This window comes from Brienomyrus brachyistius, chromosome 23 (assembly GCF_023856365.1).
Source record: "Brienomyrus brachyistius isolate T26 chromosome 23, BBRACH_0.4, whole genome shotgun sequence".
NCBI classification, from domain to species: domain Eukaryota; kingdom Metazoa; phylum Chordata; class Actinopteri; order Osteoglossiformes; family Mormyridae; genus Brienomyrus; species Brienomyrus brachyistius.
This window is the reverse complement of record NC_064555.1, coordinates 1,867,506-1,994,771: the sequence shown is the minus strand read 5'-3', so window position 1 is coordinate 1,994,771 and position 127,266 is coordinate 1,867,506. Positions and strand designations below refer to the sequence as shown.

General features: G+C 46.7%; 2 protein-coding genes across 5 annotated transcripts; one reads left to right on the top strand and one right to left on the bottom strand.

Moving 5' to 3' along the window:
- The first annotated feature begins 6,458 nt into the window (after positions 1-6,458).
- Positions 6,459-45,637, top strand: LOC125718593 (inactive phospholipase C-like protein 2). Of its 4 annotated transcripts, none has more exons than XM_048992476.1 (7): positions 6,459-6,592; positions 7,359-7,937; positions 23,743-26,229; positions 30,914-31,117; positions 35,627-35,702; positions 42,336-42,445; positions 44,109-45,637. In XM_048992476.1, exons 2-7 carry the CDS (start codon positions 7,692-7,694, stop codon positions 44,313-44,315), a joined length of 3,330 nt encoding a protein of 1,109 aa, XP_048848433.1. In that variant the 5' UTR covers positions 6,459-6,592; positions 7,359-7,691; the 3' UTR covers positions 44,316-45,637. The 4 variants fall into 4 exon arrangements, with proteins under 4 accessions (XP_048848433.1, XP_048848431.1, XP_048848435.1 ...); XM_048992474.1 differs by lacking the exon at positions 6,459-6,592 and adding an exon at positions 6,599-6,816; XM_048992478.1 differs by lacking the exons at positions 6,459-6,592; positions 42,336-42,445; positions 44,109-45,637 and adding exons at positions 6,599-6,816; positions 35,849-35,902; positions 36,027-37,234.
- A 3,005-nt stretch (positions 45,638-48,642) lies between these two features.
- Positions 48,643-99,240, bottom strand: tbc1d5 (TBC1 domain family, member 5). Its single transcript, XM_048992479.1, has 23 exons — positions 99,129-99,240; positions 76,590-76,659; positions 74,048-74,163; positions 69,592-69,658; positions 66,498-66,606; positions 65,717-65,806; positions 65,557-65,631; positions 64,768-64,835; positions 64,374-64,476; positions 63,516-63,604; positions 63,305-63,355; positions 63,143-63,212; positions 61,867-62,039; positions 58,385-58,527; positions 56,939-57,045; positions 54,557-54,642; positions 53,631-53,884; positions 53,129-53,194; positions 52,148-52,311; positions 51,917-52,016; positions 50,403-50,482; positions 49,454-49,627; positions 48,643-49,343 (listed from the first exon to the last, which is right to left on the bottom strand). Exons 3-23 carry the CDS (start codon positions 74,142-74,144, stop codon positions 49,071-49,073), a joined length of 2,439 nt encoding a protein of 812 aa, XP_048848436.1. The 5' UTR covers positions 74,145-74,163; positions 76,590-76,659; positions 99,129-99,240; the 3' UTR covers positions 48,643-49,070.
- Positions 99,241-127,266: the final 28,026 nt, after the last annotated feature.

Sequence of the window (127,266 nt, the reverse complement as noted above, 5' to 3'; positions counted from 1 at the left end):
GATCAAACATTTCTTCTTCTAAAGATAAATTAATCCCAAATGTAGGCCATGATACCTTTTCGGTGGCGAATACCGTCTAACTACAGGCCAACAAAAATTTTGATTGTTGCTGCTGTCTTAAACACTTTAAAGGTGCTGTGTTGGAAATACTCTTATACATCTGCTCTCGTTCATCCACTGAGCTATCGATCCATCGTCCAAGAATATTATTCTGGTCAGGGTCTTTAGGGGGCCTGGAGTCTATCCCAGGAAATGTAAAGTGCATGGCACAAGGTGGGGGTAAAGCCTGCAGAGGATATAAGTGTATTGACATCCATCCATCCAGAATAACACTAGTAGTATTAGTGCTATTATTAGCAGCTAAAACTTTCTCTTCTGTTTCCGGAAGTAACATCATCACAGTGAGCTGCCACCAGTACTTTGCATGGCAGCAGTTCTGTGCCAGAATGCTCAACATGCATCACTGCAAACACATTTTTAAAACATTCTGTAGCTCGATTCTTTACTAATAACCCTTGGGTGTAATCTGATTCCACTAAAGATGACATTAATCAAGGGTTTCAGTAGTAACGTGTCTGCTATTAATTCTATTTATTCCTGCATGCCTGATAATTGGCTAATAGTACTTATGAAATAAATCACTCTCGGTTAATTTAAAAAGTGTTAAACAGAGAGGAAGAAGGAGTGTAATAGCGTGTTTTACTCATCAGATATACAGTGCTCACAGAAAGTCTTTGGACACCTGCTTAATTCTGTAAATGTAGATTTATTGGTTTCACAACTGAAACCCATTGACAAGCCATGTTTAACATATCAGCCTTTCGCACAGACATAAGTCTCATAATTTTTTGACCGACTCATTCAGTTCTGTTCCTGTCATTTTGCTCTTAATTACAATTGTAGTCCCTGGGTCCCAAAGGGATACTAAACACTAATGTTCGGTGATTTATATTATTGAAAAAGTGTTGCTAATTAAAAAGCACCCAATGAGATTGCTCGCCAATTAACTGTTTAACTTAGAACAGCTCTTTTGGAACTATAATTTGGGTAGGACTGTCACTATCGATTATATTAATAAGCAAGTAACCTACTGATTAATCTGATGAGTCATAGCAGACTATTATGGTGAGTGATGTTAGTATCAATATGGCATTTCATGTACATGCAATCGTTACATTGTGCTAAAACATTCACAGGAAACCGAACTTAGCAAGCTTCACAGTTTTAATGATGGTGCCTTTTCAGCATCATCTAGTATCGATTTGAAAAATCAGTCTAAAGTTTACCGCCGCTGCTTTTGCATGAGTATCGCATGCCTGAGACAACCATGTCATTTTCATCCCGTTGGAATGATATATCGACGGTGTGGCGCGTTTCTGAGAAATTGAGCAGAAAATGAGTGAAGAGGAGAAAAGCCAACAGGAGCTGATGATGCTGAACAAAAGCAAGTTTGTGTTAAGTGGGATTAGTTGCTACTGTTTTGTGTCTCTGCAACACCAAATTATTTGACAGACTCTGTTGGCAGATATACTATATTGCCAAAAGTATTGGGACATCTAATTTAACATGAACTTTAATGACAGCCCATTCTTAATACATATGCTTTAGTATGGAGTCGGCCCACCCTTTGCAGCTATAACATCTTCAGCTCTTCTGGGAAGGCTGTCCACAAGGTGTAGGAGTGTGTTTATGGGAATTTTTGACCATTCTTCCAGGAGAGCATTTGTGAGGTCAGGCACTGATGTTGGACGAGAAGGTCTGGCTCGTAGTCTGCGCTCTAATTCATCCCAAACGTGTTCTATCGGGTCGAGGTGCCGGCCAGTTAAGTTCCTCCACACCAGACTCGCTCATCCATGTCCTTATGGACCTTGCTTTGTGCACTGGTGCGCAGTCATGTTGGAACAGGAAGGGGCCGTCCCCAAACGGTTCCCACAAAGTTGGGAACATGAAATTGTCCAATTTTACACACCTGTGGCTATGGAATGATTGGAACACCTGAATTAAATGATTTGGGAGGGGTGTCCCAATACTTTTGGCAATATGGTGTAAGTTAAAGGTAGATAAGTTCTATATTTGGCTATATAGTAAACTTTCAACTCCTAAATATTGCAATGTGATCTTTTTCTAGTGTCGTTCCGGCCTATTCAAAACACGCAATATGGGAACAAAAAATAATCTATGTTAATTGATTATTGTGTAGCGTATTATGTAAAGTGATGTGGCAAAGTGACAGGGTTTCCTTTGTTTTAGCAGCGATTATTTTGACATACAGGAATCATAATAAGCAACATAAACTAAGTCAAAGTGATGACAAAGACAGGCTAGGCTACTCCGAGAAGCTAAATGGCACAGATCTAAGGCATATCTAATCTCGCATTACTGGGTGAGTCCGTCAAACCTGAATGTCTTCTTATAAGGTGTATTTGCTTTGCAGTCCTGATGTTTAAATTCTGCTCTGCAATACTGACAGACGACTGCGTTCTCATTCCCTTTTAATCTGAGGTGCTTCCACACAAATGATGCTTCTGCTCTTTCTTTGGACCTGGATCAACCTTTCGGCATATTGCCGAGTAATCGAGGAGGAAAATTTTAATCGATTCTTTTAAATAATCGAGTAGCCCAGTTTAATCGAGCAGTCGTGACCACTCTAGATTGCAGCTTCAATTTATTATTATTTGAACTTTTTTTTTACTTAAAACCACTGGTTGCTTCTAATGTGATGGATGTTTTGTTAAAAAAAAATCAATACATTTGTAATATTTTTTATTAAATTAAGTGTCCCGACATTTTCTGTGAGCCCAGTGTATCCTGGCAGCTAACTGTGTGTCATGTGGGCAAAACGCTTCACAAAGAGAGAAACAACTGCAAACGGGGTATGTGTGCAGTGCGGGGTTATGATTGTAAGTGTCCGAGCACTGGCTCCCTTGAAATGTTAGGCTGCAAACGGCCACATTCATATTGCATGGGATTTCAGTTGGACCTTGTGCCTTGCACGTCCTGGAATAGGTGCTAGGTTCTCTGTTACTCTGTTCTGGATAAGTGGTTATGGAAGATGGATTGATGATGAAATTATTCTCAGTGCATCTCACACTAACCGTTATTTCACTGCGTGTATTCACCCTAGTGTGTAATTGGATTAAGGTTTGCATATAATGATGAGTAAAGCCAGTGATGGGGGAAATGAGGTTTTGAATCCAGAGAGCCATAGCGTTACACAGAATGGTGTGGATCACTTATCACTGGTTGTTTCGTTGGTCGGCATTATGTTTGACTGTCCAGCAACAATGGGCAGTAATCCAAACATGATTCCCCCCCCCCCCCCCATCACTACTTAAAATTCCATATTCCCATTGGGGGCACAAGCATAATCTACTCTAAAATTTTAAGATTTTACAAGTTATAGTTAGTCAACTTGTACTGGGCATTTATGAATAAAGGTTTTATGTAAATCCAGGCTACGACACTGCATATTGATGAATGGGATTTAAGATGGCCTCATTTGTCCTTGTCTCTGGTCGGCAATGATGCTTGAAGTGGGGTGGGTGGGATTTAAGGGGAGGGAGGGGCACTGAAGCCAGGAAAGATAAGTGCAGACCAGTGAAACCACTGCGCAGAGGCCCCAGACGCCTCCCAGAGGCACTGCAGACCATGAGATGGTGTCCGGCCGGCACCCCCTTTCTCGTCTGGAAAAGCGTTCAACTGCACACTTAATTATTGAATGTACAGGGCCTGGTCTGATTCTTTTTTATTAATCTATTCCACTGGATATAGAATCCCTCAGTGTCACGCCCTAAATCTTCCTGTCACAATTATTGATTAACGTGTTACACCCGTATTGTCAGACTCCGGCAGTTTCTACATGAAAAAGTATTGCTTGGAGAAATAACTTCGTAAAATGCCTTCACAGGAGTCGACACATATTGTATTAGGGGTAAACATATCGCTCACGTATGGGATTATTTCACAGTGGTGCAATGTGAAGTTTCAACTGTATTTCTTCCAAAGTATTTATTGGTCGACATTTTTATTCTGCAGAGATATTAGGGTAATCTCGATCCGCTCTGTTCAAAATGTATCACACCGTAGAAAATAGCCTTTCCCAGATAAAGGCATCCACACAGCAGTACTAGAGCGGCCTGTTCGTTTGTTTGATATATCGTTTGTCAGTTCTTTGACAATATTTATATTAGTGTGAATACAATTATGTCTGTTTGATAAAGTTTCTTTCAGTGTTCATTCAATACGGAAAATATACAGTGACAAATATATTATATACACGTTTGTTTTCTAAAGCTAATTAATCACAGAATCATACGCGGAAGTACAATGTGTGCATTGACGATTGCGCAATGGTTTACTTACGCACTCCCTTAAACTGCAATAATGTGCTGCACATAATCGCATGCACATATTTCGTTATGTAATTCTATTGTGCTTTAGTTTGTAGACGTTCTGAGCGTTGCACGCAATTTCCGTCGTTCGTGTGTTCTAGTAGTAATAATCCCATAACGCCACTTTAAAAAGTTTTAATTTTCGTTGTTACGAAATTCGAAAGAAAAACGTATGTAATGCATTTGTGTCAGCTTTCTTCGTTCAGTTTCAAATCATATTTTAAAGGGGGACATTATTGCACAAAGTGGAGTGGTACGATCGGCTACTTTTCGGCATTATGCCTGTAGCCTAATTAGTCGAACCACTTGTATTAGATTACCACGAAGTTTTTGCTTTCTAATCTATCTATCTCGGTTTTATCTTTAATGTTAATATGCTGAGCTCAAGTTTGTTTTTATTGTGACCGAACGCGTTTTAAGGTTGTGCAGCAACATTAGCTGGCCGACAGATGTCGCTGTCACATAACTGTCGCCACATCCCGGAACGAGTGAAAACCTTTGTATGTTAGAGGACGGGAAGTTATTCAACCATCATCAGAACAGACCATATATTTAAGTTACAATGACAGGCTTTAGGAATTATGCCTACATTGTCAAAGGACACATGATATATTTTTATAGAAATTAAAAACAATGTAACATTGCATTAATTACACTTAGGGTGTTCTGGTACAATTTTTGCTGGTTTTCCAACATAAAACAATTACATTTCATTGGGTTTCATTGTAATGACTTTACAGTCAACTAAACGTTTAACATAAAAATCTATCAATAGTTATAGTCTGAATCGCTTAGATATTGTTCTATGTGTGTTTTAGTGGTCCAAGCAGTGTTGGAACTCCATTGTCTTTGATATTGCTCATTCCAGTTATTAATTTTATATTTATATCGGACTTTCAGCATTTAAATTGTTCGTGGGGCAATAAATCAGTGATCTGACAAATAAACAATAAATACGAACAGCTTGATTTGAGTAGAAAATACATCTAAACTTACAAGTGCAGTTATTCGTAATCGTACCGAAATTCGGTGTTGACACATTTGAAAATATATCGTGGCGAATGAGAATCGTCACTGTAAGAATACAAAGACCAGGGACAGCTTCTGAAGGACCGGAGTTACTCCTTCAGACAGGTATTACAAAGCATTGTTTACTTCACTTTTACTCACCCAAATAATATTTCCCAGTATGTGGATAATAACGTGAAAACGTGTTTTTGAAGGTAAATCATGTTATTCCATTCATCCATCCATCCATCCATCCATCCATCCATCCATCCATCACACAGTTCGCTTATTATTGCTTCAGACAATCCACCCACCCTATCAGCTAATATTCTCCCCGGTTCGCATCTCTTGTACATAACCTTTCATTATTCTAGGCTACTGTACAGGACTGTAAATGTTACACTTCATCATTTTCTGTCTGACATTTACACACTTTGCCAACCCTGGTGTGTAAAAACGGTTCATACTTCAAACTCACAACTTTTGCTCACGCGATATATAGCGTTTCTTCGCCATTAAAGCGGCTTGCATAGCAAAAAAAAGTGATATAAAAATACTGAATAAGCTATAGTTTATTCTATCGTTTAAGATGGATTTTTGTTATTTAGAACACGTCTTCTGTAAGTGAGATGTATAAATCAAGAATATCGATATATAAATTAAATGGTACAATTGTATTGCAGATTTTGGAATATTTCATTTCAATATAGAAACTTTTGGCCTATTCAAGGTATAGCAGTTGTCATGTTATAAAAATGGGTTCCTTTGTTACTAGATTAATAGGATTATATCTTAAATCTACAGTAACTGACTGCGTTTTGTGTTTGCTACTTAAAATGTTAATTAAATGTTTAAATACATACTATTTTAATTAAGCGTAATGTGTTTTATCTGTATTTGAAGTATCACGTACCGTGGGTGTGTCATTTTCACTGCTGAATATTTGCACAATCAGATTTGATTTATGAGCACGCCCCCCCCCCCCCCCTCGGGCGTGCCTCGGCGGATTGAAGCCAATTCTGTCCAGAGCTGTCGCTTGATTGACATCTTATTTGCAGCCTTAGGTGTTTTTTTATTACGATCGGGGATCGCAAGTAGAGAAAAAGGAGGGTTTTGGTGAGCCGCCCCCTTCCGAAAGGCGGTGGCACGCGAGCGCTTCTCCAATGGGCGCCGTCTGCGCGGCTTGACTGACGGTGAGATGTTTGCTCCGGCTCGGGGTGTGTGGCCGTGCGGCTCGGGCTGTGAGGCGGCGGCTAGGCGCCTCTTCTCTACCAGGGCTGCTTTGAGGAAGCGGCTGTAGCCCCGCTTGAATTCGCTTTGTTCGTCGTGTCGACGCCGAGCGCGAATCCGCGACACTGCCGCTGCACCTCCGGCTTTCTGCAGACGCGACTAAAGCTGCCTACTGGAATGAGCCGCGGTGGGTAGTCGAGGTGTCTGGTTATGCCTGAACGGTTACGTTTTTTTCCCGTCGATTTAACTTGCATTTTCAGTTTCTCTCTCTTTTTTTTTGCAAAAAAATACTGAAGTTTCGGATGCATTTGGACCTGTTGACGCATCGTATTATATGTAATATATTTTAATACCCATTTATGAGCAGACACGTGCTTGGAGGGGGTCGTACTAACACGTACTAACCAGTTATCGAAAAAAAAAACAGGTGAAAAGTGCGTTGTCTGCTGATCCGCGGACACTTCGCGGGGTGGAGACTCTCAGGCTTTTCCTGGACCGGGGGGGATTTTACTGCCTCGCCATGGGTGCTGGGTTCCGTCGAGGCTCCTCCGACTAGCTAGGCGAGTACAACCACGGCTGAATTGGTTAGCAAAGCCGTGGGCATGACACTTCCTCCGTAGCCCGACTAGCTCGTTTTTACTAGTGGAGGTGAGATTTTATTGCTAGCCGTGTCAGATTTGTTGGTGCATCAGTTTAATGGTCAGTTTCCCCTTTTGTTTTTTGTGACAGCGTTCAGGATGATATAGGGACTGTAATGCGACTTCAGCGTTTGCAGCCACGGCGGATACTTTTTCGGCAACTTTGTAACAAAAGGCGAACGCTGGCCGCGATGACGGCGTGCAGACGATGACTCGCAGATGGGAGTAGCCGCAGGCTCGCATACGCCCGCTGTCTCGTCGCACGCCTGGCCGGCCAGCGAGGGAGCGAACCGCGGACACCGAGAGCCGTCAGCCGCCTAAAGCTGCATGACCGCCCCATCGCCGCGCTGATCCCAGTCCGCTCCGGAACCAGCAAAGCCGCTCCAGTCCACCCAGAAGAGATCCGACTCCCGCGTCGGTCCCCATGGCGGAGCCCGCAGCGGAATGCGTCCGGGCGCCCCCTCCGCAGCCGGTTGCAGTGAGGACGGGTGGCGTGCCCGGCGGCGAGACGTGCCTCGAGGGCTCCGTCTCGAACGGGAACTGTGGGTTGCCCAGCACGCTTGGCCCCGGATCTCCGGGACCCGACAGCCCGGCAGTCAGGGAGGTCAATACCTCTGCCTCGGGCCCGGACGCCAAATCGGAAATACCTCGGCGAAGCAGTATTATTAAGGTAAGGAACACAGAAGGAGGACACTTTGGATGATCCATACTGCTCTTTTGTGCCACCGATCACGTGTTCCCTTACACTGATCACCTTGTGCTCTCACCTGTGATCATTATTGCATTATTGCTCTCGCAGCCTTTTCCCTGCTAGTAAATGCGTCTTTTTTTGGAAACATCCCTTCTGTCAGATGACAGCTTAAATTGTAATTCTGCTTTCAGTTTTCTAGCCTTTTTTTTCTCTCCACACAACTGGTTTATATGTTCTGCTGCAGATACGCATGTTAGCTTGCATGATTGCAATAAACCCGCACTCTGGAGGTTGAGAAGTGTCATGTGTGCAAAAAAATCTCTCTAAAGTGGAGGGTGACGTTTAGTGGTTAACAAGGGACTGAGTACAATTCATGTTGATGCTATAATGTTGGTAATATTTTTTTGCTTGAGCTTAGGAGCGTTGGGGATTTCGGCTGGGTTTCTAGTCAAAAGATAGCGTTGTTCAAAGCTGTAAAGATATCTTCTGAGAATGTCCTTCGTTCTTATGAAACGATTGGGCTCTGTTGCGAGGGGGGGGTCTGGAGTCTCTCAGGCAACAAGATCCAAGGTTGGGGGTACATCTGGGTCCAGAAGCCGGCCCATTGCAGGGCATACACACTTTTGCTGAGCTGTAACTCATTGACATTCAAGCGCGATCGTTTCACGTGCAGCTAAGTGACAACTGTGAAAGCGGGTAGTCTATGCGTGGGTTATTTAATTCAGCCGTCCAAGTGCTTAGCAAGCAATGAACAAACGTAAACTGAACTACCACGCGTCTATGAAACGATATAAAACTGAAAATGAGAAGTATAGCTTTTTCTGTGTGTGAGATCTGCAGTAAAGGTGGAAGTGACAGATAGACCCAAATCTTCAACCGTCTCAGACCACATGGGTGATTCTCTTTAGATAACCTTTCTAAAATTCTCACTAATGACTTTTGCAGAACCTAAAGGGGAAAATGATTAGATCGAGACGACGATCTGAATGACTGTTTTGGTTCTTGGTGACTCTTCCTTATGGGCAAAAGGTATCGGTGCGCTGAGAACGAGGAGGCAGTCGGAACGGTTCTAGTGGTTCGGAACGTGTGGAACGTCACCTCGTCCGTCTCGGCAGATGAAGTGCTTTGAATTGAGTCCTGATAAGGGATGTAAAGGACATATTGGACTGTGGGTTTGTAAATGTCAAATAGTAATTCTGTGTGCTCAGCAAGACAGTTTAACAGGGGCCTGTATGTTTTGGGTTAGTAAGGGATGGTAGTTTGCTCCCCCCTCCTCGATTTTGCCACCTGTGGTCTGGCGGGCTGGGTGGAGGTTGTCTGCCCCCTGCATGGCAGCTTAGGATGGCATGACACTTGCTATGCTCTTCGTTCGGCCCGCCGAGCAGATTGTTATCCTTCCTGGCCTGGTAGCTTTTCCTGTGTTACGGTAACATTACGACAGCTAGCTCAGTCTTTCTTTTTTTTTAAACTAAAACTCGAGTAGCTGTTTTGTGGTTCTACCTGTCCTTTGAGTTTTTTTTTTTGTTCTAATTTGATTCTTTCATTGTCAGTGAGCGTTAAGAGCAGGAAATGTCACGTTAGCTCTCTTTCCTGTGGTGAGACGTTCGTTGGCTCCTCCTGTGTACGAGACATCTTTATCAAAGAAATATCTTTTTTTTTTTTTTTCCTTCTTTCAATTTCACTATCGAACTTCCATTCCGAAGCGAACAGTCTGCGGCCTGCAGTGCAGTATGGAAGCTGCTGCCGGTCGCCGTTAATGTTGACCTAGATACACCTTAGTGACACCTGCAAAACAGACAAACCTCCTTTGGCGAACCAACACTGTTGTGGTTACCGACTTATGGGGGAGACATTGGGTAAAGTTGGCAGGTAAAAATCCTCTGACCTTTCACTTTTGATCAGGTGACTTGACTTGGCAGAGGTTCTGGAAATGACTAGAATGTGTGTTATTTTTCTACGATTATTTCATTCAAGGTTAAAAGTGGGTTGTCTTCCCTGGCCATTCCCAGTATGACCAGACCCTGAAGTGGAGATCTGAGGAGTTCCCAGCCCCCTCAGTCATGCTTGGGGGCCTTTCAGTTTAGGTGCTATTGATCTCTCGAGGTTTTGCTACGTCTGTCTGTCTGTCTTGCGATCGTGTCTGCCCTGCGTTTCTTTCCGAGCGATCGGCTTTTCCTGCATGGTGCTCAAGCTGCCTCAGTGTGGGCTGTGTGCTTTTCTGGAGATCGCAGTGGGTGGAATATCTGCGCAGTGACAGGGACCGAAAGCACTGAATTTCTCCACAATCACAGTGCAGGTTCCAGGACACATCGGGCACTTACCAGTAAAACCACACTCGCGGAAATGCTGGTTTGTCACGCTGGAAGCATGTGTCTGACTGACTATTGGTGCTGGCTGAAGACGAATGTAAAAAGGAGACATTAGAGAATAGATTTTGTCCTGAAATAGAGCAGGATTTGTGGTGAAAATGGGCTCTTTTCCCCCTCACACCTCTCTGTCAGGTTTAGTTTAGGCTTAAATTGCAGTATTACATGTGACCTTAGCTGTTCAGTTTAACCTTGGAGTGCCGCCAAAGAGCCGGACACCTTATAGAGTGTGATATTGACTTGGGATTCACATCCTCGCTCGTACTTAATTTAAAACCTCTGATGGATCTGTCCGGCTGGGCTGCCCCCCCCCTCTCTGCATTGTCGACACGGTCAGGTTATGTTCTGCTGATGGAGACGAACACCTTCTGGTTCCTGTGTGTCTCTGAGTGTCTGTTATTAGGAAACGAATTGACCAATGAAGTCCTAACATTGCGTTTTTGATGGATGGGAGTAATGTATGAGTTGCATTGTGCAGCTGTTAGGGAGAAGGTATATGCTTAAGAAATGGAGCCAAACCCTAGCTGGCAAGTAATAGAGGAAGCTGTTTTGGGTGTTGCACAAGCCCCAAACCAGAGGAAGGGGTGTGGGGTTTGGGGGGGGGGGTGCCGTGTATTATCCTCTCACATCATGTGTTTAATTTCTGCACCAAGCATGACTTCTGATCTGTATATCTGTTTTTGCATTGTTACACAGGAGATGCGTTCCGTGTTCCGCGTTCCGCAGATTCGCTCCTGGTTCTTGGCGGATGTGTCGCCACTCCGGTGAAGTCTGTAACCGCGGCTGCTAGGGCAGCTACAGCGCTTTCGTCGAGGCATGTTTTCTAACAGATACGACGCCCGTTCAGGCCGGCGCATGCCAAGAGGCGCCCGGGTGGTTCTGGGCTTGCACCCCAGAAAATTGTGACGTAGCAAATAAGATGGCGGAACGCTTCGGATGCGGCCTCGGCTCTCAGGGCCGTCCGTCATCTGTGGATTTGTCTCGATCGTGGTGAAAGGAAGTGGCCTGGCGGTGCCCTGGTGCTATATTAGTGGGCCACATGTGGCTGTGGGTAACGCCGTCAACCAGGATGCCCCCTCACCCCCCCACACTTCGCCTGAACCCTGGATCAAACACCAGTGAGAGATGGGTTGCTGACCCCCCCCCCCCCCCCTTCGCCATGCGACGACACGCAGAAAGGAGATGGCGATCGTTTGGAGAAAGTGTACCAATTAGCGTTGTTGCCTCAGAGGAGCGTAATGAATCCCGGATTTATCCGAACGTTCGGCCCTCGCCTGACCAGCGTGGCTATCGGAGCCTCAGATTAATTGCCCACTGTTTGTGGCTCAGTTGTGCAACCTTCCCGGACAGGGTGCAGGTGAAGCAACTGGCCAGATGCTGAAAGATGATACACACACACGCACGCACACACACACACACACGCACACACACACACACACACACACACACAGCCCCCCCCCTCTCTTTCACCTGTCTGTGCAGATCTGACAAGACTTTTCGGTCTGTTTTATATTTCATTTTAAACATACTTTTGTTGAGTGAAGTTACGATTGGTCTATAGAAATATTATTCTTATCTGTGGAAAATTGCTTCTCTGATATTTTTATTTATTAAATTTTTTATTTAACGCTGAATGATTAATTCTTTTGTCCCTACCCCCCTGTGTGTGTGCTGCTTTCATGCCCTTGTGAGCGGAGCCCCCCAGCCCTTCCATTTCCGGTCCCTCCCTTTCTGTGGTCTCTGCCAGCTGCCCTGCCGTTTACGAACTTGTGACCACGCTCTATAGATGTGTGATCACAAACGAGAATTGGAATCATATTCTGGGGACCTGAGGGCTGACAGTGATTATTATGGTATAGACTGGCTTGGGGAGTCAAGTTATCGTGGCCGTCCTCTGCAGAAAGTTCAGCGTGCCTCTTCCTGGCTGTGCTGGGTCCGGTTGCCGCTGGATGTATGCACCTTACTGGTGATTTTGGGGGGAGGGTGGTCTGGCTGATGCCGTGAGTTATTCTGGAGCAGCGTTTCGGAGGATGAGGATGAGAGGCAGGTAAAGTGGAGTGGGGGGTGTCTGTGTCCCAGGTGGCGCCATGGCATCAAGGGAGAGACCCTTTGCATCTCATTTTGTATCGTCCTTAATCATCATTGTCTAGGCCCATTACTTGTAACGAAATGACCCCCCAGAACACGCAGACCTTTCAGGGACACGGAGGCTGCTGTCTGGACGCATGCGGGATTCTCTGCGGTCTGTTTCTCCGGATACCATCCGGGGATCGCGAGCCCCCGCTCCCTCTCCGATTATCACACATGTTTCATAACGGTATCCGTGTTACTCAGTTCCCCTGCCAGCTTAGATCTGGTGGTTGTCGTATGACATTAGTCCACTGGGGGCTGTTTTTATTTCTATGTATTTTTGGCATTGATTCCAAATCCCAGCCTCCACTTTGTCGTCTTGAACCCCAGACGGAGCAACGTGTTCAGCTTCGAATCTCCACTTGAATCCCTCCGCTTCGGGGTGGCCAGGACATTTTGCAAGATCAGGGTTATTTTTGAGAAAGGGACAGTGATGGTAATGACCCCCCCCCACTCCGGGCAGAGAAGACCATATGTCGAATTAATCTCTTCTGGCTTCAGGTGTCAACAAAGGGTCTTCTCTTGGTGTGAATGAACAGAGTTCTGCCCCCTGTGTGGTATTTTTTTATATCTCAACTGCTGTTTGGCTGTTATCTCTCAGATGGCAGAAGCCAGCAGATTAACGCTGCGTATGTTATGCAAGTGTTTGGAATTTCAAATTTCAGGTTTTCGTGTCAAGCCGGGTGGAAGGTCATTTCTGTCTGCTGCTTTGGTCACCACCCCGGAGGTGAGATCTGGTTTGGTACCTTCTTCAGGACCAGCAGTGTGGTCCAGCCCGCTTCTGACATGGTGGGGGGCTCGTGTTCCCCTTTTACGCTCAGGTAAAGGTCTTTGTGAGGCATGATATTGGCGGCCCGTATTTTTACTGCATTTGGAATTTTCAAAGCCACTCCTGGCAGGTGTCTGAAAAGATGCTCGATCTTCAGTGTGATTTGATTCCCTGACGACGTGTTTACCGGCCGAAGGAACAAGCACCCTCGGGTACAAGGGCGTCTGGAGAGAGTTATTTTTACATCATTTTGTTTTTCAGCTGTAGACGTCGTCGTCTCCGGATGCCAGTCGTGTTCAGGGCACCCAAAGGCGGTCAGAATGCGTCAGCTTCAGTGTGTGTGTCGCAATTCGCGCAATACTTGTCAGTTTGTCTCCAGAGTCGCATGGTTGGGAGTTTAGAGCTTGTGTACCTGTCTGGTCTGACCTGTCGCCAGTAGTGGGAGAGTGAATTCCTGTTCACGTGCTGGTGTTTACATCACATTCCCAGCTCTCGTGGATGTCCTCCCTCCTCAGCTCCTGAAACCATGACAACGGGCAGTGGGAAGTCGGTACCGCGGCAATGCTTTGTGGTTCCGCCGACACAGAAATGAAACGTCGATTATGTATTAAAAGCGCCTCGTGCAGAGGCCCGAAACATCCCAGCAGCAGAGAGTTAAAAAAGGGGAAAAAGATTTATCGTCATTTATTTTTAAAAATCCTGTGCGTGAAAATAAATTGCAGAAGGGAGTAAGCAAACACACACTTAGCATCCGCAGCGTCACAAAGACGCCGCGTTTAATGCGTCCCACAGGTGTGTGCGGCAGAATTAAAAGCATCTTGCGATTTGTCGACAATTAGCAGCTGTTTCCAATTACATTTGTCCAAAACCGCATTTCGCCGGGGCTTAACTTTCATGTTTTTTGTCGCGATGCGGCATTCAAATGTTGTTCGACTATATATTAAATTCAATAAAATTAAATATTGTAAAGTTTATATTTGAAAATGTGGTGCTTGATAATTTATTGAAAATGAGATGTACTCTTATTTTGCAAATGTATTTATCTGGGGGGGTGAGTGGTTGGACTCTCGCGTTGCACTGTCATTTGGATGCAGCAGCATGAATTTCCCCCACAGCCAGCTCTGTCTGTTAGCTACACCCTGTTAGTATCAAGCATGTGAGGGTTGGGTGTTTATTATCAGCAATACATTGACTGCTTTTAATTAGAACACCAGTGTTTTCAAGTGAATAGATGTCGAGTGTATTCTTTCAAACGGAGGGATAAAGCTTGTTGGAAATGATCAGCTTTTAAAAATATTTGTAAATGGCATTATTGTGTTCGGATAATTTAATAGTATCTTGCATCGAGTTGTATCTGTCCAACTGTTTATTCAAGGCAGGGTTATGGGAGTGTTGCATTGGTCCCAAGGGATGGGATGCCAGTCCATGACTGTGCACACGCTCGATTTAGAAGCGGTGATTAGCCTAATTGTATGTCTGTGGCTTGTAGGCAGAACACACACGCGCACAATCTGAGCCGGGATGGGATTCAAACCCTGGACCCTGGAGGTGAGAGGTGTCTGGTGCCTGCTGGGCCGCCGTCCTGCCTCCTGCCAGCCAGCTGTATAAGAAATGAGTCAATGTTGCGTTTTAAAGCTCTTTAGCCGGGATTGATGTTCACATTACACCACATTAGTGTTTGTATGGTGCTTTGGTGCTGATGGTGTGTCGGTGACCGTACCACGCGTAACACATGCCCCCCCCCGCACGTAACACATGCCTTTTCTGTTTGGCTGTGGGCCAGACCCGGCTGTGTGAGGTGTCACCCCGCGGGGGGCCAGAGAGAAGGTTAGGGGGGTGGAGTAAGAACCAGGGGCATGATGATTGGGTAGGAAACGGGGTGGTTTGTATAAATGTAGACGCTGTGGGGTGTGTCCTGTAAGTCTTGCACACAGAGCTGCAGGTTCAAACATGCTTCAGTCAGATGCTCAAAACATGGACCTGGGTCTTCTGTGGCTCCGTGTTGGAGGCAGATGGGACCCAGGATGGAGCCCCCCCCTCGCCACATAAATGTCCCATTCGGAGGAGATCAGAGTGAGGTTTTTGCAGACCCCTCAGGGGGGTGCGACACCCCCTGTCTGCATATCCGCAGGCTCTGGTTATTCACTCTTTCTTGTAATACTTTCGAGTCGGAATCCAACAAAAACTGGTGTGCAGCATCGGATTTGGGCTCAGCCCCGGTAGCACGGCCTGCTCTGCGAGCCCCTTCCTTCCTCATGGTATGAGGGCTGTGTCCATGGTGAAACCCGAATCGACTTCAGCTTCCGTTGAAAGATGAATGTCTGAGGTGTCTGTCAGGACCTGCTTGGTCATACTGTCATATTGCACCCAGGCGTAATAATTCTGGCGGCCGTTAACCCTGAGATCAGATGTGAAACGGCAATAGACATGAATGCAGGAGATGATATGTTGGTTAAAAATAGGCGGGTAAAATAGGATGTGAGGATAATCATGTAAACAGTGACATTGCACTAGTTCACAATTTAAGGATGTGATACTCGCTGGTTACTGTCTCGAGCCGGAGTGGAGGATGGCGAAATGCAATCCGGTTTGCGGGAATTAACGCTACTGTAAGAGCTTGGTGATGTTGGCTACCTCCTTGGTGGTGGGTTGGGGGGGTATGAATTGTCACTGGTAGCGGGGGGTTAGCCCCAGGGGGCGCACGGTAGCCCGCCCCTGTGGCTCGCGATACGACGGCAGCTTTGGGAACTTGCAGCTCGGCAAGGTAGAATTATCTCGGCTCTGAAAGGAGTAGGCGTTGCCTTTCCGTCGTCGTAAATACAGGTTTAAAAAAAATAAACCATGAAACTGCCGTCAGCGCGAGAGTGTTAAGAGAAGCGTGTTGAGTCACTCGGAGGAAAAATGATACGGAGTCTTGTTCACAGCGAGTGATTGTTAGCATGCTAAGTGACACACACCCTGAATGCTGGTTGCTGTCACACGTTCAGCCACTTGCAGGCGCGGTGCTGTTGCCCTGCACTCACCGCCCTGTCTCATCACGTCAGAAGTGTCCTGCGGAAACGAGTAATGAGACTCGCCTAATTAGTTCACGAAAATCTTAATTAGTCCGTTCCTGCGTCTGATTCCAAAGTCCTCCTGTCCTTCTGAAGTTTCCCAGAGAGGAATCCATTCCTTTCAGAATGTGGCGGCAGATAGGTTCACATCTCGATTCTGCGGCCTCCCAAGCTTGATCGGGTTGTGAGAGTGCACCACACCTGATGTGCTCACTACCGTTTCTGCCTGTGCCTAATCAGTAGCTTATTTGCTTGGCTGCAACGACAGCGCAGCTGATTGGCTGGTCACGACTGCTAAGAATGTTCTGATTGGAATGTTTCATTCAGGATGTTTGAACATCCTGACAGGTTCTTATAAGAAATTTACTGTGTTCGGTTGGTGGTCTTGCTCGCTTCTGATAACGGTGTCCCTCGGTCTGTGGTGATGGGTTCGCCCTGTCCTCGCTCCCAACAGCCATCTGTGAGGTAATTACTGTGTATCACGGCAAAGCACTTTACCTGAAGGATTAATCTCCAACAGCAGGTGGAGGCTGGCTGTAGTGCTCTCTAAATTATTCATATGGGCGACGCGGTTGGATGCTGTTGCTTTTTCACTGTTTGGCGGGAAAACATGTCGGCAGTGATGAGGCACGCGAGCCGCGTAGGCATCAGCGTGTGTGTGTGTGCGTGTGCGTGCGTGTGCGTGTGTGCACGTCGTTCTCAGGACTTCATTGGTCTCCCAGAAGGTCGGCTCCATCATGCTGTTCCCTCTGAGGTCTAAATGCGACCAGCTGCATTTCGCTTCTCCGGCCTGCGGCTCAGGCCTCCGTGCTCCTCCTCGCAGGAGATGGCGACGTGGGCGTCTGAACGGCTGCACATGCGAAACGCGATGAAATGTCAGGGTGCTGCTCCCCGGGTTGACATTTCTGTATCCCGCTGAATAATTTATACGGAGTAGCAGACGCGGTGTGGTCCTGGTACCGGCCTGTCTATGCCGCACGTGAGGCGGGAGGTGCAAATGAATCCTGTGAATTTTTTTTTAAGGGGGGCGGTGACTAAGCGCAAGATGTTAACCTTCATGTTTACTGTCATTTGAACCTTTTACACGAATAGTAGGACAGTTCACTTGTTTTGATATGGTGTTCATAGATTATGCAAATGGTTTAAAAAAGTGTCAGGGAAGGACTCTGCCCCCAGAGGCCTGTAGGAGAAACTGCACCTCCATGAAACACTAATGAATGTCTGTTTTAGGGTTATTTCTCTCCCTTGAAGTTGAGCATTAAAGTAACAGAGATGTGAATATTCATAAGTGGAGGTCAGTTGGCCACAGACAGCATGAAAGGAAGACGCACTGCAGGAAACTTGCAGAAGGATTCAAAGTGATTTTTAAGGATTTTGTCAGACTAAATGAATGGACCCGTCAGTAGTGAAACTTTTGTAGTAATTGCTCACTGTGACCAGTGTGAGGCAGTGTGTGTGTGGGGGCTTTCAGTGTTTTAATGGGGCCTCCTGGTAAACAGTACTCCTGACCACGTGACCCTGATGGAAATGTGTGTAGAAAATGCATATTTCATTAATATCTGCATGTCTATTTTATCTATTTTATCTTTTAACATAACTGTATGTTAATCTGGGTAGGAATCATGAACCGCTCTGGGGTGTCTTAAAAAAAAAAACATGGAAGGAAAAGGGGGGGAGATAATTAGTGCTTTAAAAGACTCCCTCATTTGTGGGGGATATGGGGCAGCATGGTGGCTCAGTGGGTCACGTCGTGCCTCTAGGGCAGGGGGTTTGATTCCCACCCCTCCCGCTGTGCTTCTGCAATTTGCATGTTCTCCCCGTGTGGTGTGCGTTCATCCTGCAGTCCAAGGACATGCAGTCAGACCCGTTGAACTCGTACATGGGACAGACATCCTGTCTAGGGTGTACACATACCTGTGATCATGTGACCCTGCGTGGGGTTGATGACCTGGATGATGGCCGGTTGAACACGCAGTGAGTTGTGCATTTCTGGCGGTCCGCGTTGCCTCAGATTTTCTTGTAAGGTGGTCGCGGTTCAGCAGAGACGTCTGATTGGCTGCCTGCACTCCATCGCTAACGCGCTCGTCAGACTCGGCCTCGCTCTCCTCCACAGCTCGAACATGTGGTGACTTTACCGGAAGTTGTTGACCCAAATGGCTTGGAAACGCAGGGGCAGGTCCGATAACGGCCCAGCCGGTCCCGGGAGCATCCCCCAGATGACAGTGCAGGTCGGGGAAGCACAGGAGGTGTCAAATTGAGCACGACAACGCCTTGTTATCTGAACTTGCGGATAATCCGAAGTTGGCAGCAGTAAGTCTGATATTTCGTGACTGAGACTCGTGTTTGTGCGAGTTGCACAGCCCCCCGGTGCCGCTACACCGACTGCTCACACCCGAGGATCTCCCAGTCAGCGTTCCGTCGCACAGTGGACGTGGTGGGTGAGGGAGCGGAGAAGGGGGGGTGGGTTTGGAGGAGGAGCCAGGAAACTGGCAGGTGAGACGCTTCACTTTGGTGCAGCAGCACCAATGACACGCAGATGGGAAGGAGGGACGTGGGTGTGGCCGGCCTCTGTAGCACTGCGCCCTGACATGGAAGAGCCAGGGCGGGTGAGAGCCACTGCACACCACTGCGAGTGAGGACAGCTCCACACTGGTGGGGGGGCAGTGATGGAGGAGCCACAGGTGTCTACTGTCACATGGCAGCCACTAAAATTATATACCTTCTATCACTGGTGGTGGTAATGTCTAAACTTGCTCGCGTACTGTAACAGTGCCCTTACATCACTTCCTGTGGGTGTGGTCAGCCCATGGTGGTTTAGGGTTCTTATCCCAGGTCCCTGCCAGCAGTCGTAAACCTTCCCCAACACTTGACAGGGAGGGAGGATGCAGTACGAGACACCAGGACACCTCGTCCACTGATTCCATTTATTATTTTTATTTTACCCATAATGCTCGTTGCGTCATACCGCCAACTAAATTGCGAAAATGGAGCAGCTTCCGATTTACCTGCAGAGATGGAGGAAGGGGCGTTTTTGGCTCCATCACTGGGAGCGGACTTTGGTGAACGCAGAGGGCAGGCTCCTTTGCAGCAGACCTGCGCTTGTCAGTCAGCTAGCGTACATGACCGATCGCCTCCCACAGAGCCCCCCCATAAACACACCGATCTTCATATTCTTTGTTTTAAATAAAGGCATAAAATCATTTCAAATACTCCATATTACCTATAAAATGCATCTAGCGTAACTACTTATCCAGTATAGGCTCTTGGTGAGCTATCCCAGAATGCACAGGGGTCTCCCTGGATGGGTTCCTCAGTTGTCAGCTGTGAGTGAGACCTGCAGTGTGCGCTGAATTCTCGGCGTGATTTAAAAAAAAAAGCGAGAGATGCAAGCTGCGTGTTTTGGATTCTTTCTCGGGGTGCGCTCCTCTTCCTCGTTCGCCCGCAGCGCCATGCCGTGTGTTTGTTCCCTGCCCCTCTGCCCCGGTAGGTTTCACTTTCTTTTCTTTCCAGAATGGTTGGTTTAGCCCTAAACCAGGGAGCGACTGCCACCGGCCGCCACGTCCATCGACAGCCTTCCGCGATCCACTAGCCTCGAGGACCCCAGGCGCTCCCTCCACCTCTGTTAATTAGAGCATCAAAGTGCTCTGCAGCTAATGACCTACATCTCAGTTTTGCTTTTAGGATCGAACTTTAATTAGAATCCATTGGGGGGGGGGTTGATTATAGTCCGATACAAATATATCCATAATTAAACATTCAGTGCCATGGAAATGTCACCGGTGATGGATGTGGGCCGCGGACCCCACCCAGGAGGGACCCCACCCGTCTCTTCCTCGGCTGCCTCATCCTGCCCTGCGGGCGGCTCGGGCGCTGCCAAGCCAGCTGGCACCCAGGCACCAAGGACACGATGTACCAGGGAATCCGCGTTTGACTTCTTTTTGCTTAGTGGGAACTTTTTCACCCAAAATAATTTGCACATTTTAGCAGTTGCACCCTAGTGGACTTGCCCAGCCCCTCGGCGTTCTCTTATCCCCCCGTCCTCGATGTCCCTGATATGGGGCATGGCTTAGGGTTGTTTCCATAGTAACTGCCCAACATTCTGTAAGTACTGTTTAGTCCTGTTCCCTCTCCCATCCTGGAGTCGCCCACGAATCAGTCTTGAATTGACATGTGATGATGTCCTGCAGTGTGTGGCTCTGTGGATTAGGATGTCGTACCTGTGATCGGAGGGTTGATGGTTCAAGTCCCAGAGTCGGATGGTGATGTCATCACTGAGCTCTTCAGCAGGACTCGTAGCCCCGAGGTGCTCCATCACACTTTCCGAACATTGACCATCTATCCCGGGAACATTTATGCCAAATGTGCTGGGGAGGCATTTCAGTCTTATGCTGACTGGGGAAATAATCCCTTCTAGACTGAGATTATGCTCAGTCACACTTTGGGTTTTTGTCAGTTTTTTTCTTTCGTAAGCAAATAGAGTAAATACAACTTTTTGCTTATCCTTTTGCTTGCTTTTTGTTTTGTAGCCAGACCTTGGCAGCTTTGAAAGCCCCCCCCCCCCCCCCCCCCTTTTCCGGGTGAAAGTAGTCATCGCCTCGCCTTGCCGTCACGCCTGTTAATGCGGTCGAGGGGTAACGTCCCCTCTTCCCCGGATTCGGGAAGTGTGGGAAGGGTGACCCGAAGGTCTGGGGTGAAAATCCACCTGCTGTAGCCGGAAGCCCTGGGTCGTCAATCGGCGGGATAAGGTGGACGCGGTAAGGCAGGCCGCGGCGGCCGGACACGCGCATACGCAGTTCGGATCAGTGCCTGATCTGTGTGCCGGAGGGTCGTGCTCCTGTCCTCAGATGGCAGCTGAGGTCAGAACCTATGGTCCCAGGTCACCTCAGGTAGGTCCAGATCCCCCGTGATGCTGGCAGGTTGTATATGTCTCGAATGCTAGCTTAGATCTGAATCGAGATCATCTTTCGGCAGCAGCTGGAGGCTGTATGAGCTTGAGTGAATCATGCGTTCTCTACAGTTAGCAGTTTTGTTTTGCTAAGTAACAGCCCTCTTTGGGGGGGGGGGGGGGGTCAAGCACTGCACTACTCCTGCTGGCTTTAGTTTCCCTTTAGGTCTTGAGGATTTTTGGACAGGGAGGGAATGTTACCTTGTGTGAATCATCCATCCATCCATCCGCCTGCCCACACAGGGGATCTTATTTGATATTGGACACTTTATCGACTTCTTCTGACCCGATGTCCTTCTGGTTGGTCCCCCACGGCGGGTATTCAGCCCCTCCTTTAGTCTCCCCATCCTTTTCAGATGAACAGTGTTTGTATTGTTAGCAGTGCAGGGACACACAATGAGGGACACACCCTTAAACTCCCTGGCAACCCCCTCTTAATATTTGCGTTTAATTTATCTATCTGACGCTTTTATCCAAAGCGACTTACAGTAAAGGGTTATGATTTGTGTGTTCTCCCTGGGATTTGAACCCATGACCTTTGTGTTGTTGGTGCAGTGGAGCTGCAGGAAGAAAAAAAACTACCGATGTAGGATTATGGGAACATACTGTGTAGAGGGTAAATGCAGTGAAGCGCAAGGTCTGGGTGTTTGTGCGTGGATGTGCGCAAACCGAACGGAGTTTACAGGCCCAGACAAGGACGTTTATCATGGCAAATCCTCCAGCTCGCCATCGAGCTCTGGGCCGTTCTCACGGATCTGACACAGCTTGGCATGTGGAGTCAGCTGCCCGCTAACGGAAACGCACCTTCTCTCGCTGGCTTCCTGTTTGCGACACAAATTGTGAGCTTCGCTGAATCGACCGCACTCGCCTCACTCGTACGACACCCCGGACGCCGAGCTGCATCTTCCTAGTAAACGGTTATTATTTTTTTCTGGAAGGTGCAGTAGCTGCATCCTGGCGTTTTCCCGGAGCCTTTAGGAATTGCAGTTAGGGCAGGTGAAGCTGCATTTTTACTGTGACCCTGTGAGCTGAGGAGAAAACAGGCGCACTGCACACCCGTCAGGAGGCACCTCTAACCCCTTGGAGAATCCTGGAGAACTTGTGTCCGTGCTGTGAGCGGTTTCAGCCCCATCGTTTTACGAGGTTTTGCGTTTTCACAAAGTTGACACGCAAGCTATCAGACAGCATCTGCTCAAACTGCTCTGTACATTCACATGTAGCTCTGTAACTCGTGCATTTATCCTGAGAGGGGGCCCCGCTGCAGCTGGGTGTTCTGCGGGGCGGTGCAAAGCCGTTTCTGCCCCCATTTCTGATTTCGAGCTGCAGCTGTAGGCCTGAGGATATTGTTTGTGTCTCTTGTTACCAGGTTGCGGTTTTGGAATACAGTAAGATGTCAAATTTCTGATTTTATATTGGAGCCTCTTCTGTTTCCAGATATAGGACATGACACAGGCTTCATCCACTGGGGGAGTCTAAGGTTAATTATCTTACAAGGGACTAATCGTTGTAAGCGAGTAACCTTAACTACAGTGCCCCCTGGTGGTTCATTTGGGTTCATTTGCCATTTGAAGAACTGAACCTCGAGAGGTTTAAAAAGCTTTTAAAAAAAAATAAAAAATCCTGATCTTTTTGCTAGATGTTGAAGCAGAAGTCAGTGGGCAGGATCATAATTTGATATTTAAACATTCAAAACTGTCTCATGATGCTTGTGGCAGTGTGTAATGTTGCAGTGCTGTCGTCAGGCAGGCTGGCTTTGTCGTGTAACTGGGGCTTGTGGGAGGTCGTGGAACTAAGGCTTGGTGGGGCGTCTCATCTGAGTGTGTCCTCCCGCCTCCTCTCGCCTCCTCTCGCCTCCTCCCGCACCCAACTCCAGCTCGAGCTGCCAACTGCACTCTAATTAGCCCTATAAACAAAGATGGTGACCTATTGTCCCCTGCTGGTAGGGAAACCTTTCATCTCCCACACTGCAAAGTTTATGTTCACTTACATTCCTTTTTGCATCACTGTTCATTTCCTCTGCCCCCCCCCCAAACCAATCAGCTGAACTGCCCCCCACCGCTGAAACCTGCACTTTTCATTCTCACTTTTTGCATTTCTGTTGGACAGACTTTTACATCAGCAATGTTTTTTGCCATTAAAGGGTGAATGGATTTAAACACAAACGCTTTTTCTCGATAATGGACTATTGATTATTATGGTTTAATTAATGCTTGTATTTTAAACAAAAGTTTATGCTAGGAATAATTATTAATGGCACATTATAATCACGATTGGAATGTAACATCAAATTGCAAAATGTGGGTGTTGAGTTGTCCAGATGGTTTCATGATGTGCTTCTTCTGAAAGTCTAGCTTGTTATAAAACAGGCAGTACATCTTTATATTTGTATTAGCTTGGCCTGATTCAAACGTAATAAAGACGTTTGAAATTTCAAAATTTTGACTGCCACCCTGCGAGCAACCCAGGGGTCCATCCAGCCTTCACTTCTGCTCACTTTTTGCTGTCCTTCTGCATTTGACAGGACGGTTCGAGGCAGCGCAGGGAAAGGAAGAAGACTGTCTCCTTCAGCAGCATGCCCACAGAGAAGAAGATCAGCAGCGCCAGCGATTGCATCAACGCCATGGTGGAGGGCTCCGAGCTGAAGAAGGTGCGCTCCAACTCTCGAGTCTACCACCGGTACTTCCTCCTGGAGGCTGACATGCAGTCCCTCAGGTGGGAGCCCTCTAAGAAAGAGTCAGAAAAAGCCAAGATTGACGTCAAGTCCATCAAGGAGGTGCGAACAGGAAAGAACACGGACATCTTCCGAGCCAATGGCGTTTACGATCAGATATCTGAGGACTGTGCATTCTCTATTATATACGGGGAGAACTTTGAGTCCCTGGACTTGGTGGCAAACAGTGCGGATGTGGCGAATATCTGGGTTACGGGTCTTAGGTATATGATTTCCTACGGGAAGCACACGCTAGACATGATTGAGAGCAGCCAGGACAACCTCCGCTCCTCTTGGCTGTCCGAGATCTTCTCTGCTGCCGACATCAGTAACGACAAGGAGATCAGTCTCAGTTCGGCCACTGACTTGATCAAACGCATTAATCCCGGTGTTAAAAACATCAAAGTCGAGCTGAAGTTCAAGGAGTTCCACAAAGCCAAAGACAAAATCAGGAGTGACGTCACTGAGGAGGAGTTCATCGAAGTCTTTCATGACCTCTGCACCCGACCTGAGATTTACTTCCTGTTAGTCCAGTTCTCCAGCAACAAGGAGTTTCTGGACACCAAGGATTTGATGAGGTTCCTGGAGGCAGAGCAAGGCATGGTGCAGGTCAGTGAAGAAACCAGCTTGGAGGTGATACTGAAGTATGAGCCTTCGAAGGAAGGTCGTGTGAATGGTTGGTTGTCCCTAGACGGCTTCACCAATTACCTCATGTCACCCGAGTGCCACATATTTGATCCTGAGCACAAGAAGGTATGTCAGGACATGACCCAGCCCCTCTCTCACTATTACATCAACTCTTCCCACAATACATACCTAATTGAGGACCAGTTTCGTGGCCCCTCTGACATCACAGGGTACATCCGTGCTCTCAAGATGGGCTGCAGGAGCGTGGAGCTGGATGTCTGGGACGGGCCGGACAACGAGCCAGTGATTTACACCGGCCACACAATGACATCGCAAATAGTCTTCCGAAGTGTCATTGACGTCATCAACCGTTATGCTTTCGTCGCCTCGGATTTCCCCCTGATTCTTTGTTTGGAGAACCACTGTTCAATAAAGCAACAAAAGGTGATGGTCCAGCACCTAAAAAAAATCTTGGGAGATAAAATCCACACTGATCCTCCGAAGGCAGAGGAGAGCTACTTGCCATCTCCTTCTGACCTGAAAGGAAAGATTTTGCTGAAGGGTAAGAAATTGCCAGCGAACTGCACCGGCACTGAAGGGGACGTGGCCGATGAGGATGAAGGGGCTGAGATGTCACAGAGGATGAACAGCGACGGGGGAGAGCAGCAAAATGTTTCTCCACCCAAAAGGTTCCAGCTCTTAAAAGAGCTTTCTGACTTGGTGACATTGTGCAAATCTGTTGCGTTTAAGGACTTCCAGGCTGCATTTCAGAGCCAAAAGTACTGGGAGTTTTGTTCTTTCAATGAGGCCTTCGCCAGCCGCTGCACAAGCGACCACCCTGGTGACTTTGTCAACTATAACAAGAAGTTTTTAGCCCGAGTGTATCCAAGCCCCATGAGAATCGACTCGAGCAACATGAACCCTCAGGACTTCTGGAAGTGTGGCTGCCAGGTTGTAGCCATGAACTTCCAGACTCCGGGCCTCATGATGGACCTGAACATCGGCTGGTTTCGGCAGAATGGCAACTGTGGTTACGTCTTGCGTCCTGCCATAATGAGAGAGGAAGTTTCCTATTTCAGAGCGAACTCGAAAGACTCTGTCCCCGGTGTGTCGCCTCAGCTTTTCCACATCAAGATCATCAGCGGGCAGAACTTCCCCAAGCCTAAGGGCTCTGGTGCCAAGGGGGACGTTGTTGACCCCTATGTCTACGTGGAAATACACGGTATTCCGGCTGACTGTGCTGAGCAGAAGACGAAAACGGTCAACCAGAACGGCGACAATCCCATCTTCGACGAGAGCTTCGAGTTTGAGATCAACCTTCCGGAACTAGCGATGGTGCGGTTTGTTGTGTTGGACGACGACTTCATTGGGGACGAGTTCATTGGACAGTACACCATCCCATTTGAGTGCATCCAGCCTGGCTTTCGCCATGTCCCCTTATATTCACTCACGGGCGACTTGCTGCCCCACGCCTGGCTGTTTGTCCACGTGGCCATCACCAACCGCCGGGGTGGGGGCAAGCCACATAAGCGGGGGCTGTCTGTGCGGAAAGCCAAGCGGAATCGGGAGTATGCCACGATGAGGATATTGGTTATCAAAGCCGTGGATGAGGTCTTCAAGACTGCCATGCAGCCGCTGAAAGAGGCTACTGACCTCCGTGAGAACATGCAGGTAAGCCTGGGCTCGTGTGGACATGCATGTGCTTGCATGAAGTGCATGGCGATGTGAGGAGCATGCGCTGATTACAGCACGTTACCACACCCACCACACAACAAACCACCTCAGGGATGAGAACCTGAGTACAGCCATGCGGTGGGTGATGCCTCAGCACCACACTAGTCCGAATGGACAGGAGTTTTCCAGTGGCTAGAATGCCAATCCTGCCACCAACCCCAAGTTATCCCTTGTAAATTGGAGGACCTCCTTATAGGGCTGGATGTAGATTCATGTGATACCAAAGATGACCCAATTGCAGGTTGAGGGCCTTTCTCAAGGGCCCAATGGAGTAGAACCACTCCGGGCATTCGCGGGATTTGAACCAATAACCTTCCAGTTGCTAGCACAGATCCCTAGCCTCAGAACCACCACTCCGTCCCAATAAGTTAGGAGAACTAAGGAAAGTTTTGAAGTCAGTGTGAGGTGCGATGCTGCTTCTTATTTGTCTGTTTCATTCAGAAATGGAATATTCTACTTCATCTTATCACCTTATGTGATTTCTCCTTCTGGAACATTCAGTCTTAGCCTCATTCGTTTCAGCTTGACAAGTTTCTCAGAGCGTTTTCTTATTAAAATAATACATCAAGTGAGCATTGAAAACATTTGCGTTGTTTAATAAAGCTAACTGCGCGTGAAAAGAATATATACAAAATGAAATGTATGTCTGCTTCAAGGGGGAAAGGGGGTATATTCTTACTGAGCAGTAAGACTGAATCGGTGAAGGATTTTCTTGTTGCTACGTGGAATGTGGGAAGAATTTTCAGATCTGGATGATCACATCTCCGAGGCTTCTGATCCTGTGCTAACTGCTAATCATCTCCGGAGAGGGTGGACTCCAGGTAGCGGCAACGGCCCAGTGTGGTGGCATATTGGTTAGAGCTGGGTGACTGGTTGATTCGCTGCTCAAGGAGAAGACATTGAGACTGGCAGATCTGTCCAGGGGGAGATCGGTGGAAAAGCCTGATTTTAACTGTACAAATGAGACCGATTTCTGTTTTTGTGCTTAAGCTTGAGGTCATAAGTCAAGGTTATCCAGAAGAATGGAACGTAATCCTCTCCCCTGGGTCAAAGATGGGGGAATTGTTTAATATATTGACAAGCACACTAAGATTTCAAGACAAATCTGCACACACATAGGGATACAAGTGAAAATTGTTATTCTGTAACTGAGTTAAAGGTGCTTTGGTGTGTAAAATGTATTATTAACTGAAGCAAACGTAATGAGAAGCTGATGAGTCTGATGCCAGTTTGCATGATCCGCTGTTTCCCCACGATTTATTAGAGATGATCACATGAGAGCATTGAGGCGCGTCCTGTTAAACTGCCGTGACGACGAAGAAATGAAAGCTGACACTGTGTGTCACAGCTGGGCCACCGTAGTTCTCGGCTTCAGTGTCACATGTCAGGCCCGTGCAGCCATGCTGGATGAGGCGAGTGAGGTGCAGGTGTCTGACGTGACGAGCGGCATGTCCTCCTTCTCCTCACCAGTATAAGGGCGGCACAGAAATGTCTTGTCTCTTTTAAATAGGGAGGTAAAAACATTAAGTGTCTTGGTTTAGCTGCCATCTGAGTGCAATGAAAAGTGCAGAAGAATTCAAGGCTCCCCCAGCTCTAGCTGTATTAATGTGAGCAGAACGTTTATAATGAGGCGTCACCTTCAGTCTTCATGCTCAGTGAATCACTTGTAAAAATGCTGCATACAGGCAGTCGTCTCTTCACACCCACAAGGTTTTAATGCCGTGTGCAGTGATTTCGTCTTTGGGCCCTTCAGCAAGGCCCTTGGAGTCCCAGTTGGGGACAGCCTGCATGGGGCACAGTGGGGGCACTGTGTAGAATTTCTTAGGCCGAGTTTAACCCCATGAAAATGAACTTGAGCAGCATGAATCCCCAGGACTTCTGCAAGTGTGGTTGCCGGGTTGTAGCCTTGAACTTCCAGACTCCGGGCCCCAGGATGGACCGGAACCTCGGCTGGTTTCTGCAGAATGGTAACTGGTCGTGTCCTGCGTTCTGCTGTAACGAGGGAGGAAGTTGATCCTGGGACTGGCCTGGACCCCCACTCTCTCAACAATGAACGTCAGTCTGGATGAAAACGTCGCCTAAATAAGTGACTGTAAATCCAAGCTGACATTTTCTTTGTAATTGAAAACTTGCAATCTGGTTTGTTCATACATCCCCCCCACATGCCTAGCACAAATAAAAGTGACAGGAGACCATACATAAGTCTTTTGGAATATAAATACAAAAGTGATGTGAGTTATAATGTATTATTGCCACTGTTGCTTTTACACAGACTGGCTGAGCTGGATTCCCCCTCTCATTGCAGGTCCTGTTTAAACTGCACTGTTTTTACCTTGCTGTTAGTGCTCTGCTGCCTTCCCTGATAACGCTGTGTCAGCACGAGCGGTAACGCCCGCCCTTGCTCCTCTCTTTGTGAACATGTCATCCCTCTGCTGTTATTCAGTACAAAGAGTTTTTTTATGCCCGTAAATCTTTTGGCACAGAGGAAGGCTTTTTGCTCCGGCCCGCCGGTTAAGCAACACCGAGCCTTGTGTTCGTTTAGTCTTGTTTTGGTTCGGGTTGAACTCCATAAATGGAGTGCTGTGACTCTGCAAACATAGTCGATTTATTTCCCTGCATTATTTCCCTGTTATTATCCATAACCTCAGGATCGCAGTGGGTCCGGAGCACAGGGCAGGGGCTGGTAAACCATTACAGGGCAGACACACTCACCATGGGGAAGTTTAGTGGCACCAGTTGGCCTAACTGCCTCCGTCTTGCCGTATCCAGATGAAGCAACAGCAACTCGTGGCACAGAGCAACGAACGGGACACAAACACCTCAAACCGGGAAGGTGTCAAGCTGCAGTGTCGCCCTCTGTGCCACTGCACCACTGCTCTCCATATAGACTGTCTCTATCGTGCAACCTAGGTGATGTAGGACAGCCTGTACATGCTACCCAAGTTATACCTGGGGAAGAATGTAACTGTGTAAGAACTTTGGCCGACTGCCCTCCGCTAACCACAACATAGTTGCCCTAGGAGAGTATCGTGCTGTACTGTACTGTCCCGTATAGCAGCGTGACCATCCCAGTCTCTCTCGCTTCTCCCAGCCTCATTCTCTGACCTTGGTTGGCACAGTCATCCTATTCTGACTTGTACATTTTGACATACGACCCGTCTGTCGTAATGGAACCCAGTTGTAAGTCGGGGACAGTCTGTATTTGAAAATCTACACCAGATTAGTACCAGACATGAACTGGACATAAATCCAGCGTTCCCACTCCAGATCTTACAGAAAACCAGCTGAGGACGGCAAGGCTGAGGACAGGGCTCATAGCCGTGATCGATGACGCCCTATCGGATCAGCTTATTAGTCAGGCTGGGGAATGACCTTCCACCACCTCCACCGAGGGGACAAGGGATGGGGATGGAGATTGGGGGGGGGCGCGTGCCAAATCACTGCATGCAGCTATAAAATGCAGTTTAAATGCCTGTAATTAAAAAACGCAGGCTATGAATTAAATTTAAAAAAGGCTATGAAACAGCGTAATGTCTATTAACCACAATTAGTCTATTATTGATGCAGGCAAAATATTGTTAGAAATCATCGTATCTTTCAGTTTAAGCCAAAAAGTTGAATACTGATTCAGAAACTTTATTTTATGTATGGAATAAAATGTGACTAACAATGTGGACAATGATCCAGAAAAGGCTGGTTTCTGCTCTGTCTGAATGAAAATGATTATGGGATGTGTGGCCCAGGACTGAAGGTTCCTGTGTCGCTGTCGGGTGGGAGCACGAACCGGCATGTGCCACACGGGGGCGCCCTGCTGTGGGCCGAGACGCTTCAGTGATAATCGCATGTCAGGTGCCTTCAGCGTCTCCAACCTGCCGGAACCCGCTGCCCAGTTACAGAAATGTAACCCGCTGCTGATTCGCAGGAGAGAAGTGCGATGATGCAAAGACTCATCTCAGGAAGGAATCTAACGGAGGCTCGTTAAGGGCTGGGGGGGGGGCGTCCAGATGCAGGAGGGGGAGAACAACTCGCTGTTTTTACACGGTGGAAGAAAAAACACTGCAAGTAGCATGTAAACACAAGAGCTTCTCACCCGGCACAGTGAAGACCGTAAATTGAATTGAGTGTCCTTTCAATTCCTCACAAATCGGGTGGACGGGGGCTACCCCCCCCCCCCCCAGTTAGTCAATTTCAGCTTGGGAATTGAGGGACTGAATCAATGCTTCACAACTGAATCAATGCAGAACACAAACACAATCACCCGCAGGCATGGCTGGACAGAGCGAGAGCTGTGTGTGTGTGTGTGTGTGTGTGTGTGTGTGTGTGTGTGTGTGTGTGTGTGTGTGTGTGTGTGTGTGTGTGTGTGTGTGTGTGTGTGTGTGTGTGTGTGTGCGTGCGTGGCTGTTGAGGTTGGTATGATGGTTTTAATTATTTATTTATTTTTAGGTATTGGTTTAATGGTTATCAGTTGTAAATTTCAGTCTGAATAATTTCAGTACTCTGTGCTTTCATGTTCGTTCTCTCTCCCTCATGCACACACTGTGGAGTCCAAGATGAAAAACGACACTGCAGTTTGACTGATGGCTTGGCCCCTCCCCCTCTCTCCCTCTGCTCCGCCCCCTAGAGCACCATCGTGCCCTTTAAGGAGCTTTGCGGTCAGCCTGCAGTGGCCAACCTCATGCAGTGCATCCTGGCCCTGTCGGCCCACCTAACCGGCGCGGATGGCAGCCCTCTGCTGGTCTTCAACCTCAGTGACCAGTACCCCACGCTGGAGCCCCAGGGCATGGTCCCAGACGTGCTGAAGAAGGTGGTCACCACCTACGAATCGGTAAGCAAGCCGTGGGGGGGGGGGGTCAGCCTTAGCAAGGATGTGTCCAGTAAAGATAAAAACGCCTATCAGCGCCAGACAGGTCAGGGGATATGGAAGGATGGTGGACGGTACCATAAACCAGATCGTTATGACTGGACTGGGAGAGTACTCCGAGGTTCTGGGTAGCAGTGTGTGCGATCTTGGCTTTACTAATCATATGGGGGGGGTTTTTAGTCGTGAGCACACATGGAGTCCTACAAAAATGCATCCCTCTCTTGTGTAAACGGAGAAGTTAGATGATCCTGACATGCGACATCCGAGCCGCTTGATGCAGTGAGATTTGTTTCAAAAGTGAGATGCAGTGTGAGGTAATGAGGTCCTACAGCAGCGCCGGATTTCACTGAAAATAAGAGATTTAATGAACAAGTTAAAGTTTTCAGATTTTTTCAGGTTTTTTTTCAGTTTTTTTTTTTTTTTTTTTAAATCTGCCTGTTTTTCCAGTTGATGTTTGTGGTCTTGCTTATTCATGGCTTTTAATACAATAACAAATTATAGTCACTCTGAAAAACGGAGTGAGCTGATCGAGTCTCATCCCATGTATCGCTGTGTTTTTGTTTTGACATTTTTATTAGCTTTTTTTCTGTGATGTAGGAAAGATTTGAGCTTGGGGGGGTGCAATCATGTTGAAATGTTCGATCCGTCTGTATTCCCGCGAATTTTAAGATTTTCATGGGGTGGGACCTCATGTCTAACTGTATATATGCAGTTAGAGTAACTTAGAGTGACTGCTTTGAGGTTTGGCTGACTGGTCATCCTTGGATATCTGGTATTATGGGCTGTAGAGATGGGAGGCATGGAGGAAGAGAGAGACTGATAAACAAGTGTGTGGGCAGCTGTAGCAAATAGATATTAAATGGGGAAGCTTATAGAAAACACTGCATAAATATAGAGAGAGAGTAAGAGAGAGAGAGAGCTGAGCGTGAGTCTGTCTGTCTGAAGGCTTAATGAGTCAGAGCGAGATGCTCATGGTTTGTTGGTGAGTGTCAGTGCCGCACGGAATATGGATGAAGAGCAAAGCCGTTGGAGAGGGCAGTGGTATCACTGTGTTTCACCACGGCATGGGGCGTCGTAGCTGAGGGAGAGGAGGATGGGAGGACGGAGGTGGGTTAATACCTCAAATTAGTGGCAGGGGGAGACATGGATGAAGAGAAAATCACGCCGGGGGGGGAAGTGCGTGCGCCTGTAGAAAGTGTTATAACATGAAAGCGTCTGGGTTTCAGCATGAAGATGGATGATTGATAGATGCATATTCTCCTTTTGAGATTAAAGTATGTGTACAGTAGCACAACACTCATCTAGACAGTAAAAATGACTTTTGGACATTAATAGACAGTAACATCTGTTATGATGCAGGACAAAAAACAGCAACAATGAAAGAATATCAAAGATAGTATTTGGTGAAGTTGTTGCACAGGGAAGGGATGAAGGCTTATGTCCCGTAGCGGTTCTGGGCCATTCAGACATGGCAGTTTCATAGCCGTATGTAGAAATGACCTTATTTAGCACCCTGTGGAGAAGCAAAGAAGGGCATGATGGGTAATGGAGGAGTGTTGTGGTGTAAAGGACTTGGGCTCTTCGCTTGGGGTACAGATGAGCCCCACGTTAGGCAGCACTGCTCCCTGCAGGTGGCACCGCGGTCGGGACGGCATTCCCACGCGGCCGGCCAGCGTACCCCAGCGGCGGTCGGGACGGCATTCCCACGCGGCCGGCCGGCGCACCCCAGCGGAGGTCGGGACAGCATTTCTGCGCAACTGGTGTGCTCGTCAGCTGAGTGGGGGGAGCACAGAGCCCGCAGCCACCTTCTGCCAGGTCGCCGTTCAGCGGCCGAGTTAGACTCGCTGGACACATCAGGCAGCTCAGCGACTATCGCCGTGATCTTGCACCTCTAGGACCGCAAATGCGAATCTCCCCCTCGCTCGGTGTGTGGAGTTTGCTTCTTTTCCCCGTGTTGTGTGAGGAGACCATCTGGCTACTCTGGTGCTAGACTGAAAGAGACTCCAGACTGCCCCCCCCACAACACCACCACAACCCTGACCAGGATTACATGATGGATGGATGGATGAAAAATGTATTTAATCCCAGTTGTCCAGCTCTACATGCACACAAGTCCTGAGAGAACAGCCACATTCCGATTTTGCTTGGAAATTCAGGGGTGGGGGTGCTTGTCTGTGTGTGTGTGTGTGGGGGGGGAACAGGATTGCAGTGTCCTGTGATGCGTTTGCTGTTTTTGTCTTGGGGAGAAATCCCTGCTTCTTCGCATCACTGTGACCCGGATGGAGGAGCCGGGGGGGGGGATCAGTCTGTGGGGTATCGCAGCCACAGATCGGAGCACGAACGCGTGAACCATGAGCCTCCATGAGCCTGCAGCGATTCGATAAAGATATGAGTGACATCACCACCCTGTCAGATGGGCCTGTCAGAGGAGAGCAGCCGAATGGCTTCCGGACAGCGGCGCCCCCTGTAGGAAAGTCGCAAACCCGCCAGATCAGCGAGTGTGGATCCGTTCGCTTTAAGGCCTCACCAGGTACACTGCGTCTCGGGCCTCGCTGCCAGGGGGCGAGACGAACACGGACATGAGCCGGAACGGATCCCGCTGGCTGCCTGGCAAGCGATGCCGGACCGGACAGGAACACGGCGTGCCGCTTAGCAGCTGTGTTTGGGTCGTGTTCTTGGCGGAGGGACACTGGGGGCTTGTTTTTATCGCCGAGCAGTGGGCGGAGCCACCAGCGCCTGGCCCATCTTACAAACGCACAGGCCCATCTGACTGGCACTGTAAGTCGGTGCAGTGGGCTGACTCACACACTAAACGCCTACTTAGTGACTTTTAATATTAAGAGGAGGCCCAGGGGCTTTGAGGCAGCTCAGCTCTCAGCTCTGGTTTAATAAACCATAGGATTTAAACACTGATAGTCATTACGAGTTTAAGATATTTACTCATTTGTTCGTAGTTTGTAATAAACTTTGAAATGTTGAGTTACAGAGCCCAGAGACTGGCCGCCTAGAATGCTAAAAATGAAGATAAAAGAACGATAAAAGAACACCGGCTTTAACGATGCTGAGGTTTCCCAAAGGTAACTGATTGATCTGTGGGCTTAGAAGTCTTGTCCTGACAATATTGCTTCTCTTAGGGAAGTGCCTTACAGAGGCAGACCTGAGGGTGTCCCACAAGGCAGGATGTCGTCATTATCTAGATAACTTAAGCCAAATGTAAAGATTGTCCAGTAGGAATGTGACTTATCTCTCTTCCTATTGGATGGTTTTCACGTTAGGCTTAAGTTATCCAGTGACCTGGGAAATCCTGCTTTGTGGATCTCGACCGGACTGGCTGCCGCCTCTGTGGGTCACATGACCAGGCCCTGACCTCAGAACGAACGGTTATTGAACCGTGAATGGCGCCTGGAGGCAGACCCAACACAGAGAGCTTTCAGGGCCGTGATTTGCTGAGCTTCTTAATGCACTTAAATGTTCATGGTAACTTGCAGATTTGACCGGCAGGTCAGACAGTCCTAAACTGTACTTCCTGTGTTGTATGACTCCCATGTGGCTGGATCACGAGCCCAACACGGGCCCAGAGATAATGACCATGCCGGTGTTGGGCTCAGCTTTTTGCTATTTGCTATATTTGGAACTGAAATATTTCTCTGTTTTTCAATTCTGGACACATAATCTGCGTTCTTGGTTATATATCGAGACGTTTGGGACGTGAGGTGCCAGGTACCAGCAAACACCCAACGCAGATGAGTAACGAGAGTCCCACAGGGCTTGGCCTTCATCTCGTGCAGCCCAACGGTGCTCAACAGATTACCGGCCTCCTGCTGAGAAAACCACTCAATCCGTAGACGGCGGTTTGCCTGTCGAATATACCCACCTGGGAGTTGGGGTGGGGGGGGGGGCACCACTGAAAGGATACAATGTCGAATTTTGGAAGAGAATGTCAGTGATCCCTCACATTCTCCTCCCTTACTGCTGTTATTCATCTCCGGTGTCTAGCTGAGGCATGTGGATCAGGCGTGTGCCTCCTTCAGGCTGGGCTTTTATCCACTGAACACTTACCAGACATTCGGAAGGTTAACCCAACTTGTGGTTTACAGCTGGAATATTGCCCTAGGTTTGTCCTGGATGCGTCGCAGTCATAACCTGCCGCAGTTGCACAATCGCTGCTGTTTCACACCCACAGGGCAAGCAGTCTGCTCCTACCTGCGTAGCCGTACGGTGGATTTTCAGATGACCATGGAAGGTCCCGCCTGCTTCCTTCAGCATTCCAGGCCGACCTCTTGACCTTCCGGGCGCTGTGTGGCTCAGTTGGTTAGGATGCTGTGCTTGTGATCTGAAGGCTGCTAGTTCAAATCCCAGGTTTTACAGAATCTGCTAAAAAAAATAGAAATAATCTTTCATGACAAAGTCAGACATGTTTGGCTGCTTCTTTAAACCATCTCCTTCCTTCTCTCCCCCCCCACCCCCCCACAGATGATCCAGGCAAGCAGAGTTCTCGTGGAGAATGCTGACATTGTGTATGAGAGGATCCTACACACACAGAGATCAGGTAGGTGCCGTTTAATTCCTCCACACGCAGGATAAAACCACAGACAATCCTCTCTTCACACGCGTGGACTGTCGTGTGATTGGCAGTTGGTGCCGCCGCATGTCTGTTAATTACCGTCTGCTCTGTAAGTGTGCTTCCTCTTCCAGAGGCGGGATGCAAACGAGAGCTCGGTGATGCACTGCTGCTGGCTTTCTCCCGAAGTAGGTCGCGGGAAACGCGACGGGGAGAAGTTATTCCTTATATTATTAAACCTGGATAAAACCAAAAAAAGACCAGGATGTTGTTTGACTGCGTCACTTTCCGTCTGGATGTTTTTGAATGTAGGTATTGAAGGAGCCATCCAGGGACTCTCATGGCTTTGAAACCATCAGAACACGGTGTCTCTGAAGAAGTGTCTCTCACACCAGTCCACGGGGACCCCCAGACAGTTCATATTTTGAGAGGGAGCAAAAATGTGGAGTGTTTGACAAGGACGCGGGAGGGAGGAAAAACGTGAACCGTCTGGAGGCCCCCAAGGGCTGAGTCGACGCTGCCCTTAAACGCATAGAGATTTATTTATTTTTTTGATAGGGCTCATTGACTCGCCGGTGTGTAGCAGTTAAGGATACAGGCTTCTCATGTCCGTTGCCTGTTGCAGCTTCATAAGGGGCCCTTGAACAAAGGCAATAAACCCAATAAAATATCCAGCCATCACTTTGGGTTAAAATGTTGATGAAGCTGCTGAACATCAGCGTTGACCAGGAGTGACTCACAAGACCCTGAAAGTGCTGTGTGACCTTGTACAGGAACCAGCACCGGCTGGGGGGGGGGGAGTAGTTGTTGCTGCTTTACCCAGAAATGAATGATCACTGTAATTTCTGCATGGAGTCACAAGGCGACTCAGGTCCGTTAGTCTGAAAGCAGCCTGCCTACAAATACATCAGTCTGTCATCTTCGGTCCTGGAGCTACAGAAGGCATCATGTGGTGGTTGAGATGTCATGGGGACAGTTTTGGACCCACTCCCTGCAGTCAAGCTGCAGGAATCCATCTCGGCCACGCGGCACAGACCCGGTTCTCATTACGGGACAGATAATCACGTTAATCGCGGCACGCTCATTGAGCTCTGGGGGGGCCTCTTGGGGTCGCCAGATGAGCATGCAGATTTAAAGATTGGCGGTGGGGGGGCTGTGGCTGTCGCTGATCTGCGGCAGAGCTGCCGGCCTATCACGTCGTTGGCGGGGATCCCGCCGCTCGCCGCGGGACATCTGTCGGCCTTTTCTTTCCCGTGAAAATATTTTCATTGTTTGCGTTGGCGAGGCCTCTGTTTATCGTCATTCCGTCATTAAGATTCAGTGAGAGACGGAACTTGCACATTTGCCTGGAATATGCTGATTTACCGCGGTCAGCGGCTGCGTTAATTACGCACGCAGGAGTGTGAGTGACGTGTGCTGACTGACAGCTCCGTGGGATGATCGATCGGATGCGGCCGGTGAGCGCCCGGTGAGCGCCCGGTGAGCGCCCGGTGAGCGCCCGGTGAGCGCCCGGTGAGCGGCCGGTGAGTGCCCGGTGAGTGCCCGGTGAGTGCCCGGTGAGCGGCTGGTGAGCGGCCGGTGAACGCCCGGTGAGCGCCCGGCACCCAGAAAGCTACACAGAGGAAAAACATCAAATCTCTATCAGAAGTCTCTGGCGATTGACTGGCAAAGTGGATATTTATAAAATGCTACTTAAACTATTTGAAATTAACAGTTTTAGTTTGACACAGAGATGTTTTACATCATTATTCGGTTTAATTATATGTATGTTGATCATATATGTGCCATGTGACTCAGCAGCTTTGGACGTTGCGCCTATGATTGGAAAGGTCACCGCCGGGCCCTTGAGCAAAGCCCTCAACCTCTAATTGCTCCAAGAATCGTATGGCCTGCGTTCTTAATAAACGTGTCACTTTGGACTTGGACTTTTGAACTTCCAAGACATGCTCCAGACCCCCAGGACCATCCACAGGACAAGCAGGGGTAGAGGATGGATGCATAGGTGCATGGATGCATATGTTATATGTGCTTTCCAGTTGGGTGCTTTATTCAGAGGAAAAAAAAGCTACTGCTGACATTGTTGACACAGGAAATGAGCTTGTCGCCCTCTGACCCCGTCACTTGCGGCCAGTCGGATTTCTAGTGCATCCTACATGGTTACTGGGCTGCTTCAGCTACCTCATGTGACCACTGACCTGCTCCGTCTTCATTAGCGAGTCCGTACTAATGGATCCTGACAAAACTGGGTGCTCTTGTCTTTTGCTCTCATCCAGTGGGACCTTGTCGTCATGGTGCTTTGAGGCCCCCAAAGTGAGGCCCCCCCACCGGTGTGTTTCGTACAGCTCCTCTGTATGGCCGACTTTCAATTTCATGTTTAAGGTCCCTCGTTGGACGCTTCCTGACAGCTGGGTGCTCGTTCTGTATTTTCTGCCTCAATTTGCTCCGGATAAAAGCGTCTGCTAGACAGATAAATGCAAATCTAAAGGGCATTTTGCACTCTGTGGATTTAAGGATGCAGGTCATGCGAGTCTTTCATTTGACACAATAAACCACAGACCTCAATCGCTAAGGCAATTCTGTCTGCCTTAGCAATGAGAGACCCTCAGTGGGTGGGATTACCATAGCGCTGTCTCATTGGTTACTAGGCTGAACCAAACAGTGATTGACATCATGGTAGTCCCGCCCACCTGCAGTGAATGAACGTCTGTTGGGAAATGACATTGATAATTCAGCTGCTATTTGGGTCAGAGGGTTTAAAACCATTTAATAGTGTGCTCAGGAGAAAGGGGTGTAGATGAAATATCGAGATTCTCTTGTGAACACAGGGAAGCTGCACCGCGCCCCCCCCCCTCCCCCCCCCATCCCATAAGGCAGTGAAGGGCAGCTTTCTGAGTGGCATCATGGGATTTAGCCCAGAACACAGATGAAAGATGAAGGGGGGGGCTGTCAGATTGTGTGGCTGTAATGAAACGTTATGAGAAATGGCTCTGGGTGCGGCTTTAGCCGAAGGGTGAATCCAAAGTCCGGAGCCACAGTCGGAAACGTTCCGGAAAGTGGTGGAGATTGGAGGAGAAAAAGGCAGCTTCACGTAGCGGCGAGGAGGGGGGCAGCACTTTGAGGCTGGTTTATGGCCAACGCTCTTTCAGCTTCGGCGAGAGACGCTGCTAACCCCAGAGAGCGGGGGCTCGGCTGCGGGGGAGACACAAGCAGAGCATCTGCTGGGGGGGGCCTCTGTGGCAGGCGGGCAGCTCGCATCTGCTGTTGGCCTGTTTAGGGTTCCGGTTGAGTTGGACGTATTTATTTAGGAATTAGTACCTGACTGTGCCACTCGGCAGACATGACACTCATTCCGAGTTTATAATCTGACAAGTTTCAAGGTTTATTGCCATGTTTTCAGAGGAACTCCTGTGTCACTGTTTGGGCGGTGGGCGGTAAACAGGACAAACGGTGGAATAAGACACAAGATGGTGGGTGGGATTAAGGGTTGTAGTGTCAAACAGCCTTGGCTCTGTGGGACGTCGAACCTGACCAGTGGACTCCGCCACAGACCTGGTCCTGGATAGAGGTGGTCTTTTGGTGGCTGTGAGGCGGCTCCGCTTGGCGACCTCCTCTTAGTCCTCGCAGGGCTCCTGCTGCTCTCTATTTTTGGTTTGACTGGAAAATGGCCGCCCCTCCCCACACACCGCGGCTGAATGCTCCGGCACTGCGGGCCCTGCGTTGCTAGGCAACCACAGCCGCGGCTCAGCAACCAGACTTGGCCTGTTGTAACGTGTGTATAATATGATGTGCGAATGCGGTTTCCCTCCGTGACCGCAATCTGCTTGGGGGGGGGGTGAAGACCGTGCAGCTGTGAGAAAATGCTGCACTTAACATTCCGCAGGTTCTGCTTTCATGTCTGGGGAGCAATTATATCATTAGCGGAGTTCTGTATGAAAAGCGTGCATCCCGGGAAGTAAGTGGCACCGTATCTTCATGGATAGGTGGATGATATCTCCATCACGCCACCGCCGTGAACGGCCAACAAATAAAGGGGGAAAAAATAGCGTTTCTGGCTGTAATTAATTAGCGGGGCTTTCCAATTCCCGGCCCGCGACGCGCATTCATCTCGACTGCGGATTACATAATCACTGGCCCTCGAAACGATTTAACGCGCCCGAATCATCTCGTCCCTGCGACGTCTCCACGGAAACCGCAGGGGCATGTCACCAAGGCACAGAGAAGGCGAGAAAACACGGGCAGAGCTGCATGCTTCCAGGGTCGCGGGACCGAGGCGCATGCCGGTGTCTCTGCTCTTCCGGAACCTTCCATTGAGTAATCTGTCGCCTCATCTGAACAGTCTTAATTATCTAGATCTCTGCTGGGCACCGGACGAGCTTTCGGGGTTTACCGCTAGACCCAGGGGCACAGTTAACGCGCGTATGTCACAAAACTGCTTACTGAAGGAAAATAAAAGTGAGGGTAAGGCGGATGGTCTACCGCCGCTTTCCCAGCAATGGGCCTCCCAGCGACTGAGCCCTTGGGGTTCGCAAGGACGTTCGTGCGGATTTGGCACGTCATTAACTTTCTCTGTTGTGGTTTTTAAAACGAGGCCAAAGTGAACACGAAGCCTTCCTGTGAACTGCTCTTCCTGTAATTTTGGTGTGTTGTTTATCATTTGGGACCCGGAGCCTATTAATGATTAATAATACGTTATTGTTCCTCAGGAGGAAATTCTCTTCTTCTCTTCTCCTATCCCATTTTTCTGTCCGTGGCCCACACATGCAGCTGAGGTAAAAGCTGGGCGTGATAGCGGAGGGTCAGCCAGCGGGCAGCCCTACGGACCAAGGGGTCACGGGCCTTGCTCAGGGCTCCATGGACTGTTCTGCTTAGGATGGGCTCACACCAGTGACCTTCTGCTCCCAGCCAGTGGCTTCACCCGCTGAACCACACACTCCCCTCTACACACTGTGCACTGCGCAGCACTTCAATAAATAAATCAAATTTATATTTGTCGTTTCTCCCTGTGCTTCCTGAGAATCGGACCCCACCGCTCCTCCAGGAAGAGAGGAACCTGGATGCATGGATTCTTCGCCCTCTGATCTGTCATGAAAGCAACTTAAAATCGTGTCTCTATGTCTGGTCACCTGCTCACTTGCTGTTCTGTGAATTTCTGAACCTGCCAGAATTTCCCACCTGCGTGGGAAATAACCGAAACCAAAAGCACCCAGCAGTGGTTTGCGAAGCCTTGAAGCTTCGCAGCGCCGTAGACGGCAGGGTTAGAGATGGTCGTGTTTAACTGGTGGGGGCGGCCATTTTGTCTGGCTGGTCTCTGGGCGGCACTAAGACGGAGGAAGCCTGCAGCGTTCTGAGTTCGACAGTGATGCCTGGCTAACAGTAATTGTGCGGGAAGGGGTGTAATTTGTGTCTTCTGCGTACCCACGCAGGCCCTGCTCATTTGGGGGGGCTGCAGCTCACTGGAGTCTGTCCTCACATACTAATTACAGTGTCCTCATAAGGATGAGCAGCTGTCTGTGAGGAAGCACCGTCAGCCCTGTGTGTTCAGGACAGTTTCAGCTAGCAGACGTGGGCCAGACCCCTCCTGGAATATTCAGGAGGTGGAAAAATTAAGTGCTTGTTTTATAAAATGTGCTTTCTCATTTTAATTGTAATTTAATCAATGAACTAAAAATCAAATGAAAACTAAAAATGGATCCGGAGATTGAGAAGCTGGTTGGACCAAATCTTGCTTCCTCCGAGTCTACTGGTTGGTCGCAGTCGGACGCAACAAATTTGCTAATATTTCATCTCCAATGATTGCTGACAGTGTTGCGCAACCACGTTTGATTACAGATGCAGCAAAGCCTTAACGAAGTTGATTCATACAGTCTAATTAAAGTGTGTATCATCCAGATAATTACACAAACCTTTACACTGAAGAGGGATCAGTGACCCGTGGACCGCAGGCACCCAGCGCTGCTCTGTGTGGCCTACGGCGCTTCTCTGATTTAATCACATAAGGGGTGCAGTGCTGGGCCAATTATTAAGATGCCAGACAGCAGAACTGGCCTGTGATTGGATAGCTGTGGGGTGGAGGGCAGGAGAACTGGCCTGTGATTGGATAGATGTGGGATGGCGGGCAGGAGAACTGGCCTGTGATTGGATAGATGTGGGAAGGAGGGCAGGAGAACTGGCCTGTGATTGGATAGATGTGGGAAGGAGGGCAGGAGAACTGGCCTGTGATTGGATAGATGTGGGAAGGAGGGCAGGAGAACTGGCCTGTGATTGGATAGATGTGGGATGGAGGGCAGGAGAACTGGCCTGTGATTGGATAGATGTGGGAAGGAGGGCAGGAGAACTGGCCTGTGATTGGATAGATGTGGGAAGGAGGGCAGGAGAACTGGCCTGTGATTGGATAGATGTGTGTTGGAGGGCAGGAGAACTGGCCTGTGATTGGATAGATGTGGGAAGGAGGGCAGGAGAACTGGCCTGTGATTGGATAGATGTGGGATGGAGGGATAGCAGGGTCAAAAAGCTGGTGGAAGAATATGAAAGGATATGATAGTGATGGAACGGAACAATGTATTCCTACATACTTTAGTGAAAATGTATGTAATGTACCTTATTTATGTTTGCCCCCCCCAGCGATGGAGTTCCACGAGAATCTACACAACTTGGCCACGAAGGAAGGGCTGAAGGGCAGGAAGCTGATTAGGGCGGTGGAGAACTTCTCCTGGAACATCACCATCCTGAAGGTACCGTCCAAAAACCAATGAAGACCAAGCCTGAAGTCCCTCTGCCTTTAACACATTTTCAGTGTTTCCCAGCCCGGTCCTTGGTGACCTTCAGACGGTCCACCTTTCTGCTCCATCCCAGTTCCCGATGCTGTATCAAAAGTGTGATATACACTTCTACTCTACGGCACATTTAAAATGGCATAAGGGGTCTTAGCCGGCTTTATGCAGGTCCCTGTAATGCGACTTGCAGATAGCGATGCTTACTTGCATAACTTCCTTGCATTCATAACGAGCCGGAGGCGGAGTCACTCACCTGGGCTGCGGCCCTGCAGCTGGGGGGGGTCTCGGTGGCTCGGCTTTGAAGACGCACGTTTCCTCAAACGGCATTCTCGGCATTTCGGCAGCCCCTGTGCCGCATGAACGCTGCACGGCAGACGTCCCATTGGCACATCGGCAGTGTCACATGACCAGGCGTCATGCCCAGTGACGTCTCAGGCACGGGGGCTGTTTTGCCGCGGATGCAGTGCAATGTGCACTGTGTTACCTGCTGGTTGGGGGAACAGCTTAGCACCCTCCCCGTTCCCAGTCCCAACACGGAAAACATCTCTGCCCCCACAACTACCAGCCTCTACATGTTTGTTTGCTTTTTATAAACGCTCCTGAGTAGGCATCTCTCCTGCTTCCCGGCCTACTGTGCCGCCTTGAACTAAAGACGCTGATAGCAGATAAGAGAGCTACTCATTACTCAGAAGTAATACAGCCCCCTGGACGGACCCCGTCGGGACATTAAGGTTTGGTGAGACAGGCCGAGCAACGATCCCAGTATGTAATGTAGTAGTGATCAGCAACCTTTTTTTATAGTGAGAGCTACTTTGCAAGGAAAATTCTCCTGGGAGCTACCCAGTTTATTTTCCATGGTTTATTTTCGGAGGGGGGTATATTTCTGATGAATGAGGGGGGGAAGTGTGGACTGGGAATGTCTTGGAGACTCTCCTGTATGCGTATGACATGCCTTGGAGCGGTTACTGTAAACTCATAACCAACACACCTAGAAACAATGGCTGCCCAAGGGAAATATGTAGGAAAAAGAGTTTGAAGCAGTAATATGGGGGGGGGGACAGGATGCCGGTCCATGGGGGGGACGCACATGCACAAACATTACGGCCAATGTGGAGATTCACATTTTACCGTAAACCTCAGCTCATTTAGTGCTGCTAATTCCTTGACCATTTTGTCTGGTCCATAAATTTAAACACCTGACTGACTCATACATATTTGCACATTATTATTCATGATCGGGTCAGACGCATTGACATGTCAGAGACAGTTCATTAAACAAAGCCTTAACAGTTAATTAAATTGGCCCCGTAACAATGGAAAGTCATTTTCATTTCCATCTTAATGTGAAATCTTGGTTGGCGACTTGTGACTCGGAGAGAACTAGATTTGGGTCATTAAATCTAGTGTGTGTTTGTTAGAAGCAAAGTTTAACTCCATTGACCAGGCTGAAGGGATGTTAAAATGTCCTAATTTGGATTAATGTGTGAAGTGCCCTATACTAACGTTAGCACTAAACGAATGCTACGCTAACGCTAGTTAAACGAATGCTATGCTAACACTAGCACTAAACGAATGCTATGCTAACATCTGGACCCACACCCTGCCTCCTGTTGCCTCCCAGGGCCAGGCAGATCTGCTGAAACACGCCAAGAATGAGGTCCTAGAGAACCTGAAGCAAATCCATCTGACGGCGCTCACCTGTAACCTGTATACGGGCACGCCCGGGCCCATGGCCTTGGCCGCGGAGAAGAACAAGCCGCGGTGCAGCCTGGAGGCCATTCCGGAGAAGGCCCAGGCGGAGGAGGACCTCCAGACCGACGAGGACTGAGGGCCAGGGGCCCCCGAAACACCCCGTTCCACACCTGAACCATCAGATTCCCCATTCTCCCCTCCCCTTCCCCAGTATCGCGAGGGCAAACTGGGCCAGGGTGGATGGTGAAAGGTAGCGGGATGGCTGCCTTCGGTCTGCCGGGTGGATCTCAAAGCACAAGAAGAGGTGGAGTCTCGTGCAGAACCCAGAGAGGTGAATGTAGCAGGAGGGAGGTGAGCGGACAGGCCGTCCACTCCCAGCAGCCGTCTGGCTCCCGTTACATCCCTGTACAGTTCCAAGTCTTTTTTTAATTATTATTATTATTTTTTACGTGCAATGACTTATTATTTTTCGTCGTTTTTCTGTGAGAGTTGATCTACTAGCGCTGCACAGAAGAAGCCGTTTCTTGTCGAGAATATTTTATTTATGTGCTCTGTAAAGGTCACCCTCGAGGGGGTGCTCTGGGTCCGGTGGCTTTGCTCCGCGCCCCCCAGGAATCCATGGCTAACAGTGTTTTGAGTCAGGGCTGCATTGAAAAATGAACAATACTGATGTAAACAAGCAAAAAATATATATATTAGAGAGAAATGGGTACGGGGAGCGGGGGGGCCCCAGCGGCTGATTGGCTGTGGTGTGCGAGGGGTGATGCTAACGGCGCGTAACTGCAGGTCAGTCTGTGCATTCGGGTAATACGAGGGCCTCATCACTGCCATTAAACTGTCGATGGGAGGGACCAGGATGTCACATGGTCGCTTCTGAGCCAATTACCATCGTCCAGTTGCCAAACTTTTAGCTAATAGTTTTGGTCTCGTCTCTTGGTGAGTTATTCTGGGGCCTGATTTCATGACCCATTGTGTTTATTCCCCTTTTATGATTGAAGTGCATAAAGCTCAGTAGTTTAAACAAAAAACAGAGGGGGGAGCCCATACACATTTTTAATGTATGTTAAAACGTCCCCAAGTAAAAATATGCCAATAACTGCCACTTTCATATGTAATTTTATGCATATATTGTAGAATTTGTGATTTTACAATATTACCTATTTTGACAGTGACATTTTATATTTTTATTTAATGTTTTGTAGAAGTCCTGGTAAACTTCCATCACCAATGGAGTCCATGATTAACCAGTGTTTTAAAGTCGACCCAATTTCCAAAAGATGGGGAAATAAGTAATTTTATAGCTGAGCAGCATTGTAGATGTGGGGAATACTCGTATCCCCAGTTAATTGTTTACAATCCTTTAATTCGCTCCTGATTTCGGTTTGACTTCCTGACCCTGTTCTGATGCCAGTCTGCTATGAACCAACAGGCAAATAAATCAGTTCTTTCATTAATCAACCAGGTGATGCATCTTTCCTTCGTCCTGTGGGACGGTTAAATTGGATTACTGCTGAATCCGCATTCCGAAATGCAATCCCGGTAATGATATCAAAACCACCAGGCTTATTTTCCCAGAGCCTGGATTCAATATTCCATCCTCTTCCACATAATCATTGAGTAGACATCTGCACTGAATGTGGAGGTATTTACGTTTAAGGCATTACAAATATGAAAAATATGAGTTCACGACCTTGCTAAATACACAGAGTATCAGCTCCAAACCCATTCTGCAGCTGAATGGATTTCTAACCTGTACTGTGTAACAGGTGACTGACACTAACACTACTCCACTTGTGCCGCTAATATCCCCGAGTATTTAATTTTGAAATCGACATCAAAGCTACACAGAAACTGATCTAAGCGGTGAGTGGGACAGCCGGCTAACCTTCTGGGGATCTTCAGAGTGACACGCCTACCGGACATCCCCGAGCATTGTGGGGATTCATCGCTTCTGTCCACGATAAAAACAAATTCCTATGCCTCAGTGCTAAATCAAGGGCTCGCATGGGCCTTCGGGTGGCAAGGGCGAAATTGGGTTTTAAATCACGGGGTTTTCAATGATGTGAAGTGCGCAGGGATGGACTAATGCACCGCACCGCGGCCTGGAAACCCACAGATCTCATGGCCAACAGACGAGCGACTGACGTGTCGTAAGGAAACTGCAAGCGATGGAGCTTTTGCCATGGGGGGGGGTTTCAAATCCGCCACTGACACCTTCATTCTCGACACACCTGGCATCACCATTCCCTTGACAGCCCCCTCCCCTAGGATTACCGCTGCTGTGATTGCACGCCCCCGGAATACCTGAAATCGAGTGAATGTTCCTCACCAACGACGGCGCAGAGCAGCGCCCACACCATCACACGTCCTCAGACGAACTTTGTGAGACGGAAGAAGAGTCACGTTAATGGGAGCCATATAGATCTGAGAGTTGCAATGTTACAAACATCAGTGAGGTCGACACCCAATTGCTACATTAACATTTAGTCGCTATTATGCAAAGCGTAGTACAATTGAGGAAGTAGAGGGAGACATTCACAGGAGCAGATATGGTTTAGACTTTGCTCAAGGGCCCAGTGGTGAAATTACTCTGCCAGTGGTGGGATTTGAATCTTCTGAACACAAGCACAGTTTGACTGCAGATCCACAGCCCAATAATAAACATCTGTAGGCATGATTCATATTCTAAAAAGCCAGACACTCACTAGCCAGCAGCTATACCAGCTGCAGTTCAGACCAGGTAATCCATCTGAAGGTAGGCAGGTCTGGGCCTGGCCAGTGCTTGGATGGGAGACCAACTAGGAAAGCTGGGTTGCTGCTGGGAGAGGTGTTGGTGTGGCCAGCAGGGGGTGTACATCCTGTGGTCTGTGTGGATCCCGGTGCCCCAGCATAGTGACAGGGACACTGTGCTGTAAAAATGGTGCCATCCTTTGGATGAGATATAAAAACTGAGGTCCTGAAAGATCCCTGGGAATCCTTTAAAAGAGCAGGGCTGGTACTCTGATGCTCTGGCTAAAATTGCCCACTGTGGCCCTATCAAATCTGCCCTAATCCTCTCCTATATCTAACTGGTGAATTCTCTCCTGCCCCTTCACCACCGTAGCTACTGTGTGGTGAGCGTACTGGTGCAGAACGGCTGCCGTCACATCATCCAGGTGGGGGGCTGCACAGTGGTGGTGCTCGAAGTGGCCCCCCATCGCTTGGGTAAAGCGCTTTCGGTGTTGTCAAAAAGCGCTACATAAATGCAACACTCATTAGCAAACAACTGACAGGTATCAACCTCTAGTCTTTATTATGTGTGTTTTAAAAAGCCACATTTACCAAAAAAAAAAACATAGAAAAGACCCTGCATGGTATTCAAGTGCAACCCCAGCTGAACGCTGATCCAGGATCAGTGCGAGGGGAGGAGGGAATGAGAGCGGCAGCATGCCGAAGGCTCCAGTTCGGTGGAGGTGGGGGCGTGTCGTTCCTCAGCACAGGCTGAGGCGGTGGCACATGCAAACTCCGACATGAACACACTCAGCGCTCCTTCAGCCGTCCTCTATCTGCCTCGTAAAATGTACAATCAATGTCGAAACAGAACATATTAGTACAAGTGTAATTTGCAGCACAGTTCTCCCAGTAAGGGTGTCTACTGAGCAGCTTTATGACAGGAATACATACAGTCATATATGCATTAATTAACGCACTTCACTTTGTAAACAAAACTAGTTTGCTGAGAGTAAAGAATCAGTGAATGATAAATGCCAAAGGAAGTGGACTATTTGGCATCAGCTTTATAATTATCTGAGAGGCTATAGTGGGGCGAGTCTGGAGGCAGGTGATGGGGGGTCATGGAGGGGGGGGGAGATGCCTCTTCAGAGCGAGGTCACCAGTCTCAGTCCAATCTGAGGCGCGGCACAGTTTAGCATTGATGGACAAGCCCGGGAAACCCCCCCCCCCCCCCCCATGATTCACAATATCGATTCACCCACCTGCCACAGAAATCAGGTGCTTTTACAGAGACAGCATCCGGTGAGCTGAAGAGCAGCATCTGCGGAACAGGGTGGTATTGGGGGGGGCGGGGGGGGGGGTCGCCTGTCAGCCGGTGACACCAAAAAAAAACAAATAAAAAAAATCTGCTAGTTCAGCCTCGTTTTCCATTAAGACCAACGCCGTGGGAGGCTGGGGGGGGCAGAGAACAATAAAACACAGGCTCCGCGTGTTGATATGCAGCACATTGTTTTGTATATACAGTTATATATAGACACACAGCTTGTATGTAAGCTGTTTTAGAAACGGGGGGCTTGTATGAACACTTTGATATATAAGCTTGAACAGACCCTTGGCTCTATAGCCTACAGGCTTTGGCTATAAATGCTGACCAGCCCCCCCACCCCAACACACACACCAGTAGAGCAGCACCCCCACATATTGTCCCACACCCGTGATAAACACAATAAAGCACGTTTGTTACTATAAAGAAAGATCTGCTCCTATCATTTATTAATATTTGGTGGATATTGCAGTATGTACATGCCAGTCATCAGGACTGACCAAGGTAATGGTTAAAAAAAAGGAGATTCATAATGACAATTTAAAAAAAAAAAAAAAAACTACCTTAGATATTTATTCATTTTGCCTTTTAAATTTAGGGGATTAAAATCTTAAAAAAAAAAAAAAAAAAATAGAAACAAACCGATGTGATTGGTCGCTTGTCTAAGTCGGGGAAGTGGGTGTGTTAGGGACAGGGTGGGGAAAAAGAAGGTCCCTGGGAGATGAGCCTCCATACTTGCATGAGGACGACGCATAACTGAGCAGGGCGGGGGCTGGGGGGCACTGTTCTGATTTATTACAGGTACTCAGAGCCTTTTCGTCCACCAGCCGAAAGCGGCCATATTTCAGTGGGTTTTCACAGGTCCATAGGATTGACTATCGTGAAGTCGGAGTCCTTGCTGTGGGTGCTGCCCTCTTCTGGACTGGAGGACCCTGACGGAGTGCTCATCAGGGGGTCGTGGAACAGGCCCCCTGTCTCCTGCTCCAGTTTCGGATGGCCCTGGCCAGAACTCGGGGGTTGGACCCCAGACCTCTTCTCCGCCTCGGTGGGCTGTACGTCCTCGTCCTGCGAGATCAGGATGTAGTCGTCCCAGTTCTTCCCCTCGGGGTTCAGGCACGACTCTGCAGCCTAAGTGATGAGCAAGCACCCCCCCCCAACCCCAACAAAGTCAATGCACAGACATCTACAGGCCCCCGCTGGCTGAAGTGAGCCATGTGTGTGACAGTAGGGGGGCCTACCTGCATGTCGAGCGGCATACCCCCCACATGCTCCACCTCCTGGGGCCCCCCACGAACCCCCCCCTTCGGGGCCATGGAGCAGTAGTGGTTGTCGGCGATGGTGATCTCCTCGTTCTCCTCGGCCTCCAGCTGGCTCTGGTTGAATCGCAAGGAGCCTTTCAGGATGTCCTTAATCTGTGGGCGTAGGGGGGGCACCAAAGAGGTGAGACTCACCAGCTGTCAACCAAGGCTGCCCCCAACCCCGAGAGACTGTCGGGCACCAAGATCACCTGGGAAGTTGGAAAGAAGGTGAGCGTCTGTGTGGGGCTCAGGATCACGGCTTATCTTTCCTCATTATTAAATCAGTCGAGAAAAGGCCATTTAGAAGAACTGAGCTGTCATAGATGAGCAGAGAGCGGCGGGGGGGGGGGGGGGGGGGGGGGGGGTTGGGGGGGGCAGGACTGCTCGTCTGACACTCGTATGTCTTTCATTTATCTATTTTTAAAGAAGGAGCTCTTTGATTTCTGCTTTGGAAAACCACATCATGACAGTGGCGGGCCTCGGCGAACATCTGCACCCCAGTGGTGGCTCGGGGACACCCCCGGCGGCCGGGTGATGGACGGGCAGCTGGGCGCATGCTAATTAACATTCCCGAATGTCGACGCATCAATACCAAGCCTGGATTGCGGAGGCCAACGCCCATGAAGACATTCTCTGTGCCAGTCATTGTCTCCAGTTGAGGGTGGAGCAAGAGATTTCACCCCCCCCCCCCCACCCAGCTACAGCTACATCTGTCATCCACCCCCCTCCTCCCCCCCCTCCTCAGGAGAGCCTTTTCTGCCCACAGGCTGAGTCGTGTCTCACGGGATCAGCTCGAATTTGCACACTGGAGCGCAGAGGCAGGCTCTGGAAAAGCAGCAGCCCAGGAAGGGCGTGTTCCTGCAGAGACAGACGGCAGGTTGCCGTTTACCTGCTTGAGCCCGGCCAGCGACACCAGCACCTCGTCCTCCTTCTCCAGCTTCTCCTGCAGGATGACGTCCTGGATCTTCCCTGCGAAGACAGACGCAGACACTAACACCCCGGTACCAGTGGATCAGACCGACAAATCTTTGATGCATAATTGCTTTTGAGAACGAATTAGACTTTAATGAATTGGAACAATTGTGTCAGGAATTTATAATTTCGTTTGGTGGGGTGGGGGGTGTTCTTCGATCCATATAATCCAAAGCGTTACTGACCCTGCTTCTCACTCCATGCGACCGATAAACTTCTATTTCAACCAGATGAAACCAGTCAACACAACTGTAACCACCCAGCAGTTCACCTTAAAGCCAGGCCCTGCGCACCCCCAGGGCAGGAGAGACAGGGTTAACCCCTCCCGCCCCCACCCTGTCAGACAGCGGGGGGGCCAGATGCTGCACAGATTAGCTGTAATTACTCACTCCCCCGACATTGCAGGCTGGCTGTCGTCGTCGTCACCAAGGGTGACATCAGGCGTGGAGATCAAACTGCCTCGATGTTCGTGGCCAAAACGAGGGAGACAACGAAGGCCTGAATGCAGTTCTGCACGCGTCTGTACCTCAGGGTCACTGGGGCTGGAAATACTGGTTTAAAACCAGTAAACTCTTGCAAATCTTCTGAATGGGTGAGTGCAAATTTAATTTCAAAACCCATCTGAGAGCAACCATGTACTGCCCCCACAAACACCTTCCAGATGAGTCACGGGCCCAGGTCCGCGGGTCTGAATAGACATTTTGTGGAGCATCAGGGAGGGGGCTGTAGCCCACAGTCAGGCCGTAAATAGGACAGGAGGCTGCATCAAGCCAGCTTACATCACAGGAAGTTCATTATCGACCACCAGACAACGTTGTAATATACTGTCATATTAACAGGGGTGACTTCATTTTTGAGCTCATGCACTTGGCTGTGGGTTTCACTGGAGCGGGTTAAGTACCTCACTGAAGGGCATTATGGATCCCCCCCCCCCCCCTCTGGCTTGAGCCGGCCCATCCCCCGCATCCTCGCTGCTCCTCAGACTCTGCCCTCGTGGTCGGCTCTCGTCGACAATTTACCGCCCCTTATCAAACTCGGCGCGGCCGCCCAGGCAGCCCAATAAATCTCTTCATAGCAATAAACAAACGTTCACAAGCAGGAGCGCATGGAGCCCGGCGGTACGGTGCCTGCAAGTCGGCCGGCTGCTTCTTCAGACTCGGGGCTGAAGGCTTGCGCCCACTTTTAGGCTAACAGACAGGACACATCGCCAGACATCAGGTGAAGGGCTTCGGGGTTAAAGACGTGCCTTTTTTCCATTTAAAAAAACACAAGGAGCTCCAGAGAGATGCTCTCAAGACATCGAAAGGCAAAAGGCAAGCTGCTAATGAGTAAAATCCGCTGCAAACCAGCCCCGAACTGCAAACTCCCCGTGAGTGTTGCCATCGCAACAGTAGAAGCTAAGAAATTGCATGCCAGCTTCTGGCGACGTACCGATGTGCACGTTCATCATCTTGGCGCAGTACTTGCACATCGCCTCCAGGTCATTGATCTGGCCCTGCAGGAAGGACACCTGGGCCTCTAGCTCCTCCTCCTGGAAGAGAGAGGAAAGGACACCTTGAATAAATCGGGCCGCAAGTAGGCGACACATGCAGAGGTCTGTGCTTTCAGGGGAAGAGACTGAGAGAGGGAGGGGTGAAAGAGAAAAGAATGGGTGGGACCCACCGCCTCCTTCCTGCCCATGGTCTTGCTGTGCGAGCGAGAGCGGGAGATGGTGAAGAAGGAGTCCTTCTTAGCGGCAGACAGGGGCGGGGAGGCCGCGCTGTGGTCTCGGCCCCCAGACAGACTCTCGATGCTGGGAGATGAGCTGACGGTTCTGGAGCTCTGACCTGTGGGGACAACGGGAGAAAGAAAAGGCCACGTCTGTCTGGGTACGGGGGGGGGGGTGTGGGGGGGGGAAGCTGCAGTTCAGCTTCGGTCTTATATCCACTGACCCCACGGGGTCGTGACCTGCCGGTTTGCCAAAGACGGTACAAGAGGGAGGAGAGGAAAAAAAAATGAAGGAATGTGAAGCACAGCATGTGGAAAACCTCCCTAGATCAGAGGGGCGCGGGACGCAGATAACGTTCAAGCAGACATGCCGGCAGCACCAATCAGAGCGCGGTTTGGTTAGTGACACATACACAGCGTCGAACAGACATGGGCAGTGCCGATTCCAGCTGAGCAGTGCGCACTGCACACTGGCTTTGCCCTAGAGAGATGGGCTCGGACCAGGCCGTGCAGAAACAGGCAAACAAGCACCCGGCTTGGATCGCTGGTGGGAAGATCATCTATTACCGGCCTTGAAAAGCTGCCAACAACTGGACACCAATGGCCTGAGACGGAGGCCAATTAAAATGACTTTGAGGGCGGTCAATCGACCAATCACCGTGCCGGAAATCCAGCTTATTAAACCAACTGATAAGCATGATGGAATTCCAACCCACATAAAGTCAAGATCAAGAGAACATAACAATACCCTCTTTACAGGGAAAGACAAAATGTGGCGTCTGAGATGGTATATGAAAGCGGTACATGAAATTATCAAAGCAGTGCTTTATAAAATGATGTTCTGTTGCCCTCTGGTGGTTGACTGCTAACACTGCATGGAAACGTCACTATAAAGCTGGCCAAGAAAAATAAGAGGGTAGCATGGGCTGCACTTACCTTGGACGTCAGACAGGATCTGGGTGGGCGGAGCAGAGATGTGTGCAGCTCCACCTGCACCTACATCTGGCAGACAGGAGAGGCACTTCAGCCAAACACATGGACGTAGATGTAGACTTTCCACACGCTCTCAGTGGCCAAACACTTCTGCCTGCCCCGCACCTCCACCCACCTGCCTCTGTATGGAACACCCCATGTGAAGAGCCCTCCCCCTCCACCCCTGACAATGAGGTCTGCCCCCCCCCCCCCAGTACACCAACACCTGCTCCTTATCATTGCTCAGCAATGATTTACAAACCATTTTAACCTGACTGTAAACTTGCTCTTCGTTATCATATACAGCAATGTCTCACATCTGATTGGCTGTCTCCTGTAACCTATCGTAACTGCACACTGTACACAGCCTATTAATGGCAGAATGAAGTGAGTGGCCCCATAATGCGGAGCACAGCGCCCCCTGCAGGACTCCGTGAGACAGTCACACAGCTTGGCAACAGCTCACCTTTGCTCAGGTGCACGGGCAGGCTTTCTGACTTGAGTAGGCGGTGCTGGCCTTGAGCTTGCGTGTGACTGCTGGGGGCGGGGGTACAGGGCTCGGCCGTGGAGCGCGGCGCCGTGGGAGGGGGGCCAGAGAAAGCCTCCCCACCCATGGGAGAGACTGTGCCAGCAATGGCCGGGGCGATCAGCTTCCTCCCAAAATTCAGCAGGCTGTTGGACACCTTGTTGATGTTGAGGGGGGCCGATTTGGCATTAGCTCTATGGGGGACATGGAGGGGGGGGAGAATAACACGTCAGTGTAGACAGACAGCGTGCAAACACCAGCTGAGAGACGCTCATCCTCTCCCTACCAAACACACCCTGAGCCGATCTGTCACATAGGGGGTCTCACCATCTCAATGTGTTTTTATCTAGAATGTTCTTAAGTTTCAGTCACTGAATTGTAGTCACCACAGCAAACCGAAATTTTGGGAGCTGCATGTCAACTCTGGCGACCCCTAGTGGACAGATTGATGTTTGTAAAAAAGAGGGAACAAACAAGTGGGCCGTAGCTTGTTTTTCACAAGTGCTGTGTGTGTGTTCACGTGTTCGGCCAGGAGGAGTAGATGCCGCAGAACACTGCATGCCTGTCACTGTGCCTGCATGATGTCACTTCCTGTACAACACTGACTACAAAAGCTAAACCCGTTCATAAAGAATATAGCCATGTAACAATGGTGGTGAGTCACTGGCCGTCCCCAAAGCAATAGCGATGTTTTTTAAACCAACTACAGCAATCTAGTTGTTATTTAACCCTGCAGGAAAAACTGACAGGCGGGTTGTTTGGCTCTTGATCGGTTATCGCATTAGCGACGCCAGCTGCCTGGTGTCAAGGCCTCCAGCGAGGGAATATGCGAACCGCAAGCATGGCGACCTGGAGGATCAGCTTACCGAGTTTTGTTCATGAGGTCGGCACCACGGGTCTTGTAGTAGTCCAGGTTCTGCTGAAACTGGTAGTTTCCCGGCCTGGGGTGGTTCTGAAGCGAGAAGCGATGGATGCGATGGAGAGGACAGTCAGAAATAGGAACTGCCATAACAGCCTGGGGGGTGTCACAAATTTGTGCCTCCTGCCAGCATTTAGCCCCTGGGTTTCCGCTGTGCTCTTCCTTCCATCGCAGGAAGAATCGTTTCTGCACCCTGCGGTTTGACTGCGGGGGAGCGTCGTAAAAACGGGAGAGGAAGCGCAGAGACGGGCGGCGGCGACCATGTGACTTTAGCTCCTAATTAAAAACAGATGCGCCTGTTTAATATCGCTAATAGTGTGAGAGCAACTGCAGGAACGCAGTGCTGCTACGGTTCATCACGTCGGGAGGCTTGGTCACTGCGCGAGGACAGGTGATTACACGGGGCACCCAAGCGTGCCGCCACACTCACACTCGCGGTCACTCGGGCTGTCGCTTTCAGAGGAAGGTCACGGCAATAGCACCTTGCGTCATCCTCTTCTGGACAATACAGGATGTTCACTCCACCCTGCCAGCCTCTGTGGCTCAGTGTGAACCCGCAGAAAGGAGGAAATCCTACTCCAGACGGCCCGCCCAGACTGCTATGACTAACCTTTCCTTCACTTTCCTCACCTTCATAGCCTTAAATGTCCTTTTAAATAACACCCAACTGGACGGCTTAGCAATGACAGCTCAGGCCCAGTGGATAAGTATGGACCCTCCTATAGCAGTGTTTCCCAATGCGGTCCTCGGGACCCACAGACGGTCCACTGTCCCCTGGCCTGGAAGGTAGCTAGGAGGGAGCAGCATGAACAAGTGGCTCCCTTGGGGGCGAGGTAGGGGTTGGGCTGCGGGGGCTGAATCAGAGACACGGGAGCAGGCCTGAAAACCAGGGGGACCTCTGCCTCTAGACAGGGCTAGATGAAGTCGCAGGAGAGCACTGGGGGGGGGGCGGGCTACTCACAAAGCGTTAAAGCCACCTGCCACACTCGCGCTTAATGAGAAACACAATTAGCAATTAACAGGGAGATGTGTCAGTGTTAATATGGACCTGGCGATGCGGGCATGTGAAGCTAGACCAGCAAGCGTGGCCTGTTATGGGCACTCATTAGCATGGCTGCGCGACCCCCCCCCGTGACGCCAGACCCCCCGCACTGATCAGGGATCCATATGGCAATTCATCTGCATTATATTCATATTCGGCCAAAGATGATTTAAATGATGATCATTCCCGCTCGCGAGGGGAGGAGGTGGACTGAAAACTCGGCCTTTGCTCACCGAGGCCCAAACCACGTCTTACCGCCCTGCAGGGTGTCTGCCCAAAATGGCCGGAGCACATCGCAGGAGTGTCAGCACCTGCACCCAAGGATGTGCTGAAAGGCCACAAAGCAAAAGAAACTCATCGGAGTTCGATTAGTTGTGTCTGGATCACCTACGGATCACGCAATTGGTCCCACATGAGGTTAGGACCCCCCCTCCCCCCTCCCTCTCCTTACTGCACCACCACCTCCCAAGTCAGCACTAAGTGTTATGGAAGCAAGCCAATTACACAGCAGCGTTGCTAACTCATGAATAATCATGAGATGAAGCGCTGGCCAATCCGAAAACGACACCATTGGACTCTGCCTACTCCCCCTTTGTCCAATCTGCTACTGGCATACAGTACGGGTATCTGCCTCATGAAAATTCACTAATAGGCATCAGTCCGTTAAATACACGCAATGACTGACAGGGAAACGCATTCGGCATTTTCAGCCATTAAAATCCACCTCAAACTACTAATGACCTTTCCACAAAAAAAAATGAATATTCAGGAGCACCTGTCTTCTTCAAAAAGGAGCATTTTTTAAATGAAAGTGCGCCTCTGAGAAGCGGAGCTGGGCAGGACGCGTTCCTGTGAGGGATTCCCCCACATCATGACTGCAGATTCTCCCTTTAGGATCAACCTTGCATTTCTTATCCTTGATACAGGGAAAGAAACGGCACTGAAAAATTTATGGTGCCACCTTGGGACGCTGGCATATGGACATGGTGAGTCTCAAAGCCAAATAGCCTATGAGATTGGGGGAGTGGAAGTCACGTGACACACACAACCAATCAGATCATTTTTTCTTATTCCTAATCCTTGTCTCCCCCATTATACGCACCGAGATCCTGATACCTGACTCAGCACCCAGATGAGCTGCTCTGTTGTCTGCCTCACACTTTAGGATGGATGCTGAGCCCAAATCAACAGTGACGTCACAACGACATCATCATGACGTCATGACTGAGTTGGTTAAAAATGCTCTCATTAGATTCACTGGGTGAGTGGGGGGTAAGCGGAGCGTACCTTGGGGTCGCGCAGGAAGAGGGCTTTATGCAGCAGGGCATGGACGTCCCCAATCGGTGGGTAGTGCATGAGCAAGCCCAGGCACGTCTGGAAGTTACTGGCAATTACTGGGAAACACACAAAGGTCAAAGAGCCGATTGCTGCAACATTCATTCACAGCCATAAATAAAGAACCGACATACGGAATCCAGTAAGTGTAAGAGCTGGATCACTGAGGACAGAACAATCTGGACCATGTCCTTTGTGTAGGTGAATGAAAGCTGAACTATATAACAGCTGGATCGGGATGACAACCCATGACAACTTTCTGGGCTAGATAGCATACTTAGTTTTCTGTGGGAATGTCGGAAATCACATACTTGTTTGCTATGTAGTAGTAGACGTCTAGTGAAAGTCTGTGTAAGTACTGTGTAAGTATGACATTTCTGGTGCACTGGTGTGTGTGTCCACTATCAAACTCCCACGCTGTGTGGTTTCTCACCTCTAACTTCCTCAGCTACTTCAAGCCCTAATAAACTGCACATAAAAGCCACAATGACAACATTTTATCCGGGGGGGGGGCTGGAGCCATCTGTGACGCCGAGCCCGTCAAACAATACGTGGGGCCGTCTGCTACAGGCCGCGTAATCAGTCACAGATAACACTTCTGCCGGGTTATCTTCCAAAGACTGATGAGTCAATCACTGGGAACAAACTGCGATCCATCAAACGAAGTGAGTGAGGAATTAAACCAACAAAATCCCCCCCATCCCCTGAGCAGTCCCAATCAAACATGGCTGGCGTCCTTATCTTTGGGGCTGCATGGCTTTCATGGCTTTCGGGAGGGTGTGATGATTAAGCCGGAGAGGGGTGAGCCCTTGCTGACAGACCTGCCTAACCCTGCATATCACGGCCCTACGCACATGGCACCTCAGAGGCTCAGAGGGATGTGGGTTTGAATCCCCACCTCTGTATCCATTCTGTTGTGTTCCTGGTTAGTGGTTCTCACTCTAGTTTACCTCCCATAAGCTGACAATCCAGATTCCGTGAGCCGGTGTCCCTAACCAGGTGTGTGGCGCTGTGAATATGACTGTGTGCTGTGATGGACTAGCATCCCGTCCAGCATGTCTCACAGTGACCCTATACTAAATAAACGCTTAGGGAGATGGATGTTGCAATTAATTAAAAACAAAAAAAAACCACCACATCTGGCCAATAGGTGGAGCAGTTCTCACTTTTTCAGCACAGAGACCAGACAGCAAAAAATGAAGATGAGAAAAAAGTTCCGTTCCGTTTTAGAATAAAAAGTGTCAAATCCCAGCTTGCCGTAGCCAGTGGACATGCGACACTGAAAAAGGAGCCCGATCTGAAAGCGATGGCAACACAAGACCAAGGTACAAAACGGCAGCTTAACGTTTAGGCGGCTCGGATTTGATGGGTCAGGCAGAGATTAGAACTCGGACTCACGGGCGTCTCTGATGTACAGCAGCATGGCCACAAAAACGTAGTCGACCAGGTCGAGGGTGATGCTGTCGGCGAACAGGGCGTCCCACACCACCAAGAGGTCCTGCAGGGGAAACTCGCGGCCAAACAGCAGGCGTACCCACCGGCTGTGGGGGGGGGGGAGCAGATGGGACAGTCGACAATAAATACCAGATCCTTCACATCCCAGCTAGTGGGAGGCTGCAAGTTTGGAGAAAATACATTTAGTTAAATAAGCATCTGCTGTAGGGGATATTCAACCTTTATGTAATCCCAGGCATGACTCAGTTTCCATTTTTATGGCTTTTTTTTTTTATTATTTGTTAGTAAAATTATTGCATAATTAATGTTATGCATTTTCAAGAAAGGTTTAAATAAAAGTCCTATCGTATAGCCGGTTCCTGGGCCTGAACTACGCCGGGGGGGGAGGGGGGACGCGTCAGTGTGGTGACCGGCAGCACAGGGGTCATGGCCGGGTCACCTTCACACTGCTGTCTCGTCACAGACAGCTATAGCGTGCCTTTTAAAAAGTGCTTACTGAGAGGGGTGTGGGGGAAGGGGGCCGCAGATGGAGTGGCAGAGGACCTCCGGGCGCGAGCACGGGTCTGCGAGCCGGCGGAGCCTTGAAACAAAGGAAGCGTCTCGAGCAGCTCGGATGCCAGCGCTGGCCGTGCAGGGGCCCATGCGCTTCCTCAGATCCAGGCCGCAGCACGGGGCTCCTCGACATTAACACCAGTCGGGGAATGTGGCGGCTGGAGCGGGGGACTGGGCATCACCTGACAGCACATCCGGCGAGACGGCCCCGGCTTCCCGCCCACGGCACACGGCACGCTTCGGAACGCCGCTCGCTTGCCCGCCCGCCTGCCCGGCCGGCCGGCCCCCGCAGCCTCCCTGTGGAACGCCGCTCCAAAATGCCTCATGTCTGAGATTTCGCACTTCCCCAGGCACGTCTAGGGCCAGCGATAACTTTCTCTCCATCTCTCTTCCAATCTCTGGCCCCGTCGAATCCACACAACCCCCCCCTCGGCAGTATGCTCAGGTTTAATACTCTCCCTTCTTCCGAGGAATAGGGCTTGTCGGACACCGCCGTCTCCAGAAAGCGTGTAGCTGTGAAACCCTCGGTGGCCGGACCGGCCAAGCCGGACCCCACCCCCCTCCATCACCGGTTTGCATGGGTGTCCGAGCCCAGCCCCTTGAACCTCCATACGAGGTACTGATGGGCCCCGATGGGCCCCGCAAGGCCGGATGAACCGCATGATGCTGACCAGAACAAAGACATGCGCAAGCGGGGGAGGAATAGAGAAAGAAAAAAGAGGAGGAAAGTTGGCCTCAACCACAGAGGAGATATTCTCAGACAGAATGCATTTTACTGCCCATTTTTTTTAATCCAAAACTTTCTCCAAAACTTCCAAAAAAAAAAAAAAAAAAAACAGTTCTGTAACTAGATAGTTCATAGCTTCATAAAAAGTTTAAACTTGTAAGTGCAACTTTATTCTTAGATGTAATTTCTTATAGTTACGAGCTGAGAAAGTTAGTTCGTCTTGAGGGATTATGATCATTACAAATCACTGCTTATAAAAATCTCTGTGGAATAAAGCAGGCGTCCAGGTCAGAGGTCAGTGGTTTGCGTCACACTGTGCATTTAATCTGGCCCCTGATTGGCTTTGCTATCGTCTGAGAGCATGTCATGCGGCTAGAGCGCACCGCCAGACAGCAGGGTGAACATCACAAGAAAGGAGAGAGCATCCACACCAATAAGGCTTCCGTCACCCAAGATGACAGCGGCCCCACACTGATCCACCGTTTACGCTGCGAGGAAACGGGGTGCAAGGCGCACTACCAAAAGAAAGCCTTCGCTGATTGAGCAAATCATCCTTGCAGACCTGAAGGAGCCGTGCAGTATGGAGTGAGACGGACTGCACTGCATATGTGCAGCGGCCATGTTTACCACTCAACACAAGCACAGACCATAACCCGTCACTGCGCTCAACATTAAACAAACATATTCCTTATTTAGGAGATGCTGAAGCGGCATGTTCTGCCAACTAGCTACAATCTTCTGAGCCTTCGCATTACCTACTTAAAATCTGAAGGAGTCGGAGTGGGGGGGTGGGGGGTGGTAGAGTAAAAATAATCAACCCACCCTGTGAAATGCAGCACAGTGTCACACAAAACCCACCGACTAATACTGTACTGGTCAACGAGCTGTTCTGTTAATTACCCAGAGGGGGTCTCCATCGAGCTGAACAGGTACGGCGGGGGCGGGACAAAAAGAGACAAAGGAGGTGAAAAGGGAGAGAGGGGCTGGGTCTGAGATGAATGCTCCTCTGGGTGAGATTTTCGTCGGCCTGATCCACTTTCTCATTATTCCAATTAGTGTGTCGTGCCGTGAGAGGCTGATGAATAACACAGGAGATAGTGTTGTGGCAATTAGCCAAACGGTGACGGACGTGCCGGTGTCACCAGCGAGCCATTAGCCTCTCCTCATCCCTGTCAGCCCCATGTGACCTCCCAGGGGGTCTGAGAGGGCAAGAGGAGATCCCTGGCGTAGCAGAAGGAGCAGAGTCACTCTGCGGTGAACTGAAAGGTGAAAATCAGAGAGCTCTCCTGAGGCCAGGTGTCACATTACATCACGCGTCAAGTTACATGTGAAAGCGTCTGCATGTTCATGCCACTTAGTGCGAAACACGCATTTCAATTACAATTAAACATGTACCGAGGACCGGAATCAGTCTGGCGAGAACATGTGATGAAGGTTAGGGCTCCTGTAACGATAGGAAAGAACCAGACACTGCTGACCTCCCTTCTGGCTCCGGCAAAGGTGTGGTAATGTGTCAGCGCTGGGGCGAAGGCTGGTTTTCAGTCACCCGAAAGCAACAGTGTTTATGTTGCACCTCGTGCCTGGAAATAACAGCTCTGGGATGCAAAAATGTGGCCGGTGCAAACCGCTTTCCCTTTCCTGCCACTTGGGCGGCTTCTGCGAAGGCTGCGGTTTCAGGCCCCCGGAGTGTAAGGTGTGATGACACAGGCTTAGAGAAAACCCCCCCCCCCTTCCCCCAATTAAAGAAGAACAGGAAGCCACTGTTAAAAGAGAACCCTGATTAATTCCCCGAACTATTATACAACTGCTTACAGTCTAAGTATTTGCTTATGAAGTTTAAGTTCCAGATACTATCAGAAACCAGAGTTTCAAGCTTATTATGGCATCTAGGGCTTATTAGGGAATGGTGCTGCGAGATCTTCGGTAAGAAGGTTGCTGGTTCGACACCCATGCTGCAACGTTATGCCGAGGTTAGGTCCTTGAGTCAGGCTCTTAACGCCAGTTGCTCCAGGGACTGACTGACCTTGCGCTGTAATCCTTACATGTAAGTCAAAGCATCTGTTAAATATTTTAACTTTGGGAAAACATGCGACTGACCAGTCTGTCTTATGCCTGCTGTATTGGATGACAGTAGGATCACACTCACATGCCATAGATCTGGGGGGCTATCTCCAGCCGGTTAAGGTGCATATACAGCTCAATGTCATGCTTCTTCAGGAGCTGGTCCTGGACGCGGTTGACCTTTGTCACTATGGCGACAGACGGGCCTGCATCCTGTGGTCTGGCAAAGGGCATGCTGGTCATCATTTCCTCCTTACCCTGGCAAAGAGGGCATTTTAAAAAAAACAAAAAAAGAACATTTCACACGTCAACAGTAAGCACCTGCAGAGAGTGAGCATGTCCCAAGTCTGAGGCTCTCAGAATCTGAGAATTACCCAAGTCAATGAGGCGGTTCATTGAGAAGTAGCTTTAAGCTAATTTTAAGCAAAATTTTCAGAGAAACTGCTTTCTAAAGAATGTTTTTTTTTTCCCCTGAAGACGAACGAACGCTTTTCGGCATACGATATCCAGCCTGGAAAAGCAAGCTTTGGAGGGAGACAAGATGGCTGGCGGAAATGTTAAATATTAAACATGGAAAGCCTGTTAAATGTTCACGACGAGGAGCTCTCCAGGATGTCTGCGTGAGAAAGAGAAAAAACACCCGTAGCTTCGCCTTCGCCAGGAGCAACTCACTAAGTGCAACTCCGAAGACGGGTGCGTCTCCTGCCAAGTGGAAAACATGGCAGCGCGAGTTTAAAAGCTCGCGGCGATGTTGTAAAGCCGCTTTTGATCCGCTTCAGACTTAACCAAGAAAAAAAATATATACCTATATGAAACAATCAAAGGTTGGGAGGATTACTATTAATGAATATGTTGGGGTTGTTTTGTTTTCGCAATTAGCCGTCGATCGGTACATCTGGATGCATGACTGAGGTGAGGCACCCGCTCAGCGGCGCAGTAGTGAATCCTTCCCAGCATGCTTCGGGCCCGTTTCCTTAAGCACTACGGTACCCATCGCACATCTGCTTAACCAGATCCCTCGGATCTGCGGAATTCCCTGAAGTGCCGGCTCTGCAGAAACCCTGGTAACAAACTATCTACCGATTAATCTGCATTTAAACCATTTAATTGATCGGAAAATTACTTTAATTATAAATGAGCTGAGGTACCTATTTTTCCTGACACCCACCAGAGAGGTTTTTTTTTTTTTTTTCCCTCGGTATATTGAGCAAATTGAAAAAAGAAAAGTTTTTTGACATAAAAACTAGAGATTAACAGAATAAATGAAAATTCACAGTGCAGTAAATGAAGATGACTTCCCCCTCCCTAAATTGACACCAGGTTAACAGTCAAACATCCCCGGGAGGGGGGGCTCCACTCACCTTGCGGACTTCTCGCTCGTAGCTGGAGAACCAGGGCTCAGCTGTTTCCATGAGCTGGGAGAACATGGAGCTTTGGGGGAGAGGGACAGGCTGGTGTGATGGCCGCTCCCGGTTACCGCCAACGGTAAGCATCACGTTACTGAATTTTACTCGTTCACTTACTAAGCGTCATGTTCGTGGAACTGCGGGTTCAAGAGGGACCACATCTCCTCACTGCAAATCAAACACGAGTCAGTAACACACTCTTTTACTGACATAAGAACCAGATCATAGGCATCTCTTAGTTCTTAAACACCAACCAATTTCCTCGTATCTATACATTACAAGAAGCATGACAATAATGGACCGGACCCGACCCAAAGCAGGCACAGACCTGGGACACGCGGTCTCACTGGCGTGCTGGAAGGCCTGATGGTCTGAGTGCAAGATGAAGACGATGGGTGCCAGCAGCTCGTGCATGCCCTGCAGGGGAGGGTGAGAACCTCGAGTGGAAACACGCTCCTTCCTAGGCACCCTAGAGATCCAAGCTCCTACCGGACGGCTGGCTGGACTAAAGCCTTCACTCTACACCAGTGTAAAGTACACCTCAACCAATCAATCAAGCAATGAAGAACACCGAATACCTGGTACACTGCTCAACACAACACGTAATGTCAGAAGCAGCCGCACGCAAAGCTAAAGTCCTGGTGGCTAAAGCCGCACAAGCCCAGCTGAACCCCGAAGCCGTTTCCTGGGCTGCAGGAAACCATGGAAGAGGCAGCCGATTACTCAGTCCTTAAGGACAGCTCAGAGTCTTGATAACGTTAACGATCGCTTAAGTAGCGGGAATAAAGATGGGGGACACGCAGGGCTCATGTTTATCATGTTAACTGCGGCTCAGCTGGCTAGAGATCTGAACCTGATTCCGGAAGGTCACAGGTTCAAATCATGAGACTGGCAGAGTTCTCATTTCAGCGTTGGGTCCTTGAGTCGTGGGCCGTTAACCCCAATTACCCCAAGGACCCAGCTCTCCTCACTTGTACGTTGCTTCGGATGAAAGCATCTACTAAATAAACGTAATGAGTGCAGAAATCGATGGAGGGGCCAGATTGAGGAGGCTGGTGTATCCTGCACCCTGCGCTGTAATCCGTGTTCATCCTCACGGAAAGGAGCTGCCGTCTCACTGCGGCGGTAATGAGCGGAGAAGGCCCTCCATTATTCATTATTCCTGGGACGGCGGGGCGTCTCTGACCTGCTTGTAGAGTAATTGTTCGTTTTCTCGCGCGTAGCAAAACAGGATGTCTGTCAGCTTGGTTCTCACATCCTCCTGCTGGAAGTACTGCATCTCCGGGAACCTGGAGCCGGCAAAACGCCATAGAGATGGGAATGACTAAGCGGACCCGCGTATCATGGAATGCTAAGCAAGGTATACAAGGTGTCGTCGTCAGCACGATGGCTAAGGGAGTTGGGTAATTCCAGAATTATCGGCCTTTCTCTTGGGAAAGCGGCCAGGTAACTAGCTCGCGCCTTTGACCGCGGCACGCGGGACGAGGCGGTCGGCGCATGACACGAGACGGCGTGCCGCCTTGGCTAATCTTACCGCTTTGTTACCCGAAGCCTGGAAACAGTGTCGATTTCGCACTTACGTCCTCAGCACATCTTGCTTGATCATCCCTCTAAGCTCTTTATCTTGGAAGAATTTGTTCCAAAGGCTCTGCAAAGATGTTCAAAGTCATCAGCCGGTTAAATATAGCACCAGACAGACCGAGTGACTGTGCCCCCCCCCGCCCCCACCAACTTTAGTGCGGTTTGAAATTTGGACGCATTTTGGCAGCTTGAGAGAGGCGCCCACACGTGGTGGGAGGGGTGCCAGTTAAGTTCGGCATCTTCTACGGCTCCGGGGCCGCACTGAGCTCGCGACGCAGCTGCCACTGAGATTTGTGCGATGTCGTCCACCTGAGTGACTGCCAAAGTAACATTTGTACCTTTAAAAAGACGAACTGGTCTGAGACTAGGACCAGTGGCCGCTTGGGTGGCAGGAGGACCCACTGGAAATGGGTTTATTGCTTTCTAGGGCCCTGCTCAGAAACTTAATTTGGGGCCACTCAGATGTTTCAACAACTAAAAATATCTCTAGCAAGCAGCGTCAGAAGATGGTAGCTAGCTAGCCGGTTAGCAGAACATGCTGCTTCAGCGTCTCCTAAATAAGGATCGTGTTTGTTTATGCAAATCCGTTGTTTTGGTGGCGGGGTACACGGCCGCAGTGAGCAGCAAAAAACTGGGCAGGGAATTCTGACGCTGGAGGAGGGCGTAGAGATGGTTCAACGGGGAGGCTTTAGAAGGTGAGAAGACGAATAAAGGAAGACAGGCGAGGGAATATGAGTGAGAGAGCACACGGTACAGGGAAGAGGACGGAGACGGGGAGAAGGACTCACACCCTCGTCCTGTGATAATGGGTTGTTCACCACGAGGTCTTGCTGTCCCGCAGCTTTGCGTGGGTTGGTTATATGCTGTGAGAGGTCAGCGAGAAATTAGACAATGATTCAACTGTTTAGCTTTGAGGACAGACACCAGACGACCTCCAGACACACTCACCGTTTCTTTAATCTTCTCGTACTGAGCTCGCAGCTCCTTCGTCTTGTTGATCCATTGATTTTTGTCCTCAGGAAGGACGTCTAGATAAAGCTGGAATGGGAAAGCACACCTGTGATGATCCGCCAAACCTGACCTTCAAAGGAAGATGGGCAGAGGTCGTGCGGCGCGCAAACGACGTCATCGAATGGCCGCTACTAAAACACAGCGATCCTCTCTCAAATCGTAGACCTCTTTTCTTGAGATGAATGTGCCAACTCTCATCCTCTGAGAAGAGGAACTGAAAAGGCCTTCCTAGCTCAGTGTAGGCGTTTCCCCCATGAAAAGATGTAGCTTGTCCACAGCCCACTCTGCATTCTGCATCATTATCGTGAGAAGGCGTCAATAATTCATTCTACTTGATATAATATAGTTCAACACCGGAAGCTCTATGCTTATAAACTCTAAACAAAGATCACATCACAGCAATCAAATATATAAATATACCCAACTGTTACGCTATAATTTATTTACAGAGTATGCACACACCAGAATACTAAAGCAGGAGGAAATGCTTTCCAAACACTGGACCAGGACCAAGCAAAAGACTGGACGGGTGAATGTCTGAATATACAGCTCCGGCATTTCGGAGGAAAGCCATCGCAGGATTCGGAATAGGTAGCATACGGACGAGGGGGAAGACACACTACTGTTGACGTGCGCGGATTTTGCGGGAGACAAAGAGCCGCTCCTGCCAGATGCGGGATTAGCGCGAACGGGCTCTCCGGCGTCGGCAGCGCCTCACCTTCCAGCACACGCTCCGGAACCTGCTGCTCCTCAGCCTCCCGTTAATCCCGGCCTGCCGGATCCTCGCCAGGTAGTTGCTGTTCGAAAATAACTCGTCCCATTCTTTTCTGCAGAGGAGGAGGAGATCGGAGCGGTTAGGATGGGAGCAGTCGGCTTCGCCTGAACCTACATGAGGGGATGAACAATCTGCCCGCCGTTTTGAAATAAAATGAAAACCGAAATGAAGCTTTATTTATAAGTTGCATCAATACAGGCACATGAATTCCTGATCACAGTTTACATCTTGCTTTTAGCAAGTGAGCAAGCCCATGACCTGACCTTGGACCCCCAGCTGACCTTGGACCCCCAGATGTTTTTTTCCCTCCCTACTTGGGAGTTGTTGGTTCCTCTCCTCCGCTGTCATCTGGCTTTTCTTTCTTTCATGTCTTTGTCTGCTCTTTCGCCTGTTTTTGTATTGTTCTGTCTTAACTATGTTGTAACGTATCACAACACAGCCATGTAAAGTGCTTTGGGGCGACTCCGATGGGACAGAGGCGCTATATCAAAATAATTTGAATTGAATTTTGTTTTTGTATTTCCCATCAAGGTCTCTTCTCCTTTGACACACACACAGTCACAGTGAGAGTGAAACTCAAGGTCCGAACACAAGATCATTCCTGGAAAAACCTACCTCAAGGGCCCGACAGACGTGACTATTCTGCCAAGGATGGAATTCCAACTTGTAACCTTCCGATCTCAGACACAGAGGTCTAACCTAATGAACCACACCCCTCCTTACTGGAAAAGACCCTGATAAACAGGTATTTGTTTTTTGGGGCTACGTCATCATGCAGGAAGGTCTGTCTCCTGTCGGGGCACCACACAGATGTCACCAAGCGCTAACACCCTACAGTCTTCACAGCTCAGTATGTCTGCCTTTCACCAATTACACCCCCGCAGAAGCTCATCAGTGATGGCACCACCCATTCCGGCTTACGAGGTGCAGGCCTGCCACCCAGCCCGGCTTACGAGGTGCAGGCCTGCCACCCAGCCCGGCTTACGAGGTGCAGGCCTGCCACCCAGCCCGGCTTACGAGGTGCAGGCCTGCCACCCAGCCCGGCTTACGAGGTGCAGGCCTGCCACCCAGCCCGGCTTACGAGGTGGAGGCCTGCTCCTGAGGCAGCATGTGAGGCGGGTTCCTGCAAAGAGCACGTGGACACGCAACTGCAAAGAGCCGGCGCTGGGCACCTGGAAGCTTCTGTTAGTCTGCAAGCATGTGGGCGAGACAGGGGCACCAGAGTAAATTAGCCGGTGAGGGATATCCGCTTACTCTGCGCACAGATTGGTGTAACACCTGGATTTGCACATGTGCACCTTAAAGAGCAAGACCCTCGGCGATTAATTAAGGAGGACCGCAACCTGCGAGAACTTTGGGTGGTTGATGAAATAACACAGCATGAGGTGGCGTGGTAATGGCTTAAGTGTGCCCTGGTCTAAATACACCCACACACACACACACACAAGGTGAACTCCCCATCGCCCATCGGCCCCATGGCCCCGACACCCCCATTGCCGCCACCCCCTGTGGGCCTCTCGCAGGTCATTTGCCATCACCATGTCGTGTCAGGAGCTCCAGAGTGGGGGGGGGGGGGCGGGGGGGAATGACTGATGTAGAAGCTCAGCTGTGCTGACAGGTAAAGTTCAGTGAGTCTCTGAGCCCGGGGGAAATCAGGCGGTGCGATGGTCCTCTCTGCAGACGTGTCTGTTTACCGCAGTGGGGATGGAAACACCTGCACAACGGCGTAGCTGCTTCATCAGCACAAACAAAGCAGCTTCTCCAGCACCGCCAGGCTGGACACACACACTGCACCGATATAGGAAAGTTCATATTATTAATACAGACCAATATCACAAATAAACATGGTGGGGAACCACGCAGGAAGGCTGGCTAGATTTCACATGCAGGCCGTTTAGCACACGCTACTCCATGCGAGTCCAGATCACTTGCACAGAGCCCACACCATCATTCTTTGGCTCTGACTGCCTGAGGTACGTCGCCGATCCAGTTCTGGGTGTTAAAAGGGATTTGGGAGCTGGGGGCGGCCGAGATAAATATCGCCCGGGGTCTTGTTCATGTAGGCAATGCCAGCGTGTCGCATGGCGACTGGGGGACACGCCAGAGTCCAGTTTCTATCTGTTTAGGGGACATGTTTAGTCCCCAGAGGACTGTGCCTCTGCTGCCCCCTGTAGGTCACTCACAGGGAGGGTGACCATTACCATGGGCCAGCAGTAGGTGGAAATAACAGTATGACTCATCATTTTAAACCAAGATAAGAACACACACATATGCATGTGTACGCAGTCCAGGTATTCATACCTTTATGGGGACTCTCCACTGATAACCCTAATCCCAATGATGACACCCTTAACCCCCACCCAGCACTAACCTTAACCATAAGTAACCAAACAAAATACGGGGGCAAAAATTGGGCATTTTTCATTTTTTGATTGCATTCACAGATTTAAAAAAAAAATTAAGGTGATCCTTGTGGGGACCAAAAAAAAAGTTCCCACAAAGTAAAAAGTTACAGGTTTTTATCGGATTGTGGGGAAATCTAGTCCCCACAATGTAATGATTACAAAAAAACACTCTTCTCCTTTAACACTCACACACACACACACAGACACACACACAGACACACACACACACACAGACACACACAGACACACACACGTGCCCGTTTTTTTCTGTCTGCCATGTGGGAAGTGGGGTGTGTCTGACATTTTCAGACGGCAAAACCGCATCTTGCTCGGTGATTAAGGAAATTAAAAAGGAAGGAGGGAGAGAGTGTTGGGGCTGACCGCAGCGGGGACTCCCCCCCCCCCCCCCCAGCAGTAAAACATGCAATTAGGTTAATCCGACGGGCCCACGCCCTGCCCCCAAACACCGAATGCTGCAGCAAGCTAACACCTGAGAAGTTCACAAGCAACTTTTGTCTTTGTCTTCAACACCCCCCCACCCCCGGCTAGGAAATTGTAATTTCACAGGATCTCTGGTGGGGAAAAAAAATGATACAGTACTTAGAATTAGGGGGCGCCATTGAGCTGCTTACCTGTACGACAGGAAGGTGGACTCAACCTCTGAGGATGGTGCAGACGACACACTGTCCAGCATTCCATCTGAGACACACAGACACAGAGCATCAACAGAGCAGGCCATCGTGTCAGGATACAGGCACCCGGAGACCTCAGTCATCGGGCAAGCCCTCCGGAAAAGGTGCAAGGAAACACCACTTACACTCACGAAGTAAAATATAAGCATGTCTATTCAGGAGTCTGAAGCTGAACTGATCTGCAGAGAGTCACTTACAGGTTACCTGGTATTCATTTACACTTATTTGCAAGACGCTCTCTGACCCTCACAAGAGCAAGGTCAGCCTGCATCTCTCTCTCCTGGAGCAGAATGCAGTTAGTGCTCTTCGCTGAAGAGTACATGATTACTCTGCTGGGCATGGGATTCGAACCCACGACCTTCCCTAGCCTACTGGGGCCACACGTCTTGTTTACATAACACGATGACCAAGAGGAAAAGCCAGGGACAAAAAGGGATGCTTATATCATTAGAAAATGTTCAAGTCCCATTAAAGTTACATTTCTGGGACATGATGTTGAGGATCCTCAGAAAAGGGAGAAACGCTGGATTATCCAGAGCAGCTTCAGGAGCTGAAAGGTTAAGACACACCGAGAGGCTCCATGAACCCTGATGTGGGACGGGCTGCTTCTTTCAGGCCCAAGCAGCATTTATAGAGCTATAGGACCCAGGAGGACCAGGCTCTGTCGCGGACATCCCCCGCTCCATTCCGGCTGCATTCTTCGAGCCCTGATACGTCACTTCATCTCAGCAAACAGCTTTCTCAGCTCCTCCAGGGCCCCCTGCTAGTTATACACCAACATCAGTCAGACGAATTTGAAATAAGAGTTTCGCTCTCTGCTCAGTGGCCAATGCGTTTCGCTGGAAGGGTTTTTTTTTTCCTTTTTAAAGATAAAAATATTTATGACGGATCTGTAGAAAATCCCCAGCTGCGAGGCGCTTAAAATTTTACAGAAAAAAAGGTCATGCTTGCCTGTTTTCTCCCTCATTGATTGATTTATGGGTTGAGGAAGAGTTCAGTTACACCGTTCTACCATTAGGGGGCACTGGATACAACAGGTTTTTTTTTGTAAAGGCTATAGTTAGTATGATCTCAGGAGCAGGAGATTATACCATTAATGGATCTGAGGTGGAGTGTCGAAAGTTTTCAACTAGAAGATCACCTGCATATGGGAAAGGGAGGCTTGGGTGGAGTCACTAATTTTGCCAGAAATATTCATGTCCCTGGACTAAAACAAAGACTCAGACAGGAAAGCAAGACCCCGGACCATTTGGAGAGCTAACAGGCACAACTCAGCTTGTTTTCAAGGACATGAAGACAGAATAAAAATTATGAGCATCTAGTCCGTTGTCTTGCATTGTTGCTACTCTTCCACTGATGCTTAAACTTTTAACATTTTTAAAAAGAACATCTTTCTAAATTGTTGTGTTTTAATTCTGAAGGCAAGCTGGTAGGTAAAAAGTTGGGGAGAAGACTTGTTGAAAACAGACCATTAATGACCCGTGCAGTGACTTGTAATACAAACTATACCGTTATACTTTTTGATCTTCGTAAATAAACCCTCACTGGCAAAGCAGTATTTCTTGGTAACAAATCAAGATCGCACGATTTCAAAAAGAAGCCATTCTCGCAGATTTATGAATAACCGAATATTTACATGCTCAGCACATAATACATCACGCATATATGCAAGACATAATTTATTGGCAATGTATATAAATCAACGACATTTTTGTTGAAAAAGATAAGCGAAGTTATTGTGTTATGGGGGCCATCTGGTGGCAATAATTCAGCGTTTTACAGGCATCATAAAGACAGAAAACAGATGTGACGTAAACAATTTGAAGATGATCTGATGGTGGTGGTGGGGCGGGGGGGTGTTAAACCCAACCAGTAAGAAATGCATCGACACAGCAATGGAAAGCACTGGAACAGAAACGGGGCGTTGACTCCCTGAAGTGCAGGAGCGATCAATCAAGCCACAGAGCATTCCCCCAGGGACGGTCTCCCATACATATTCACGAGCTCGACGTGCTAATTCCTGCTAGCTCACGTTGCAAGTCGCATTTATGACTCATAATTGTCAGTCTCCCCGGAAACACGCTCCCATCCTCAGTTCAGGTCCCGCGGTCCAGCGTGACCATGGCGATCTGCCTCAGGTTCAGATTTTACCATCACGAGTCTCTGATGTGCCGAGGTGTTCCCATGTGGCAGCAGAGATTACACCCCAACCAGTTAATCCCAGCTCACCTAGACTTGCAACCCCCTTTCAACCAATACCTAACCCTCCACAACTTCAGCAGGTTTAAGTTTGCTAGTGCTGTTAAAGTTTAAAGTACAGCCAATGTGTACAACGTAAGAATTAGAAAAATATCTAGAATATTTAAGTGGGGCTCTGCAGCTTATATTAAAGCAAGTACGAAGTTCTGACAGGATGGAAGAACACAGAGGTGACTGGAGTTTTAGAGATGAAAAAGTGACACACTGACCGGTCAGCACATATTCAGCAGTTCATACATGTTTTTAATGTGTGAACAGAAGAATACAGCCTGGCACCATCATGGCGCCAACCCCCCCAATACCGATTCCTCCCACAATACCGCAGGTCCAACATGACTGAAACCAGGGGTTTTTATCAATACCAGGAATGCGAACGTACTTGTGTGACACGCTGACTTGCCTCCCAAGAACGAGCGAATGAACGGACACAAACGATGGGATTGGTTTTGTTGGGGAGGGTGCAGCCAATGTATACTTCATATCTGGGGCTGGACAAGAACGACATCTGGGGGTTTTTCAGCGGTCTGCATATTTTTGTTCTCGAGTATTGGAACCGTAGTTCGGCAATGGAAGATGACGTCAAACAGACAAACAGAAACACAAGAACGGTCAAGGACACATACTGACAAACAAACCCCAGGCCTCCCAACAGCAAGAAGGCCACAGGCATCGCTAAACCTAAACTCCTGTTTTCCAGGGCAAAAGTATAAAAGAAGAAGTAATTCAGCACAATTTAAAACAGGTATCAGTTTTTGCATCTTAAAAAAAAACCTTTGATGAGCATCAAAAAAGCAGAAGTTGTGACAAACTTTGGGAAACGAAAAGAATAACGTAAAATAAGACACCTTAGCTATATTTACGATTTAACACTAATCGCTACATTTCTGGTCACCGCCAGAGCCACGTGCATCACATCGTGGTTTCTGACCTGCTGAAAAAGTCATGACAAGTGATTTGTCAGCCTAACAGATAAGACATGTCATCAGTCAGCAGCCGGCTAAACCCGGAAGCATCTGTCCTAGCAGAACAAGAGCCACGTCTGACACGTTTCCCATCTTCAGATGCCGCGCACACGCCTCCCACACGCAGACGAGCAGGAAGACAAACAGTGGAGAGGAACTGAAAACTGGAACCCAAGCCGGTGTCCAAGGCACCCGTTAGACTGACATCACCTCGCCAAATGAAACGTTTTAAGTGCCATTTGTACATGAATGAAACCGGGTATGTTGGACTCTGTGTTTTTCCCCACACATACCAACTTGCTCTCCTTTTTAACAACATACACACACATACAGAACGAGTGTGAAGCTTGGGGTCTGAGTGCAGGTTCGGATGTCTATCCAGTATCCAGTAACCCCGGAGCATTTTTCAGGAGGCTAAGGGCCTTGCTCAAGGGCCCAATGGAGACAATGTTGCCCCTCTGTCAAGTATGGGATTCAACCTAGCGACCTTCCGGTCACAGGGACAGAAGCTGGTCTTTATCATGAAAAAAAAAACAAAACTTCCTTTGTTAAATCTACAAGTCATTCTACCACAACGAGGCCCAGGCAGACATTGAGGCGGAGACGGCAGGTCATGCCGCAACAAGTAACATACAGCTCGGATATTTATAGCTTTCAAAATACAGAATAAATCATAAAAAATCTTGGCTGCTTTGTTTTTTCATAAATCTTATCGTGGTTTACAAAATTCCACCTTAAAACAACAATATGTCAAGTTACATAAACTGAAACACAGGCTAGTTCAAGCAAACAAACGTTAACCGTTAAAACAATGCCCCATTCACGGTATCTGACGTCCCAGAAAATTAACAACATTCTTCTACTTCCATTGCATTTTTTAATGCTCCATTATTTCACAATTCTCAGTGTCGGTTGTTTCCAAAGTAAATTAGCACAGCTCAACCAACCATTGAATAATGTCAAAGGTGGTCTGGGTCAACAGTACCAGAGCAGGACAGACAACATTCCATCAAGGTTTGCTATGTGTGTGGCGTTCACGTGCAGGACGATCACCTCATTACGGCTCAACACATGACATTCCCAATCCCGTGTCGAGGCATTCGGTCAAGTCGGGCTGCCGCTAAGCTCGAGTAGAAAGGCCAAGGACAACACCAGACCCCTGGGGCTTTACTCACATCCACTTCCCCTGTTGAAGTTCTGCAAGGGGTCAAATCCAGTCTCATGGTCGTCTGTCTGCAGCGGGTGCCTGGTCTCCAAGTTGGGGTGCTGCATGTCAACAATCAACTATGGCCTACAAAAAAATAAAAAAGGAAAACAGAAAACAGCATTTCAGCTTCCTGTTGGACCAAAGTGGTTTCTGGAAGGCCGAAGCGTTTGACTACTTCAAACTTTTGCTTGAACAAAGCACTCATCTTTCAAGGCTTTATAATTGATAGAGGACCTGGGGGAAAAAATGACAACACCATCAGTACAAGTCAAAGGATATGAAAAGAAACACAAAAAAATGATCGTTAGTCACAATTATACCCTTGGCTGCTGCACCTCAGAATTAATGAGCCTGGTCACGTGACCTCTCACCCAGGAAGCAGAGCGGCAAACCGCGCCAAGAGAGCAGCCTGCCCGCTGCACTCCGTTATGTAACACAGCCTGACACACTCTCTCCGACAGACATTATTCACATGAAGTTAAATTACAGGAGTGACATGGTGCCATTATCTCAGGGGCCATGCGGCCTGAACCAGTGCCAAGGCCCGCGTGGCAAATTCGGCTAATCTGCTCTCGGCGAAGGCAGCGCTTTGAGAGCGCCGTCAGTAGATGTGCCACAGTAAGCAAATGAGCAATGAACATGTTGGGGCGGCACCTTCCTAATGGGTTCATCTCCCAGCATTGGCCACCACACTGGGCACATCTGGGGGGCAAATTATGACTGGTTATTCGGCAGGGGGCACCTTGAAACAAGTGAGTGAGTGAATAAAGGAAATGGCCAGATGAGCGAATGGGACTGACTGACAAAGGAAGAATGACAGTGAATGAACAAAAGGATAACTGAGTGCCTGAATGAATGAAAGACTGACCAAAGTGGATGAATTAAGGGATGAACAGAAGAATGGCAATGCATGAATGGAAGAAGGGATGACTGAATGAGCAAGTGAACAAATAAATGACTGACTGAATATATGAATTAATGAATAATGGTTCCCCTGAATCATTTTCCAGTTTCTAATTCTTAGACTCCTTTGAAAGACATGGTGGGAGTGGGGCAGGTTGGTCTGGGGGCTGGCTGGTCTGGGGGCTGGCTGGTCTGGGGGCTGGCTGGTCTGGGGGCTGGCTGGTCTGGGGGCTGGCTGGTCTGGGGCAGAACTGTCACAAACTGCCATCATCATACATATAAAGCACCCAAGCAGCCAACAGGCTCTTTCCGAATCCACGCCCACAACACAGCCCTGCATTCAGAAGGCAGCACAAGCTAAGCGATACCATTTCATTATTACCCCAACATGAACAACAAGGGCACAAAATCCGCATCGTTTAGGCCGGATGCCCAGTGTGGGAAACGTGAGGATCAGCAAGTGTGATCATCAAATTCCGGCAAGGCCAGGGAACGGGCCACCAGGCCGCGGGACCAGGCCCGACCGGCCTCCCCTTGTGTTTACGCCAACTTAGCAATGCGACACCAAGGGAGCAGCTCTGATTTTATTAGCAAATTCAATCACTGGCACGGCTGAATATTTCATAGCGATAAAGCCAGCGCAGGGAAAAGGCCGCGATTGGCTGATCCAGAGCCCCCCCATCGGCAACAGCAGGCGTCAGGTGGCCTGGTGCCGAACACAGGCCTGCCACCTCAACAAACACCCTAAATTATTCATCAATAAACATCAATCAGTTAATCATTAAAGCTGGGTCCCCCCCCCACACCCCCCACACACTGTCTTGTGAAATGGAGGAAAGACTTTGTTCCCGTGTTAGTGAACGAACAACACGGCTTAAACACGCCTAAGGTGGGTCAGCACACTAAGTGCTAAACTAAAACAAATGCACTTACAAAGGTACATTTTTTCTTTGTGAAAATGCTACTGTATCTACAATTCAATAGAATCACACAATTTATAAAATTTTCAAAGAGAAATATCTCGATTGGCACTCCTGTTTCAGTACTTGGTATAGGTCCCCCAAGGAAAGATCACGACCTTTAATGATTCTTGGACGACTCGCTGGTTTTCCACATGGCGATGTCCATCCGAGGGATTTTACATTACCTACCTTTATATAGCACTGAAAAAAATACACTCCCTTAACGCTAATATTAACAAAAAGCTTGCCATTTTTCAGACACAGTATTAAAATAAAAAATATATATTACCATAAAAGTATATGTTTTTCCCCTGATGTTTGAGTGTGATGTTGCTCATCGTCTGTGGCTAATGTATAGTCTTTGTCAAGAGCGTCGGTAATTTTCCATAATTCTGACTGCACATTAAATCGGGCCGGTAGGCAGCTGCACGTTAAACGGTTTTATTTATAAATGAAGCCAGGTTAGCAGTTCTATTTTAATGAACGGAATGTGAACTTTAGTTAAATTACGCTCATTGGCTGTGCAGTGCCGGGTCCCACATGTCTCCAAGGTGGCAGGAAGTAAACGCAGATGAAACAGGAAGAAGGAAGAAGAGACTCCGATCGGACCCGCGCAGGCTACTACCCAGGTGACCCCGAGCTCACCGCGACAATGACGGCTCTCCTGTCTTCACCGACCAGCCTCTGGCTCAAGTCTCTCCGCATGGACGACGATCTGAAAAGAAACAACGGCAAGACAGTCAGACAGACAGGCGGAGAATGGAGGGAAGCCGGCAGCATACATAAATTGCGTGCTTTGAATATGGAGAACATGAGTCCTATTGATTTATGACAAAAGCGAAGACTCTGCTGTGTGGAATATGTAGTATGGAATGCTGGATGCCAATTATTTTTGTCAGTTTCGACAAAGGGATCGGATGCTTTTGGCCGTGTGTGTGTGAGAGCCATGAATACCGCGGTGAAGTGGCAGAGAAAAGCAAGATATAGTGTGGAATTGAAACTCCAGGGCTGGCAGACGCATTGTCACACTGGGAGTTTGCGATTCTGCGCATGAACCTACAGCACAGCTGCAGTAAGGGGACAGCCGAAGAGACGCTGAGATCTACGTAACACCAAAGGATATGTTGGGGAGTGAGATGAAAAGCACAGAAATTGTTTGGAAAGTAGGTCTCCAGACCGTGAGAAGGTCCCTTCTCCACAAAATCCACGATTCAGATGGACATCGAGTGGACTGTTACCTTGGTACACAAGAACACAGTGTGGGGCACTATACTGCTTACACCGAGGGCTACTATACAGGCTGCTACTGCAACAGCTACCATGACACTCAGCTGAATTCAGCCAGAATTGTGATACTTCACTGAACTCTATTGAGTCAACAGCACCCCCAGAGTAACTGGGGGTTAAGGGCCTTGTGCAAGGGCAGATCGGCAGCCTCAGTCCACCAGCCTCGGCATTCGGACCAGCGACCTTCCAAGCACAAGCACAGAGACCTAACGCGATGAGCCACTACTGCCCCCCGAGCTTTGGAGACGCAGAGAAGTCCTTAACGCAGCTCGACGCAGACTTCCACACCTAAGTTCACGTAGCCGGCATCCCCACCCATTGCTGAACAGCAGAACACAGCGTTCGGTGCACCGTGCAGCTCATGGCTGCCGGCACGGTGACAGGGAGCCAGTTAGCTGCCGCACAGGCCACGAGTAGCTCCGCTGTTTCCACACGACGGGGGCCCCCCATGTATTCACTTTGGGGTAATTGTGCCTCAGACGGCTGGGGGGACATGGGGCCCATATAGAACGGGGCATACAGCTCAGCCCAATCAGCTCCATCATCATGGGAAGAATCCGAATAACAAACAGCTCCCTGGACATGCACTGATGTTCCTCCGGTAACAGTTTCCAGGTTTGCTTATAAATTATTACAAACACCACTAAACAGCAAAGGTAATATCTGGAAATTATAATGGCAGTATCTCATTATTGATAATATATTCATTACAGACTAAGACTGGCTATGTATCAACGCATTAATAAAGCCGGTCGCTGATTATTTATATGTGATTGCAGAGTCTGCTGAGAGTGGTTCTCACGCGTCTGTACACAGCTTAAGACAACAGAACGTTTAGAAGCCATTCATAAGCGGGGCCTTGAACATAAGCGCATTTGAAATCGCTTAGAAGAAATTAAGCAACTTTCAGATGACGCGGAACCATCTAACAATGTCAGATCCTCACAAACACTGGGCTCACCACCTCTGACCCAGCAAATGCGTCACACTACATTGGACTTAATCAGTACCTTACAAGTTGTGATCCCCAAAAATCACCATAAAATGCAGAAATGCAGTATTTTGAAACTGAAACGGCCAGCATTTATCCAGCACACAGTGCAAAGATGGGCTTTCCAGGGAGAAATAATGAGAACTCAAAGCGTGGTTATTCTGTAACTAAAGCTGTGTATGTTTTTTTTGCTTGCTTGTCCGCCTTTAACCGTGCGTTAAAGAAACAATTTGATCTTTCCTCTGACGAATGAAATAAATGTTCTGAATAATTTAACCAAAGCAAACATTTCTTGCTAATATCAGGCTAATTATAGAAGTGCAGGGAGATGGTAATTTAAGCCCTTGGGCGCTGATTGTAAAAATGACTCCCTGAAGTCGCAGTGGCTGTTTCAGAAAGCTAGAAAGCTAAGCACTTATTTAACAGAAATTACCCAATGATCAGAGAACTTAAGGGGGGGGGGGGGCAGGGAGGTGTGGTACAGCCATGATTAGAGAAAAAAATATGGTACAAAAAATATATATCCATTACTAATCACAACTGTCAAACTGCACATTTTTTTTCCTATTTGGATTATTACTCTGTATGGGGATGCTGATGCTTCTGAGAGTGAAAGAAACCCAGGGAAAGTGTTTGGCTGGACAGCGTGCCTCGCTTGCCGAAGAGCCATCTGTTTGGCGAAGGCCTGCCGATTAAGTCCAAACGAACGCTTTCCCATGGACTGAACACCCCACTTGGAGCTCCAAAAGCCTGGCTATGTGCTTAGCTACACTCGGCCGCCTCTCAGAGAAGCAGATTCAGCTTCGCAGGAAAACATGAACATAGGAGGGGGGGGGGGGGTGCGGAGATGTGTCACGGGACGTGAATCTTTCAGAGATGCTTATTTTGAGATTTGCTCCTTCGGCAGAAACCCCTGGTGTGGACAGCATCTGATTCTGCCCCGATGCAGCCATTCATAACTTGTGTTGGATGGAATCTCCTGCTCTGGGCTCGGACCATAGCAAGGCAAACCCATTTATTATATGAAAGATATTATTTGCTATTTGGGGCCCACGTGTGGGTTAGAACTGTGATCAGAAGGTTGTTGGTTCAAATCCCGTGCTCTGCAAGTCACTGATGAGTCCTAGAGCACAGCCCTCAACCCCAGTTTCTCCACAAACAGGCTGACCCTACATCCTGAATTGTTTGGAACAAAGGACAAAAATGACCCCTGAATAAACGAAATTTTGAACAACGTGTAGGAATTCTTTGCCTACCTTGCTCTCCATGAGAGAGAGAGAATTCTGCGGGTGAAGTGTAGGGTGAGTCGGTGTCCAGCACGGCTGAAGCAGATGGAGTTAAGGGCCTTGCTCACGGATGCAGTGGTGATATTAATACTTTATCAGCCACCAGATTCAAAACCTATAACCTTCAGGACATGGGTGTGGATCTTCGATCACTGGAAAGATGAGCGCAGCTATAAATGGGATTTCCCTCCCCCACATGTTCAGCGTGAAGTACATGAGTCTTCATCTGGCAGAAAGCAAGCTTTGGAGGGGGAAGGGGGGTGAGCAACGATTACAATGACAACATAATCTCCCATTCAGCTTGAGGGAGGCAGGGAAGGGTGGGCCGATCAGCGCAGCGGCAGCCTTGCGTTCCGTACAACTGCACGCTCTCTAAACGCAATCCTATCCGGCCCACGGGGGGAGGTCACCCATGGGGCGACGAGAATGCGGACTACATAGTGCCTCAAAATTAGATAATGTTAATTTGACTTTGGAGAATAATTTCTACAATGAGGAGCAGAGACAGAAATGACTTACCATTTAGAAAACAAAAAAAAAGTGTAACATTACAGTGAACTCAGAGATTATAGTGTATGCATGAAGACACAGGAATGCAAAATTAGCACCAAATGGTAATTTAAGAGCACTGAGTTCTTATTTAGTTACAAGATGAGCCTGTCAAGCTTAGTCGGATGCATTTGTCAAGATACTGTTTTCGTAGCGTTTTAAATAAGTCCCATGGCTGGGCTTCTCCTGCCATGTAAGACGAAAGGACCATGACCGTAAAGAATGCAAAGATGCGAGACCATCAAAGGAAGTTCCTCACTTCCCTGCTGTCTCGCTCATTAATACCGGTCAACTCAATGGTATGGTAGATCTTAGGGGGTGTAGTGCGATTACCAGGCCACATACACCATCCCTCTCGCAATCATTCAGCAGAACCCCCCCCCCCCCCCCCTGCTGAGAACAAACAGAAGAGCGGCAACTTCGATAAAGACCAACAGCTCAAGGGAATTCTGAATTCTTTGAAACCACTTCGTATGGTACTTCTGCCCCAAGTACCTTGGTCAACTGGAGACCTGGAGTGGAAGTGGAGAAGGCAGGTCATTTTATGACATTTCTCCACATATTACTTAGTTTAATTTAAACAGCTGATGCTTTTCTGCAAGGCAACATACAATTTTAAAGAAAACAGAGTGAGAGAACTCTGTCGACCCTGGGACTGGAACCGGCAACATTCCGGTCACAAGCACGGCATCCTAACCCGCGGAGTCATACGGCGCCCTAAAGGTCAAGAGGTCAACCCTAAAACACTGAAGGAAATGAGCTGAACCTTCCACGTCGACTGAAAAAAACCGCCTGACTGTTGTTCAGAAAGGTTATCTTGGGTTAAACCAAAGATGGCTCTGCAGGTAGGAGCGGATTGCTGGCCCTGAAACTGTTAACCATGGGTGTGAAATAGCACCGATTATGCAGACGCGGCAATGTTTTGCAAAAAATGCGGATCCAGACTCCAAACCCTGATTTCAGCTGGCGGCGTTTGCCCTCAGAACCTCATGGTCAGAGTGAAACCCCTCGACTCCACGCTGACAGGTCAACAATATTTGTTTGGAAAGATTTCTGTCATTTTTTTTCCCCTCATATACATTTATGTTATAGGTCCAAGGGGGCTTACAGATTAACAGCACACAGGTCCAGCAAATGAATTAGAACAAACCAGAGGTCATTAATACCCCGACAGGAACATTAAGCACAATAAATTATACAGTCTCACTGCATTCGGTGCATCGTAAGGTTACAACCTGGCTACCGGGCCAGCTAATATATTATACTAACTTAAGTATAACACAGCGACATCCTTACACAGTATTTTTCATGTGAAAAATGCAATTAGAAATATCTGTGAACTACAGAGAAGTATAGTTACAGACATTCTGGTAGAGCCAGCTAAGAACATCACGGACTGAGCAGCAAGAGGGATTGAGAAGTACTGAAGAACAGCAAGGTGCTCCACCATTGAGGGATCCACCCTGATTTTGCCCCGCACAACCATCTTCTGAGCAGTCGGCAAGTGTTGCGGCCTTAAGACTTTATTTCAGAAGCAAGGGGACTGAGGTCCAGCTGTCTGCGCAGCACTAAACCAAAGTAACCTTTGGAGAGTTGCGACGTCGCCGTTCTGACAAGCAGCTCATTGAATCTCCCATCATGCATCTGATCGGCCATTCAGAAACGAAAAACAAACAAATAAGTCAAGGCGGCCATCTGCTTGTTAAAGGAAACAATAAACGTGCATCTTTTTTTAATAAACAATAAAATTACACCTACGGTCCTTGGGAAAAGCCGATTTACGGAAATCACAGACTTCATGTTATTTAAGTTGCATATCCTTTTTTCTTTTTTTTTTTAAATAAGCTCCTCTTTAATTTATTACGGGAACACACACAATACTTTTGTCGTCCTCGTCTGCTTCGTTAACAGTGGCCAATCAGAGGGGAGCCGAGGGATGCAATTTCACAACCGATGCATTCCTCAGACATAAACCATCTGCTACCGGTGGAAAAAAAAATCAAATTAATCCATTCTTTATCACGCTTTCGCATTTTAAAGCAATTAAAACCTCTTCTCCGCCTGAAAGCCAGGCGCAGAGGTATCTCGGTAATGAGAAGTTTGGCTAACTTTGCGCAGGTTTCGCGAAAACGCTGCCGCGCCTGATAAGTTTTCCGAGGCTTCCTGCACTCCGGTGAGCCGTTAGTCCTGCGATGCAGATGTTGGCAGCGGCGGGGAATGGTTTATTTTTCCTTTATTAAACGTTCAATCATTTGTGAAAACCGAGAAGTCCCATAATACGATGGACGCTTTACGGCTGATTATTTTCGGCACTGTGCGGTTATTTTAGTTTTTTTTTTAATTCCCTCTAGTCCAGAGAGAAATGTCAAAAGACCACTAACCGAAACGGTGTATCAAAAAAAGCCATCTACTAGCAAACTAAACACAATTAAAGCCAATAAACAAGCACGTGTTCATAAAGGAAACATATGCTTAAATTTCTATAGCAATCTCCGCCTAGCCGCTAGATCGCGGAGGCCCTTATTGCGAGGCTGAAAGCCATAGTTCTCTCAAAACACACAAAGCCTGCTTTAGACAGCACTGAACATGTGTTTCTTATAGTATAAACCAGTGCTACACTTAAAGCACCATATTAGTAGACATGAGCAGCTCTGCAGGGGGTGAATCGTATTAATTGCACCCTTGTTTCGCTTCCAAACCAAAGATCTGTGTTAGCATTTCAGACATTAAGCTTCAGCAGGTATGCAAATGAATAACAAGCTCACACTTCCGAAACCCCACCTTTGCTTATTACACGCACCGACCCGATACATTATTTATAGCTTTTAATGAGTCGCATATGGGGTTGTCCTATATAGGATTATATTTTGCCAGATTAGGATACTTTTAGAGCAGTCTGGGTTTAATCAGCAAGGTCGTCCTCGATCGGCGGCAATTTGAACGCACCTTGCCACAAATCGTGAAGTGCGCTATTAAAAGAGGAAGGCGGTGACAACCTCGTTTTACAGTCAGAGTATGAGAAAGATTTTTAAAAAAGAAAAAGCTTGCTCAGTTAAAAAAAAAGTGTGACTTGGGCATTGAGGCCTGTGATAATGTGATTAAAGTGGAATCCTTACTAATAAAGTCCAACTTCATAAATCACGAGAAATCCAGAAACTCCCAACACCATCTGTTAACATCAGGAATATATGACGAGATATGATATATATTTAATAGGTAAACAACAATCTAATTAAGATGGACAAATACGCTGTGCTCTTGTCAGTGGGGAGCGTTAATTACGCACTACATTTTAAGCTCGAATTAAATATTTAAGCTCTAAAATCATCCCCGCGTCTCCAGCCATGAATGCATTAATGTCGAAATGCAGAGCGACTCGCTGATGGGATCGCAGCAATGCGATTTGCTCGCATCCCAGCAGCGGTTAATTGTTAAGGAACAGCGCCTCACCATATGTACACGGTGGGCATTTAGGGAGGCACGTTCCCAGCGCGCAGCCCCGTGTGTCCCTGATCCTACATCACAGGCTGACAAATGGGGGGCGAGGGGGGGGTTATGCAAGACATCCACCAGCTGAAAAAAAAAAATCATGTAAATGCTTGAAATCAACAAAACTGGTGGCTAACACAAAAGTTGCAGGATAGCAGTTACGAGCGGACGATACACGTTTGCTTGGGAATCTTAGTAGTATTGTTTGAACATAAAAAAACAAATATAAGTTTTAGTAGAAATTACTACAAAGCGCAGTCAGTAAATCGGTATTTACAAATTTGCTATCTGCACCATAGGTATGTACCCTGGTAGCCAGGATGGGGCCCCAACCCATCACAGGGGAAGGTATATTACCATAAAAGAAAACAAAATAAAAGAAATATGTAGAAGTAGTCTGGAATCAAAGTGTACAAGACTGAAACTTAGTCAACTCTTTTTTTTAAAAAAAAGAAATGAACCAATATGTTTTGCCGTTCCTTCATGGGGCAGTAAATCCAAATTAAGGGCGACAAAGGGAAGGGATTTTCTCAGCCGAACCTCCAGACGTAAATCAGCCTAACGATGTTTGTTCACGCGCAGGTTAGGAATTAAGGACAGCTAGGCCATATGCTTTTCCCTTCGTGCGAGATGGGCCTCACATCACTCGCGTTTCCGATTAGCAAGATGATTTATGCCGCAGTCGCGGAAAACTCCAACCAGCAAATGATAGAATGCGGTGTGACTGGACCAGATGTTGCACAATAAAACAGGATTTACCACTGTAATCTCAGGTACTTAGTCTATACAAAGCTAATATAGGACACTCTCAAATGTGGCAATGTCACAGTCTCTCTTTTAATAGAGAAGGAGGAAAAAAAATGACTACAAACGATAAGAGATAAATGGCGTGTTTGGTTGGGCGGATGGTACGGCGTGGGTTGATGAATTAGGAACAGTTTTGTACCGAGACTTATCTGCGAGACAAACCTGGCGGAGATCACCGGGATTAATTAAGCGTGAGACACCACTTTGCCATTGTTCCCATAGCATTCGGTGCAGAAACAATGATTAATCAGCCTTTTACCGTTCTCCAGAGACAGGCCCGATCCCCTGTAAATCCACGTGTGCGGCGTTGGGGAGGGGGCATGCCATGCTGGGGGGGAACGCAAGCAGTCTGCAGGGTGTGAGGGGACAGTTGTGGGTCAGCCTCCACATCACACACTTGGGATGTACGTGTAGATCTCCCCTTCCCATCAATTCAAGACAAACAAAAAAAATACATATATTCCAGTCCAAAGTTATTCTTTCCACTGCAACACTTGTCAGACAGTGAAGCGGTGATTAGGATTTTGCTCTTCTACATGACAGCTACCAGGAAGAGCAGAGAACAAGCCTTTGCTCTAAACCTACTGACAGAGACTTAAGGGCAGAGAGACAGATCTACACAGAAGCGCCTTGCAATCTATTCTTACGACAATGTGTGCAACACCGTCAGAAATGAACACCCGGCTAATCAGCAGGGTGATTTCTCATCACTGGGGGGTTCAAGGTCTCATAGCTCAGGGATGGACTGCTAGCTGGGGGCTGCCTGATGCTTATTTAGTTATACGACGCTTTAGCCTGATCACGTACCCTCCCAACCCTGTTTAACAGCACAAGCCACTGGTGTCACGTGTCCGTCCATGTGCAAGAGACCGCAGGAATTAGCATCGGACCGTCGCAGACTTCCCGGCAGATATCCGTGCCGTTGCCGATTAGTGTGGGGAAAGTAGTGGGCCGTGAAAGCCGGGGCTGATTCCTCTGAGGGTTTTTGGGTTTGAACACAGCTACATGGGGAAGGTGGGGGGGGGGGCGCGAATCAACGCATCTCTCATCACCAATGGCTTCTGCTCTGAGACCACTGACTGCAATGTGAGTAAGAAGCAGGAGAAGCTGAATACTCAGCTTATGAAAGAACACCGTAAGTACTGTACCTGGAGGTCTGGAGTGTCTGCTGGGTACACGGGTACCTTTGAAGGCAAACACGCTAACGACACTTAAAGTGATGCTATTCATGTCTAAAAGAGTGATTATTTTAAATTAATTCCAGCTTGAGTGAACACAAGGCTTGCGGCGTAACAATATGCCTCTTAGAGACACAATCAACCTGGAATTGTTTGCTTTTATCTTAAAAAAGAAAGTCTCATTCAGAAAATGCTACCATTCTGAAGGTACATAGAGTAATCAGGGTGCTTTGTGATCTTAAAGAGAGAGGAGGCAGGGGACACTGCAAGCTACACTGCTGCTACAGTGAAACCAACAATCAAACTCTTGAAAATCAGGATACATTCTGATAAAAAAAAATTTTGATGACCACAATTCTACCTCAGACTTACAGTTTAATCATTTTACATAACAGTCAAAGAAATTTAGTTCAACAAAATGATGAACGTTCGGGATACAGAGTACAAGTTGCAGTGCGACAATGCTAACATGATTGCTCGGTTAGGCGGGGCTAGCTAACCGGCATGAGGTGCCGGTCCGCTGGCCGCCTGCCAGGCCTGATTGCCTTTTGTGAAGAGGATCTCTACCAGTGCATGTATGGCCTCCCAGTTAATGCCGCTGATGGCTCTCATGCAGTGCGCAATGCCGACATACACAATGCAGCCATGCTAGCGTCCGCTACCGTCATTTCATTCACGTTCGTCACACTGACTGGACAATATCAGTCTAACAATCCACGGAATACAAAACACAAGAGTGAGTGGTTATAGCTAACTAATCCCTAGTTAGAAAAAAAGAAAAAACACTTAGTAGCAGTGGTAGTTAAATACACGTGCACCTGTATCACGAGACGAGGAGGAGCGGAGAGGCACGGGAGTGGAGGGGTATCAAATGAGAAGCAGCCGGGATGGACGGAAACAAGGCCGTCGATTCACTGGCAGCACGCGGGAAAACAAAGGAAAGAGAGGAGTGAGTCTTCAAGAGCGGCTACAGGATTTTTGCTGGGGCATAAATGAGCGGGTGAGTGTTCAAGGGAGAAAACGATCAGCTTTACAAGACTGGTGACAAGGCAGCAGAGAAAGGACACTGAAAATCGACCGGCGATGAAATATGCAGCCAGGTGTGTGCAAGTCAGGACGGGCGCCTTCTGAACGATGGGGTCGGCCAATCCACTGATAAGAGTCTTTTTTCCATTCATCTATCTTTCCGTCGAGCAAACTGAGTATTCTTATGCTCGTACTACCACCAGATACGAAAATTCACCACATTTCCAACCGGAGAACCTCCTAGAGAACTGGTGCTTACTTTCCTCTTCTTCATCAAAAAAAATTGTTTCTCAAGACCCATGACCCTTAAAAGCATTAAATATACGTACAGATATACATCACTGTTTGATACCACAACAAAAACAAGCACAAAGCAATTAAAAAGACTAAAAGTCACTCTTTCTGGGTCAGCCTGAACACAACTAAGAGCAGCAAAAAATTATTCCTGTTTGTTTGCATTAATAAAAGCATTTCATACGCAGCACAAACATCTAAACAAAGAGCGAAGTTGGCAAGCACAGTTAATTAAAAGCTGTAGATTTTTCCCCACCGTCACAATGATAATTGCCTCATTTTTCAGACTTTGGTACAAGTTCCAGCACCAACAGTCCTTCTCATCCCAAATAACCATTTTCTATTGAGCTCTCCCTCCGTTGGCCATTTTGCTCTCATGCCACCGAGAATCTGGAACTAGAGGAAGTGCTTCTCTTTTCATAGCGGGAAATTCACATCAGCCTCAAGGTCTGTTGCTTCTTCCGCTGTGTCATTACAGGGCAGCTTGGTCAATGTCCCATTCCCTGTCTGAAGTCCATCTATGGATAAGGGGATGCATTCGATACAGGGGACAAGAAAAATAAACCAGCCTGGATCTATCTTAAATGCACCCAATCCCTCCAACCCACAAGAGTCAGGCGAACTTAAGGAACTCTGTGGTACAATGACAGAACACCTCCATTATTAAACGTGATGTGCGGCTCAATAGGTTAGGATGGTGCGCCCATGAACAGAAGGTCATTGGTTCAAATCCCATTGTTGACAGAGTGATTTCACCATTGGGCCCTTGAGCAAGGTCCTTAGCCCCCAGGTGATTCAGGGACTAGATGAACCTACCCTCTCAAACTGCGAGGTAAAAAGCTTCCTCAAAGCACATACGAAAGCACCAAATAAGGGAAAAAAATAAAATGCTTATAAAGGACTGGAGCTGTCTAGCAGAAGCCGCAAGAACAGGATTACGGTGGCGTGCGAATTTAAGAGGAACTACCCGATCAGCGGCTCTACATGAAGTTCCCGTTAAGGACGAGAATGCGGCCAGAGGCTGGAGGAGGCCAGCGGGGCAGGTGCGTCGCTTTGTCACAAAACCTTCAGGAATAATTGAAAGCGACAAGCGACAGAGGCACACATGATTTATTGGTCTCTCGCTCTGCTCCCTGGCATCCTCCAGGCTGGAATCAATTATTTACAGATGCTGTGTCTTCATATTACTCATCCTTCCACAAGCAACCAGAGCCCAAGTCGGGAACATGGGAGTGTACCCAGCTTTCGGCTACCAGCTTTCGGTACCCAGCTTTCGGGATTCTTCTGCGAGCAGTCGTTTCGGGCATAGGAAGTTTGTGTTGTGGTACCTTGGGACGGTACCGAAGAAGCTCAGAGATTAACAGTGATGCAATTACCATCAACGCTGGATACTAACGGCTAGGTCAGGCCTACAATATCTGTGCTGAAATGGCTAATCAGAAAAAAGAGGAATGCTCAACAGGAATGTCAGTGCTGCAATGCACATAGATATGCGCAGTGTTTCTCAACCGAATACCCAGGAACCCCCCAAGAGGGTCCATATCTTTACTCCCTCTCAGCTCCCAACACACCTGTAACCAATGTATTCAGCGTTTCTATCCGTTTGATTTCTTTGATTCATGTGTACTGGGAAGCAAAACTGGGGACAGTCTGGGGGGCTCCGAGGACAGGCTTGAGAATCACTGCTCCAAAATGTCACGGTCAAGTGTCCTAACTCCAGGTTCCCCTTTGGAGAAGCACAACGGGAATTTCTGCCAAGGTCCATTGCAGTTAAATTGTGAAGGAAATAGTGTAATTAGTGGAATTTGGTTATATTATATAGTTATATTACTGCATTATAGAAGCCCTGCAAATGCCCTCAAAAGCTGAATAATTTTTGAAAGGGATATACTCTTCTCTTAAAAGTTATAGGTCTCATAATTAAATAACACAGCACGATTTTAGGTTTAATGAACCAAACTGTATTTATTATCCTAGCTAGTATACTTCTGCATTTATAAATACAAAGTATAACTCACACAATATGTTTACTTCCTCTTATTAATTATGTAAATAATACAACAAAGGCATATCTTAAATCCATTACTGCAGTGAACTCTCCTTGTCTCAATAAATCAGCATCTACAATCAAAATAGAAATAAATTTTAATGCATAATGTATGCGCTTGTTGCCACAACATCTGTTCATTACGGAGAGTAATGCATTCTTGTACTTTTAAAAAAATTTCAGCCCTATAAAATAATCATAATGATGCTTCATTACGGGAGCACAAGTTCACAAGACGGAAACGTGGTCTACAACAGCTTCTCCGATTTACCGTCGCTCTCATTTCTTCTTCGACAGTTTCACACATTTTTAAATAAAAAAGCGGACAATTTCTCGCAGAAAAATGACAGCTAAGCTATATGCCAGGCATAAGGCTCGTGCAGAACCTGTGCAGGAAACGAAAACTCGCGTTCCATCGCTATTTAAAGGAATAAAACATTTCTGGTGTAGAATTAACACACACACACATGCGCACAGACACACTGTATGAAGGCAGCAAGAGCGCAGAGCCAATGGATTCGTTTCATGATGGGTCCTAAAAAAATTCTGACCGCTGTCAGGTAACTTATTTAACAAGTGTTTGGCAAACTCACAAGATTCATTAAAAATGAAAAAAAATCCTTTTATTCCAAATAAATTTCTTGCCATTGATTTGACTATTATGAATAAACAGGGTTATGTAACTGGTACATGCTGCTCTGCATAGTTTAAAAAAAAATCAAATCAAAACCTTCCTTTTTATTAAAAATATAAGAATCCTAACAATCACAATTTCAACCGCATTAAAAAGTAATGGCAAACTCAGTTCCATTAAAACTACTGGCAAATGAATGGAACAGATTCATGTAGAAATAACGCAGCATTTCACTACAGACCTCCACTACACTACAGACCCAAGACATTTATAATGAACATTAAACTGGTGCAAAGTATAGAAGACAAAACGTGACTTACAAATAATCAACCAAAAAAATAAGTCTTTGGCAAACATGCATAAACAAATAAATGGTTGGTAGAAATAGACAAAAAAATAAACATAAATAAATGAATAAATAAATAAATCTGTAGAATAAATGAATAAATAAGACATTTAAATAAGCCAAAGATTTATATATTCATCTCGAGATTTATTTATTTATGAATTTGTTCATCTGTATGTTAATGAGGTAGGCAGCCCTAACCTTTTCCTAAACGAAATATTAGCCAGGAAGGCAAACCAGGCAGAAGCAATAGTAACTGACTGACTAATGGTCTTAACTAGTCTGCAGTCATGCAATTGCTTCCACAAGATAACTGCCATCTACCAAGCGAAGTGGCTAACCCCCTTAAACACTAGGTGGTCAGATTCTTCAAACAAAATCAGCATTCTTTTAGCAATACAACATTGTTTAAGTGGCGATCACTGTTTCGTGCACTGTCTGTGCAGGGCCCCTCAGGTGAACTTTTTTGTTTGCTCTGATCCCACCCACTGTCCACAATTGGCCGACGCCATGGGTTTGGTCAGCAGGACTAATTATGTGGTTACTGGCATGCTTTGTACCACACCATGAATATCTGTAAATAGTGTAAATTAATAACAGTATTCGTTGTTCAAAGTATGTGAAAACTTTGTTTTTTTTTTCCCCTTGCATACTTATTGGTTGGTACGTTGAGAGCCTAAATCATATAGTTACTGCTGAGCTTAAATTGTGGTTCTGCAGATGAACATGTTGCCAAACTATCAAACAGAGCTTTTCCACTTGCATACAGGAATCACCCTATACCCGAGCTGTACCACAAAGAGAGATGTAAAACCGAAGAGATGTGTATTTACTGTTCACACGCTGCACATCGTGATTTACTATGTGCAATTACTATTTTTTGTACTGTGTGCTAAAGTCCGCTAATAAGTCTGTGAGAACTCCCATATTATGCAAGTATCAAACGCTAGCAGAATTAGCATTTGCTAGCGTAAATTTGCATTATGAATCCACTCCGTTCAGCTGTTCTGTAGTACTTTTTCAAAGTAAGAGGTTGCGAATTTTCGGGAATGCAGTGCCATGTGTGATACTAATCAGATGGTAGTGATGCAAACAGCTTGGTTTGGTCACGCTTCCAGCCCCGTAAGCCATGTCAGCGCGGTTACGACTCGGATGTGGCTCAGGTACGGCTCGCATACTTTGCAACGGAAAAGCACCAATTTGTGATACAGCTCGGGTTCAGCTCGGTTCTTGGACGCAGTGGAAAAGCTGCAAAACAATGTTGCACCGACAAGTTGTTCCTTTTTGCCTAACAGAGACAGTACTGCCTTTGCTGGAGATCATAAAGTGTTTTTTCTGCTAGTTGTCATTAGCTAACAAGTATGGTAGCATTTCTTCTCAACCAAGCAAGGCCAAGGTAATGGAGCCCAGATCAGCATAGTCCACCTGACCAACAGTGCTTTAGGAAAAGGTTAGGGCTGCCCACATCATTAACGCGCAAATAAACAAATAAACCTGGAAATAAATAACTGAATAGGTAAATAATTAAAATATTTATGCCAACGATTTAACTCGTTCATTCTTTTAATTGATTAATTCATTCATGGCAAGGATTTATTTTTATTTCTACCACGTTTCATCCTCCATAGCACAGGGTCTCTAGCTAATCAGAACAGACATTTCAAATCCCTGGTTACACAACAGAACTGCGATCCCTTCGCTCATCCAAACATCACCAAGTCATGAAGGGCCAGACAAAGAATAATGATTTCAGGAGTAAAAACTAGATAAACACAGGCGAAGGTCCAACCAGACTTGTACAGTATCTATAGTATTCTTTAAAACAACATGCAGTCGTGTGACTACAACCTTCTACTCCTATTGCTTCCAAGGCCACTGGGTAAGTAAGAGACTGACCTGGAAGCAGATGATGATTTTGCATACAGTTCTATTAATACAAATCTGTTGATCAAATTCATGACGACAACCTCCAATTAAAGTAAATCCATTATATTTACCATACTTAGCAATAGGCAAGCAGGTTAGGGTTAGTATCTATACACCCCATACAGTATGTGTCATACTCTAGAGCTGACAGCTGGCAATTTGTCCAATCAGATATCTTGCTAATGGATTATTTAGCATTGTAAATCCCATACTGGGCCAAATTTACGGAAGGCAATGAGTATTTCATTGTAAAATCTGATAACAAGATCAATGCAAATAATTTTGCAGGTGGAACTTCTCAATCTCCACTTCAATGAATGCATAGAGGCCTTGGAGGTGGGGTTTAATTTCCTCTTATGACTAAGGAAAAAAAATATAAAAAAGCCAATCTCGCTCTGCGACAAAGCGGCATAGAAAACGCAATAAACTCAAAATGAAATTATACATAATTTAAAACACGTCATGAAGAGACATCAATAATTCAACGGATAAATAATTTACTAAATAATCAAATAAATAAATAATGAAACGCATAAATAAAAATCGCTGAATAAATAATTCCACGGGCCCGCCCAAACAAGTAGTCACGGAAACAAATGGAACAGTAACGAAACTAATGGGATTGGCTGCGGCCGAGACAAGCTTCCAGTGACGAAAAAACGTAAAAGCTCGTTTTCGTGGGGGGAGCCGATTTCTCACTGCTGCCTGTAATGGTGATGTGGGAAGCGGTAATGCTGCAGGACACGGCATCATTTTTTAAAATAATATCTGTGTATAGTTCCTAATAAATTATTGAGATATTTCTACTGCGGGATTTTCCGTTTTAAATTTCATTCAACATTTATTTTTCTAACTAATTTACATGAAGGGTAACGTAGTGTGGATAACAGCATGACCCCTATGTTAGACTCCCTCATACAGCCGTATAAACGGACAACTGAACACTGAAATCACTCTGAATAGCAGCATCTGCAGATCTCTAAGGCAATAACTGCTCACCTTGGCCCTGATTCTGAGGGCTCTGCCCAAAATCTCCCCATTTTAGCATAATTTACGTCCATGTCCATGGCTCCAAGGTATGACATCTCCACCCTTGAGCACAGCTTTGACGCACAGCGCACTACATCTGCAGCACCCGGCAGATATTCCTCCTGTTTTTCAGTAGGATGAAGAGAGGGGCTTACGATGCACACACATGTGATTAAATGATAAAAGGAAAAACAATATTTGAAATTCCAAAAGAATTCTAACTCAAGAAGACCAGCTGTTGGCTATACATACTTAGCTGCTTACTGATGAATTTTGCAACAAAACTATGAAAATTTTTCAAATAAAAAAAACATTTAAATGATAAATGAGCAACAAGGCTTTGCGGGAACTTTTTCTTAGCACAGAAGGTCTTTGTAGAACTACAGTAGCCCTCAGATGCAGCACCTTCATCCGGTACTTTCTTCCTTATAGTCTCACACTGTCAAGAATCAGATGAATCAGGTGGTGGAGTAAACTCCTAAGCAATGAACCAAACTTCCAGTAACTCTTCGAACTAAATAAGGTCCCCCGATTCAATAACTAATCAGGCAGGACCAGAGAATGTCTGTATCAGCTAGCAATGAGTGGGATCATACAGTAAACACCCAGAACCACATGCAAGCTCCTTAAACCCTTGCCAGTCCCAGCATCAGGTCCCCCAAATTTCTCCACACGTTGGCAGGACTTTGCACACCGACCGTGGTACCAAACAAGGGGGGAAGTAAGCTCACTGCAGAGTTAGGACTTGGCTGTAGAGTGCTGAATGCGCGTCATACTACAGGTGTGTTTATAGTCCTAAAACAAGGGCGCATAACGTGATGTAAAACGAGCAGCTTAATAATCAGACTGCATTTTGGGACACAGACCTGCTCATTTAAAGGTTAAGGGAGTAGGACATATTCATAGCGAGAGTATATGGGTATTAAACCAGAGCGAAGAGCTGCAAAGGTAAAAACTACATAGCTATAAAATGTTACAAACTGTTAAAACAATCTAAATAAGAACCCCAAGATTAGCCTTCAATAAAAACTATTCAAAAAAGCATTTTACAGAATTTTACTAAAAATGTCTTTTAAAGAGTCAGTAAATATCTCTGCTTAAGGGAGTTAAAAAAGGACAATACAATAAAACGTGTTTAATAATTAAAGGAGTGTTAGATGTAGGACATACAGGCAAATCGTCATCTGCAAGTAAAAACATGAGTCAGCATGGGATGGCCTATACAACACCTCAAGTAGATGACCTGGCCTCAAAGTTACACCATCTTTCCAAGAACTGGACTGCTTTGGTAAAGTTTGTTACTGATCGTTTTCTCCCATTCAGCATGCCATATTTTCATTGCATGAGACAAGAGTAGAGGCTTGCGATCTGAACATGGTATGAAACACTGTTGGATATCTGAATTTGATTCAGTAATGACAAGCAACGTCTACAGCTGTAAATAGCAGCCATTCATTAGCCAACCCTGTAACTGCCAGTTTCTTATTGCCGTTTTGTAACCCAACCGAAGAGGACTCCCTAAACCAATTCCCTGGGTAACATGCATATTTCTGCAATATCTTTGATCAACTTCAAACCTGAATTGCGAAAATAGAATTACAGATTCAACACAGATCTCTAAGGCATGCACAGATTGGGCTACAAGGAGAACTACACAGAAAATAGAGAACTTCATCCAAAACAGAGACAGCACATACTTCAATTACCATTTTTTTTAAAAGCATGCTTCATTTACCTTTGCAAATATTAACAAGGTAAATGACTCCATCTAGGATTCTTTAATAAACAAATAAGTATTGCAGCTTTGCCTTTTTATCAGTTAAATCATGAGAGACCACAACGGAGTCCTCTAAGGCCAAGTGAAATTACAGTCATGTGGTAATAACTCAGAATTAGGAAGACACGATCATAAACTCAAAAATGAAATTATATCCCAGCACTGCAATAAAAATTAAAAGATCCTCACGATTTAACCCATTTCAAAAAAAGATGGACGTGTGTAAAACCAAACATAAAAGGGAAAGTTAGACAGTATGTGGCTAATCCAACAGCAAAATATGAGCGGAGCCGCTAACCACTACATTTAAGTGACTGTTGCGCTTTTCCAGTGATATACATGCAAACTTCAGGCCATTTCTCTGTGATGACTCTAGCACCAGCTGCTACACAGTGGAACCCTCATCCGTTCTCAATTCCGAACCAATAGCTCTTTAAAAGATGTTTTCCTTTAAACTTCCTGCATTAAGAGAGACAAAAAAAAAAACATATGGGCTCATGTTTTAAAATTCAGCCTGTAAATCAAGAGCTTGTCTATACAGAAACATTTTCTAGATGTATGAATTCATTTAACTGATGAGCATTCCCCCGGGACCTAAATCAAAACAACTGCAACTCATAATGAACTAGTTTAAGCCATATTAAAATACTTTTGTTGAATCCTCCTCAGTTTTACCATTGTTATAACAACCATAGAGGCCTAGATTCTGCTGAAGAAAATGCTAACCTGGGCAGAAGCCCGAAGCAGCCATCGCTGGGACTACATGAGAATATATGGGTACTACACAGACAGTAGCAACACAGGCTTTCTGATGCCACAGGAAAACAGGTCCTTCAAGTCAACTTGTGAACGGACAATGCTGAGGTTTCATTGCGGAGACTGAGTCAAATAAGCCCCAACACATCTGCTGTATAGAAGCCAATAACGTAATAACTGCCAATAACATAATATTTCCATTCTTAATGTAATAAAAGTCAATAATGCAATAACAGGCCAATATTCTAAAACATTTTCTGAACCAATGATGCAATAACTATTTTGCAGATAATGTAATTTATTACATAATTGGCCAGTTATTTTCGACTTTAATTACATTAAGAATGGAGAAATTTATTATGTTATTGGCATGTTATTACGTTATTGGCAGTTATTACATTATTGGCAGTTATTACGTTATTGGCTGCTACAATGTGCCATGTTTGAAATTCACAAAGGTCTTTGTTTTAACATCTAAATCATTTAAAACAGGTGACCTAGGGTCTTCCCCAACAAACTAAAATTTCACAGGCTAATTGCTCAAGGACAAATCCAGCAAAAATCCTGAAGCAAACGAACCAACTTGGGGAAGATGGTGGCGCAGGAGGTAGTGCCATCGTTTGGCAACTGGAGGGTTGCAGGTTCGAGCCCTGGTTCCTCCTGACCCCATCAAAGTGTCCTTGAGCAAGACACTGAACCCCAAATTGCTCCCGGTGAGCAGGTTGGCACCTTGCATGGCAGCCTCCGCCACCGGTGTGTGAATGAGTGTGTGAATCAGTGAATGTGAGGCATAAAATGTAAAGCGCTTTGAGTCCTCGTAGGAATAGAAAAGCGCTATATAAACGCAGTCCATTTACCAACGGCTTTGAGCATTTTGAATACAACTAATGTTATCAGTCAGGGAGGCAACATCTTGGTGAAGGTTAAAGAGCAGAGAAGCACTTCTGGAATGAAAACATCATACAGTAAAACCTAGCTATAACGGACATCAAGGGACCTGGCAAAACAGTCCGTTATATCCAGACTTGCTGTATGACGAGAACACAACTACAGGACACCATTCACTCATGTCACACCCCAGCAGACACACTTGTGTTATAGATTATTATATTGTACATGTAGTAATCTAACTTTACCTGACCAGATGCGTGACTTTTAACAATCCCGACTGCATACCTGCGTTGGATTTCACCGGCACGCTACACGCCTTGTAGGCGGAGCCTGCATGTCCGTTATAGCCGAACAAAACTACAGCTAAAAGCAGCCCTGGGGACCAAATTGTTTGTCCGTTATAAGCGAAATTCCATTATACGCGAGTCCGCTACATCCAATGCTTTTTCTGCATGTTCTTAAAGGCGCACGCCCGGGACCAGCGGACCTCCTCCGTTAAAGAAGATATTCCATTATAAGCAAGTCCACTATAACGGGATCGTACTGTAATGGGAATATTATTTCTCCATAAAGAAAGATTAACAACATGTGTGTAACACTGTGACATTAAGGCACTTTCAGAAAAGGCCTCGACAGATGATAATTATAATCATCATCATCATCATGACTGCTTGTTTTACTTTAGTTATTTTTTTATTAACATATAAACAAGATAGGGGAGGGAATTAAATTAGCAAAAGATACGGGGTATAGCTTCCCACCTAATACCTGATTGACTTAAACATGCTTTCGTGAAGAGTAGCATGTAGGGCTGGTCATTTCCATAAATTATTTATCACTAACCTAGAATTAAGGTCTGGGTTGTGTTACTATTGAGAAGCAGCTCAGAGAGAAAAACTATGCAGCAGCTTAGAAGTCATTTTACCACCCTAATGTTTGCCCTGACTGACTTTTCATATGTCACTGAAGACATTCAGATGAAGACGTCTTCATGCAGGTATGCGTGCTGCTTCCGGAGAGAAGAGACCAGAAAATACACTGTGCAGAGGCTTCCTTTGCAGAAGTTCCCCTGTTCCATCGTCAAAAACACACAGGGTGGAATTATTACTATTAACACCCCTAACTTCAAATGCCATCGTAAGCTGCCAGCTCCTGTGACGAAAGCAGCAAAGCTGAGTGTCCGACGAGCGGACCGCTGCAAAGGCGACCAGGGCCGTCGACGCGAAAAAGAGCTCGGTGTTTGAAAAAACGAGGCAAAGCCACTGTGTGGCGAATGACCAGCACAGAAACACAGAGGCTTTTGTCCGGTGCACAGCCGGGAAAATAAAGCGAACCTTCTTCAAGTAACAAAGGTCAACATCCATCTCTGCTGTGCCATGGCAGGGTCTGGCACAAGAGGGAAAAAAATTAGAAAGTGACATCTTTAAAGTTTACAAAGTATCTTCATTTTAAATGCAATGGATTTACCTTTTTGCTTTGTCAGGCTTTTCCCCTCACACCTTAATCCCACCTCTTACCTGGCATGTCACTTCGTCTATGGTGTCAGGGGATAATGTGAATAATGTATTTGAAATGTGTAGAACTATATGTCGCAAAACGCCACTGCTGAGCAGCCTACTGCAATACACTGGCTAAATATGTATCCCTGCAAAGTCCAGTCATATGATGCTCTTTGAAAAGTGAAGCTTTTACGGAACAAGAAACAGTCTGTATCTTAAAAGCTTTAAGGGAAAAGCTAACAAAATGACTTTAGTACGTAGGTCATTACACAACAATGCAATGTTCAAAAAGCCTTCAAGCAATGTCACATGTCCTCCCTTCCCCAGCCAATCAGAGAGATTTAGGACAGTCACATGGGGGGGGGACCTGCACTTCACTGCAGGTATTCTGGCATGGTTTGCATTCAGTTTTTAAAATCATTTCCAAAATTATTAAACATATGACAGAATGCATAACACGTTACCCTTTTCTAGGCTATTCAAGGAGTATTTGTAAAATATGGAGGCCTAAGCTGGGAATGTTGTAAGAATTCGGAAGGCCAAAAGCAATACGGTTCTGTTCCAGGGTGTGATTTGTGAGAGTCACTCACCAAAATTAGTCAGTTACTTAGCTAAATATTAGGCAATGAGAAATATTTTGCCATCTGAGATAATGTTTATTTAACAACTAGTGAAGTAATACCCAGGCGCTAGGGAAAAGGTTTTACACCTTTATGGTAGCTGAATGACATTATACATCAAAACGAAAATCACACCGTCCTGCCTAATAAAATCAAATCCTGCTAGATTCATATTTAAAATTCATATTTTAAAAGGCGGCTTGAAAATGCTCGGTTTTTTTGTGGGAACATGTAGGACAAAACTAGAGTATAATCCTCCAAAGGTCTCTGTAAACACTAGAAGACTAACACCGGAAGACTAATTACACAAAATAAAAAGTTATTACCTTATATACTCAGCAAGAACTATGTAATATATATTACACTCACATCCTTGCCTAGCACACAGCCAAATAGCCAGTAATGATATTATACTCGAAGCGTTAAAAGCGCTATCTTAAATGTATTGGAATCCGTAAACAAACTGTTCCCTGTCTGTACACCTTTTAAAAAAAACAGGACTTTGGAGAGAGATTTGCGTGAATGCGTTTTAAACCGCTATCACGTCACCTTTCCTCCTATGCAGCCCTTTCGCTAAGCATACAGTAAAACCAGGAAGAGAATCCGCCGAGCTCCCAGGCCCTCACACTCCCCACACGAAAACACGTTTAAAAAGCGATACGTGCGCGTCCACTAACAGCGAACAAGCAGCGTCCGCACTAGCACCGTTGCTCCCTCTGTCCCTCCGCTTTTTAGGCGTATGTCGTCTTTACCTTGATAATTCATGCGGTCCCTCGGCTACCGCTTCGGGATTACACTGAATGTAAACACTCCCCAGTCAGGCGGACGTCGGGAGGAAACAGCTGATTGAACACGTGACCAGAGTGCCGAAGCCTCGCTGCGGACTCGGCGTGACCTTTGAACTCTCCGTCAGCGAGCGTGAGAGCGAGCCAATGTTGTGAGGGGACTCGGGAGCGCGCACAGAGGTCTCAGTAAAGCAGAGCAATGGGGGAAAAAATCAAATATGCATAAGTGTCTTAGAACAGTACTTCATTTATTATTTTTATCACGCTTCTTTATATAAAATTATATAGAAAATACTTAATATAATAACTGGAAATACAGTAAATCATACATAGGTAAAATTCAGTCAATCTCTGCCTAGTGCAAAATGACACAATTTCCCTACAGCATATTTTAAATCCAGCTAATTTTATGTTTTATTATGCAACCTTGGTGTTTTCTTCTATTTTTCCAAACTCACGACTTATACTTCGGCAAAGCAATTATTAAACTCCCACACTGCGGTAGACTCGGGCAACTTGTAGGAGTAGTTATGGTTTTAATTATATTCTCAAATCTCATAAACCTTGAGATGGTGCGTTTTTCATTTAGCAATCACCAATTTGTCCCGCAGACATTGCTTATTGTGATTTAAGTGTTTTGCTGAGTTGATAAGACGACACTGGCCAGTAGCACGTGCCCCAGGGGCACTACAGGCAAGCCGGCCATCACAAAGCCATCTGGTTAAAATATCTGAAATGCCACGGCAGGCAGCTTATCTACAGTCTGTTATGCCTGTTAACCCAAACATATTTCCCTCTAATGGCTTTATTGTGGGGCACTTTCTGCTTGTACGTCATTATTCACACTTATACAGGCTGTTTTAGCTGTGATATGTTTAGAGTATGTTGGCTGCAAACACGATACTTATATACTTAGACTTATGTATGTATCACCCTTAAATATGTTTTCCAATTATTATCTCTACCCACATTTACAGAAATACAACAAGAAGACTAACAGTGTTAAACAGTGTTTCTATAAGAACAAGTAAGGCTAAGATGAGAGCATAAAATCACCATGTTCTCTGTCAGCCTGAATATTCTTTGTTTTCTGGGAAAGGTATTTAGAGTCTCGCAAGGGCAACATTTCATTAGAGGCATAATATTGCAGTTGGATAAATGTCCTTTAGGAAATACTGCTGTAAATTGGCGAAATTCTGCAGCAAATTGGCTTTACCCTTTATTAAGGCAACCTCTATATTTAAACATTAAAATATGCCCACATATGCAAGCAGACACATCTGTGCACTTGTTGAGCGAGATTCCAGGGTGTGGCTACGCTACATATAATCCAAATCACATTTGACAACATACCTTTGCTGAGCGGCATTTTAAAGCGGGCAATGCACTTTCACAACGTGCACACATGTTACTGTGGATGAAAAAACAGTTTTTTCCCCATCATACCCATGCCTCTACTGAGACCACAACCCCTCCTACTATGCATTAGCGTGTCTGGGGCTGATTTGCATTTATTCTTTATAAAATAAAAAATATAACGCGGGTTGAAAAAACAAAGCGCGGCCAATCAGTGCGCTACTTTCCGTAGCTAGTCAGCTGCTGGAGCTTCAGCTCCTGGATGGTGCCCCATCTCAGCCAGGTGGCCCCATCTCATGCATCACTAGACAGCGGAGGATTTGTGAGAATAGCAGCCAGACACTTCCTCCACTAATGACGAGTTCAAAAATAAAACTGGAAAAAAGAGACTGTTTAAAAACCAATGCTGCTACAAACAGAGTGACTGGTGACTCTGCTCCCAAGCATGAAAACTCACCCATTTTAATTACTAATAACTCTGCAGTAGTAAAGCATTTTTATTTTTAATTAAACTTTGAGTAAATTGTGAGTGAAAAAATATTAACTAGAAACAGGGACATAAGCCACTATGCGGTACAAGGTGGCAAAGGGGTAATATTTTGTTGAACGGGGGGGGGGGGGGGGTCTCCCTTGTTGACCGGGGGGGCATTTCTTGCCGATCACAAGATTTATCCATTAATTTGAGGCAGAGTTGCAGGCATTTCATTGGTGGGTTGAGCAGCTCTGGTTTAATTAAATGCTCCATATTTTGTTTTTATGTTTTGATGAGGGGTTATATAGCCTTATATTTGACGGAGGGGGGGTATGGCCAAACCATAGATCCAACCCCTGACAAATCTTCAGATGACTTTCATCTTTAGATCTTTCACAGGAGCCTAATGTAGATACTCAGCTACTTATGTCAGTCTATATATTTACAGAAATCCTGGCATTTTTCACCAGACAATGGGGTTCCCAAACTTACCAGCAAGATTTTACACCCTCTCAACACTGGCTGTCATATGTATCAATTTATTATCACAAAGGTAGGCACAGTAAGTTTCTAAAAATTAACCTGCTTCATGCTTAATCAATATGTCTTGCAAAAGGCCTCTGGCTTTGAAGGCTCAGTGTTAAAGTAGATCACAGGAGGGAACTACAGGCCTCATTTGTGTTTCGTATTACATCTTCCTTGGGGGCTGCGCGTAAATGTGTGGCAGCGTTCGCAAGAAGAATAAAGGAGGAAGGAGGCGTTTTGAACGATGGCCCAGGAGGATGCAGTAGCGGCGGCAGCCGTTAATACCTGTATGTCCAAGGCAGTCACAGAGATGACCCATCAAAGACCCCCCACATCCCAGTCTGGTAATATGAACCCAGAAGTAATCCCATAATGAGTTTGGCTGCAATTCGTCTGTTCTCAGCGCATAACATTACTGCCATGTCTGGAATATCATGTTGCTTAACGCCTTGGGCAAACACAAGTAGACTTACAACCTATGACAGGAATTTAATTCATAAGAACCCATATGAAAAGGTAAAAAATGCTTTGGACAAGGTGAAGACTGACATTATCGGGTGTTGTTTTTTTTTCTTTCTTTCTTTTCTCACGGGGAACACCTGCACTGTGGACGATAACGGGAATTACAATAAAAGGGCTATTTATGCGGACGTGGGCGGGGCGCGTTAAATTGCGCGGCTTTCTGTCCGCGCGATGGGGCTAACTGCGGGTGGTTTTATAATCCCATACCAAATGAGTCACAACGCACATCCGACGTCACGGAGCCGGTGGCTGTTCAGGCGGCGTGGTGCGGAACACAGACCCCATCTGCTGTCGCCTCTGGCCGTTCCCCCTCTCCGAGAGTGGACATTCAAAGGACACGTGCACGATGTCGTTTTTTGTGCACTGCCGCGTACGCACGTGCCGGGAGGAAGCTCGATTCAGCCGTTTATCGCCCCCCCCGCCCCCCTTCACTGTGTTCCAGGGAGCCTCATTAATCACTGATTGCTGAGAAGCTGTTTGAAACTGTCAAAATGTTGACTGGATTTTACTGTGCATCTACGAAGCCTGATGTAAAGCCTTTTATACACCTTTCTCTTGCAGCGAGTAACTTTACATTACTCCCCAAATTGAATAATTTAGACAAAATCTTTATAAACACATTTTAGTGTGAAACTTGTATCATTTATAGTCTAAACAAAATAGTGATTTAAAAAAAACTACTCATCCCATTCTTTATTCTCAATGCCTGCAATTATTAATTGTCCCTTGATAATAAATTGTAGGTAAAGTCTTTAATGTCTTTGCACAAGACAGGCCACAAGGACCCACACTGGCAGACCACTGCCAAATGGAGGACAGGGGCATTTTCTGCTGCTGGCAGCAGGCGGGTGCCCCGCAGGTGCACAGGAGGTTCGCACTGAGCAGCCAATCAGGACATGGCGCTCGCTTTCACCTCCGTTCCCTGAGTGTTCATTTTGCACGGTATATTCTGGAGTTGCAAGGCTAAAACCAACAATCTAATGTACCAGCACTGGAAAAAAAACACTTGTTGGTCCACTCAGAATCCCATTCCCTTTCCCCCCCTTTCTTTTAAATAGCCTTGTCCTGATTGCTCCACGCCAGTTGCAACCGTACTTGTGTCGTTTCAATGGGGATATAACAATGCAAATATAAATAACTTACGATCAGCCCAAAGTGGCTCCCGAAGTGGTCATTAACAACAAAATATTCTTTATCATCACACTGATTTGATGTGGCAGCTACTGCGCAAACGGAAGTAATTCACCTGAATCCATTTAGCATTCTGCAAGGGCAAATACTCCTTTTGGATTTTGTTTCTTTTATAAATATGATGTTACATAGGCCTATTAATACCTCGTTAATACCTTTTATCCTTATCTGTTTACGCATAATATGTTGCTATTAACATGAATTCCCCACTTCAAAAACTTTTAAAATGGATCTGCATATTTTACTACTTTTGTGTATGTTTTGGAAGGTGGATGGGAAGGTTTTTTAATGTATTTTTCTTATAAGTTTAGTTATACCAAAGACCTTTACAACGTTGTTCGCATTATACCGACAGAAATCTTGCCTGTGAGAATCTGAATATCACCCATAATTAGAAACAGCCTGCGTTCACAAGCGTGGGGGGACACGTTATGTGGGTGCCACGTCAATAATTGTTTTTTAATTGAAGTTGCTGCTCGCTATTAAACCTTTTCTACATACACAGTTGACAAATGAAAACATCTGAATGTGTTGGAGATGGGGGCCTAAATATTTATATAATAGGCAATTATTATTGCATGGACTATACTACTACATCGTCTCATTAAAAATATTTCAGTTTTTGATACATGACGGTATGAAACCTACAGGACTGGCCTCATCATTACAAATCAGGCAACTTAAACTCAAAAAAGCTTAAGCAAGCAGATGGTTTAGAGACCCTCGCTGAGAAGAAACCTTGATTGCCAAATGATCCCGAATGACACGAACTGGTTTCATTTCATAAAAAAAAAAAACATACACCATCATTATCATCTTAAAAGAGCCGCGGGGAGCCGCGGCTTCACGGAGCCGTTAAGCGCCGCGACCCCTTGCAGCTCGTGTTACGGTATCCACGCGTCCTGGAGTCCGGAGCCGCTTGATCAGATTCAAGCGCATCCCCGAGCGGCATTCGCGGTACCGTGGCCGCGCACGGAGACCGCGGCTAGTGGCGTTGTCATAATATATATATATATATATATATAAACCGCTGATCATCTGCAAACACGCCGAAGAAGCAAAGAGCATCATAAAAAATGCGGCTGACTGAACTGGCTGCATAGGAAGGAAGGAAAAGCTGCTCCCTCCCCCTCTGAGTGTTTTTTTTTTTTGGACAGGACTCTCTCCCTTTGCTCAGCTCCCATGTTTGTCTCCGTCCGGTGGCTACGGTGAAAATAAAAGAGGAGAAACATCGCATCATGTTCGGTGCAGGCATTCTGCAGAGCACGAGATAAGACACGGAAAACAAGTGTTGTGAGCACTTTCAAGGAAACATCTGTCATAACAGCAGCTGACAGATCTACAAGAAGCATTATGGCTTCTGAAAATGTTCCTTGTTCATTAGCATTGAATTTTAAAAAATGAAGAAGAAAAAAAAAGCCAATAGATTCAGGCCTATGAGCCTTGACTTGCAGCGAAAGCCTGGCTGGGCCAGGTCGTTATCAGCAAGGCACAGAGTCGCAGCTGCTGAACAAATGGATTTGTTGATTTTTAAGGCGAGATGAGAGAGAGAAAAAGCAAAGAATGAGGTGCGCATGGTCCCCATCCCAGAAATCTACATTTTTCTAGTATGCATGTGTGTATACATGTTTTTAACTATATAAATCGTTCATTCTCCTTTTGCATTATTTCTGTGAAAAATAAAATTAACAAAAGCATAGAAAATTATTTCTTTTATTCTTATCCTTTATTCATTCTCCAATATGCCGAAGGCCTCGCTGGTACAGGCCCAGCCGTCTCCGAGGTGGACGATCAACGAGAGAGCAGAGGACTGCGAGAACAAATGCATCGCTTTAGGTGGGATCAGACACGTGTCTCTTGGCGAGCTCAGCGTCTTTGTCTAATGCCGTCCCTGCGTGGCTCCCAGCACAGCAACGTGGAGGAATGCTGTCCCCCACGCATTTTTTTTTACACCCCAGCTCCCCTTCACACCAGATCCCATTCCCCGGTGTCTAATGCTGGTTCCGCGGAAGGGCGGTGGAGGGATGCAGTCTCGCGGTAGCTGCAATGCTAGGATTCACCGGCGGGGGCAGTGCCATCAAACTGCCGGAGATGTGCTGATGGGAAAACTTTAATTACTGTTTTGTTAATATTTTACCTAAATTAATCTATATATATTTCATGACTGTTTGATGTAATCTATATACAGGATATTAACAAGTTTGTATTGGTTCACTTTAACAGCTAGCTAAATTTGACTGTGAAATTGTTTTATAAATTAGGCCCACGTTTCATTGGAATTTATATTATTTCATACTGCTCAGATATCAATCGGCTGATCCGAACGAACATATCTGAGTACTGAATGCAATAAGGTGCCACGTTAGTGAACAACTTTTAACATTGGGAAGGCAAGTGAAATTCAAAGAAAAAAAAAGAATAACGGAAAACTAGCAAGCAAACGGAGAATCTAATATGCTATGTAAATTTCTGTTACCAATATTAAAAGCAAAACCAGTAAAGAAATAACAGACATACGTTCCCAACATCAGCATGAGAGCTTTTCTAACTGGAGTATTAAAGTAATCATAAAGTCTGTTTTCTGAAAATGAAATGTTATAATTTACACGTACAAAGCAAAGAACTTGAGTGTCAAGCACGCGTTTTGTCCCAGATCTGTGATATCCCCCTTTAGCTTTTTTCTTTAAATATGAAAAGTAGGGGAATTACCGAGGAAACGATCTGTTACCTAAAGAAACAAGAGGGGCCCAAGGCAGAAGTGCGACACGTTGCCCGTAAATCTTGAGAACTTCATGACATTTCGTTGTATCTGTAAACGAAAACGGGGGTGGTGGGACATTGTTCTCATCCCGTTTCACGAAAGCTCAAGCGCTGTTAAATGGCGAAACAGATAACGCTCCAACAAATAAACACTTCGCGATTCCACTGTTAGTCTTTTGCGTGAATTATCACCATGCTCAGTGCTGTAGGGACTGGTGAGTGAGTTAAGTGTAGGACAACATGCCTGCATACATAACGCAGGACAAGTGGATTAACTTCCGCAAAACACTCGCAGGATATTACAATTCCAATAGGAGGGGACAAAGCGGCATTCCGTTATACCTTTTTATGCCCTGAAAATTGGCTCATTGTTCCCATTCCCCAGCTGGATTATAACTTATTTTCAAAAAAATGATTTTTAGGCTGTTAGATAATTACGTGGAAAAGATGCTCCATTTAGCGCAAAAAAACTGAAAAAATAAAGGTAAAGGTTTGCTGTATTTCGGCTACTAGCGAGGATTACCTGCTATTCACCCTAATCTTTGCAGTTGATCTACTGTCCTTTTCCACCTGGACTCCAGAGAAGAAGGAAACAGCTTGCCAGAAAATAAAAAGCAAGCAAATACGACCATAAACCACCTCATAAGTGTAAAAAAAAAAAAAAAAGTTGGTAGTTCACAGGTGCGCTTTTCTGGTTTGCACGTACAGCACCTGCGTCGATGTGTAGGCCTGAGGTTGCATCATAGCGCGGAACGTGGTCTCGGTACAATGCCAAATTTAAGGACGGTTCTACTTTGCGGGTTAATTTTAACATAAAATAAAACTCGACCGGATGTCTTTTCCCCTTCTTTTGTACACGGTGTCTATCGTCTTCATTACGTTTCAGTGATTCAGAAAGTGAGCGCCACACAACTTTGTGAAAATGTACTTTTTACAGGTTAAATAAATCGTTTCACATTTGTTTGGAGGAAGAAACAAGACTTAATAAATAAAATTTTAGGCATAAATATATTTTTGGTATAACTAAACAAACATAAATAAATAAATCCTTGCCCTAAATCAAGAACGCCAGCCGACACTTCTTTATACCTGAGCAAGGCCAAGGTAATGGAACCCAGATCAACACAGTCCACCTGACCAACAGTGGGAAAAGGTTAGGGCTGCCCACATCATTAACGTGCAAATAAACAAATACGTAAATAAATAACCAAACCTGGAAATCAATCAATCAAGCAAGACTTGGTATAAATAAATCTTATTTATTTATTCATTAATTCTACATATTTCTTTATTGAACGATTAGTTTATGACAATGGATTTTTTTTGTTTATTTCTACCAACGATTAATTTCTTTTGTTCATGTCAAAGACGAAATTATTGGTTGATTTATTTATTTATTTTAAGTCACGTTTCGTCCAACATACATTTCGTGTTTGTATAAACTGCGCTGTCTTTGTTAGCCTGCAGTGCATCACAGTTAGACATTACATTGTTAAGATAGTTCATATTTTTTCCTTCTCTACTGTGGAAATAGCCCAAATGCAGCACTGGCAGAAAAAAATTGTAATTTTTCAACAGCTGTTGCAATATTTGCTGATGTGTCTGGCTCCTCTCTTTCATTTGATCAAATCTGTCGAAACCGTGTTTTTAAAAGAATTGTCATATTTTCCTGAATAACACGGTGGGATGAGAGGGACAGCTAAGGTCGGGGATTTATACGATATTATTTTAAAACGTAAAGTTTTACGCCGCCTAGTTTGATTAATGCTAATTGCATTTCTAATTCTTGACGTATTTATACATTTCAGATTTTTATTTAGTGCGTCTTGCTCTTAGTATAGCAATAAACTTTAAATTACGATGATTATTTCTTTTATTGACTGGATTGTTTAATTTAATTTTTTGTATAATTAACCAAGTGAATGGTAAAATTATCCTAATTAAGTTGAAAGGGCAGTCTTACCATTGTTTGACCCAAATCAAGGTGACACATATGACTTCTTTTCACAGTCCATATTATACCGATAATAAGCTACTGTAATGTAAATGAGCTGTTGCTGCATTGTATAACCAAGTCTAACATGAATTAAGAGGTCAAGCAGAAGTCAGTGGTCCGTGCTGGGCTGTGCTCCAGAACCTTCCATAGAGATTCAGTGAGACTTAGATGTGGTGGTTGGCTTGGCCATGGAAGGTATTCGACATCGGCCTGGTGTTCAGGAAACTGCCTGAATTTGTTTAGCAGTGCATTTTGGGAATATTATCATGCTTGAAAATGGTATCACCACGAGAGGACAGTGTTTGCGCCATAGGGTGCACCTGGCCCTCCGAAATGGCTTTATATTCCTTGGCAGGTGTATAACCATGCAGAGCAATCATGGGACCTATTAACTCATATGAGATGACTGTCCATACCATAAGAGGTCCCTGACCATGCTTAGCAGCTTGTTTTCTCTAAATATAAACCCATCCAGATGTAGGGGGAAGGTGAGAGATGACTCATCAGACCTCATTACTTTCTCCATTGATCAGGGCTTTAGGTTTTGCGCTTCTCATGCCAACTTGCGCATCTTTGAACATTGACCTTGGATACGACTGGCTCCGACATGGCAGCCCTGTGAAGCTCACCAAGCCCAGTTTTTGTCGCGACTGGGTGACGGAGGTGCTGATGCGGTTCTGCGGTGATTTCTGTGGCTGCACTTTTGCGCCATGCAGCGTTATCCTGTTCAGCGTTGGTCTCTGACTTCTCTCACTTGGAGCTTCTAGTCCTCTTTGCCAGTACAGCGCGTCTATGATTTTTGAGTCTGTTTCCTTTGATACATCAAATAATTTTTATCGTCGCTGTGGCTGATGCACCTCGACTTCACACTCTTTGGCCTCTTTGATACTGTACTTTGAAAACTCACGTATCAAAGTGTTGATTGTCAGAACTCTTTCACAGCTAATACAGACTGTTGACTTGCATTCAGTTTAATATGACTCTGTGCCGCTGTGGTTATGTTTCTAGCCGTGATTTGGTTTTTCAAACGGTGTTTGCTCACCTCACTGTAAATATAGATATTTCACTGTATTCCTGGGTTTTTACTGATCCATTGGCTAAAAATAAGTCAGTGTTGCGGGGAGCCGGAAGCCAGCTTAAGGAAGCATAGGCAGTGGAGGGGGGCACTCTGGACAGGGTGCTGGTCCACTGCAGGGCACACACCCAACCACATGTCTTTGGACTGTGGAAGGAAAGAGCCATGAGGCGGTGTTTTTTGGCGATTTAGTGGGATTGTTTATTTTGAAATTCAGTATGTGTATCTGCAAAGAGGGAATGTCATCCTCAACACTGCTGGGCAGAGAGAGAGAGAGAGGCAGAGCGAGAGAGAGAGAATAAGGGGGCAAACGGCGACAGGCAAGCCGCGGGCCCAGTGTCCTTCAGCGACGCCACTCCGGAGCTTTTCCCACCCGCATCCGTGCCACAGAAACTTCTCTTATTCTTGGACTGGCACCAGAATTCCCAGCTCTTTCCCTGAATCCGCAGGGGAGATTGCTGACACACACTAAACAACAACATTCAGGATTACTCTTCCTCCAAACAGGATGTAACAACCGCTGCCCACGTAATGAATTCTGGATGAGAAACAACGGCATTGGCAATCGTTCCACTGGCATTGTCTTTTTACTTTTTATCCTGGGGGGGGGGGGGGGTTTGGATGGAGGGTGTGAGTACAGCTACTGTGTTATGGTGTTTTCATCTACCAGCGTAAGCAAAATAAACATTTCCATTATTAATATGCCTGTAAAATTTAAACAACTGTAACTAATATGAGGGATTATTAGGCAGGATGTATTAGGGCACAGTAGGAAGAGCACAAAATTCAGTCAGATAAGATTAATAAATACCAGGCTCTTTTTAGTTCAACATGATGCTACGTGTAGCGAAAACATGGGCTATTCCCCAGAGGTTTAGTCATGACAGTTTACTTAAGAAAACATATATTAAAAAACAGCAAAATTATAATCATTACATCTCAACGAAAAAATCCAATCAATCTATGTTCATAAGTGAACTCTTTGGGTCCTGGGGGGTCTCCAGGGACATTAGGGTTGCATAGGAGATACTTCCTAAATGAAAAGAAGTTTCCAGAATTTTTCATGGACTATTTTTCAAGGTATGTGCCCTGTGGGAACACCCAGTTCGCCACACCGTGCAGGAAGTGTCACGGGAAGGTGGGAAGCCTTCCCACTGTTCCTTGGGAATGCTGCAGTTGGGTCAGGCTCTGCTGGCGCTTCCTCATGGGAATGCCAAGGTCACGATAACTTTTCCACGCGCGAAACTGAAGCAAATTAATGGATAGGAGGGCAGTGCAGCACACAGGTATGAATTCAGCTTGGTGGGGAATAACCAATAGCTACAATATGCAGTCAAGTACTACCACACACACACGCTCAAACTCACACAAACATACACATCAACCCCTTTATGCAGTCTTATTTTTTTCTTTTTTGAGGGTAATAACAGACTACTTTTGTCGAAGAACCCGGTATGAAAGAAACATCAGACGCGCGTTGGCCTCGATTAAAAAGATTCAATTTAAATAACTTAAATAAATGAGAGCAGGAGATGCTCCCTCAAAAGGTTACCTCGTGGTAACACTGTGACGATTTTGAAAAGGCACGCAAAAGTAAATCTAATGGAAAATCAATAGCGGATGCTTTGATTCGCCTCTCCTTTTGTGAGAGCTTCTTATCTGCTCTCCTGCATTGAATAGGCAGCACAGTTCCTCTGTTCCTTCATGTTACACAACGACTGCCAAAGACTAATATTAGCATCTCCACCAAAACAGCTACCATTCTTCCCCCCTTTTCCCCCGTGAGAGTTTTATTTTTCTCCCCCCCCCTCGTCTCTGTGGGATGCTCAGGCCCCTCAGTGCGCTCATCAGTGGGCTGAGATGAATGGGTGAAATTGCACTGAAGCAGAATCCTCACCCCCCCCCCACCACACCCACCCGGGGGGGGGGAGGGGGGGGGCCTCTTCATCGCTCGCTTTCTCCCCCATGGGACAGAGCGGGAATAGGAGGAGGAGGACGACGACGAATGAATCTCACCCCGCTGGGAGAACATGCACGCAAGCCCTCAGAAGTGGTAGGGGGGACGTGGATGGTTGTGGGGGGGGGGGGGGGGGGGCTACTTTCATGTCCCGCGCTCTGATTGGTGGAGAAAGGGAGCGGCATGACCGGCGTGTGTGCGTGCACATGTAGTACAGAAAGAGAGGGAATAAAATAAAGAGAGAAGAGGAGAGTGTGCTATCACTTAGAGAAAACGAGGCATTAGGAGAGGGGCCGTCTCCCGCTGCGTTTGGTCAATGGGTGTGGGACTCGCTCCGGGAAGAGCTCCGTGACGGGATGGGATAATGAGACAGCCTCCCGTGGCTGCCGAGCACCCGGCGTTTAGCAGACACCGAGTCAGGAATCCCCCAGACCATCCGGCGGGGGAAATAGGAGGCCTGCTTCTCACAGAGGGGGCACAAATTAAAGGCAAGGAAATAAAAGGCTCAGCACGTTGTGTGATTACGCAGGTGCAGCCTTGCGCTGTTGGACCTTAGATTGTCCGGCTAAAACTCTGGGTGGGTAACACTTTCTGAAGCCATTGATTGAGTTACCATTCATCAGTAGCACTCATCCAGTAGGAGGCAGCAGTGAGCTTACCTCAGGAAATTAAATCTGAAATTTTTTCATTTGTGCAAATACAACAAATTTGCTGTTTTTTTCATATATCCCTCATATGCTCTCCTTTGAGACATACTCACACATATACTCATAGAAAAATTATTGCGGGGGGGGGGGTTAAGGATCTGCAGGATTTGAACCAGCAACCTTATGATCACAGTCACCAAAGCCTACCCCCCCGCACAGCATCCTCAGCCATTGCGGGACAAATGTACTCATACCCCCACATATTGGACAATTTACCAACAGCTGGACAACCTGCAGGGTTTCAGAAGAAACTGTAAAGGGATTTGGATCCCCAGCCCTATGGGTAGGCAGCTGTAGGAACCACTGAGCCACCATATCGATCAAGTGTTCAAAACAAAAAAAGTGAGTTTCTTAAAAGCTATAAAAATCACTCATGTTAAGACGCATTGACCACCCGAGGCTGGCTGTCATGATATATTGTTATTTATGGCAAGGTTTTAGCGTTAGAGTTTTGGAGAAAGGATTAGGTAGGAAAAGAGAATTCGATTAGTCACGCAAGCCTGAGAAGCAGGTCTGTCGGCACCTGTAACTTATGAACGGCGCTAATTAATGGCGCTCATCTGGTTCTGATCTAGGAGGAGGATGGGAAATTGTTAAACAGGGACCTGATGAACTGAAAGGGAGAAGGACTGACTGGCAGGCATGAGAGGCACTGATACTGTAAATAATTCAGCTGTGCACAGCAGTCGGTCAATTGTCAGAAGGCATTGCTTTTAGTTCCTGGCCATTGTAACGTCGAAGTTGTAACTCTTCATAAAGAAACTTCCCTCTATGTTCATTTTGCAAGGGAAGATCCCTTCAGTTTTGCAGCTCCTTTGTTCTGTGACACTGTGGCCGTCCTCACTCTGCAAGGTTGGGCCAACTCTCCCCGGGGGGGGGTCTACACCCAACTTCCTGCTAACACCTGAGACCCTGCTAACAGCAGAAGCCATGCTGGCGGCAGGTGCTTGCTTATGACCAAGGTTTGCCCTCTTCATTGGAAGGTAGAGGTAATATAGTAAGACAAGTAACCATCTTTGGCTGACATTGCCGTCCCTTTTAATCTACCTGCCTTACTGGCTGAGAGGGGCTTCCATGTGGAGCAAAACTATGAAGGTGCCCATCATCAACACACCCCGATCGCATGCAACATCCATGGAGCGCATTGTATATAACGACCAAGAAGAGCGCTCACCTAACATCGAAAGAAACATCAAAACTCCAAACCTTCTCTGATTTCATAAAATGCTACACTCGTAGCTTCCTCGGTCGAGGAAATCGCTCAAAATCTCCTGTTTTCCTTTATTTTATTCAACCGATTCTATTGTGACCAGGCAACAATGAAAGCTTGGGAAAATGAGGATATCTTTGTAATTTGACCATAAACGGCAGTAATTAAAAAACATGTAATGACAGACAATTACAGATTTTCAATTGAAGTTAATGTAAATTGTACAGATATAAACAGGAAATAAGAAATATGAAATAGAAAGCTTTACTCTTTGAAAATAAAAATGATCTAAGCCTATTAAAAAGCAATTAAATTAAACAAAATTAAAAACTAAAAAAATTAAGTATAAGCTTATTTTTCTTCTGTAGAGAGAAAACGATTAGCTATTCATCATTATTCGAAAAATAATTGAGGTCTGGAAAATGAGTCATTTTTTACTTTATACAATGCCTTGAAAAAAAAACCCTCCCAACTGTGATTAAATGATAATTTCCCTAGTTGCCAATTAGGAATCAAAAACAAATATTACCATGAGAAACAGCAGCTAGCAAAGTCTTACTTTCCACTCCTCACGGTAATGTCTCAAGCTTTGTGACTTATACTTTGACAATGGGCAGCGATGTGTGTGTGGGGAGGGGGAAGCTTTGTCAGTGTGTGGGAATTTAACATGGAAAAATTAAAACTCCCCCCACAGCTAGGGGGCGCTATCTTCGGGACATTATTATTCCCAGAGACTCCTTACATGCTTGTACAGTGAGCGATTTTCTGTGTGGGTGGAGTCAACATGAGGGGCACTGTGTGTGGTGTCCATGGTAACGTTCACTTTACTGTTGTCTGTCTGTCCATCTGTTGTGAATTTAGCCTAAGAAGGCCCTTAAAAATAACTAAAATGAGCCTCCATTTCCCCCGGTACCATATGGCTCCCGCTAAGGAGCACTGATGGAGTCAGGAGTCGCTAAAGCCATCAAGCTCATCTCTAGCCAGCAGTGCATGATGCATCCCCTCCAGAGGGCACCTTCGCAATCCTGCTCTCTTCCCACGCCTGGTTATGAATCGCGATGCTGTGTCTGCGGTCACCTCGTGGTCTGCTGCAATTTCATCATCGCTGCTGACTGTCTAAGCGATTTGTTTTTGTTGGGAAGTCTTCATCGTGTTCACCTTGGTGTCATGACCCACTTAGTTCCTCTGTTTCCTTTCCCAGTGTCTTATGCTCTTAATGTAGTGCCTGCTGTCTGTGTCAATCCATGTCTGATGGTTACATTGATGTTGAGCAGTGGGACGAATTAAAAGATTTAACGGGCGGTCCGTACATATTTTTTGCAAAGTAGGTGTCCCCACCCTCAAATGTGTGTGAATAGAAAAAAAAAATGCCACGGGGGTGTCGGAAGATGTTTGACCCTGTGCTTGGACCCCAAACTTCACACGTTCTCACCTGTGCACGTGTTTATGTCTCAGAGGGGAGCAATAGTGGATATATAGGGTAAAAAAATCATCAGCATAATTTCATGGTTTCATCATTTCACATGTGATGCTAACGTTTCCTAGCACAAGTCTGGCTCCAGGTGAGAGGAGAGGCAGCACGTGTGGGTGAGCAAAGCCACGTTTTCCGGGTGGATTGATGAAGTCCAATCCCACACACACACACGTACATTTGGGTGTGTGTGTTTTTTAAACGGAAGCCAACTGGAAGCCGTATCCGGGAGTGCGGGCCGAAGGCTTGGGGAAAGGCAGTGGTGGAGCCAAAACGCTGCGTGTGAAATGAGCTCGCTTCGGCTCCAATGAGCTTTCCGTTTATCAGGCAGACGCACTCTCTGAGAGGGCTTGGCAGCACCGGGCCCGGACTGCGTAAGGCGGCGAGAACTGGCTCGGGCCGGGGCTGCGAAGGGTACTGGTTGGACACCGCAGGCAGCAGCGGCCTGCGATAGGGACTCGTCGCTCTCTCTACTTCGTAATCTGTGTGAGGAGCTTCGTACGGCGTATGAGATGAAGAAGGGAGGGTCAATCCAAAGCAGAAAGAATAAAGATCGCGTCGCCGTGAGCTGAAATGGAAATGTGACGATCTGGCTTGGGGTGGGGGTGGAGGGGGGGGGGGGTTGAACTCCGCTTCGGGATACAGGGGCCAAGTAAAGCTTTGGGAATTTGGGATGCAGATCTCCGGGCACGTGGCGGGCACCAGGTTGCCAAGGAACTGTGCGAAGCCCAGCAATGGGGGGGGTGGGGGGGCGGGAGGCACGGATTCTGCCAAGAGATCGATGTCGCCGCATATCCTCGAAAAGAGGGTCTAAAGGGTGGCCGATGTCGGAGGAAAGGCAGGGAGAGGCTCCTCTGGTGAGGCAGGATGCGCTGGAGCCCTCAGATGGCCGCTATCTGAATTTAACTGCCCTGCTATTACCTGACTGGGTCATCTAGGGTAGCGACTCCAAACCCTTTGCTATGCGTGGACCAGCTCATGTCACTGAAATGGTTGGGGGGGGGGGGGGGATTTGGGTTGCTGGTAGATACTTTGGCCGATTTCATAACTTTAACTGTTTGTATTTTTTCCATATGCAATCAGAATGCATAAACAGGAATCGTTAAATTTTTTTTTATATATATATCATGTAGAATAATTTTTGGAGACTGACCAACCCCTCTGCGAAATCCTGGACATCCCACAGCCGCGTGAAATACTGGGTGGAACCTCCTAATGTACGGCATCCATCAAAATCCCCAAAAAACCCTGAAGAGATGAGCTGATGCACCATGCTGAGGACCCAATTGTCAGACTTAGAACTGCAAGTCAAAAGTGACAGCACTGAAAAACACCCCCCCCCCCACACACACATTCCAAACCTGGAGGATGATGTCACAAAAAATGGGGCAAGAAAATGACACTTTCGTGAATCATAAGATCTGTTTGGTCGTCGTTCGGCTTTTGCGCCATGTTTATATGACTGGGGTGAAATATCGGACCTGACTGAGGTTTCCTTTTTGGGAGGGTGGGGGCAACTGGTCAGTACAGTAATGATGTGGTTACGGTAAAATCACGTCTGTTGGCCCTTTGATTCCTTATAAATAATGTTTGGTTGTTTCACCGGAGGAACAATAGTTCGCTTGCACTGAACGGAACCAAGCGAAACTGTGTAACTCTAGGGGGTTGATTGCGGAGACAAAATGCCCTAATTTTTTTCTTGTGTTATTCCTAAAAAAATACGGTTTGTTGGGGGTGATTTTTATTCAAATAAATGCTGCTATTCCTCTAATATAGGTATCTCCAGTATTAATAAACAGAGCTGAAAATATATGGGTGGTGTATATATTTATTTAAAGCACCCAGAGAAGAATCCTAGATCGGAGGACACATCTGTAAAGCAGAAGATTGCTGTACATAATTAGGTTCCCTTTGGGAAAACCGGCAAGTGTGAAAAAAAAAATTAAACAAGATATGGCAATCTGTCTGAAGAAAAGGGAATATTACAATCAAAGGAGATAAAATACAGTTTATCTTAATTCAGTTACAAGCAACAAGCCATTCCCCAATAGTAGTGTGTGTCATTATTTTAATATATCTCTAATTATAATTAAGGTTAATTAAGTTTCATATGGAGTCCTGTTTGCAGAGCCACACTATGTGCGCGGTAATTTTTCGCTAAGGTCTTGGATGCATATTCTCGTCTTGGCGTAATGCATAACTTATCTACGCTGCTCTTTGGCCACACGAGACTTCGAGGCAATGTTTTAAAAATGAAGGTCATGTTTGCGTTGCCGCGCACTCGTGAAAAGGCCAGCGGTGTTTCGGGTACCATTCTCATAAATAGGCGTGTAATATATTACGTGCTTTGAGTCACACAGTTCCTTATGTCCTCGTGCGTTTTGGTGCATTATATTTGTTACCCAGGTTGCTTCCTTGCGCATTGTCTTAACAAGCTCTTGCAGAATTATCCTTATGTTCACAAAGAAACGCGCAGCTCCACCTTCGGAAACGGCTGCTCTCAGCTACCTTCTGGAGGCTGTGACTTTATTCCGGCCCGAGTATCTCCAAAGGATTAAGTCGGCGCTTCCGAAGACGGCAATGTGCCGTGAGGCGTCCTTCGGGGTGGGAATGCTGACGGATGGGCGGCTCGCCTGTGTAATTACCCGCTAAAACGGTGACAAAGACTGCAGTGTTGTGCTAAAAAGAATCTTTCCTCTTTATTATTATGGGCGTATTAAAAAAAATTAAATAAAACAAAAAGGCACCAAATGGAATATCGCTCATAAAAGGATAATTTGAGGATTAAACGACGTTGTCTACTGCCTGATAACGGTGTATCGCAAGAGATCCATTGCCTAAGTAACTTTACTTGCTCCTCCAGGATGCAGATTAAGGTATTCACTTTATAATTGCAATTGCACAAAAGCTGTCTCCTTGATACAAAAACGCAGGCAACAAAGGACCAAATAAATTTTAAATCAGCTTTAATCTAGAAGTTTAGTTGCAGCAGATGCTAACTTGCTAAGTGTGTGAGCGAATTAGACGCATGCTAATTATTTTATGTTTATTTATTTAAAGGACGCTTTTATCCGAAGCGACGTAACAATTGGGAAAGCAGAGTCATTCAGTTCCTGGAGTAATTGGGAGTAATAACGGCTTTGCTCAAAGGCGAAATCACTCTGATGATCCTGGGATTTGAACCAGCAACCTTGTCGTTATGGGCAGAGAGCCAAACACGGCTCCACAATATATAATAAAACACTTATAGGTACACAAATAGGTAGACAACATCGAGGTCTCTGATAACTATATGGTTCTTAGTGGAGTTTGCATTTTCTCTCCATGTTCATTTTGGTTTCTTCTGGTTCCTCTGGTTTCCACCCAGCAGCCTGAGGTTTAGCTGAACTGGTGTCTGTGAGTTGCCCTTGTACTTTGTTATTTTCTCCTGCGTTTTAGCCTCTACTCCCTGAGATGGTGAGCCAGTCACGGATAAGCGGTTATGGGAGATAGATGGAAGGTTAATATTGCCTGAAAATGAAGAATTAGTGGCGGAATCCTCTCTAATCTGTGGATGCGGACTTGAATGTCACCTTCTTGTTCAAACCAACAAAGGAGAAGTGATTGAGGAATTCTACTTGCCTATAACAGGGGCCAGGAGATTAATCAAGCCTCTCAGCAGGTGGACGGCAGGTTCTCTTCCATGACTACTGATTGGTAAGGAACCCTGACACTGAAAACAGCCAAGGGCATGGAACCTGGGAAGGGCCTTCTTTAGTCCCCTTTAGCAAGGCATTTGATTGAAATACACTATTAAGAACACAGGTCAATAACGTTGTCAGTTATTTTTAATACAAGAGTCTGCTAAACAACTGAAAGAGTGAACGCAGACGTTATTGAACTCAAAACTTATTTCATGATCTTTCTTTGATGGATCTCATGGACGCAATATTTCTTCCTGTTGTCCCTTCATATTCCTGAGATGCTACTACATATATCCTTCCAGTTATCCTTAGCACACATGATGCATTAAATATAATGGCCATCGGTTTTTCATCGGTTTGCATATGTTTCTGGTTTTGACCCCATCAGTGTCACCCACCTTGCCCAAGCAGGTTGACGGCCATGTTTGTCTAAATTAACATGACCAACCAATCAACCGACCAAGCATTGTCTGATAGAAGGGAGAGAGCTGTTAACAGGCTGTTCATTTTCTCTTTATGTCTCTGCTTGACGACAGAAAGCTGTGCGATGTAGGAAAGTGCATCGCGTTTAGTGACGCGCCAACGCATATCAACCAGCACCCAACAGGATGGGTGAGAACAGGAGGTCCTTGTACTCTGCAGAGTAGCTTAGCATTGGGGGTCTTCTTGTCCATCCTTAAACCCCAGATACATGCATTTATTTAGGGGACTCCCATCAAAGGCAAGGTATGATTGAGAAAACAATTCATGTTAAAGTTCCGGCTCAAGGGCCCGGTGGTGAAGTAACTCTTCTGACCCTAGGAGCTGAGCCAGCAACCTTCTGATCACTAGCACAGCATCCTAATCATGCGATCCTCATACCACCCCTCCCACATGTGGCCACTTCGTTTCCGCTGCTGCAGAGCATGTAGGACAACATCAGTGTAGATGTCCCTGGTCTCCACCAGCCTTCAGAGAGCCCTGCTCGGTGGGGGGGCTAATTCTCAGGCATGACGACGGGGTGCTTTATGAGGCCCCGGGGTCAAGTCACAGCAGATGGTGGGGGAACTGCAGTGCAGGGTGCTTTGAGTCTGGGTGGTGCTTGGCAGGAGATGATGTATTCATCATGGGAGAGACGTTCATCTGACACGGACGCTGTCAGCCAGAAAGGATGGGCTGGAGGAAGGAATCGCTTGCAACGTGGTCAAAGCTCGGTAGTAAATAGCCAGATTTTCTGGATGCATAAATATCTGCCGCCTCCTGACAGATTGCCATGAATTTTTGATTTAACACATGTTCTCGAGTGAAGGGCACACATAAAGAGGCTCGCGCCCATATTGTCCTTTATTGAATGAATAAAGGTGAGCGCGATGGAGATCCGTATCCATGACGATAGTCGCCATAAGAGCTTCAGATGACACGCACACCAACTTTCCCAGCCTGTAGATATATAAATCCTTTATGTGTGATGCGGGCATGTGTGGGCGTGCATGCATGTGCACGCATGCATGTATACCACAAGAACGGGGAGAGGTGCAAACTTGCAGCTACGAGCAACAAAAATGTCATCGTAAAAGTATGGGGTCTGCATTGATTTAGAGTAAAAACTCTAATAAATGGGAGAAAGCCTTAATTGAGCATCATAAAGAGATACCCAGTGAAACAATATCTGATGATGATAAAAGGTAATGAGAGGAGTGTGGAGACGGAAGACGGAGGGCAATGAGGGACTCTAACAGCCCAGATGTTAGCAGCCATGACTGGAGGAAAGTTAGCACAGTCCACGTCAGTGTTTCTGTGGTGGCTAATTAATACCGATCCTGATGCAATACACCAAATGTTTATTCACCTCATATAAATATTTACCACTGGAAAAACATATCTTAATTTTCAAATGGATCACACTCTTTGTTCGTTTTATTATATTTATTTAAATTTAGCTCACTATATTTGCCTAAAGAAATGTTTTGCTAGAGGGTTAAGACTTGAATGTTTTAAATATCTGCACATTGCATTAAAAGGTAGCAAACTTGTTCCTGGTTACAATTTCAGATGTAATATATATATATACACACACACATATACAGATATATGTGTATATATATATATATATATATATATATATATATATATATATATACACAAAAGATAATGCAAAAGCACTTTTGTAATATTTTCTTATTTAGTCGATTTTTATGCTTTTCATAAACAAGAGTTCTGCTTGAATTGGTCTGTTATAAGAACCAAAAAATTCCCCTTTTGTGTGTAATTGTGCGTGTGAGTGTGTGTCCTGTAATGAACCGGCTTTCCTGGGATTGACTCCACCCTCACCGCGACCCCAAACTGGAAAAGAAATCCCAGGAAAACAAATGGAGAATAAGGAGTTTAAAATACTTCTTCAAATTTTAATGAAGTAATATATCACAGAATATATAGGTCGGCGTGGGGACTCGTGGGTAACGCTGTTGCCTCACATCTCCGGGGTTGGGGATGCAAATCCTGCCCTGCTCTGTGTGTGGGGGGGCATGCATGATCTCTCCAAGTCACATGGGTTTCCAGTTCCCCTCCACAGCCGAAAAACATGCAGGTGGCGTCTCTAAATTGCCCAGGGCATGTGACTGTGTGTCTGTGCCATGTGATGGACCCGCTCCCCATCCAGGCTGTATTCCAGCCTTGTGCTCTCTGCTGCTGATAATAGACCTCAGGCCCCCTGTAACCCTGTCTAAGTCAGAAAATGAACAGATCACAAAATATCTCAAAACATTTATCGCTAGAATGTTGAAAACATGACCGATTACTCTGTGAATTGCCAGTTCAGCTGTCGTGCCTGTCATCTCAGCCAGTGGGCCTGCAGTGGAGAGGCTTTCTGCCCAGGGGGCGTACTTGCGCCTCAAGCCGCCACTGCGCTGGCGAATCCGCAGGCTCGCGCTCTCTCACAGCCGCACACATCTTGCCCATTAAATCCTCAGAGTCGCGATGGATTCCTGTGAGTTTCCCCCCCATCTGACTAAGGGAGGCCCCCAGCCCGGACACACCTCCGTTCTGAGCTGTCTAACCGGCGGCTTTCTGCGGTGACGCGTATTTCCGAGCGGACTTGTGGAAACCTGGCTCACGGCATCTGGAGGAAAGGGGGAGGGCTGAGCAGTCTCAGGCATGCTGTCTACCTATTACAGAACCTAGCAATTAGACTATCTCATAAATAGCACTGCTGAGTTATCAAACAGGAATGACATGGGGGGTGGGGTGGGGTGTTTTTTTTCCCACAGTCTTAAATATACCCTGAATCCAGACTATTCACTTTAAACATTTGCACTTAAAAGTTGCTGCAGAAATGGCTGCATTAATTGCCATGGCTGCATTCTGTGCAGTGGGCTTAGTACACATCTTGAACAGGAGTGGCGTGCACATCCGTCAGATGCCTGGACAGCAAGACAAAGCAGCCATGAAAATTAAACCTGTCTTGATTACATGTCGCAAAAAAAATAAAAACACGAGATGAAGAGGCTGAAATACTAGCTCAAGGGTGCTGTATGCAGTTTTGTGAATTGAGACAGTGCTTGAGTGTCACATAAGAGAGGGGGTGTGTGATGTCATTAACACGCGCCACCGCTGTCAGAGGCACATGGCAGGAATTCATACACATGTCACATCCTGGAAATAAGTTTGAGTCTCCCTCCCTTACATCACAAAAAGGCAGCAAGGAATCCAACACTTTAAAAATCACTTGAATGAGTCAACAAAACAACCCATGCGAGACTACAGCCATGCATGACCCCCTCCATTTTTATGGGAAACAACTTCCAGTTTTTTTCATGCGTGACTGTGTACGATACGAGCTGCAGTGCAGGAAGGGCATCGACAGGTTAATGCGTGCTGCCTCCTAGGTGGGTAACTGTCCCATATCCCATATGGTGTCCATAGCCGCTTGACATTAAAGAATCACAGTAGCTTATGTCATACATTGCAAATCACATTACAGAGCATGACTGCCGTTGCTTTTAATAAGTGGAGCTATTCTAGCCTTTCTATTTCTATGCCAGTACCCTTGGATACTGTGGGGCTACAATGCATGCACTATTCAGTATATAAATACATTAACTGGGGCCTTGTGGTCATTTATTCATTTGCAAAAATACATCTACCAGAGGAGATGAATCACTGATGCTTTAAAAAGTTCAGTAATGTCTCCTTGCTGGTCGAGACGTGGGGTGGGTTCATTAACCTGTGTAAATCACTAATGCGAAGCAGTGTGTCTATGGTACGGGGGGGGGCTTAACATAATAACGACGGCAATAATAATAATCATCATCATCCCCCATCATTGCATTTCACAAATACTATTATCGTTATTATTGTTATTATTACTGATGATGATGCCAATGCCAGGCTGATTGTCCCCAGCAGAAATTTCACCATGGAAATAAATGAAAATTTGAAACTTTATCAAATTACACTAAAAGCAATTCCGAACAAATGGTGCTTGAATGCGTCCCCATCTGATGAAGATCACAAACGCGTAATTTCATTGCGCTGGGAGGGGGCGGGTGGTGCTGTGGGTTTTGTTGGGAAGGGATCGGGCAGGGGTCGTGGAGATGACAGCCTGCCAAGGACTGAGGCGACCGTTAGTGTCAGAGGGTGCGGCGAGGCTGGTGCAGCTACGCAGGCAGGGGTGCCCCTGCCGCTCTCTGCTGGCCCAGCTGGGCCAACTTTGACAGCGATGACTGTATTGACCCAGGTAACCAGCCCCTGTCGCCCTCCTAACCTCGAAATCACCAGCCCCCCAGGGAGTGCAAAGGAGCTACAGGTATAAAGCTTCTTCAGTAGCCATCTAAGCGCTTCGTGTCTCAGATGCTCGGCCGATACAGCAGCAGAGCTCTGGCTGCCTGCCGTTAGTGGCTGGCCAGTCTGACTCCTGCCTGAACAAACATTATTAGAGGCGGACAAACCCCCTCTCGCTGGCGCTAATTAAAGGGCTCGCGGGGTAGTTTCCTACGAGTGTATGCGAGATGAAGCGGCTTAGGAGCCTGTTTAGTAATTGTGGCGGGGCTACCTACGTCAGCGCGCTTAGCATAATTAGGTAATTATGCGGCTGCGTGTGCGAGTGTTGGCGGAGAGAGTTAACGGAGCTAATGAAGTGACCACACATAATCAGCCTCTATTTGCCCCCCTTTTTTTATTATTCAATTTCGACCGTTGTTATTGTTTGGAAGTGTACGCGGCGACGCTTATTCGGGACATTGTTTGTGCGAGAAATAGTGCTACAGATGGTGGGCTTTAATTCCTCGTGACGCGCGCACGCGAATGTAGACGCGATTTGTGAACGCGTACGCGCGATGACGCGCGCGAGATGCAACAGAAGTTATTTTTACAGAAATTACCCAACATTTCTCTCTCTTCTTCAGTACCCCGTTTCTCTTACTGATTTTTTTACACGGTTATAAACTGTTTACACGATTCGGTAGAAAAAGCGGTGTGTCACTCGCTTTACAGAAAAAAAAGCGAGCGCGCAATATATGGACGTGAGTTTTTTATAGCTTAAAACTGCGGGGGAGTGGAACAGCAGAAGGGACGAAAACTTAGAAGCAGGTCTCTGATTAATTGACTGTTAATTATTACTTGCTAGACATGGTGGAGCAAAGTGCAGGCATAGCAAAGAAGAAATTAAAAATAATAAATAACTATTAAATTTACAGCACAAAGCCTACGCCGATAATGATTAGTAATATGTTTAGAGGGCGTGAGTGTGGCACATTCGCCCCTGTGACCCCTAAGGAAAAGCAACAATATTCTCGTTGTGGTACATTACAGCATCTTAATGTCATCTGCATGTCGAACTGCAAAGACTTAAAGTTGTGGGTTAGATTTTCACCCCTGGCACTGTTCGTGTGGCTTGCATATACACTTGCTCACTTGAGATTCCTCACAAAGTCCAAAAACACACAGTTAGGAACGTATGCGTCTCTTAATAGCACTCTGTGTGCATGAGTGTGTCTTTGCCCCTGATAGACTGGAATCCTGTCCTGGGTCTCCCCTGTCTATTGCCCTATAATTCCTGCGATTGGCTCCAGGCTCATTATGACATTGTACAGAATAAGTAGCTTAGACATATGGATTGATTGAAACTCTTCACTTGTTGAGTAATTGAGACCTTACTGTGACTGTTGGCTTTCCAGAGATCTCAGAAAAGGTTACTGGGCGAGGCTATTGAATCTTCGGAAAACAGAGGATGCACATGGAGAACAGCAAAAGTGTGTGATACGCTGGGAGATTCCCGGGGTCCAGCATTTAACAGGGATTGTTGGACACATAAAATTGGTTGGGTTCATACACATTTCATACCCCCCCCCCACCCAATTGTTGCAGACCCCCTCCCCTACATATTTTATTATCAGGGATGGGGGGGGGGTGATGTCTTCAGATTGAGAATGGCAATCCTAGTGGAGACATTTTGGCTGGGGGCTCAGAAGTCCAACTATACCCTTGGGTGTATTTTTTTCTCCCCAAATTATCCATCCATCCATCCAGCCATCCATTTTTCAACTGCTTACCCACTACAGGGTCATGGTAAGCCTGGTATCTATTCCAATTCCAGGAATTACGGGGCATGAGGTGGAGGACGTCCTGGATGAAATTTCCACTAAGCCTCTGCTCACAGACATTTTCCCAAAGTTTTAAGAGGAAAGGTAAAGAATGTTTATGCATAGTTAATCCATCCATTTTCCAAACCACTTATCCTACTGGGTCGCGGGGGGTCCGGAGCCTATCCCGGAAGCAATGGGCACGAGGCAGGGAACAACCCAGGATGGGGGGCCAGCCCATCGCTGTGCATAGTTAGTAAACTTGGAAAATTTAGATCATCGGGATTTTTTCTTGTTCAAGAATATTCTGTCCACTCTGCATTTTAAGTTTGACACTGAATCACAAATTCAAAACAAGATTATGCATGTTACACGCTTTATCCACTCATAAGGATCAGGGAAGGTCTTCATCAATCTACTTTGCAAATTGGTGAAAAAAAAGCAGTCATCTTGATAGGCAGCTGTAAACACTGCATTTTCACTTCCCTGGTATCTCTCCCAGCAGTGATACAATCAGGCCCCAAAACATACTTGTTGGCACTTAGAACCAGATTTGGAAACCTACCATACATTTTATGTATCCATAGATGAAGATCCGTGCACAGGAAAAAAAAGTCTGATAACATTAGAAACGCAGAACAATATAAAACAAGACAAAACAATTCTTCCACAGTGTTGTGTGGTGTCTAAGTAAAAGTACTTGGTGTAACACTAACCATTCATTCATTGCATTGTAGGTAAAATCTGGTCTCATTGCGGGTCTTTATTGACAAACAATTCTGGGGTATTTAATGTGAAAACAAAATGCTCTTTTTCTGAAGCTTTGTAACACATGGAATGGTTGAAGATGATTTTTTAAACCCTGTACTTCATAAGCAACTAGAAGATTGATGTATGGAATGTGCACCCAAAATTACTCATGCAAACGGTAACAGCTTCATTGCTGCACACTTGAGATTTTATATAGCACAATGATTCTCCACAAATTGCCTTAGCAGTGCTCCCCCATCCTAAGGTGTATGTTGCTATGAGTTCTAGGGTTTGGCGTCAACCAGTTGCTCTGTGATCTCTTCTATTAAGACTCCAACAAATTACTCGCTCAACACCCTACAACCTTCTGGAATGTCCTAGTAACCAGGTCATAAATTAATGGGATCCTGGAGACTATTGTCAGGATTTCATCATAGTTGTGTTTTTTTTTTTTTTGTAATTTTCTAGAATTTTTTTTTTAAACCCCTAATTTAGTTACTCACGAGCTGAAGCAAAGGAGTGGCTGAACGTTTGGAAGACTTTGTACCTGAACCCCAAAATCTGCTCAAGTCGAGTCAACTAATCCTCCTGTGCTGTTACTGCTGTAATGCTCTGGAACAAACACTCCATTAAAAATCCAGGGACACCGGTGGGAGATTATTGGAAGTCTGCCAGGGAAAGAACATCATTCTGCAAAGACTTTGATAATACCAACGATGTGATAAAAACTGATGTCTTCAAACCACAGGACAGGCAGGTACCTGAAAAGGAGTTAAAAGGAGAATGATTTATTCCTTGGAACAGAATAGAGTTTCACAACTGATCACATGACTACAAGCAGTGCACCACCTTTTTTGGAACAGAAGTGGTGCTTCATGGAGGAAATAAGAGACTGCATCCAACAATGTTTTGGTTGACATTTTTAAAATTGGCTCATGGGGCTTCAACTAGTTACCTTTTGGGTGCAAACATGCCTGCTTAACCAGCAGGCAGTCTATTAGTAAATCAAGAATCTCCCATTAACCACCAACAATCAGCACTTTCCTCACAAGCAGTCAGTGGATCGTCAATTGGGCCCAGTTGGAACCACCACCCTTGGTGTGAATCATAAACGCAGAGAGAGAACCAGGAACCAAGTCGGCAACCATCCGGGGGAAAGAAAAGTGAAAAATGGTGCCGATTCATCATGCCATTATGGCCCTGATGGCCAAACACACCTGCACTTTTTTTCCCCAGTAATTTATCGTCCGTTTGCGGATTCCGAATGGGGGGGAGAAAAAAATTAGTGGCGCTTTAATTAGCGCCGCCGCTGGCTCAAATATTAACGGGGCACGGAGTGCTGCATGCTCATTTCTGTTGATTTTTAATTAGCAGTAATTCATTTTGCACAAAGCATGTTGATGCCTGCGCCACAGACATTAGCGAAGCGGCTGAATGAAGATGTTACCCGAGGAGTCGCCTTGCATACAGAATGATGCTAGAGAGCCTCATTTTTTCAGGCCTGGGGGGAGACCATACCAGGACCCGGGACAGTGCGGTACTGGCGATCACAGGCCCACTGTCAGCCCTCCACCCTCAGAACTCTCAGACTTTTAAATTGATTTTAATGTAGTACTACTAAGCACAAGTCTGCCTTTTAGCATCCATGTGAATATTCTGCAAGTACACAAATGTGTGAGTCACATCCTCTTTAACTCCTGCTTTTAAACTTCCCATCACTGCTGGATTCCTGCCACTGTTCAGGTGACATCTGTGACTTGGAAGTGTGAAGAGATACGTGTCTCTGGAAATGAGAGATTAGCATCTGTCTGCTCCGTTGCTAATGCCTTTATTACAGCCCCCTCTGTTTCTGGGGATTTTCTCTTCTTGGACT

Bases quoted from the DNA above. Each gene is read 5' to 3' on its own strand.
- LOC125718593 (XM_048992476.1), top strand. From the start codon at position 7,692: ATGGCGGAGCCCGCAGCGGAATGCGTCCGGGCGCCCCCTCCGCAGCCG. The intron at 7,938-23,742 runs GTAAGGAACACA...TGCATTTGACAG, and splicing joins GGCGAAGCAGTATTATTAAG to GACGGTTCGAGGCAGCGCAG. The intron at 31,118-35,626 runs GTAAGCAAGCCG...ACCCCCCCACAG, and splicing joins TGGTCACCACCTACGAATCG to ATGATCCAGGCAAGCAGAGT.
- tbc1d5 (XM_048992479.1), bottom strand. From the start codon at position 74,144: ATGCAGCACCCCAACTTGGAGACCAGGCACCCGCTGCAGACAGACGAC. The intron at 53,885-54,556 runs GTAAGCTGATCC...TGTCCCCCATAG, and splicing joins GACCTCATGAACAAAACTCG to AGCTAATGCCAAATCGGCCC. The intron at 53,195-53,630 runs GTGAGCTGTTGC...CCTGTCTGCCAG, and splicing joins GCCCGTGCACCTGAGCAAAG to ATGTAGGTGCAGGTGGAGCT.